The sequence below is a fragment of the Sarcophilus harrisii genome, chromosome 3 (assembly GCF_902635505.1).
Source record: "Sarcophilus harrisii chromosome 3, mSarHar1.11, whole genome shotgun sequence".
Lineage (NCBI taxonomy): Eukaryota > Metazoa > Chordata > Mammalia > Dasyuromorphia > Dasyuridae > Sarcophilus > Sarcophilus harrisii.
In genome coordinates this window covers 460,087,677-460,228,318 of record NC_045428.1, presented here as the reverse complement: position 1 = coordinate 460,228,318, position 140,642 = coordinate 460,087,677, and the positions used below count along the sequence as shown (strand labels likewise).

The window sequence follows — 140,642 nt, the reverse complement described above, 5'->3', positions numbered from 1 at the left end:
ACTACTCAAACCGTGGTTTGTTCTTAGTTCTCAAAGAGAATCATTACATCAGAAAGTGAAGTTGGGACTTGCAAGGGAATTGAATTTGTGAAGAAAAGTTGTAGAAAGTTCTCAGATTCACTCTTTCCTCCAGAACCCCCTGGGGCCAGAAGCTTGATATAGATTAGGATGACCAAAGACGACCCTGGAGAAAAAGTAATTAGATGGTGAGAGTAATCCAAGCCAGAGGCTTGATACAACAAAATCAACAATAGAATAAGGTAGCAAGATTCTCTAAAGAAGATGATAGTGTAGAATTGAAAACTGGTTCCCCAAGGGATCAAAAGTTGTAAGGAAAAAAGAGTATAGCCTGTGCACGGATATTGGCTGGGGAAAGAATTCAAGTTTGGCGGGAATAGAGGTCTTAGTGAAGATGAAGAACAGGTTTAAATGATGAAAGGCAAAGAAAGAGATGGAATGATAACATATTATGAGCAGATAAAGGAATTTTGGTGTTCATGAGCATGGGAGTCAAACAGTTGGGGTTGATGAAAAGATCGTGTGTGAAGTCATTCTATGTATTGTTGAGATGGAATTGGAGAAGTAGGTTTTGGGAAATAAATATGGAGGAATCAAGAGGTTAGAACATAGTACCAAATGAATTGTTAACCTGTACTGTCTTACATGGATGGATTCAGAGTATGGCTGTTACCAAGAAAAAGACTAATATGAAGAGGTTGTTGTCATGTCTTGTCATTCCCACGTCTTCGAGCAAACAACAATTCAAAAAATCTCTAGAGTGATTGGATTAGTGCTTTCAAAAAGAAGAATAAAGATAGCTAAGTGAGAAGGGAGCACTTATGTAATGTTTAGTTCATTTCTGGGTTATGTTTTTGTTCATCTTGGAATAGTAAATTCACATGGCTACACCATTTGCCAATGAAACCACTGATTTTTTTCTCTAAGCCCCTTACTTTTTTGCCCTTTTGGGGACTAATTTAATAGATTTGATGAGTCAGAAATGGGAAGAAGAAAATGTTAGTTAGTTTTCACTTCATTATGCTCTTCTAACCTGAAAAAAGCCATTCTTGCCAAGAATCCCTAAATCCAGAAGACATAGATAATAGGATATTTGAATTTGAGCTTTTCTCTTTATTCTCTTCATGATCTAAGACATCCTGGGTCATTGCAGCTTTTCTACTCTAAAAATTAAAAATGTTAAACAGAGCCATAACAATGGGCAGGAAGATCAGAACTTTTTCTCTGGGCACTGAATTTAGACACTGCTCTGGGATTATTGGGATTATTATATTATGCTCTGGGATCTTTTTCCACCATAATTTCCTAAATTAGTTTACTGAATGGTATCCTATATATGATATATGGCACAAAAATTCTTTAAATTATATTTATTTTCATGCCCCTTCACTCTATTGAAATTTCTTCATAACAATCCTAATAAATAAGTAATGAAGGTATTATTATTCTCATTTTACAAATAAGAAAACTGATCCTCAGAAATTAGAGTGACTTGCTTAAGATCACACCACTGATAAACATCAAAATCAGAGTACAAACCTAGGTCTTTATAGAAATTCCTAACCTAGGATCTAGGAACTTGTTTTTAAAAATACTTTGATAATTATATTTCACTAGGATAGTTTTCCTTTGTAATTCTACATATTTTATTTTATGCATTCAAAAACCTTATTTTAAGAAGGGATTCATAATTCCACCGGGCTACCAAGGATTCCAAAGATACAAAAAAGTTAAGAATCTCTCCCTAGAATTCTTTCTACTACTCTCCACTGAGAAATGGAGGTACTTTGTAAACTAAAAAGATATATATATATATATGTTATTATTGTTGCTGCTGTTGCTCTTTTTGCTGTTGTTATTTTGTTGGTGTTTCTGAGTGTTGAAAGAACAGAAACTATTAGAGATGAAAGATTAATCAGATCTCTGAAATATATGAGGAAAAAACGAGGTTTCATAAGATACCAACAGCTGTTTTAGAAATAGCCATAGTGAAAAAAGTAAAAAAATACAGCTAAACTTAAAAGATTTGGAAGATTTGGAAATTTCTAAAAAATCTTTTAGTTTTGCCTCATATAAACAGATGTATCCCTGTTTCTGGGCCACTCATTCAATTTGCCCTTATACTCACTAGGTAGGTCCCCAAAGAACAATTCCTATTCCCAAATTCAGGAAACTACTGAATTCTTAACATTGTAGTTCAAAAACTCCTATCTATCTATCTATCTATCTATCTATCTATCTATATTTTAATAGCCTTTTATTTACAGGTTATTTATAGGTAACTTTATAGCATTGACAATTGCCAAACCTCTTGTTCCAATTTTTCCCCTGCTTCCCCCCCCCCTCCCCAAGATGGTAGGATGACCAGTAGATGTTAAATATGTTAAAATATAAATTAGATACACAATAAGTATACATGACCAAACCGTTATTTTGCTGTACAAAAAGAATCAGACTCTGAAATATTGTACAATTAGCCTGTGAAGGAAATCAAAAATGCAGGTGGGCAAAAATATAGGGATTGGGAATTCAATGTAATGGTTCTTAGTCATCTCCCAGAGTTCTTTCGCTGGGCGTAGCTGGTTCAGTTCATTACTGCTCCACTGGAACTAATTTGGTTCATCTCATTGCTGAGGATGGCCAAGTCCATCAGAATTGATCATTATATAGTATTGTTGTTGAAGTATATAATGATCTCCTGGCCCTGCTCGCACAAACTCCTATCTAGTATGCTTCCTTTTACCAGTCAGTAAGAAGACACGATTAGCTAAAAACAAAGGTATTTATGAAGATAGTACAGTATGAAAACAGATCTAAAACATTTCCCCCATAAACCATAAAATCAGTGGGAAAAGTGGGAACATATTTTGAGTCCAATGATGGATTTAATGGTGATTAAGTACATGTATAGGAAACTTATGGGACAAGGCAATTTAGGTCTCTGGTACTGCAGGATTTCACTGTCCTTTCTCTTGTCCTGAAGTCACTGCTGAGAAATTTGCCCAACTAGGCTTGCATCTCTCTTCTACCTCACTTTCAAATACCATATCTAATTTTCTCTTCAATTTATACAAGTTCTCTTTGTTGCCAGCTCTTACTCCTTGAAACTACTTAAATACTGCTTCTCTATATCTGTGTCTAATTGTAAAGTATATGATTGCTCCTTAAAGGATACAATGTCTCCTACTGTGATCAACAGCTTTATCAACAATCAAGTCAATGAGGATGAGATAGGAGAGATAATCCCCTCTTATCAACTTGCAATCTTCTCTAATCAACCACAGGGTCTGGTATAGAAATAATGGAGGGATTGGCCAATAAAGAGCCCAATCTTTAGGAGCATGTACTATATTCCCTTTGTTATAAGTATGTGGGTGAGGATGTTGATGAATGGGGACTAAACCCCAAAAACATATTAGGATTTTGGGCAAGTGTTGCAAGATGTCTCGCAATAATTTATAGGTTTAGATCATCTCCAAACTAAGAGGCAAAGATTTTATTATGCTGCTGACAGCAGGCTAATTTCCAGAAAGAAGTTTTAGTCATTAACAAGGGGAAAGACACCATAAGGCAGGGCAAATTCCTACAGGACTTACTGCCACAAGATGGGCCGTTCTTAATGAGCCCACAAAGAATTGGGGTATGGGTAGGTTATTTCATAGGAGAAAAATAACCTGGGGGTTGATATCATAACTTGGTCTTCTGATTGGATACAATAAATGTGGGGTCAGTGCAAGGATTTCAGAAGGAACAAAAGGTCCACTTAAGAACAAAAGGTTCACTTAAAGAGCCAATCTTGTCAGTGAGTCCCTCTGCTTGCCTCGAGGTGTAGCTTGGACACTAATTCAGGCCTTCTTCTGTCAATAGTCCCTTCCTATGATTTTGCTGGGGTCTTATTAGAAGAGAGAGAGGAAGGGAAGATGTAATGGTGGTGACTACAGTGACCTGCTACAACGGTTATCAGATCTCCCAGTCCAGGCACCATATAGCCATGAATACATGGTGCCAACTCTTTTCTACCCCTGTCTAGCACTTAACACAGTGCGTGGCACACAGCTGTTGCTTAATAAATGTTTGTTGATTAATTATTGTGTTCTTCCTTGATATTTAGTGAATAAGTATTAGAGACAAATTAGACACAAAGGTATTAGAGACCAACTTGACCTTACAAGCTTTGAAAGATGAAAATAATTATCAGAGGTCCAACAACTGGAATCTATATTGGAGTCTCCCAGTTACTATTGTAGCTGAATCAAATGATGAGACACCCCTGAGGAAAAACCTGCTAGGTACAGTTCAACAATAAACAATGCAGCAACTGAGACATGAATTCTGCTACTAAGGGAACCACACTACTCCCCTATCTATGCTTTACCCAGAAGTAAACTTGGTTAGCATGAATGATTGGTAATTACCACTTTTAAGTTGTCCATTCACTTCTGAAAATGAGATGTACCTCAGTTTGTATTAAACTTTCTTAGTAAATATCCCCTTGTAAAAGCTAAGTGATGCTAAATAGTTAATTGAACATGAAGACTAATCATTTGGTTAGATGACACTGGAGAGATATTAAATAGTGAATTATATTAGGAAAACAATGGACAGAAGGAGAAGCAACAGCCCTACACAACTTATTCCCACATATCCAGGAGTACCTGTAGAATCTTGAGGAGGAATGTAACCATTCCTTTGAGTGAGGAATTGGGAAAGTGAACTCAGAGCCCACATGCTATAAAAGCAAAGGGGTTTCTTGCACAAGGTTGCTAACTACCAAGACTTACTCTAACAGGAAAACTCAAATTTTTATGGTCCTCAGGAGAATGATCAATTGTTTGCTTATTTGTTTTTACCAAGAATCAATTATCTCTTAGATGTAATTCTAGTTCTTCACTGAATAAAAGATGGTGTGCTATGTAATGGATTTGGAGATGAACCTAGTTCAAACTACATATATGAAGAAGGTCTAATTAATGTAATATGATTTTGTGGTCCCCTGATTTTGGGGGGGTGGGGTCTTCTGTTCTGGCAATCTATCTGATTTTAAAGTTCTCTGGCTTTGTCCTCCCTGCCCTCTCAACCTAGGAATGCTATTGTTTTGACCACTCCTTAGATAGTTTCTGGATTTAGGATAGTCCCACAGATCAAACTCTTGAGACAATAGTGAATAAGGCCATTCTTCAATTCATTGAAGACTAATAATCTGATCATTAATAATCTGGTCAATGAGAACCAAATTCCTTTCTACCTTATGAGCCATAGAATTAGCATATCAATGGTAGAGGCTGGATAAATGTCTCTCCTTGCTTCTGTTTCTCTGCTGAATTCCCTCACAATTCAGTCCTCTTGTAATGGCATTGCAATTTTAATAAAACTTTTCCCCTTGGTTAAGGAGATAGGTTCAAGCCTGTAAATTCGTTTGAGTCACCTCAAGATACCAGTCTGGGACCCCCTTTCCCAACCTCAACATAATCATAAGAAGATTTGAAAAGAAAGGTTTGCTTGCTTTTAATCTGAGTGAAGTATAAACTTTTGCATGGACAAAATTAATGCAACAAGGATAAGAATAAAAGAGGTAGACTGGGGAAAATCTTTGTAATTAAATATCTCTGATAAGGGACTGATATCTAACATATATAGACAAGTAATAAAAATATATAAGATTAAAAATCATTTCTCAATACATGTGTTCAAAAGATAGGAATAGTCTTCAAAAGAATTGCAAGCTGTTAACCATCTGGTAAAACGTTCCAATTCACTAATAAAAAGAAAAATGCAAATCAAAATAATTGAGTTTTCAATCAATTGGTAACATGACAAAAAATTGGGAATAATAAGTTTTGGAGGGAGTATGGGAAAAATGGGAATATACAGCAAGTTTTTCTAGTAAAGATACAAGATATATAAGGGATAGATTCAAATTTATAGAATAAGAGCCATGTCCTAACTGATATTCAAAAAATATAAACAAGCAGTTTTTGAAGAAAGAAATCTAGGTTATCAACAGCTGTATCTTTTAAAATGCACCAAATTATTAATAATTTGAGAACTGCAAATTAAAACAACTCTGAGGCTCTATCACACACTCAGTAGATCAAAGGTGATCAAAGTGAAAAATGATAAACACTGGAAGGGCTGTGAGAAACTAGGTAACTTAATGCACTATTGATAAAGCAATGAATCATCAAGCCATTTTGAAAATCAGCTTGGAACTATGCCCCCAAAATCATTAAACTGTATACCTTTTCCCCCAGTTCTAGGCTTATACACCAAAAAGACCAAAGAAAGAGGAAAAGGACCCACATTTACAAAAAATATTTGTGTTTTTGGCAAAATATAAATGGCAAAGGATTGGAAAATAAAAGAGTGTCCTCCAACTGAAGAAAGGATGAACAAATTGTCACATATAAATATGATAAAAGTGCATCAGAAATAGTAAAAGAAATAGAATGGCATTAAATAAAAAATCATAAAAATGATGGGTTCAATGAAACCTGGAAGGCTGGTATGAACTGATGCAGAGTGAAGTGAGTGAAACCAGAATTTATGCAATAACAATATTGTAAAGGCATCTTTGAAAGACTTAAGAACTCTAATCAATGCAATAATAATCATAAATCCAAAGGACCAATAATGAAGCAAACTTCCTCCTTCAGGAAAATATGATATACTGCAGAATGAGATACTTATTGTTAGATACATAGCTAATGTAGGAATTTGTTTCATTTGACTGTATATACTGGTTACAAAGTCTGTATTTTCCTACTTGGGAATACAGGGATGGAAGAGGATGTGTGAGAGAGACAATAAGTGTTTATTAAGGAAAAAAACAAAGTAATTTAAAAAATAAGTATGGGATAGTGGACAACACTTCATTCCTATTTCTCACATATATTGTCTATATGACCCTGGGTCAGTCAATTAGCCTCTGTGGTTTAAGTGATTTTCTAAAACTTGAAGTTGCAGAGCAAATGTTTATCTACAATGGTAGAGGGAGTTTCCTAAAGCAATAAAATTAAAGGCCTAGTCTAAAACATTTCTATATACCCACCCACAGACACACACACATATATACATCCATATGTACATCCATATACAAATTGTTATAAAAATAAAAAAATAAGTCAATCCACAAAGCCAGCATATCTTTACTCTTAGTAGATTGCATCACACACATTAAGGTGACAAAACATTTCCATAAAAAAGTTCTCAAGAGTTTACTGTAGTCCACTTGGTGTACTTTCTGACTAAGAACCTACAACTTGCTTATATTTGAATCTTATTAATCTTTTTCATATTTGTCACTTCCTTGGAATCAAAGATTTAGAGCTGGAAGGGACCTTAGAAGTTGCCCACCTAATAAAAGCTGAGCTTTGTCTGAGGCCTAGAACCCTGAAGGGACTTCATTCAAATCATACAGATATGTGGCAGAGAAAGATTTAAGCCTAAGGCCTTTGACTAGTACAGTTTTAATTTCATCATGCTGCATCCCCTTAATCAACTACTGTGGCTCGGCAGGTAACCTCTTACCCTGGGTTCTACACTTCCAAATTCTAGTCTACAATACAATTTACTGTACTCCCAAGAAACAAAGGCAGAATGGAAAAATCAATAAACTGGGAGCCAGGACAGGAGGGCTTGACTATCTCTTCTGCTACTGTGTAATCTTGGACAGATCAAGATTTCTGACCCCTCATTTCTTCTCATCTGTTAAGTCAAAATGATCTATAAGTTTTTTTCTAGTTCTAATATTCTATAATATTATACAGCTATCCATTTCCAGCACAGCCTTCCAAATGAGCATATCAGGGCAATTACTTTCTTACCTCCTGGTTCCCAGAAGAATTGAGTCATTGTATAAATTCTAAGGATGCTAGCAGATATGAAGGAGAATGCCACTACCTGCTTTACTAATGTAAAGTAATTTCTTCTTCAGCTGCCCTGGATGGCTTTTCCTCCAGAATCTCCGGCTACTCCTTCTACCTCATTCTTCCCTGCTTTAAAGATTTGCTTTTTTTGTTTCAGTATTTCTCACTTTATATATGGACATCTCATTCTGAGCCCTAAATATCGGTTTCAAAAAAATTAAGTTATCTAGTTTGGATGATAATTTAAACTTAATGTCAAAATCCACCCACATTTCTTCAGTTCTTTTTCACTCCTATCCCCAAGCCTCTGTTGCTAACCTAACAAAGCTTCTCCACTGTGGCTGTGCCCCTCCCAGTGGCTCGGGATAAGGGGGAAACAAAAACAACTACTGGTCCTGCCCTGAGCTGCTTACATCCTGGGGGAAAGAGCTGGGAGAGATTTTCACAGAGTTGAACTCACCAGGGCTCCTCAAAGGGGCCATCCAGAGAGATAAGGGACCAGCTGGCCATCTCTCCTCTTCCTTTTCCCTCAGCTGGATGGCAGCTTCCCTCCTCCACTCTGCTGCTCTCCCAACCCCCCCACCTCACTGCTCACACTGCTCTTGCTTCTCACATGGCAGCCTTGTTGCCATGCCAATAGGGTTCCCATAGTAACTGAGCAAGGGCTGCTGCATTCCCAAGGGTAGAATCATGCCTACCAAAGAGAAAAAGGGACCAATCAGTTCTAACCCCCGCCCCCCCCCCCAGAGGTAAAAGGGGACAAAGAAAGATGGGAGGTTGAATCTTGAGTTATTGACCTCATTTTGCCAGAGGAATCTGAACCCAAACCTTGCCCACCCCAGCTTTCCCTCATCCAAATTTGAGACACAGAGGTCTGGCGCTTGCCCAAGTCTATTGTTTGGCCTTATGTGGGGTACAAATAGGCATCTCATTGTGAGGATAATGTTAATATGTAAATATGTTAATATATCCAGTCTCTTTGTCTCACAAAGAAAATTACCAAGTACCAAACATGCTCCCCCACCCTTCCCTCTCTGAGATATCATGTTGAAGCATCTGTTTTTCCTTCAAATGTCTGACCCCCAACTTGGACCATCTTAGATCACACAATAAATTTGGAAGTCACATTTCACTTTACTTAGAGCCCCCTGATGGGCTAAACATGCCCCCTGCTTGTTTCAGATGCCTAAGTGGCTATACAAAATGCTAGGGTATTGGGCTTTAATAAGCTTCTGGCTGCTTAAAGTGAAAAGTGAAAGCAAAAACAAAAACAATTAGTCTTGACCTTTTGCTTTCAACCTCTAGTTAATTTTTAAGAAGCCATTTTAGTTCTCTTTCAGTCCTTGGGGTTAAGCTATTTCAGATCTAAACTCTCATTTTTACCTGTAACTAAGATTTTATTTCACTCATTTCTTAGGATGTAAGATTTTGAACTAGAAGGTACATTTAAATGAGCTCTAGAATCGAATATTTAAAGGTGGAAGAGACCCCTAGAGGCCATTCAGGTTAGCCCCCTCATTTTATGGAGAGGTTAAGGAAAAAGCCCAGTCATACAATAAGACTGGGATCTGAGAAGGGATTCGACCCAGGTGTTCCTGATGGCAGGTCTTGCAATGTACCCTCTCCAGTGGTTCTCAAACTTTTATTTTCAGTATCTTTATCCTATAAAAAATTATTGAGGCTCTCTCCAAAGCGTTTTTGTTTTTCTGGGTTATATTTATAGACATTTACCATCTTGGATATAAAAACTAATTTTGAATTTGTAGACCCTCTAAAAGGGTTTCGGAGATCCCCAGGATTCATTAAGGGTCCTCAAACTTTTTAAATAGGGGGCCAGTTCATTGTCCCTCAGATTGTTGGAGGGCCAGACTATAGTAAAAACAAAACCTTTGTTTTGTGGGCCTTTAAATAAACTTCATAGCCCTGGGTGAGGAGGATAATCATCCTCAGCTGCTGCCTCTGGCCTGCGGGCTGTAGTTTGAGGACTCCTTTGAGAACCACTACTCTATACTATGTTACTCCTCACTAACCACTTATTTCATTTTACATATTAAGAAACTGAGTCTCATAGAGGCTTAAATGTTTTTTTCGAAGGCCACACACAGAGCCAAAGGGAAAGCTGGACAAATATGTTGCTGAAATCCTTACCACATTCACGAAAACGATACTATTCATTAGCTTGCCTCTCTTCCTGCCCTCTGTAAGACTGGAAGAGTAACAGCAAAACTGTAATGATATGAGTTTCACAGAAGGAAAAATATACACTGTATAAATTTAGCCTACATCTGTTTAATCAAACATTCAGCATCATGACCATGAGACTGAAGGCCTACAAGAACATTTTTTGACCCACATTATTTATCTACCTCTTTTATTTGTTTATTTATCTGTCCTTTCTTTTTCTCTCCTCTCAAAAGAAACACGAGATAGGCAAAGTTGGGAGAATCCACTCCCAATGTTCATAGGGACAATTTGTGTCCGACTTGGGGCGGACCGTTGCCTAGCTCAGGCTGGTCTAATCAGCCACAGTTGTGCACACCGGTTTCACTCTGACCCGGTGAGGTCACTGTGATCCTCTTCGAGAAGATTTTCAATGACCACTAATTTCTTTTCTGTATGGCCGCCTGTAGAACCGAGAGCCGGGCTTTCTGGACCTGCAGAATGGTTAACCCACTCTATGGGATCAAACCTCTTTACAAAAAAAAGCCTTGGTAGACGTTTCAACGGTAAAGTCTTGTACAAATAATAGGTTTGGGATGTTGTCATCCGGCGGGCTTGTACAGCTTCTCATCCCCAGTTTTCCCATTTGTGAAAGGGAAGTACGCTCCACACTCCCTCTGCTTAAGGACAAAAGTATACCCGCAAGGCACACATCGGCTAGAGTCCTTCAGGCCAAAGGGGCTCCCTCCTATTGAGGGAGACCAATCCCCTTCGCTACAGAGCCCGACTCGGAGCAGGCGCCCCGTTATTCCTGGGCCCCGGGAAGCCCCTGGCCGGCCGTTGAGCCTGAGCCTCAGCCCCATCTCTCCACTGTCTTAGCGCTGGCTCCTCAGGGTCTGACATGTTCTCCCTCCTTGTCTTTGCTGAAACAGAATAACCACTTCCTTCAATTCTCAGATCAAGTCTCAAGAAGCCTTTTCTAGTCCCCCGTGAAAAACCGACGCCTTCCCTCCGTAACTATCAAGTCACCCCCCGGATATCTTGTTTGTGCAAGTCATTGTATCTTGCCTCTCCCACCCAAGCGCGAGCTTCTGGGGGAAGGGGGCATTTTTATCCTTCCTCTATATCTCCGGAGCTTAGCATGCAGTGCCAACGTACTCTGGTACAGCGGAGGCAATAAACGCGGCCGGGGAGGATTCTGGGAAGATGGCGGAGGGGCGATAAATCTCCCGCTCTCCCGATTTCCCCCACAAATGGAACGGAGAGACGCCTCGGGGAGAACGCGGACCCGTGAAAGGTCGGGAACAGGGCCCCTCCAGGCATAACCCAAGAAGATCCAAGCTAGGCCCCCAGGCTGCGGAATAACCTGTGTGAAGCGCCGGCCCCCCGAGCCGGGAGGACTGAGGGAACCCTGACTGATGGGGAACGCCAGGCCCAGCTGCGCGCCCGAGCCGCAGCCCCGGGCGGGAAGGGACGGCCTCCGGTGAGTGCGGAGACAGGGGGCAGGGGCGCCGCTGATGCGGCCCTTGTTGGAGGGGGGGCTTTGGGGTTCCAGTCAGCGGGGAGCGCGCAAGTGAAGCTAGAGGCGGCAACCCCCCACCCCACAATTAAAAGTACTTGCGCTAAAAAAATGAACCATCTAAGAAGAAAGACACTTTCTATGGGAACCGGGAAGATCCGGGTTCATCTTCAGAGGAGATACAGAAATTAAAAACAAAAACAAAAACAAAAACCTCCTTCTACCCCAAAGAGTAATGTGAAGTGACTCCCTGCCCAGAGAACATTTATAGAATTCATAAAAAAAAAAAAATTAACCATCTAAGAAGAAAGAAACTTTCTATGGGAACCGGGAAGATCCGGGTTCATCTTCAGAGGAGATACAGAAATAAAAAAAACAAAAACAAAAAACCTCCTTCTACCCCAAAGAATAATGTGAAATGACTCCCTGCCCAGAGAACATTTATAGAATTCAAAAAAGAATTTAGAAATCAAATGAGAGAAAATTAAAAAAATAAAGACACAAAAAAACCATACAAGAAAAACAAGATTATGAAAAAAAAAAAAGTCGACCAACTAGAAAAGGAGATAGAGAATTACAAAGATGAAAACAAGTCTTTGAAATTTAGAATTGGGCAAGGAGAAGCCAATAAAGCTATTTGAGACTAAGAAAATAACAAAACATTATAAAGAATGAAGAAATAGAACAGAATGTGGAACATAAAACTGGAGAACAGATTAAGAAGAGAAAATATAAGAATAATTGGATTGCCTGAAAGTTGTGACCAAAAAAAAACAAAAACAAAATCTTGACACAATAATTTAAGAAATAATCCAAGAATTTTCCTAGAGTGATAGAATAGATGGGAAAATAGAAACCAAAAAAAAAAAAAAAAAAAAAAAAAAAAAATCCACCAATTGCCACCTCTAAGAGATCAAACATATAGAAATATTAGTGCCAAATTTTGAAACCCTCAGATCTCCCACCTCTAAGAGATCAAACATATAGAAATATTAGTGCCAAATTTTGAAACCCTCAGATCAAAGAGAAAATTTTGCAAGAAATAAGAAAAAACAATTCAAATACATTGGAGCTACAATTAGAATCAAACAGGACTTATCAGAAGACACAATAAAAGATGGTAGGTTCTAGTATCATCTCTATCAACAATCAAAAAGAACTAGACCTGCAGCCAAAAATATCATCTTTAGCAAAATTATCTATAATAATGAGAAAAAATGGACATTTGAGAACTTGCAGATTTTCAGCACTTTCTATCATTCAAATCTGAACTTAATAGAAAATTTAACATACAAGAGTCAATATCAAAGATCAATTTCAAAGAACTCAACAAGGACACATTATTTATCTTTTTTTTTTTTTTTTAACATGAGAAATGTATACCACATGTTTAAGATTGACATCAGCACTAGCGTAGTTCAAAAGAAAGACTGGGGCAGAATTAAGGAAAAATAATAATTACATTATACAAATGAGGTGCAGAGGAAGAATGGACACGGAGTTACTAGAGGGGGGAAGAGGTCTCAGTTTTGAAAATCTACGCACATCAGGAATGGGTTAAATAGGCAACACCACTACATATATACCATAAAGGGTATAGTGCTTTGAGAATAGGGAATCTGTAAAGAAAATCTATAAAGAAATAAGGAGGGGAAAAAAAAAAAGAAGGGATGGGAAGATAGGGAAGCAAAGGGTGAAGGAAGAAGACAAGGGAGGGATTCTTGGAGGTTAAGCAATAGCAAGGCAAGTTAAGGAGCAGAATTCAAGCAAAAAGGCAACAGGGATAGGAAAGATATATGTGTAGGGAGGGGTGGTATGTATGTATGTATGTGTATAAAATATATATATATATATATAAATTCTAGTTGGCTGACCAAAATAAAACAACCCCAAAACTAATTTTTTCCCTTTTTAAGGATTGACCATGTTTTCACCATACCCTTTAATCCTTCATGCCTGAAAGACTGAGTCTGCTATACATTTCAATTCAGGAATTCTGATCTTTAGCAGAGCTAAAGCTGATCAAATATCTACATTGAGTCTGATAAATATTACAGTCTACTCTTTGCATAAGATTTTCGTTTGATTGAAAAGTCTCCAGATTACTAGAGGAAGAAGTGAAGAGGGAGTGCATTCCAAATATGGAGGACAGACTGTTCAAAAGCACAAAGATAGAAGATAAAATATCGTGTGCAAGGAACAGTAAGAAGGCCAATTGACTATACAGTAGCAATCAGAAAAGGAGAAGACTGGAAAGGTAAGTTGGGATCAGATTATAAAGGAATTAAATGCTAAAGAGAAGAGTTTATTTTTGATGCTAGGAGTAACAGGGAACTTTTAGTTTATTGGGTAGGAAAATTACTTTGGCAGCCCTAGGGAGGATGATTAGAGGGGAGGAAACCTGAGGCTGGGAGAGCAGTTAGGAGAATATTACTAGAGTCAAGGTAAAAGGTATTTAACTAGAATGGGGGACATGTGAGTAAAGAGCAGAGGGAGATGAGACATCCTGCAAAGACAAGAGTAACAAGATTTGGGTACTGATTGGATAAACTGGGTGAAGGAGAGTGAGCTGTTGAGCATAATGCCAGTTATAAACCTGGGTGACTGGAAGAATGGTGGTACTGAGAAATGGAAAGATATTAGGAGAATGATGAGGATTAGTGTACTAGGTCTCTAGAAGACTTTATTGAGGTTGTCTGTGACTAGAAACATATCAAAGCAAATTTCACTAAAAGTCACAAAGATCCCCAAGAAAGAAGCCACGATTGGAAAATAAGAAAAACTCTAATCCTCAATATCATTAATTCTCTTTGTGCTCTTAAATATGCCACAATATCAGTGCTGGAAGAGACTTTAGAAAACATCTTGTCTACCTACTTCACTTTCTAGATTATGAAACAATTTCAGAGAGTTTAAACAATTTGTTCAAACATACAAATGGTTAGTGATATAACTGGGCCTAAAAGCAGGGCTTTTTCCTAACTCCTGGCTAGTACTCTGGGCATTATACTACATTTCCTCTTCTGTCCCTCAGTTTTCTAATCTCTAAAAAAGGAAAAAAAAAATATCTTCTACCTACCTCAAAGGAGTGTTGTAAACATCAAATAAGTTCATGGATGTGAATATAAATGTACTACTGTTTTATAAATCCAGACTTTATCATGTAGGTCTAGTTTTCAGAGTCCCCTTATATATTTCAAAATTATACTTTTCTACCAGATCATTAGCATTTCGCTCTAATGCTATCTTCCCCCTTCTATGTAGCTATAAATTCTCTTTCCATCATAGAAATCCATCAAATTGATCTTTATGTTCATAGTATTTTAAAATTTCTTCCTTTCCTTTCCTCTCCTGTCCTCTCATGTCTTCTCCTTTCCTTTTCTTCCCTTCTCTTTTCTCTTTTTTCCCCCTTTCCTTTCTCCTTTCCACATGCTAACTTTGTCTAAAACATATCTCTTCCCAGAGGACACCTTTTCTTTGCCTTACTTTCTCCCAAACTTCCCCAATTCAGCCGAAGAAGAGGAAAGATTATCAGTCTGCAATTATTTCCCTGTAGCACATGGTACACTTACCTTTCTTCATTTGTTATTTAAAGTTCATGTTCCTATAGACTATTGTTTCTAGATCATCATTATTACTCTGAGACTCATATGTAAAAAGAGGTCAGGCTCAGGATTTGAAACCAGGCCTCCTGACTTCAAGCTCAGGGCTTCCCCTGCCCACCAACTATTCTAACATTTTCTTGCCCACCTTTAGAACCACTGTTGCAATATAGATAGTAACCATGGAATACCTGGAATGGTTACCAATAGTAACCATGAGACAAGATATGGGACATGAACTAAGTAGAAATAATGTAGAGTTTTGGAAGAGATGGTCCTAAACTTAACTTTGTGCTTGTCACCTTAATCCCATCCCTTCCTACCTCCTAAGAGATTTTGTTCCACTTACCATTTTTTCTCTCCTGTCCTTTATCTTCCTTTCTGAATTGACGTCTTAGAATCATATCATAAAACTACAGCATGCTTATATAATAAATATCCTTTAAAAAGCTTGTTTTATGCTACCATTATTGCATTCCTTTCCATCCATATCAGTTTTCTAGAAAGTATAGTTTGTACTTGCTGGCTCCACCTCCCTGCTACCCACTCATTCATTCTTCAGCTTCCACCTCCACCACTAGTCTGAAACTGATTTCTTAAAGGTCACCAATGACCTACTAACTGAAAAATAAAAATGCAGTGGATTTTTCCCAGTTTTCATCCTTCCTGACTTCACTGCAGTATTTGACACTATTGATCACCCTTTTGTTCTCATTACTGTAATTTATCCTCTCTGAGCTCCCATGATCCTTACATTCTTCTAGTTCTTTTTCTCTCTCTCTTCTGCTCTTAAATCATAATGTCCCTCACAGATCTATTCTGGGTTCTTATTTCTCCTCTCTCAGTAATCTCTTTCAATGGTCTCATCTATTCCCAAGGATTCACCAATGACCTACACAGATGACACTCAAACTTCTGCTCCTCCATTTCCAGGAACCTTCTACCTATGTCTTTCTGGATGTCTTGTCAGCATCTTAAAATCAAAATTTCCAAAATTAATTCTTCTTTATCTTTCCCTCTAATTTGTTCCACCTTATAACTTCCCTTTTTCTTCTGTTAAAGGTAGTGGCCATTCTCCATTTCAACCAACTTAAAACCTTAATATCAATTTTATGCTTCCTTGCAATTCCAGTGAATTTGAGGGGGTTTTTTTTGTTGTTTGTTTTTTTCCCCAAGACAACTGGAATGACTTGCCCAGGGTCACACAGCTAGGATGTGTTAAGTATTTTAAGTCATATTTGAAGTCAGATCCTCCTGACTCTGGGATTGGCACTCTACTTCTCTATCTAGCTGCCCCCAATTCCAATAAGCTTGTGATGGAAAGTGCCATCCATATCCAGAGAAAGAACTATGGAGACTGAATATGGATCAAAACATAGTGTTTTCACCTTTTCGTTGTTAGTAGTTTGTTTTTCTTTCTCACATTCTTTTCTCTTTTGGTCTGATTTTTCTTGTGCAGTATAACAAATATTGAAATATGTTAAGAAGAATTGCACATGTTTAACTTATGTGGAATTGCTTGCTGTCTTCTGGTGGGGGGGGGGGGAAGAGAGAGAGACAAATATGAAACCCAAAGTTTTTCGAGGGTGAATTTTGAAAACTATTTTTGCATATGTTTGGAAAAGCAAAGCACTATTAAAAACAAAAAAAAAAAAACCAAAATTTTAATTCTTCTCTCTCTTTTGCCCTCTTCCCACTTCATCCAATTAGTTACCATGCTCCATCAATCATACTACCTAAAATATCTTTGGAATTTGTTCATCTTGTCCACTTGTACTTTCTCATCCTGGATTAGGCTCCTAATACAACTTGTCTGGAATATTATAAGAGCCTTGTAACTGGTCCTGTTTCTCTCTGCTACAATTAATTCTGGACATAACTGCTGAAGTAATCTTCCAAATAAATAGTTCTGATCCTGAAACTCTGCTCAAAAACTTCCAGGGAATCTCTGTTGATATAATAATATATCAGTCATCATTTTTACTTACAAGGCCTTGTAGAAGACCCTAGCTTCAAACTATTTTTCCAGCTTTATTGTATGATCTCATCTTATAGATTTTCCTCTCCTCCAAACTATTCTCCTCACTTTTACAAGTAACCCTTGTCTTCCTTATAATTACATCCTTCCTTAGTCTTCTCTTCTCAAAACCTCTAGGTTTCTAGGATCATAGACTAAGAGCCAAAAAAGATAGCACTGCATCCCATTAATAGTTCCTTGCAGCTCTATGATGAAATATTAACTGCCCAGCCTAATATTCAAGGACCCCCACTATCTGGAATTAATCTGTCTTTCCAGTTTTATCTTGTACTTCTTTCACTTCACATTCTCTATATTTTCAGCGAACCGGGCTATTAATCACATTTAGTGCATGGGCTATCCTTTCCTGACTTCATACCTTTGCTTATGCTGTTCCCTGTTCTTAGATATCCTTCTAGCCATCCAAATTTACCCTCATTTCTCTGTCAGAAACCTCTAATTGAACCTCAAATTCCTATACTCTTTTGAAGTTCAATTCAAATGTCATTTCTAGAAATCCTTCTCTTGAAACCAGATCTCTGATCACATCATTATGGGGAACTCCCAAAGCACAAATGCCCGCCACAGATGCAGTTCCCTCTTTTTCATCATGCTGTGAGACCCTTCACACTCATATTACAACTATCACCATCAACATTTGAAGGACTGCTCTGTGAGAAGTGGGATTGGGCGTGTTCTGCTCTGGCCTAGAAGGCAAAATTGGGAGCAACGGGCAGAGTAGCAGGTTTAGGTTCCGTGCAAAGGAAACAATGACATGATTCATGTGTGTGTGTAGGAATCCTCTTCACTAATGTACATTAGCCCCATTCTGTACTTGAGATCTCTTATTGGAGAGCTGACTGGCTCACTTAGAAGAAGTGACTTGCCAGTAACTATGTTCCGGACTTGGAACCCAAATCTTCTTGTCTCCAAATATGGTTTTTTATCAGTTATAAAATGTTTTCTCTCATTACAGCTTTGATACTTTTGTGTTTCTGTGTGCATCATGGACACTGGGTACTGGAACGCTGACGGTTTCTAGCTTTAGCTGGTTAGAGAGTGTAATATCCAAATTCCCCACACAGTGGCACCCTCGCCGAACCACCAGTCAAGGGGTCTTGTTGCCGTCTCTGGCTCTTGGGCAAGAGCCTCCCAAAGGATGGCCTTATACCTAGTGGCCACAGAGGGTACTTACTCTGCAGATGTCTGCCGTGGGGCTTCCTGGGTAACATTAGCCAGATTAAAGCCGCACTGACTCAGTATTTGTCTGTGGAGGTGATAGGAAACATGATTCAAAATATAAAAAAAGTTGAAATATATGACTCTAGAAAGCTAACCCCCAGAGGAAGGAAAGAAGGAAGGGAGGAGAAGAAGGAGGAGGGAAAGAGTGTATTAAACACTATGTGCCAGACGCGGTGCTAAGCATAATACCCTCTCTCATACAGGGATGCACCACAACCAGAGGACAAAAATTCTCAAATGCTAGGATTAACTATCTCAGAAACAAAAAGGAAAAGGCTAGGTGCTCCTTCATGAAGCCATACAACGCCAACGTGCAACTCATTCCTTTTGCCCTCCCAGTTCTTTGGAGGTGATTAAAAAAAAAAAAAGACGTCCTATCCAAAGCGGGGAGGGATTGGTGGGGAGGATTGTGTTCAGGACAGTACAGATTACACTAAGGGAAAGCAAAGGAAACATGGAAAAAAAAAATAAAACGACTTTCTTCCCTTCCAACTCAGGAGATAACCATTCATTTCTTAGCCCCTTGTTATCTGACTTCATCACCCAACAGCATGTTAGAGCCTGTTCTTACTGGCTTTCAGAGAATTATTAAATGTTCAATGTAAGTATTTACATTGAATACACATCTCGGCTTGATTTATAGTTTTGTTGATATTTAGATTAAAAAGAGAAAAAATGAAAAGACCAATTTAACTTAAAAATTTGTACACAAGTTTTTTTCCCCTCAAGAGAGAAACAATTATTCTATTTTAAAAATTGGCCTCAAGATTTCTTAATTGCCAAATCCAAAAGCTTCATCCTTCTTTATTTCTTTGTAGCTTTTTACTCTGATGACTATTATATAATTTTTTATCCCTTTTCTTCTGAGACACTGCTCTTTCTCCTGGTCCTACTGCTGTCTGTTTCTTCTCTGTCTCCTTTATTTAATCATCATCCATCTCCTTTTCCTATTCCACAGGGCTTTGTCCTGAGTCCTCTCTTTTTATAGGCTCTCTGGTTTCCCATGTTTTTTGTTTTTTGTTTTGTTTTTGAAGCATTTTAAATGTAAGTTGCATTTACATTTGGTGATTGTATAATTTTTTATCAATTTTTTTTTATTAAAGCTTTTTATTTACAAAACATTTGCATGGATAATTTTTCAACACTGACCCTTGCAAAACCTTTTGTTCCAAATTTTCCCCTCCTTCCCCCCCACCCCTTCTCCTAGCTGGCAGGTAGTCCTGTACATGTTAAAAATGTTAAAATATATGTTAAATCCAATATATATATGTATATATATATTTATATTTATACAGTTATCTTGCTGCACAAGAAAAATCAAATCAAGCAGGAAGAAAAAAAACTGAGAAAGAAAAAAAATGCAAGCAAACAACAATAGAGAGAATGAGAATGCTATGTTGTGGTCTACCTTCTGTTCCCATGGTTCTCTCTCTGGGTGTAGATGGCTCTCTTCATTACTGAACAAATGGAAAATGTAGAAAGCTGAAACTCTGAAAAAGGTGTGTTTGAATCAGACAACGAGCATTCAAGCTAATTACCTATTCAATATAAGACAATGACTCTATTAGCATATGTTTTGGATAAATGGCTCTTCTCACAGTTGATGCTGGTGAATGGTTGGTGTTAAGATAATCATAGGCAAGGATTAGAGGGTGGAGGGACAGAGGCCAGAGTCACTTGACTGCAGGACAAGGAGGAGAAAAGTGGAGATTCTGGATTCCAGAGTCGAGAAGAGATCTTTGGCAAAACTCCTGGCAGTTTGCCTGCTTCTTTCACTTCTCCCTCTAAAGACCAAGGACTTTTACTTATCCTGACTTTGACTGATCCTGAGGCCTCCAGGGAGCTAGTCTAGACTTAACAGGAACTGGTTTGAATCATCTCATTCACTATCTTTTCCTGTCATCTTAGCCAATCTGACAGGTGTGTAGTGGTATCTCAGAGTTGTCTTAATTTGCATTTCTCTGATTAATAATGATTTGGAACACTTTCATATGAGTGCTAATAGTTTCAATTTCTTCATCTGAAAATTGTCTGTTTATATCCTTTGACCATTTTTCAACTGGTGAATGGCTTGAACTATTATAAATTTGAGTCAATTCTCTATATATTTTAGAGATGAGGATTTTATCAGAACTTTTGAATGTAAAAATGTTTTCCCAGTTTATTTCTTCCCTTCTAATTGTGTCTGCATTAGTTTTGTTTGTATAAGGAACTTTTTAACTTACTATAATCAAAATTATCCATTTTATGATCTCTAGTTCTTCTTTAGTCGAAAATTCCTTCCTTTTCCACAGATCTGAGAAGTAAACTATCCTATGTTCTTTTGATTTGTTTATAATATCATTCTTTATGTCTAGATCATGGACCCATTTTGACCTTCTCTTAGTATATGGTGTTATGTGTTGGTCAGTGCCTAGTTTCTGCCATATTAGTTTCTAATTTTTTCAGCAGTTTGGGTCAAATAGTGAATTCTTATCCCAAAAGCTGGGATCTTTGCTTCACATGGTTTTAAGTACTATCTCTGTATACATGACTCACAAATCTATCTTTTCATTCCTAGTTTCTATTCTAGACTCCAGTCCCACATCAACCTACTACCTTCTGGATACATGTTTTCAGAATGCCCACAGGTATCTCAAAATTCTACAAGTTGGAAGTGAAACTGTCTTTTCTTCTGAAGAAAAAAAAAATTGGTACTTTGTACTTTGGGCAAAAGCCTATCAGAAACAAATTTAAATTATACTATGTCTAAACAAAGACAAAATTTCACAAGGAAATTAAACAGAGTTCTGTACAGAGTTCAGGTGAAAGTTCAGTTAACAAGTTTGTTTGGACAAACAATAGTCATTTCACTTTTTGAAAGTTTGCCTAAAACCAATGGATCCCTCTTTAACCACTAGGATAGTTCTTAAACTTTTGGTATCAAAGACCACTTTGGCAGTTTGGTGAAACCTATGATCAATCAAACAATATTTATTAAGTATTTACTATGTGCCAGGCACTGCTAATAAATATGGATGCATAAAATAAAATATATCATATAATAAAACCAATAACAATGAAATATAGTTGTGAAAATATTTTAATACAAGTTTACAAACCTTTGGTTTAAGAATCTATGCTTTTAGGATTCTCCTTTCCTCTTGGTCAGAGATTAACTGACAATACCTCTTTTAACACACTTGTTCAGTTGTTTCTAATTGTGTCTGACTCTGCCTTCATTTACAGTTTTCTAACTGATTTGCCATTTCCTTCTCCAGTTCATTTAACAGATGAAGAAACTGAGGCAAATAATGTTAAGCAAATTGTCCAGGGTCATACAGGCAGTAAGTGTCTGAGGCCAGACACCCAGGTTTTCTTTACTCCAGGTCTGGCATGCCACTATACCACCTAGCTGCACTTAAGAGACTTAGGAAAAGACTTCTTCCTTCTCTTAATCTGTTCATTACTGTAATGATTTCAGAAAGGAGTTCTGTCCTAAAATGATTAATCCTTTCCTTTGGAAATCAAATGAGGTTTTTAATCAGAAAAATTTTTAAAGATTTAATTGTAGGATGTTAGGTCTTGACAGTTAAAGATTGATAAGAATTTCACATTCATATTAGATCAAGGACTTCAGACTAAAGTACTGTCATAATTTTGTATTGTGATATAGAGCTTAAAAAGAGAAAGGTACTCAATATACTTTCATATGCTTAAATTTTTCTCTCCTCTAACCTTGCCTATTTTTGTTAAGGATACTACCATCCTTCTATTCATCCAGGTTTGTCCCTTTGAAGTCATTGTCTTCTTTCTCCTTCCCTCATGCTCCAAATTTAGTCATTTGTCAGTCTTCTTAAATACATCTTCACATCAATTGATTTCCTGCTCTTGTCTCCTTTCTCAGGGCTACTACTTTAATTTAGTTCATAATCAACTCATGGCTGATCAAATGTAATAAGCTTTTAATTAGTTTCTTGCTTCCATTTCTTACCAATCTATGCTCAATATAATTATAAAATAATCTTTTTTAAAAGCCACATTCAGCTCTTTGTGACCCTCATTTAGGATTTTCTTGACAAAGATACTGAAGTGGTTTGCCATTTCCTTCTCTAATTCATCTTATAAATGAAGAAACTAAGACAAACAGAATTAAGTGACTTGCCCAGGGTCACACAGCTAGTCTCTATTAGAAATTAGATTTGAACTCAGAAAGATGAATCTTCCTGATTTCAGGTCTATTACTCTATCCACTGAGTTACCTAGTTGCCCTTTAAAAAGCAGAGAAGAGGACAGAAGGAAGTTCTAAAGGAATGACATACAGGCAAGACACTTGAAAATAACATGTAGAATTTACTATATACTTAAAAAAAAAAAAAAAAAGCTCAAGTTGTATGAAATGAATATTTGAGATTTCACATAGAATCTCTTCTTTGTGTTCTGCTATGTTCATGACAGTGTTTAGGGGTTTTGTGTTTTGTGAAGGTTTTCTTGGAGGCAGCCTTAGTCTCAGTTGAAATAAATAATTACTCCAAAATCGCAGCCAGCTGATAAAAGTGCAAATGTTTATTTCTCCTTCCAAAATAGCCCAGTTAGTTGAGGCCTATCTCTCTGCCTGGCTCCAAGAGCTCTTGTAGCTTTGTCCTTGGCTTCTGCCTCTGCTTTCTTCAGCCTCCCTCCAGCACCGACTCATGGCTTCTCAATCTCCAACTGAAGCGAGTTCCCTCCTGTATCTCCCAGAGTGCTCTATTTATGCTACTTCTCCGAGAGTGGGATTGTGGGATATCTCCCAGCATGCTCTCTGGCCCTAAGGAAGGTGTGAATTCAGATATCTCTTTCTAGACCCTGAATTTCCCAAACTGTGAACTCCATTGAGTACTTAGATACTTATGAGCTCTCTAGAGGTGTGAACACAAGCATTGTTTCCATCAGTTCCACTTAGTACCTTTTTTCAAGTTCTGGCCCAAAATAACTCTTTCTAAGATTAAATCAACTCCAATGGCTTAACACTTTGTAAAGATTCCAATATGTCCCCTTTTCTTTTGATTTAGAACATAGGCAATCATAACCTCCTTGACTTCTTAAGGAGGTGAGAACTCCAAAAAAGTGATCATACCTTCCCTGACATCTCAGGAAAGGAGATGAAAATACCAATAGAAAATCAAATCAGATTAGGGGGTTTCTAAAGGGGCTCACTTGAAACAAGGTTTAAATCCATCAATATGGGAGGCATTATACATAGTTACTAAGTACATAGCAATATAACACAGGCTAGTAGTAATGTAACAAACAACATGAATTAACATGAGAATCTACTCATTTACACATTGTCCATTAGTTCATGTGCCAGGAATCCAATGATTCCTGTAAGCTTTGAGGTAAACAATTTTTCATATACAACATTATACATGTCCATTAGTCCTAAAAATAGTCCAAAAGGAACCCATTGTCCATCAATATAACACAGTAGCAATGTAACAAATAACATGAATCAACATGAGAATTTGTACATGTCCATAAGTCCTAGAAATAGTCCCAAAGAAATCCATTGTCCATTAATGTGCCAAGAATCCAATAATAGATTTTAAAGTTATTTTAACAGCCTCATTATCAGCCAATGCTCCTTCAGTGTCAGATGTTTCTTGAATCTTCTTCTTTGTTTTGAGGTCTTTCTCTTTATCACCTGGTAATTATATTGGAGCTGTTTGCACTTGGACACTGCTCCGTTGGGTTAAAAAATCTGTATTCTCTCCAACTGTAATCCTGATTGCTTTTCCGTTGATTGATGATATCAGAGTCCTGAATTTCTAAAGACTCTCTTGGGTGTAACCTTAGCTGCCATCATGCCCCATCTGTCCTTTGATTGATACTTAGGAGCTGGGCCTTGCCTCTTAATTCTCTGGGTCAGTCTACATTCAGAGGCCCAGTGAAAGCCTTGATTGCATTTTGGACATGGAGTTTTGGGTTTTCTCTCACCCTGTCTTCTCATTCTATCTCCATATCTACATTGAGGTCTCAAATGTCCAACTTTTCCACACTGAAAACATCGACGAATTTCTCTAGAAGTTCCTTGCCAAGAGGGACCCTGTCTTTCCATGTTCATCATAGTTTGGGTATAATAAGCATTTGTGCCCACTGTGGCACAGCGTCTTATGATCTCCTCTAAAGGAGCATATTTGTCTAGTCCCCATATAATTCTTTTGCAAATCTCAATAGCATTTTCGTTAGCCAGATGTCTCGTCATTATTTCTGTAGCAGCATTATCTTCAATGGTTCTGATTACAGCTGTTTGCAAATGTCCCACAAAATCTGCAAAAGGTTCATTGGGCATCCACTCATTTTCCAGCTTTTGGCCACCACAAACAGGGCTGCCACAAACATTTTGGCACATACATGTCCCTTTCCCTTCTTTATAATCTCTTTGGGATATAAGCCCAGTAGAAACACTGCTGGATCAAAGGGCATGCACAGTTTGATAACTTTTTGAGCAAAGTTCCAAACTGCTCTCCAGAATGGCTGGATGTATTCACGAGTCCACCAACAATTTATCAGTGTCCCTGTTTTCCCACATCCCCTCCAACATTCCGGGTTATCTCTCCCTGTCATCTTAGCCAATCTGACAGGTGTGTAGTGGTATCTCAGAGTTGTCTTAATTTGCATTTCTCTGATCAATAGTGATTTGGAACACTTTCATATGAGTGGTAATCGTTTCAATTTCATCATCTGAAAATTGTCTGTTCATATCCTTTGACCATTTATCAATTGGAGAATGGCTTGATTTCTTATAAATTGGAGTCAATTCTCTCTATATTTTGGAAATGAGGCCTTTATCAGAACCTTTGACTGTAAAAATGTTTTCCCAGTTTGTTTCCCTTCTAATATTGTCTGCATTAGTTTTGTTTGTACAAAAACTTTTCAATTTGATATAATCACAATTTTGTATTTTGTAGTCAATAGTGATTTCTAGTTCTTCTTTGGTCATAAATTCCTTCCTCTTCCACAGGTCTGAGAGGTAAACTATCCTGTGTTCCTCTAATTTATTTATAATCTCATTCTTTATGCCTAGATCATGAACCCATTTTGACCTTGTCTTGGTGTATGGTGTTAAGTGTGGGTCAATGCCTAGTTTCTGCCATACTAATTTCCAATTTTCCCAACAATTTTTGTCAAATAATGCATTCTTATCCCCAAAACTGGGGTCTTTGGGTTTATCAAACACTAGATAATTAAAGTTATTGGCTAGTAAACATGCTTTTGACATTCAATGTGGTCAACTCACTGGAGTTGGGCTCTCTGCAGTAGAGTCTGAATGTTTGGCAGTTCAGCCCAACAGAGGACTTTAGGGTCAGGTACTTTATCTTACCAGGTGATCTTCAGAATCTTTTCTAGATAATTCAATATAATTTTCTGACATGAAACTGCTATACTGTTCAGGTTTCACAGGCACACAACAGTTGAAATCAGCATGATGGTTCTAAAGAACCATTTTGGTAGGCAGTTTGGTAGGCAGTCTAATACATCTCTCCCACACTTTCCTTCAGAGCTTCCCAACCATTAAGATTGCTCTAGTAAATGCATGCATCAACTTTATCATCTGTGTGTAGATCCCTGGAAAATACTGCCAAAGTAGGTGAACTCTATAATATTCACAACATTTCCATTTGCTGTAACCAGTGGTTCCATATATGGATGGTGTGGTGTTGGCTGGTGGAGCACCTTGTTTTCTTTAGGACAAAATTAGACAAGTAGCAGAGAATAGATTTACACTCTGTTGCATCTCAGTTGCAGGGACTGCACTGCATGCACAATTATCTTTGAATAAAAAGTAGAGCATCAGCTCTGCCTCCACTTTAGTCTTGGCTTGTAGTTTTTTCAAGTTAAATAATTTACCACCAGTGTGATAAACTGACTCGATGGCATTTTTTTTTCTTTGTGCTGAGGCAATTGGAGTTAAGTGACTTGCTCAGGGTCACACAGGCAGAAAGTGTCAAGTGTCTGAGACCAGATTTGAACTCAGGTCTTCCTGACTTCAGGGCTGGGGTTCTATCCACTGCACCACCTAGCTGCCCCTCAATGTCATTTTTTTGCCTCATTGAAAGCATCCAGCCACATTGCTGAAAACATCATGGGACTAAGCACAGAGCCCTGATTCCTTGTATTGGTGATTGGGAAAGTGTGAGAATATTGTCTTTTATACAGAATCTGTGCGGAAATGCCATCATGAAACTGGAGTACAATACTGATGAACTTCTACAAGCAACCAAATGTTATCATGATCTTCCACAAGCCTTAAAGACTGACAGTGTCAAAAAGGCTTAGTAAGTTAGATCAATGAACATTGTGTACAGCTCTCTAATTCTTCGAATGGCATTTCTCCTGGAGTTGACAGTCAGGAACTACCATATCACCTGTTCCTTGACCCTTTCTGGAGCCACATTGTCTCTGAGGTAGATAACTATTTTTCAAAGTGAAGAAGAAATCTTTCAAAGTAAAGAGGACTTTGGCAAGAATCTTGCCAGCAGTGACTAACATAGAGACAACCTCCCTCACTGTGATAGTCATAGGGCAATCTGTTTCCTTTTCTTTTATATAGGTGGAGAGTGGAATTATTCTTGATCTCCTGAGGATTTTTATATAACCCAGAAAGTTTTAGTCAGCTTCTATATGAGCCTTCCTTTTTGATCTCTTCTGGGATGAAATCAGCATCAGGCACTTTGCCAAATGAGAGAAGCTTAATGGGATTCAAAACCTCTTTTTCAGTTGAAGTTTGGCTAGTGAGAGATTGACTTCAATTTGAAGAATATAGTCAGTGGTTTCAGCATTGGTTGATGACAGGCTATTAAGACTGTCTGAATACTACTGAAGTATTCAGTCCCCTCTCCAGGATCATGTTCTTATTATATGCTTATTACTAATCAGCCTGTCTTCATCAGTGCTGAGTAGTTAAGATGCAACCAAGTCTTTGGCCCATAAATAGTCTTCTTGGCATCAGAGAAGCACTTTGCATTGTTGCTATCTGCATAGAACTGATTCTCATCTGCCTTCTTACTGAGCCAAAAATATTGTATCTAAGCTTTATTTGCACTTTACTTTTGATGAAATGAAATTCTGCTTTCTGGATTAGCAATCTTTCTAGTAAATCCTGTGTTCTTGTTTTTCATTTAGCAGGTTTTGAATTTCCCCATAATTTTTATCAAAACAATCCTGATATTTTTGAATGTTCTGAGCCAGAGAAGGAAAAACTGCCCATTCCTTTCCTATTCTATTCTTGATAACTGGGTGCTGCCTCAAGTTTTCCTCCAGGTCAAACAATAAACTGTTCACATAGAGAGAAGCACTCCAACCTGTTGATGTTGAGTCTCTTGACAGTCATTTTACCTTGGGGCTGCCACTTTGTCGAATGTGAATGTTTAGCCTACTTTGGAGGGATAAGTCTATGATCAGTCCAGTACTATGCAGTATACACAACCTTCCTCACTTTCACATACTGCCCATCTGCTCTCCTTATCAGGAGGTTAATTAAATATTAAATGCCACTGCATGACATTTTGTTTTGTTTAGCTAAATGGAAGACAGTGTTGATGATAAGGCTGTGAGATGCCTAAGTCTTCAGTAGTAAATGACTGTTGTGGTTGCTCCAAAGATTCCCTGCCATGTCTGATAATCTGAACCTACTCTAGCATTAAAGTTGCCGGGAATTATAAGCTTGTCCTCTTTTGGCACCTTAATGATAAGGATTTCCAGGTCTTAATAACATTTTTCTTTGACTTCATCAGGGTTCTTCATGGTGGGAACAAATGAATTGATGATGGTGATATGGCATTTCCTCTAAGTAAGCAATCTCATCATCATGAACCTGTCACTCCTTTTGAAAGGCATATAAGCTGGCTGACTAGATTAGATTTAATTTTTAAAACCTATGATGACTTTGTGGCATCACAGCACCACTCCAGAAAAATGTATATCCAGCTCCGCATTCAGTAAGTAAGCTGGCCTCTATTTTCCAGCTTGTTTCACTCAAGGCTGCTATTTGGATGTGGTACCTACTGAATTCTATTGAACCAAGAGATGTTTATCTTTCAGGCCTATTTGATTTCATGCTGTCCTTGAATGTGCACACATTCCATGTACCAATGGTGAGTAAAATCATCTTTGTAAAAAATTGAGTACATTACTTTGTTTTGACTCCAGAGAGAGATCCTTGCCTGCCTCAGTAAGCAGATCAGAATTGGGTGAAACAATTTTAAAAGAACTTTTTCTAGCCCTTTCCTCTTTCCAGGATGTAAGCAGAATTGTCTTTATTATGTATTGCCAAGATGTAAGTTTTACTGGAGTAGAGACACTGCTCATGCTACAGCTTCTTGGAGCCACAGGTGAAAACTCAGTAACAGGTAGAGACCAAAGTGGATGAGCAGTCGTGAAAAGGGATTGTCAAACACTCACATTAGAGATTCTAGTCTTCCCTGAACACCCACACTCCATAAACAACAACAATAATAACAAAGATATATACACTAGAAATAGGAAGTACTAGTTATGCTGATTAGTGATTCCTAATTCTTTCAAAGTTGTATCATATTGTTGCTATTTATCAACTGTTCTGTTTCTGTTCACTATGCTCTTCATCAATTCATACTAATCTTCACACTTTTTCAGAAATTATCATTTCATTATTTTCTTACACCATAATAGTATTCCCTTAAATTTATATGCCATACCTCATTTAGTCATTCCCCAGTTTATAAACCATTCCCTCAAATTCCCTTTTTTTTTTTTTGCCATCTTCAAAAGAGCTATAAATATTTTTAGTTAGTGTTTTTTATGCTTGGGACTAATTCTTTCTTTACTCGCCTTCTAATTTTTCTTTTTCTCTTGAAATATGTCTGAGCTAGGTTTTTTTTCTTGTTTGTTTTGTCATAGCTTTAAGGTAGTCAAATGATTCTTAAATGATCTCTCTCTTTTTTTTTTTAATCTGTTTTCTGTGTCAGTTGGTTTTGCTATATCTAGATTTTCTTAGATTTTTTCCCCATAGTCTTTTGATTTGTTTTATTTGTTGACTCCTGGAGACAATGGCTTTTACTTGGTCCATCCTAATTTTCAGGTAGTTTACTTAGACAAAGTTTTGTACATTTTGTGTCAACCTGGTAATTTCTTTTCTAATTCTCTTTCATGACTCTCATTTCTTTTCTAATTATTTCCCTTAGTGCTTTTGTTTCATTAAAAAAAATTTTTTTTTTACTTAAAAAAAAAACACAACTTATAGATTCATCTCTTCCAGCAGTTCTAATTGAATATGTGCTCAAGCTGTATTTTATTTTGTTTTAAACTTGTGTTTTGAACGTCTCTGTAAGCATAATAGCTTTTAATGATGACAGTTTTTATTTGCTCATTCTTCCAGCTTCTTTCCTGATTTTGGGCTTGATTTTAGGGGTGGGATTAGGGATTGGTTCTGCTGTTGCTTTTTTTTGGGGGGGGGGATATTGAATTGTATTATTTCAGGATCTCAGGAACAGCTCAGACAGAGGACGTCAACTCTCTGTACTCCTAAGGTGGTCTGATCCAGGGCTGAGTCTGATTACTTATTCCCTAGACTGAATTCTGCTCTCTGACCTGAGTTTGGGCCTGGGTAAGAGTAGATGGCTGCTAAACTTAAACCACATCATGCAGCTGGAAAGCTTCTCTGGTTTAGAGTGACAGAATTGCAAGTTTCCCTTTAGTCTGTTTCTTCCTCTATAGGATTCAGACTAAGTAGAAGAGATCCTGCTCCTCTCCTGAGATCTGAGTACACACAGCTGTTGTTTGCTTCTGATGCTCCTCCATACACTGGATGGAGCCTTCCACAGCTCCCAACTCAATGCCACTCACCCCAGCTAGGTAGTGAGTGGAGCAGGGCCTGGCATCTGGAAGACATGAGTTGAAATCCAGGGAAGTAGCTGGCCTAGTTGTGTGACAACCTTTGTTTGTCTCAGTTTCCTAATTCTAAAATGGGGATAATAGTAAAACCTACCTCCCCACAGTTGCCATGAGGATCAAATGAGCTCTTAGCACAGTATCTTTGCTAAACAAATTCTTAATCCCTTCTCTCCTCTCCATGGTCCACCTGGGATTCCTGACCCACCTGAAACTGGAGAGTAGGCAACAAAGCTGCCAACTGTCACCTATTACCGTGTAATGTTCAAGCAGAGGTTTGGAGTTGTCTTGTCCCTGTATGCTAGGATGCTACAAATTTGAGTTGGAAAGATGACTCATAGTGACTTTTTCTTGGGTTTTCCTATCAAATTCAATCTGGAGCATTTTCTGGGTTTGTTTGGGAGAGAGTATTGCTTCTTGATACTCTGTCATGGTGGCTCCACCTCTTGGGGAGCGCGGATTTAAACTACTGGTTCTCTTCCAGAATTTCTTTTCATTCTGAAATTTCATTTCTTCTGGTCACATGAATAAAAAGTGAGGCAAAAGTATTGTGAGAGAAAACAAAGATCCAGAACAAGGAAGTAGAGAGGGAATGTATGTAGGTTTCCTTTTCGTTGCTAAATTGATTAGGAACAATAATAAAAAAAAAAAAATCAGTCTTCTGATGGGGAAGGAAGAGGGAAAGGGAAACTGGTATCAGGAAAGGGGTGGTGGTGTCTTGGGAACAGTTATTTTTTTTTATATATATATATATTTATTTTTTTTTTTATTTAATAGCCTTTTATTTACAGGATATATGCATGGGTAACTTTACAGCATTAACAATTGCCAAACCTCTTGTTCCAATTTTTCACCTCTTACCCTCCCACCCCCTCCCCTAGATGGCAGGATGACCAGTAGATGTTAAATATATTAAAATATAACTTAGATACACAATAAGCATACCTGACCAAAACGTTATTTTTCTGTACAAAAAGAATCAGACTCTGAAATAGTGTACAATTAGCTTGTGAAGGAAATCAAAAATGCAGGTGGGCATAACTATAGGGATTGGGAATTCAATGTAATGGTTTTTAGTCATCTCCCAGAGTTCTTTTTCTGGGCATAGCTGGTTCAGTTCATTACTGCTCCATTGGAAATGATTTGGTTGATCTCATTGCTGAGGATGGCCTGATCCATCAGAACTGGTCATCATCTAGTATTGTTGTTGACGTATATAATGATCTCCTGGTCCTGCTCATTTCACTCAGCATCAGTTCGTGTAAGTCTCTCCAGGCCTTTCTGAAATCATCCTGTTGGTCATTTCTTACAGAACAGTAATATTCCATAATATTCATATACCACAATTTATTCAGCCATTCTCCAACTGATGGGCATCCATTCAGTTTCCAGTTTTTAGCCACTACAAAAAGGGCTGCCACAAATATTCGTGCACATACAGGTCCCTTTCCCTTCTTTAAAATCTCTTTGGGATATAAGCCCAGTAGTAACACTGCTGGATCAAAGGGTATGCACAGTTTGATAACTTTTTGAGCATAGTTCCAAACTACTCTCCAAAATGGCTGGATCCGTGCACAACTCCACCAACCATGCGTCAATGTCTCTTGGGAACAGCTATAATGTCATCCTTCAGGGTGACCAGGAACTGGGTCTGGTTGGGAAAGAGCGGGGCAGTGTTAGCATCCAACAGGGTCATAGATTTCAGGCTGGGAGTTCCACCTGCTCTGTGCGATTGGCCCATTTGCCAATAGCTCGGCTGCTTGGAATAATGTTTTTTCTTAATATTTGAAGGGAACCAGCATTTTCAGTTAGAGGTTAGTGAAAGTAAAGAGGTGATGTTTCCCCCCCTCCCAGGTTCACCTTCAGGGCACTCCGTCCTCGCTCGCTTCTTGCCCACCACCTGCCCCGGCTCCGACCCTTTAATGGTCCGCCGCAGACGCGATTCTTCCTCTCACCTAGCCCAAGCTCCTCCAGGCAAGGTGGCGCGTGGTATGGCCACCAAGGGCCCCCACAGCCCGCTTTCCCAACCTTTGGCCCACAAAGAAGTTTGTCGTTATGTACCGCTAAGAGCTTTCCTGTGCCTCCGGTTTAGACGAATGGGGGTCTCCAAACTAACGGGGTGAAGGGACGGCGCTAGGGGGCGTCACAGACTCCCCTCGTTTCCCGCTGCGAAGGGCCTTGGAGGGTGCCCAGTCCGCGACATTCGAGGACCCTGCGGGTCAGGCGGTTAGGGAAGGCTTAAGGCAGTTCCCGGCAAATGGCAGGCCATTCGCCACAGACTGACGAACTGACTTGATAGAACGGGACAAGAGAGAGGAGAGCGCGACTGGAAAGCCTGGCCAGGGGACGCGTGGAGGGGGTGGGGACGCACGTGGGCCGAGCCGCCGCCGCCGCCGCCGCCGCCGCCGGGGCAGGAACTACATTTCCCAGGCTGAGGCTGGGCACACGCCTCCTCGCTCTCCTTGCCTCCGGCTTTCTTCCCCCCCTTCCTCCTCCCCTTCCTCCTCCTCCTGCAGCCACTCGGCGCAGCGCCGGTCCCACTCGCTTCCCAGCCTGCCCCGTGCAGCCCGGGCATGCCCAGTGCGGGAGGTGCGGGCCCCGGCCTGGGGAGCGGCGCCGGCTATAAAGCGGCGGGCGGCGGCGGCGGTGGCGGCGGCGGCGGCCGGAGCCCAGGGAGCCGAGCGGGGCCGCGGGCAGGTGAGCGGTGGGGCCGGGGCCGGGGCCGGGGCCGGAGGGTGGGCCCGGCGTGCGCGAGGACCCGTCGGGGCGGCGGAGGGCGGCGGGGCGGGCTGCGGCTCGGGCTTGTGAGGGGCCCGGCGTGCGCCCCGGGCAGCTGCGGGGAGCCGCGGGGAGCCGCGGGAGCGCGCGCGCACGCCCCGGCGCCCACACACCCGAGGCACCCTCACACCCTCACACCCGAGGCACCCTCCACAGGCGCGCGCGTGGGGCACCGTCGGGCTGCTGTTGATTTGTTGAAGTGCACTTAGAGGGCACGGGCCTCCCGCCTCTGGGCAGCCCCGGGAGGGGGGAGGCCTCGGCGGGGGGGCCGCAGACTTGGGGGAAGGGGGCCTCGGGCTCAGCAGCCAGGCGATCCCCAGGGAAGGACTTGCCGACCTCGCGGAGCGTCTGGGGATGGCCAGCCCTGTGGCTATTCATCCGCCAGTCCCGATTTGGAGCTTTAAATTTAGGTTTATTTTCTTGCCGAGGCTGTGAGATCGGCTGAAAAAAAGGCGGGGTGGGGTGGCGTCCTGGGGTGGCGTCCTGGGGATTGCTCACGGTGGAAGTTTAATGGGAAGAGAGCTGAACCCAGAAAAGGGCCCCAGTCTCGGCTGTGGTGCTAACCGGATGAGTGACCTTGAGTAAGTCGCTTAACTTCTCCGGCCTTTGCTTTCTTCTTACGTAAAAGGAAGTTCCTTACTGACTTCTATAGGCCCCTCGAACTCGAATCTAACCATTTTCAAGAAGCTTGATTTAAACCCGGATGGATAAATTGCTTTCCCTGGTGTCTCCGCCTTTATGCCAGACTGTATTTTGATGCGTCTGAGGGGCATTCTCCACACAATGTTGTGGAAGGAAAAACTAAAGTCTTTTTAAAAGGCTGTAAAATTGAAAGGAAATGGCATCCATCTTTAGGATCATGAAGCTAGTCAGGCAGTCCCCATCGTGTGTTGTAGAGGCCTCTCAGTACCCTGGTGATGCAGATGTGGGGTCACGCAAGTTGAAAACATATACCTGAAGAAACCGAAGCTATTAACTTCCCTTTATGTTGCACTTTAAAATTTGCCAAGCACACAGATGCCTTATGACTGCTAGGCTTTGTAGGTGTGATCATTCCCATTTTAGGATCGTGACAAACTAGGCTTTAAGAGATTAAATCTGTGCTCACCATCGCTAGAGGCAAGGGTTCAAGTTTCCCGACTCCAAACCTATCATTTCTGAGTGTATTATCTTGGTGAAAATGTCCTAATCTTAATAGTTTGTGGAAGAGGATGGGTATTGGTGTTGGAAGGATGATTACATGAGGAGGAACAGTATCCAAAACCTTGGGCTAACCAGGAAGGGGGAAGTAGGAGATTATAAAAGATATGACTGCCATTGTGACTAGAATAGTCATAAAAAGTCCAACAATCTATACTGAACAGAATGATTGTTGCTAGGCCTACTGATTTTCTTTTATTTACCTATACGAAAATGCATATGCATATGTATGTGAGTGTATATGTGGACAAATATATTTTCTTTACATGTTGACACGAGGAGCAGGCATTTGCTTGGTTGTGCAAATTTTCCTCCTCAGGCTTTGTTCCCGGCTCTTCGAGTTCCGAGTGGCATCCATCCAGCTGGGTCAAACTCGGGTTGCAGTTTGGTGAGATGGTTAAAGGTTACCAAGTACAGATCTATTCCTATTCTTGAGCTGTGAAACACGAGGTGTTTTCTTCCATAATAAGCCATAAAAAAAAATCAGTCACATGTTTTATATTAAGGATTTTTGGTTGGCAAGGAATTTGGGAGTTGAATGTGAAGGATATTTTTAGCTAAGTAATCTGACTTTTCTACTCTTTGATAGGTGTCCTTTTCCCCAAATTCAAATTAATATGTATATTCTTCGAATCAGAACTTTTTGTTAGTCCTCTGCAGAAAATTACATCTATTCTAGCATACTTATTGATTAAATTTGGATATAATCTATATAATCAAATCACAGTGAAAATTCAAATATAGATGGTCCCAGAAAGTAGATGACATCATTTGTATGACCAGTTTTTTGTGTGCTTACTGCTCTGTGGTTTATTGAAGACTTGTGTTTGTGTTTGTGACAAAGGAACCACCTTATGTGGTTTTGGCCTTCATTCTCAAAGACCAGGACATTAGAGGTGATACCATGACATTCAAATAAATTGGATTAAAATGAGGGAGGTGAACTAAGGTTTTTAACAGGTTTAAAGGTGCTCAATCAGTGATTAAGAGGCTGTGGTGGTTGTCTTTCATTCTCAATAAAGACCATGACCTCAGGGATGGGTTGCCATGATAAGCAAGTGAATTGGATTTAAGTGAGGAAAAACTGAAATGTAATAGAAGGTTGACCACAAAGAAAGGTTGAAATAGATTCCTCCCCCTTTTTGAACAATATACTACTGTGCCACTCCCAAGTATTGATATGTGACTGTACTCCCCTAAGTCATCAGGGCAATCACTAATACTGCTAATCCATGATTTTATGAGGAAAGAGAGAAGCAGCTGCCTTTCCCAGGTCTTAGATGGGTAAACCAAGACAGAAAGGTAATTCCCCTCATTCAGAATTTCATCAACTGGAGAATTTTTTCCAAGTGAAAATTTTAAGTGATTGTAGGGAGGACTAATGTATGATAAAGAGAGAAAAGAGATCCGTGTTCCAGCAAGATTTTAGCTGTTAGCAGCTAGACACACAGTTCACGTTATTGTCTTGCCTCAGTAGAACGTGGAAACACAGCCTTGTTAGGCAAGAAAGCTGTTATTTGCATAGACGAATGTGTTCAAATATGAATTAAAATTCAGCTTTGTCTGGATTTTAAACATACTACCCAATAATAGTTTTTCACATTTTGGTTAAATTTATCATTTCATGGCGATCTTTTAAAAATCCTGTCAATTTGCTCTATATATCAAATGTTAACTGAATGCCTACTTTTGGAATCGTGATGGGCAGGCTTGAGTAGTAGGACTCTTGCTTTGGATGGCAATCTGGCAGTCATACCTCCTTACAGGATTAGCCAGATGGTAATATTATTGATGAGGAACAAATTAGAAAAAATATCAATACTGTTGTTCAGTCATATATCAATAATCCTTGGAGTAGTACAATAATATATTCAAAAGGCATGAGTGTAATCCATTTCAATTTGCCATCAACTCTGCCACTTACTATGTGACTTAAACTGCTCTGGGTTTTGATTTTATTCATATATAAAATAGTTAAATAATTCCTTTTTTCTGCTTGACAGAAACAAAAAAAATTAGAAACAAATGCTTTGAGGTCTTTGGAAAGAAAGTGCTTTAAAATTCAAGGTAGTAATGTGAGAAGGATCTGTTATGTCTTTTAGGTATTTACAGATTAGATTAGGGGCAGCTAGGTGGATAGACTGCTTGATCTGGAGTTAGGAAGACCCGAGTTCAAAATTGACCTCAGATACTTAACCAAAACTGGTCCTGGGCAAGTTACTTAACCCTGTTTACCCCATATCCTCATCTGTAAAATGAACTGAAGAAGGAAATGGCAAACCACTCTAGTAATTTTGCCAAGAAAACCCAAATAGAATCACAAAAAGCATGACAAATACCTAAACAATAGCAACAAGGTAAGATTGAGAAAACTATTGATTTCAGTTTGAAAGTTGACTTATGGCCCAGAGCATAACAAAGTGTTTCTCTTCTTTGTAAGATTGATATTGATGCCTTTCTCCATTCCCTTAGCTAGCCATTTAATTATGTGTTTTACAATATAATATTTTTCTTTCTCCATTAGGCTCTGTGTTTTCAGGCTCTTCACGATGAGAGATTTTGGGGTCCTTCTCTTCCCTTCTCCTTGTAGTTGATAGTTTGGGTAGTGGAAGTGATGCAGAAGTAGAGATGGCTGATAGTGTCAAAACATTTCTCCATGATCTTGTCAGGGTAAGTAAAGCTATCATTCTTCCTCTTATTTTCTGGTCATTTTCCTAAAGGAGTTGACTTTAAAATCTCCATACCTTACACATGTTGATGGTGTTTTTTGTTTGGTTGGTTTTTTTTAAGACTCATAGAATATTAGTTTGTAAGACTGTATCCACTCCTTTTCTTAAGCGCGAATTTTGGGGTCCAGAGAAATGAAGAATGTTCCTTGGTCATACAGCTAAATAGGAATGTGACTGGAACCCAAGCCTCCTGATTCCCAGTTACTTCCCTTTAATGTCTTTAGGCCAAGATCTCTTGGATAAAATTGGTAAATGTCCCTAGATCCCTACCATGACAAGAACAGAAGTCAGAAGTGGCCAACTATCTTTATACTATTTCCCATTTATAGTCACCCAATTCCACCCATGTGCAGCTAATGCCATTGAGAAGGCCAAAAGGAGAGAAAATTAATTTAGCAGATATCTAGTTATAAATTGACCCTCATCCATATAGATTTCCTCCTATGTTACTTTTTAAGTATTTTTTTCTTATGGCCTGGCCCATCAAAAAAGTGAGTAGAATTGCTTCCAGTTTTTTTTTTTTTTTTTTTTTTTTTTTTTTTTTTTGTTTATTAGTTTACCCCTGCTTTTACTTGCCTTCCTTGTTGTAGCAATATATTCCTTGTTTTAAAAATAAAAGACCCTAACACTTGCTTATAGGGAATCAAGGACTCCATCTGGGGCATTTGCACCATCTCCAAATTGGATGCCCGGATCCAACAGAAAAGAGAAGAGCAGCGTCGAAGAAGGGCAAGCAGTGTTTTAGCACAGAGAAGAGCCCAAAGTGAGGAGCGGAAGCAAGAGAGGTGAGGAGAACAAATCATTATAGTGAGATTAGTTTTTGGAGTTCACTTGGTAATTCCTAGTGGAGATATGATGTGAATATTTGAGGATTGACTGAGGACCCTATTAGTGATTCTCCATTTTTTGGAGTTGCAATACTCTACTATTGAGGATCTAATTTTTTTTTTCTACTTCCCTAATAAAATACAGTGTACTATTTAATTTTTAAGACAAAATGAGTTAAATTTAACTTTGATTTGAATGTTTTTGAGACTTCTGCAATATTCTTTGAGATAAATTGTTTTAATTTTTTCATATTTTTGTCTGCCTCAGTTTCCTCAACTGTAAAAATGAGCATAATAATGGGCATCTGCTTTACAAAGTTGTTATGAGGATCAGAAAAGATACTTTATGAGTATAAATTAAGTTTTATAGACTCTTTAGAAAACCACCACCTTGGAGAGAATAGAAAATCCTCAAATTCAATAAATTGTCTATTGCTTGTAGGACAGCATGCTAAGCACAATGGTAGCTGCAGTGTTTGAGTAAAATGTGATTTCTGTCTTAAGTTTGTAAAAGTTGTAGTTAATAAAATAAGAACAACATAATTAAGTCTTAGAGTTAAAAATAACTTGACCATAGTTACATAACTAAAAAATTTCAATGGGAATTTGAACCCAGATCTTGAGACTTGAAATTTAGCACTTCTTCCAAACCTCACTCTAAACCTTAAACCTCATTGTAATTATAAAGTGCAGTGTGATGGTCAAGGGGGAAAGATTAATAACTGAAGCTGAGAAGGCTTTTTAGAGGAGGTAGCTTTGGAGTTGAAGCTTTAAAAGAGTAATAGGAAGAGTAATATGTGAAAGGAAAAAGACACCTGTCATCAAGAACAGATCGAGTATGGAGGTGTATGAGGTTGGAAAGAGATATTAAAAACTGAGTCTGGAAATTAGAAAGGAGAGAGTTTAAAGATAATATATAATAATATATAATAATAGATTTGGGGCTTTATAGTAGATCAGGTTGTTAGGAAAAGTGACAATTGGAGGGGCATCAGGAGAGTATGAAGGCAAGAGGCAAGACATCACTCAAAAGTAATGGGTCAGGAGCATTAGAGCCTCCAGAGAGGTGAGACTGAAAATGCCCTTGGATTTGACTATTTTTGGAAAGTTTCTATAAAGTATTGGGAATGAAAACCATATCATAAGAAGTTAATGAAGACGTAGGTGCTGAGAAAGAGGAGGAAATATATGGATTATTTTTTTCTTATTTTAAAACTTAATAGTATTTTTTCCTCAATTATATAGTTTTCAACATGGGTTACTTTTTCAGAGGTTCTCTATGAAGGGAAGAAGACAAAAGGACAGTTACTAGATGTGATAAAAAGGACAGAGTATCCTTTTTTCTTTTCCAGAATTTGTCAAGTCCTCAGCAAGTTTTTTTTATTTTTTTATTTTTAAACTTTTATTGATGACTGGTTTTTATATAAGTTGTTTCTGGCTATATACATCCTGCTAGTTGAAGAAAAAAGGAATTCACCAAGAATAACTGATGCATTGATTGGTCTGAAAGTAGGTGCAATACTTTACCATACATTCCCTTCTTTAACAAGAGGAAGGAGAGCCTGTTTCATGATCTTTTCTTTGGGATCAAAACTGATTATTATTTCATTTTAATGTTTTCATCTTTTATTGTACTTACTGTATTGTAGACTGATTCTGCTACTTTGCATCAGTTTGTCTGACTTTCTGTGTTTCTCTGAATTCCTTTTTGGTCATCTGTTATTATACAATGCTCTTTTACTCATTTACCAGTTTATTTGGCCCTTTCCCTAATCAATGAGCAATCATTTCATGAGTGTGGAGGAAGGAGGCGTGAAGAAAGGCATCTATTCACAAGAGTGATTGCTGGAACAAGGTCCCAGAGGATCTAGAGGGTGTGGGATTAGAAGATTGAGCCTTATTAGTTAAGTTGAGATATATGTTTGAGATAGAAAATTCATTACTTAAGAAAGTAAGTGGTGTGTGTGTGTGTGTGTGTGTACATATGTACAATCATATATATACACACACACATTACATACACATAAGCAGGACATTTAAGGGAGTCTTATGAAAGCAGCATGACAGTGGTTGGAATATTAGAGTCCAGAAGACCTAGATCCAAATCTCATATAACCTTTATTAACTATATGTCGTTGGAAAGATTACTTGATCAGAATTTTTGTTTCCTATATGTACAATGTTGGAGTTGAAATGAATGGCTTCTGATGTCTGGCTGTGGTCCTAATTATATATTACAAGGAATAGGGATGGGTAAAGGGTTGGTATTTGGGGGAGTTCAAGAGCTTTGAAAAGCTTAGGATTATTTGATAGGGATGAAGTAAAGAAGTTGACTAGAATTGCTAAAAATAGGAGTGATGGTCAAGCTGAATGATTTTGTTAAAAGATTACAGTGTGGCAGACACTGTGCTTTTGTATTTGTAGTCCCACAGTTTAGCAAAGATCTCCTTAAGGAACTTGTAATCCTGTAAGGAAAGTAACATATAATGATGACTTAGGATGGTACTTTGGTATTGAAAGTTAATAGAATGGTAGATGGGGCAGTTGATAGGCAGAACTACTTTTGATCATTGTTCAAGGTTCCAGGAAAAGAAAGGGCTGACAAATTCACAGTGGGGTAAGAAGAGGCCATGATCTAAAACATGCTGGTGCAGCTCTCCTGAAATAGTGTAGTGTTCCAAGAGAGATGGTTCCCACTTTGGGGGGCATGGGTGGGGCAAGCCAGGGTGGAAGTTCCTCAGGACATGGGCAAGTAGATTAATTTTTGTTTGCCTCAGTTTCCTCAACTGTAAAAATGAGCATAATAATGGGCATCTGCTTTACAAAGTTGTTATGAGGATCAGAAAAGATACTGGTAAAGTGCTTAATACTGTGTGTAATGTTCTCTTTAAAATGATCGTTCTCTGGGAGCAAGTTTCTTAGGGGGCTTCTGGAGGCAGCCTTAGTTTCAGTTCAGAGTAATAATTGCCTCAAATGCAGCCAGGGATTAAAGTCCAGTCCTTTATTGTCTCTTCCAAAATAGCCCAGTTAGCTCTTCTTAGTTCCGAGAGTTCTTGTTGCTAGTCATTTGCCTCTACCGACTTCAGCTTCCAGCTCTCTGAATCTCCCCACTGACCCCTGGCTTCTCAATCTCTCAAAATTCTCTAGTGCTTGTCCTTCTATATGCTCTTTTAGAGGTGTGAACTCAAAGGTTGACTCCTCCGAGAGTGGGATTGTGGGAGCTGTGACTAACGAATCTCCTGGACTTGTGAATCTTGTAGAACTTCAATGAATGCTAAATACATTAGTGAGCTAGAGATCTTTCTTGTTAAGTACCATGCTAAATTAGACAACCAACTTATCACTTAATGAAATGTTTGTTCCTTTGCTTCCCATTTGAGCAATGTAAGCAGGAAGAAGGGAACTGGATGGTAGGAGTTAACTGGGAGTGAGAGTTGGTGGATCAGAAGTTCCAAAGGTCTAGAATTAAGAGATTCTAGGATAATGACTATTAAATCTTCAAAATGGCAGGTTGTTTTCACAGATGTTCAATAAATGGCATCCGCAATCTGATGCCTTACCCATAGCAAACTTGTAATCAAAGTAACTGTTTTTGCATCTCATGTAAATTTCACTCCTGCATTCCCTTCCCCCCTCCAGGCCTAGACATTCTAAATAACGTGTGTGTGTGTGTATTAATAGAAAGGGGAGAAATAAATTAATTATATTAATAGAAAATAACTTCATTGAAAACTGAAGTTTACAGTATTTGATATCCATGGGTCTTTAACTTCTGCAAAGGAGTGAGAGGAATTGCTTTTTTGTATTTTTCTTTGGAGCCATGATTGTTTGTAATTCTATTTTTTCCACTTTTGATTGTCTCGAGTTGGTGGCTCTTTGTATTTGTAATGATTATGTATATTGTTTTCTTGGCTTTGCTTACTTCATTCTGCATACCTTCATGTATGTTATCCCATGTTTCTCTGTATAGTCTTTATATCCATCATTTCTTGATAACATACTAATATTCCAATAAATTTAGAAAGCACCTATTTAGCCATTCTCCAAACAAATACTTAAAATATTTTAAAATATTGAAAAAATGCTGTTAGTAATCTTTTGGTATATATAGGAACTTGATTCTTATCAATGGTCTTCTTGTTGGTATATGCTGAATAGTAGAATCTCTACTCATTAAAAAAGTCTGGACATTTTGATTATTTGTATAATGTCCAAATTACTTTGCAAATTGTTGTGCCAATTCTCACAGCTCCACTAAAAATGTACCAGTATACTTATCTGTCCACCATTCTTCTATGTCAACTATTCTCACCTTCTATTATCTTTGTCAGTTTTCTGGTTGTGAACTATTCAATTAAAAAAAAACTTAAAAAATCAATATGATAGAAAGACAATTCAGGTATTTGCTTAGTAATAAAGAGCAGCCTACTTGCTTCACAGACATGTGTGGAATCTTTTTTTTAGTGAGCCAAGGATAGTGAGTAGAATTTTCCAGTGCTGTGCTTGGAATGGAGGAGTATTCTGGGTGAGTAAATTTTTGCCATTCTTTCCCTTGACCAGAATCCAAACCAAAGTATTCCAAATGTCTTGTTTCTTACTTGGGTCTTCTAGTATCTTTAGAGGGTAGAAATACTTTTTAAATATTTTGAGTATTGATATTTTTCATAAGGGCTACGCATGCTGTTGAATAGATTTATCTGTTGGGTTGAGGGGAAAGGGTCTCACTGCTTCTGACAATCAAAACCCAAATCAAAAAAATCAGATCAAGTACCTCATAGTTGACTGAAAATTGATGAACACAGAATTATTTAATTTGGACTTCTTAAGGGTGGTTAGTGTTTGAATTTCCTCTTTGGGCTCCTTTTATATTGAAGTAGTGTATATATAGTGTATTATCAGTGTATAATAGACAAAAAGTCTGTTCACTTTGAGGAACCACATATTCTTCTGTTCCCACTAGATCCTGGTTTCAGGGTTTAGTCCCCAGTATGCATTTGTGGGTCTGGCTCTCTCATACTAATAGCAAGATGCTTGTCAGACAGACAATTAGCTGAGCCACTAGGTTTCTATATTTCAAAATTCTCATTAATTTTGAAATATAGTCAAGTGGTGAATTTATCCTTTTTATCATCCCTATTTATTTGGAGCCTTGAGATGTGCAAATGAACTAAGAAAGCCCCAAATAAAGATGGCTAATTGTAGAGCCTAATCTTGATAAGACAAAGAAAGAAGGTTTGTATAGTGTTGGGGCTTTTTGGCCCCAACTCCCGAGTGAGGCAGGTCTTATCTGACCACAATGCCCGCTCACCTGAATAGCGAATACCGTGAGTGATGAGGGGCGAGACCCAGGATGTTGTGAGACTGTTTCTTACAAAGCCAGCAAGTCCTTTTTTCTCAGTATATGTCTCTAGTTCCTATAGCTAACATGAGCACATGCTAGCCTATAGCAGATATGATTCCCTATAGGAAGCTACACATAAGTACAAAGTGAGCATTCCTTTCCTAATAAGGTATATGGATATTGTTCTCTCATCCCAGCTCTGGCACGCCTCTCCTGGGAACTGCCACATAGCTTCTTGGGTGGGACCCCTTCCTCCCAACGCCATCTTGTTCACCCTTACAAGGCTACTCAGTTTATCTGAGCTGTGCCCTGTGTCATGTCCAAGGCTGGCAGGGGGTTGACAAGTCCTCTTACAGTATAGTAGGAAGTTCTCAACATTTTTTATTTTTCCAAGAGAGGACTATTGATTAGAACATTTGAACTTATATTTTTAATGAAAACTTTTCATATTTACATTATTGAATTTCTTCTTTAGCTGAGTCTCCTCTTGTTTTACCGAGTATTTATCCCTGTGCTTCAATCAGTAACAGCTCAAATTATTGGTAAGTACATAAATAGTTCTCTTTATACACATTTTATCTTTCCTCACTTGGGACTAAGATGAGGAGGGAGGTCATGACTTTTACAGATGTTATGATAGTAATGATGAGGGGTGAGAGCCAGGATGTTGTGAGACTCTGTTTATTACAAAGCTAGCAGCCAAAGGGGCCACATCCTACTTCTAAGTAAGCACTGCTTTGCTGGCCAAGTGCAAATTTTCCTCCTAATCCTTTTTGGTTTTGATTGAAAATCAAAAAAATTAAAGATTGTGGCATGGGTCCATATGGCAACTAGCTTAGTGGTTCTTAAGCCAGAAACAGGAGAGGCATGAGAGAAAACGTGAAAAGCACGAGAGTCTAGTGGGTTTTCTAGGGTCTGTTTCTACAGCTTATAGTGATTTTTTTTCCTTCCTCTCTTAGGAGATCCCTCCCTTCATGGAGACGTCTGGTCCTGGCTGGAATTTATCCTCACTTCTATCTTTAGTGCTCTGTGGGTGCTCCCCCTCTTTGTGCTTAGTAAAGTGGTGAATGCCATATGGTTTCAGGTAAGTCCAGACCAGAAATATGGCTCTTGGCCCTGAAGTATGGTAATTTGGTATCCTTCAAAGCAGCCTAGAAACAAGAACTATTGATAGCTGTCGTTTTCCTTGAATGTGCCTCTGCATGGTAGCACCACCAAGAAAAACCTAGCTGTGCCCATAGGGAAATTCTTAACGTCCCTTTTAAATGGAATCACTGGCTATTTTGGAAGTAAGTAGAGTAGCCTGTTGCAGAATACCTTCCTGAATCGGGAGAGAGATTTTCTTGGAATTCCTGTCTAAGATAGCAATTCTAGTGGAGGCAGTGGACTTGAGGCTTTAGAACAAAGTTTTTTTTTTTTTTTTTTTTTTTAAAGTTTTTGAGTGTCAAAGATCCCTTTGTCAAGTGAAGCCTGATCATTTGTCAGAATAATGTGGTTAAATGGACAAAGTAAAATGTGAGATTAAAAAGTAAATCAGTTATATTGAAATATAGTTAATTGAAATGTTTATTAAAAAGCCAAATTCACAGACCCCGGGTTAAGAGCACTTGCATTAAGATTTATGGCCTAGATCTTTCTGGTGAATTGCTTACTGTGTTGCAGGATATTGCTGACCTGGCATTCGAGGTATCTGGGAGGAAACCCCAACCATTCCCAAGTGTCAGCAAGATTATTGCCGACATGCTTTTTAACCTTTTACTACAGGCTCTTTTCCTGATCCAGGTAAGAATAGCTTATTAGAAAGCTATTAGTCATTAGAGACATAAACAGGAAGGGGGCAAAGTGGAAGGGGTCTTTCATCAGTGCTGCCCAACACTCTAGGAAGAATGGTGTATATCATACTCTTCTAGAAGTCTGATTTAGTAATAAAATGAAAGAGGCTCTCTTTATAAATGCATTTAATTGGGGGATTTCTTGCCATTGTATCTTGAAAAGAATTCAAGTTGGTTGTGATTCCTCTACAGGGCATGTTTGTCAGTCTATTCCCGATCCATCTCATTGGCCAGTTGGTCAGTCTCCTGCACATGTCTCTTCTGTACTCACTTTATTGTTTTGAGTACCGTTGGTTCAACAAAGGTGAGTGGTTACTACTCCAGAGGAGATCATATCTTAAATAGAATTTTTTAAAAGAAGTTAACAGGTCTTTCCTTTTTACTCCTCAACATTGCCAGAAAGATGGCTCCTTCCCCAGAACTCAGAATTTGGATTGAGCCATAGATGATAGAGCATTCAAGAATGTTGCCAAAGATTAGAGGTGATCCTACGATTTGGAGTTGATATGAGGTTCTGTGTCTTGTACAAAGAATGCCAACAAAACTTTATGCTAGGAGCTGGAGATGTGCAAATTTAGAGAAGGCATGGTTACTACCCTTTATGGAACTTAGTTTAGTAAGGGGGAAAGAGTATAGTTAATTAGCATGAAATAGTATTGGGACCAGGTCCCCTATAAATGTTATCTAATCTTGGGACAGCTAGTACTGCAGTAGATTGAGTTCTAGATCTGGAGATCAGGACACTCTTAAATGCATTTAATATTTATAGGCACATTCTCTCCAATGGCGAGTTTACCGTAGAAATTTCTTTTAGCAAATAACATTATAATGAAAATCATAATGCCCATAGTGGTATGAGTTGCTTCTTTAAACAGAGACCATGCAACAAATGATTATGGCTTGTGATGATGTTTATCATGTGACTTGGGATAGTTGTAATAGAGCAATCCTTTTGGTAAAGTCAGCTAAATTTATTAAATGTTCTTTGTACTTAGAGATGACAGAACTGTTCTAAGCATGTCTCTAAGATTATCTCACTCAGTGGGGTATTAATAAATTTGTTTTATCAGGAATTGAAATGCATCAGCGATTATCCAACATTGAAAGGAACTGGCCTTACTACTTTGGATTTGGTCTACCCTTGGCCTTCCTCACAGCAATGCAGTCTTCTTACATCATCAGGTAATCTGAATTAAAGAATTTGGGGTAGGTTGTGAGGATAAAAACTGGGGTTTGGTTTGTACATATTGAATCATTTGAGATTTGTCCCACTTCTAGAAAGTATCTGGCTAACCTGTTGTATAGTATATTTTATTAGATTCTCACAGAAATTGGAAGATGTGAGAATGATGTCCTTTGGGGTCCTTTTGGTTTTCCATATCACCCTACTTAGAAGCTGGGTTTTCTGTGATGCCATCTCAACTTTCTTTCATCTTTCTACAGTGGCTGCCTCTTCTCTATACTCTTTCCTCTGTTCATCATCAGCGCCAATGAAGCGAAGACCCCTGGGAAAGCGTAGTAAGTATTTAGTCAGTACTTGGTCACTAGAGTCAGAGATCATACTAGAAGTATTGAATGTAAGCGTAGGATTTAGCAACCCTAAACAATTGGGCTTAGTTTTTGGTTTTTCCTTTGACTTTTTCTGTGTCAAGGAATCAAATGATACTTTTCTGGGTAAAAATCCTGCTTACTTACCGGCTCTCTATAAGTCAGAACACTGACTCCAAAACTTTAGTCAGTCAGCTGTTCAGAAAATCTCTAGTGCAACTTCTCCCCTGGGAATGCCACACTGAATATACATAAAAACAGATTAAAGATTCGGACTCAGATAGGAAGGGCATGTGAGAAGAAAAAGAGTCAACATGGTTCAGATACAAAGTCTGATGTGGGTTTTTTTGTCTTTCAGCCTCTTCCAGTTACGTCTCTTTTCCTTGGTGGTCTTCTTAAGCAACAGACTTTTTCACAAGACGGTCTACCTGCAGTCTGCCCTGAGCAGCTCAGCCTCTGCCGAAAAGCTCCCCTCACCTCATCCATCTCCTGCCAAACTGAAGGCTACCCACTGAGCTGCCTCCAAGGGGAGGGATAGCTTTGGGGGGAGGCACTAGTGGTGGCTTCCTCAGTTTCCCCTCACCCAGGGAAAGCAGGACTCACCCTGCCAAGGGCCTTCAGCACATTCCCGTTGTTTTCTGTGGAATCTGGAGTTTTACTGTCTTGTGAGTGTAGGCCAGAATCTTTTTGACGCCAGATGTGGATTTTTAATGCTGTCACGCGTCTCGATGACTGCAGATTTGTCTGCAGCTGTTTTCTAGCCTTTGCCAGCCCTGTGCCTGTGCTGATTTGAACACTTTGCTTTTCTTCCCGTGCCATCCCTCCCCTTTGCTCTGCCACCTTTGGATGAATGGATTTTGTAAATCGTGTGTGTGTGTGTGTGTGGTTGTGTTGGTGGTTATTTTTTTGTTTGTTTGGATTTTTTGTTTTGTTTTGTTTTGTTTTTTGGTGAAACCCACTCATTGGGTGTGGAGGGAGGAGGAGTCTCCCAGCTAGTCCTGGTTGCTTCCTTCTGCAGCCTCCACTGTCTTTGGTTCTTGTAACTCAGGTTAGGTTTTCATCCCTCCTACTTCACAGCAAAAAAGAAGAAAACAAGGAAAAAAAGAACCAGAAAAGGTGGGACTGGGTAGGGAATACACCTCACCACCACGTGTATTGGTTTGGAGAACTAATGTGTCTCCATCCGTTTGTTTGCAGGAGAGGAGGACATAGGACAATTCTCTCACTGGTACTTTTAGGGTTCCCTAATCTCAAGGGAATGTACCAGCTCTGGACAAGTGCCACCATTATTAGCACAGAATGCCCTGAAAAGTCAAGCTTTTGCTAAGCACTGGGTACAACTTCATTACTCAAAGAGCCGGAGGTCTGAAATTCACTTTGTCAGGGCCACTGCCAGTTATATCCGGCACTTCAAGGTGATGTTGGGTGCTGCATGTGATCAGGAACTACAGTAGAAAACTTAATGAAAAACATTAAACCTGTGACTGGATGGTTTTTCTGTCATTTATACAGTAAGGTTGGGGTCCAGCACATGTCAAAAAATTGTACAATATAAAAAATTAAACAAGTAGGAGCTTCTGGTTTCTCATGGAAACAGGCATACTGATTGGTGAAAATCATGAAGTTTATAATGGTATTTAAGGAATACAAAGTCTTGTTTGGGTTCAGAAAAAGGGAATTTAGAGTAAATGGGAAGTTTATTGCACTAAGCATAATTGATGGGGAGATGGTTCTGCAAAGTGTTGATCTGAAACTCAGGTCTCGTCTCTTTCATGTAGTTTATAGAGGGGGATAGGCTTATGTCCACTCATTTAGTGGTTGGTTCTCAAAAACTGATGAGTTTGGAATTGGTGAATTCATTTTTATGTGTGTAAAAGTGTCTTTCTTTATGTATGTATATTTCTGCTGTATATGTTTCATAAAGGGAGAAAGATCAATTTAGATTCCAGTGTTTCTCATGCATTAAAAATTCCCATAAGGCAAGGGAAAAATAAGCAGCTTACTCGAAGCATTAAATACTTTGAGGAAGGGTGGTCTGTAACATAACTACTGTTGGTTAGCAGATGAACTACTCTGGTGTTTTCACCAAAAAAAAAAAAAAAAAAAAAAATTTAAATAAAATGCTAGAGTTGTCCACATTTGTGGGTGGGTGATTGTGAGTTTGTCTTACAAGGGGAAGCACAAAGTTGGCAATTATATTGGTAAAGCATATGGTTAAAGGCATCTTGGGTTATTTTAATACCTCTGGTATGCTCCAATAAGATCATTTGTGATTTTGATAACATTTTAAGGCAGCATTACAAAGAACCACTTTTAGGACCTGACTTGCTGCTATGCAGTGATTTGGGAGAGAGAGTTTAAGCTGTCAAGCAATTTGGTAATTTGAAAAGTCAAACTTTTGGAATTTTTTTTCGCAATAAAATGAACCCCTTTGGAAGCAGTTTTTCAAAGTGTGTTGTTCTCAACTTGTACCACTTGTCTAGTAATTGATTTTTTCTTATCACACCTATGTGACTCTAGCTGCAATGTCCTATGCTAATCTGTTATATAGATTTGACTGCATAATGGGAACAGAACTGTTGTCCCTGATTTTTTTTTCTATATAATCCCATCAGTACCCATTTATTTATCAATAAATATTAATCTCCTATTATCTAGACATTGGGAAAAACAGATTTTAAAAGATAGTTCTTTTCTATATGCAGTTTATTGTATAGGAGGAGGATGGTACAAACACTTAATATATATAATCAATGTGGTATAGTAATATATATAATCAATGTGGTATAGTAAACAGAGTTTGGTGTTTGGAATCAAAAAGACCTGGTCTGTATCTTGGTTCTAACATTGGTTGTGTGACCACGAACAAGCTTCTTGGCTTTAAATAACCTTAGTTTCCCCATCTTCAAAATGGGGATACTAATAGTGATGAAAAAACTTAGGATATTAATGGAGTGCAAGCTGATATGGCAGCCAGACAGGCTAGTCTTAGATGACAATAAGATTGGCATTATCTTCAGAAATGGAGAAGGGATAATCCCATTGTGTGTGAAATAAATTATTTAGTTCTGGGCATTTTGGAAGTATACTGATAAAACTCTTGAGTGCCCAGATGGTTAAAGAGATGAAAAAAATTTTTTTAAACACCACATGGTTATTAGACTTTGAACAACAAAAATACAAAAATGTGAGTTGAATTCAAATGCAGACTAGTGACTCCCTTCAAGAGACCATAGTTCTTGTTTGTAGTATAATGAAGACTGTATACTAGTAGAAATAAGTTGATAGTTAATGCTACAATTTTGTCTAGAAATTATGTATTTATTTTCCTCAGCTATTTAAGTATATACAGAAAAGGAGTTTAAAAGTTTTACTTATTTCCCTCATTAACCATGCTACATTCTGTCTTAAGAGGGCCAATATATAGAAAATATAGAAATGCCTTATTTTTGGGGGAGGGGAAGGATTTTGGTGGGGTGGAGTATACTACAAATATCTTCTGGTATTTAAAAGGGATACCACCTGAAAGAGAAATTATGTTAAGTCCTCCCTGGACCCAGAATATGAAATGTGGAAGCAAGAGTAAAGTATGGGAGAACCAAATTTAGCTTGATGTCAAGGAAAAACTCCCTACCCATCAAGACTTTTAATTATTGTTTTTTAAATTTTAGAATATTTTTTCCAGTTACATGTAAAACAATTGTTTTTTAAAATTTCAAGTTCCAAATTCTGACTCCTCCTGAGATGGTAAGCAATTTGACATAGGCTATACATGTTAAGTCATGTAAAAATTTACATATTAGCCATGTTGCAAAAAAAACAAGACTCAAACCCCCAATGATAATAAAGTAAAAGTATGCCTCAATTGAATTCAGACTCCATCAGTTCTTTGGAGGTGGATGGTGCTTTTAATCATAAATCTATTGGAATTGTCTTGGATCACTGGAATGGCTGAAAACGGCTAAATCATTCAGTTGATCATTGAACACATCCTCTCACAATATACAACGTTCTGGTTCTGCTCACTTTCACTTTGCATCACTTTGGGTAAAAATCAACCAACTCATTTTCTAATAGTAATCTATTACAATCATATATGACAACTTGTTAAGCCATTCCTGAGTTGATAGATATCTCAGCTTTCACTTCTTAGATTCCACAAGGAGAGCAGCTTATATTGTACGAATAGGTCATTCTACACATTTTTAAAAACTTTAGGACACAGAGCTAGCAGTGGTATTGTTGGATCAGAGGGTAAGCAGAGTTTAGGCATAGTTCCAAATTGCCCTCTAGAATACTTGGATCAACCAGCTCTGAAGTGAGGAGGACCCAAGTTCAAATGTGACCTCAGATACTTAACTATTTCCTGTGTGACCCTGGGCCCAATTGCTTGAGCCCAATTGCTTCAACAAAATACTTAAATCAGTTCCCAAGTCTATGAACAATGCAATTGGTGTCCCAATTTCCCAACATTTACCCCCCCCCCCCTTTTCTGTCATACTAGCCAATCTGATAGGCTTGAGATGGTATCTCAGAGTTTTTATTTTGTATTTCTCTGATCGGTAGTGATAGCATTTTTTCATGAGTATAGATAGCTTTGATTTACATTTTGAAAACTTGTCTGTTCCCATATCTTTTTACTACATGTCAATTGGGAAATGATTTGACTGTTGTCTATAGTTGAGAAATAAGGCCTTTTTCAGAAAAAATTGCAGTGAAGCTCCCACCATTTTCTGCTTTCCTTCTAAACTTGGGTGCATCAGTTTTTCCCACTTGGGTCTAAATGTTTCTATTTTAATATATAGTGTGAGATAACTAGTTTCTAAAGTGCTTTTCAGTTATCCTAAGCAGTTTTTCTTATGTAGTTGAATTCTTGTCTTCAATTTTTATCAAACACTAGATTTAGTCATTTGCTAATATTTATTGTGTATACTATTCCACTGATCCACCAGTTCCTAGCCAGTACCAGATTGTTCTGAGTTCTGCTTTATTATATAATTTGAGAGTTATCCAAGATCTTCCAGTAAAGACTGGACTTCCATCTATAGAGTATGTTGCACAGGATATTCTTTGAAAGGTATTGGTTGGACTAGATCATTTTAGTTCTGGAATTATGTGCTATGTGAGATCTCAGGGGAGGAAGGGGAAAGCTTTTATGACACATTGAAATTAATTTTAAAAGTGAAAATGAGGGTACTCGGTGTAAGAACAAACAAAAACAATGGGAATGCACTTGTTGAACAATGAGACTTTAATATAAGCCTGAGAAGATGAGCAGCATCATTGTAGAGGGCTTTCAAAGTAAAGACATAAGCCTGATAAGATGACCAAACCCATACATATGACAGATCAGTTGTATTCAGATATATTGCATGGAAAAGTATGAAAACTTGTTAGACTTAAAAGCATCCTAGGTGGATGGTAATGAATTTGTACTAGTAGTGATGATAGCAATGAGAATAGAGGGAATAGATATGAGGTGTTGCAAAAATATAGATACTATATATAGAACTAATTAGATTTGAGGTATAGAAAGGAAAAAAAAGACTCCCAAATTGCAAACATGGGAGAACGAGTAGATATTGGAACCATTTAATTTGAAAGGAGCAGATTTTGGGGAAATGAGCTTAATTTTGATCAAGCTTTATTTAACATGCAGTGTGATATTCTCATTTACAAAAATGCTATCTGGAGAAAGAAAGGGGTCTGAGAATTATCTGCATAAAAATGGTAGTTGGAAAGCATGGGAATTTATGGAATTACTTAAGGAGAGCTTATACAAGGTGTCCCCCAAATCCCAAAACTGCTGTCAGACTTTTGGGACATCCTGGAAATCACTCATTTCAAAGGATCAGGACAATGAGCCAGCAGAGAAAAAATGCAAACAAGAATATGGAGACTGGTGTTGGAGAAATAAGGAAGTAAAGAATATTTGGGGAGTGATTGTCTCTGCAAAGTAGTAAAGAACTGAAATGATGACTGAAGTTTTGTATTCTAGAGAATGTTGGGGACAAACCAAAATATAGAGTTTTAAGTAGTGAAGAAGTAGCTAACAATTCTGTTAAACTATATCCCCTTTTATCCCCCCCTCCCTGCCAAGTATAGCAGTTATAAGCGAGGGAAGTATCATTAAATGAAATAGAAAAATTTAAGAGTTTTTTTTTTTTTTTTTTTTTTTTGGTAGAAAGGGGCAGAAGTAAAAGTCAGTGGAGATAAATAACTTGGGAAGTTTTACAATTTAAATTCTCTGTAAAGCAAAAAAAAAACTAAAATCGTCCCAAAATAGAATGGACTTCCATAAATAGTGGGGCATTTTTTCTCACAGGAGATTTTCAAATTAAGCATGGATGAAGATTCTGAAGCGATATAGTGGTGAAAATTCCTTTTGGGAAGAATGTTGGATTACATGATCTGAGTTCGTTTGCAACTCTATGCTTCTACACTTAAAAAAAAAATTTGATCGGTCTTACTATATTAGATAAATCGGGCAGGAAATAATCCAGCACACGGGTTTCAACAAAAAAATCCGAGTTTCTCCATTTCCTTGTATGTGAACTGGAAAAAATTAAATTTTCAGTCGTTTCCAACTCTTAAATGACTTGCCCAGGAACTGGCGTCAGGACTAAGAGTCTTCCTGACTCGGGGGTCGGCACTTGCTCTGCTGCGCCACCTGACGGTCTGCATATTGTAGGTGCTTATTCGGTTAACTTCTTGATCGAGCCAAGTCATCCCGCAACCCCAAAAATATTGTAAAGGGACGAGGCGTAGAAACCCTGAGATTTGGCATCCTCACCTCTCCGATGAGAAAACCGACTCCGGTGTACCCGGAAACTTGGAGAGGAAGGTAGGATTTTCTGCCGCTTCCCCTCAATTTCGTCCGTCTTTCATCCCGACAACCCTCGTCCAAAGTCTGGGGCGAACAAAAGAAAGTTTGGAAAGGAGCTCAAGTATTCCTTAGCAACTGTTCTCTTACGAATCCAAACGTGCGCGGGGTGGAAGTAAACAAAGGTCAGGACTAAGTTCTATCTTTAGCTATAATTCTACATTGGGCGATACTTAGAACAGCGATGAGAAAAAAAAAATCGGCTTCCTGCAAACATCACACAGCTCAGCGAGACGGGATAGGCAGCTTCCATTACCTTCCGGGTACCGGGGCTGCTTCCTGTCACGTGTATTGGTGTATTCTCGCCACACCCACTGATCCCGGTTCCAGCTCGGTCCGCAGACGGACACGTCACTCTTTGTACTTCAACCAAACCTCTTAGAGCATGTTCTGGGCTTCTCTTGGTTTCTCATCTTTGGGCCAATGAAAGCTCGGCGGGAGTGAATAGTCCCGCCTCATTTCTACTAAGCGGCACAGTTATCTGCTAATGGGATTGCGGAATAGCACCTGCCTCTCCGCCTCCATATTTGAGAGATAGCTTTCTTGCCCAATCCATGGCCGGAAGACGCGGACGGGCTCTAAAGCGGCCAATGGAGGGGCGGAGCAGGAGACCGCTAAGGTTGGGTGCGCCGGCCGCTAAACGGATGGCAGAGGGAGAAGAGCTGAGCCCGGCAATACCCAACCCAGGTGAGGCCCTGAGGGGGTAACAAGGGGAGAAGGGCCGGGTGCAACGGGAGCAGCACGGCCTGGGTGGGGTGCTGGGGTGGATGGGTTTAGGGAGCGGGGCATCAGCGGGGTGAAGGGAGTGGAGAAGCTGGGCCTCGGGATGCTGCAGGGGAGGGAATGGGATTGAATGGGATGTTGTACGAGGTAGCGCTGCAGAGGCAAGGGCGTGCGAGAATCCCCCTTCCCCCTTCCCCGCTGTGAGAAAGGGAGGGCGTGGGAAGCCCCCAGGAGGGTAGGAAGGGAAGGTAGGCCCCCCGCCCCCCACACCGGGAAGGAGGGCGGGCGAAAGCCCTTGCGGTCTCCGAGGAGGAAGTAGCGGCTGGGCAGGTCTGAGCCTGCGGGGGACGGGGAGGCTGGAGCTGCGGGACGCGCCGGGGAGAGATGCGTGGCGAGTTGTACACTGTAGGACAGGAAAGGAGAGAGAAGGAACAGGGAGGCCGCAGGCCTTGCAGGGGCAAACCAGGCGGTGGGGCCATGCAGGACTCACTGCGGTTGAAGGAAGACTAAAAGTTAGCAAGTTGGGCCCGTGTCCTTATGGGTTTTCTTTAACCCTTGGTGGAACGGAGATAGTAGGTGGTGTCTCTAGTTTGCAGATGCCTATTTCAGGGCTCTACTTTGTCCGGCTGGCAAGTCCCTCTGCTGTGCATTTTGGGTAGCATTCTTCCCAGTTCCTTCTCCACGTTGTTTTCTCAGACGGGCCATTTCGCTTTTGACAGCGTCGTGATTTGTAACTACACCAGGCTTTGTACACGCTTGCCATAGCCCTGGTAGAAATGGATGGACGTCTCTTGAATCGGGGAGTATCGGCTTTCCTGGCCTTAGAATGATAACGCTTTAGGGTTATCCGTGGATTATGCTGGTTAAGAGACCTTAGAAATTGGAATAGTTTAGAATTTGAGAATTCTCAAATTTAGAAAATTTGAGGTATAGAAATCAGTATTCTTTGTATTCTATAGCCCTAGTCCTGGGAAACCGTTTCTTTTCTCCTCTAGCGTAATTGGTGATATGCTGCAGGACTCCCGCCTCTGTGTATTCTTGATTAAATACTACAGATTACTTTAGATTTGGCTCTGAATACTTGCCAGTTTTAAGGCATGAAAAAAGATGCTTAATAGTATGGTTTTCCGCAGAGGCAGTTCACTTCCTCTAGTTTTGAAGGGCCTAAGTGACTGTTGTTATGTAAATGAATACCGGAGTCTGATAGAGAGACAATAGGATCTAGTGGAGAGAAAGCTGGACTTAGCTCCAGAGCTTTCCTTTAACATACTGTCTGTGTCACCATGGACAAGTCATTTAAACCTTGCAATGTTTTGGACAAATCTCTAGATTAAAAGTTGCAGAAAAGGTACTGAATGAACTGCATTGATTCATTACACCAGTGAAATCTCAAGTCATGTCCCCTCACCCAGATAATTAAAAGTACCAAAGGACTGACTTGCTTATCCACCTCATTTTTTTTTTTTTTCATAAGAAAATATGTTATGCAGTTTGAATATTAAGGCAGCTAGACAGATTGATGCTTTCTGGTGGAACTACTATGAGACTAATATAGCTGCCTTCCTCTTTCAGAGTAGAAAACTTATCTTCTCTTTACTATGATCATTCTGATGTAATTAAAGTCATGGATTTAAATACCTAAACTAGGAGGATTAATTATGATGTAGGTCTAATAGTGCAATGGCAGTGAAGAAGTTGAGAGAATTGAAGGAGTTCTCTTTGGTGAGATTTGGGATTAAGCATCTCGCCTCTGGATTTTTATGATTATTGCCTGGTCATGACCTATAGATGGCTGATCCACTGTAACTTAGAAAGAGGAAAAAACTTGGTGGTAGCATCAATTGGAGCTTAAATTTAAAGCTAGGAATGATGCTGGCTTGGCAGCTACTACTTAACTCTCATTTTTAGTTTCTGCTTTTTATAATATCCCCTCTAATGTTTCCTTTTACATATCCTTACTTTTTTTGTGAGCTTATTTTAACTTTTTCTTGTCCTATTTTCTTTATTCCTTCTCTTTTGCCTCCTACTGATACATATTGAACCCTAATTAGCCAACTGTCTAAACATGCTATTGGAATATAAGGAAGTATAGATAGTGTAGCACAAGTTTCTCTTTAATCTCTTTATATGAATACTGCTATAGTTTCTGACCTGCACTAACTTCTATCAGAATTTTTTTTTTTAAATAGAGGCAAGACTCATGAGGTTTGTGAATCTGTGAATTCTGAATCTCTTTTGAGTATTAAGTATTTGTGTTTTTTTGCTGAGATTTCTTCCTGCCATGACAAAGTTAGAAGGAAATTCTTGGATAATTGGTTTTAAGAGTCTTTGGTCTTTTTTCTTCTTTTAGCTATTTGAGTGCCATCCGTCATTATCTTTGATGCCAAGATGACCAAGCTGGGATTTCTGCGATTGTCCTATGAGAAGCAAGACACCCTTCTGAAGCTTCTCATCCTGTCAATGGCTGCTGTATTATGTGAGCATATATCTAGAGTAATTTTCTTTGTTTACAGAGAGACTGGCTCTGAGCTAGAAAAGCTCCATGTTTTCCTGTGCAAGCTGCTCCCATCTCTTGTCTTTTTTGTGAGATGGAACTTTAGGTCTCTCAGAAAAATATGGGTGTGATTCTCATGTCAGATCCAAACTAGCTCTGATTCCCTGGACAAGTTGATGAACTCTATCTTAGTTTTCTTTTCAAAAAGCAAACTGAGAGTACCTACCTCAAAGGGTTATTGTGCAAGTATCAAATGAAATAATAGTTGTAAAGCACTTTGAAAATATTGCAAGATGAATTATTATTATTCTAGGGCAACTAGGTGGCACAGTGGATAGAGCACCAGTCTTGGAGTCAGGAGGATCTGAGTTCAAATTCATTCTCCTATATACCTACTAGATGTGTGACCCTGGCCAAGTCACTTAATCTTGATTGCTTTCCTTCTCAAAAGAAAAAGCTTGTCACTTTACTTCCTTTTTATTAATTTAGCTTCATGTATATCAATAAAAAAGAGGTTTGCTTTTTATTCCCTCTACTTGAATTGTAAAGGAGGTAAGACAAATACAATCTAAAGTTAGTGGTTGTTGGAAGAAAAGGAGGTCTGTAGGGGAATATCCATTCTGTACTGATTCTGAAATGGCTATTAATGAGCATTGAATGCATAAGATGGGGAGAGGACAAGTAATTATCTTCAATTTATATACCTGTGTTATCATTTTAGAAAGCCTTTGTATCATGTCCTCCAGAATATACTTCTTGGCTCCTCAGAAAGCTTTAATATAATTTTATCTTCCTTGTCTCCTGATTTCTCTCTACACTTAATATGGTTAGTGCTACATTTAATTAAAAAAAAAAAAAAGTATATCAAAATGAAAAAAGCAGTGGATTTGGAATTAAGATTTATCTTCTAATCTCATATTTAACATTTACTACTTGAATGACCTTTGGCAACTTATTCTCCCTCTCTGAGCCTCAGTTTCCTCACCTATGAAATGAGGGGGTTGAACTAGAAAGTCTCCAATCTTTCCATTTTTAAATTCTAGTAATCTGAGATGTCCTTTTTAAAGAAACAAACTCTTTCTTCAGTATAGTAAGCCTTGAGATCATAGACGTAGAATTTGAGGGAATCTTAGAATTTATTTAATTCCCTCATTTGTAAAATTTAATTAATTTCACATGATCACACTTAATAAGTGCCAGTGCCGGCATTTGAACCCAGATATTCTAAATACAAATCCAGTTACCTTTTTGTAATACCTATAATGCTGTGTTTAAAGCATCCTACTTATGTGGGGGAAACTAGAAAGGCTATATTGCCAGAGAACTATAGCTTGTGTATCTGTCCTCTTTTTTTGATTTGGTTTTGGTCAAAAGGATATATAATATTTTGCTTAAGAGTAATTTTGTAGTCCATTGTGGGCTTAATACTGATATAGTGTAACTATACTGCACATGTGACTATTAATGCATCAATTCTCTGATTCCTGTAGCTTTTTCTACACGCCTTTTTGCTGTTCTGAGATTTGAAAGTGTCATCCATGAGTTTGATCCGTAAGTACCTTGCTTATTTTGTTGTTATTCTTATGGACTCTTACGCTTAATGTACAAATGTACATTATTCTAGTGATGTACAAATGTACAAATTCTAGTGATACATATCTGTTTGTTTAGGAAGAAAGTTATCATGTCAGTTTGAAATAAGTGTGATGTCACTTTTAAGCATTAGTATGATCTTGGAAGACTTGGGTTTTTTCAGGATCTCCCTTCTTTCCCTATAGTAATTTTGTCTAGCTCAAATGTGTTTCATTTTCTATGAAGCCTTTTGGATCTGAATTCAGAGGTAACGAGGTGATATAGTGGACAGAACCTTGTACTTAGAATCTTGCCTTAGACTCTTAACATCTCTGTCCTTTGGAAAACCACCTAATGTCTCCCAGCCTCAGTTTCTTCATATTTAAAATCAGGATTATAATAGAACCTGTCAGGGTTTCTGTGAGGGTCAAATGAGATAATAGTGCATTGCAAACCTTAAAGCACTATATGTGTTAGTCCTAATCATGCTTATGGTTTTTCAAGAGCATAATTCTTTTGTGTATTTATTTATGAACTTGTACTTTGTGATATTGTATTGGGATATCAACCCAAGTTTAGAATTCATTGCCAACGTTTTCTGTTTTTCTTTTCTTAAAAACATAGAAAATATCATTAGGTTTCTCAGTTCTGGATCTCTGTCCTAGTTCCAAACTTAGTTTGTGAAGGATGATGTTAGTCATCATTTTGTCCCATTATGAGATGCAGAATAGGTCTAAAGTTCTGTGTTCTGGTGCTTCAGTGTGGCATAAATGTTTCCCTTTGTTCTCTAAGATTTATGGTAGCTGTCTACAAGCTTAGGCTGTCCTGCCAAGATAAAGAGGCTTTACGTATGGACCCTCTTGCTCTTGTCCATTGTATAAAATCCAGCCCAAGTTCAGAGATACTCATCATCAGAAAGTTGGCTTCTGGATGCTGACTTTTTCTTTTTGGATGGGACAGTTATTAAAAATCTTCTATTAAGGCAGCCTTTGTCACTGTAAGGTATGGCACCATGAAGAAATCATAGATTCTTCAAGTGTTACAGTTAAATAGAAGTTGTAGAGAAAGGAGAATTTGAAATTTCCTTTGTTGTCAGGGTTTCTTATTTGAATTGAAGACTTTAGACTCCTATTATACAGCTTGAAACATTTTGTATTTGATGATTCTTGAATCCAGGAGAGCCTAGGACAAGGCCAGGTATATGTGGTGACTTATTAAACATTGGTTGATATTTATGTGTCTATGGCATGCAGAAGTTTTTAAAGTAGATGTGAGACTAGGCCTGAATTTTCAAGTTTCAGTGCACAGTGGGAAGTGTTTTATGAATAGGATTAAAATTTTTATACATTTCTTTTGAGATTGCAAATTATTATCTTGGAGCAGCCATCCTGCTAAAGTTTTCTCACCATCGATAGCATCTGGTATTAGCAAGATATCTATTTTGTAGGATCCTGCCATTTGAAAAATGCTACAGTAGCTACTGTGAGGTATTGACAATCCTTGCCTTAGTTCAGAATGGTGAGTTCCTGGATTTCCCTGGCTGGCATTGGTAGCTGCCAGGCAAAGCATGAGTCTGGTAGATAGGTGTATTTAAGATTGCTTGCATGATTACTTTCTTTTTGTTTTTTTCTTCATGAAGAAGTAGTACTTTATATATGAGCAGCTAGAAAATAAGAATAGGACGTAATGTGATTTTCATATTTAAGTTCATTTGTGGCATTAAGCCAACTTCTATTGGAACAATAATGTTTTCATTAATGTCATGAAAAGTGAAACTTTTTGTTTTGTTATTCAGAAAGTGACAGGAATTTGTGTATAAGAAGTAAAAATAATAAGCTGCTTTGTCTTGCTTTAGGTATTTTAATTATCGAACTACCCGGTTCCTGACTGAAGAGGGATTTTATAAATTCCACAATTGGTTTGATGACCGGGCCTGGTACCCTCTGGGAAGAATCATCGGAGGAACGATTTATCCAGGTGCACATGAAATCCCAAATAAGGAATTTGCATGTTTCAGTTTGGAGTTCCTCTTTTAAATTTTAACATGTTTATTTCATGAGTTTCATTAATTTCATTATGATTATGTATTCCTGAATGTAGATTCTATAAAGACAAATAGAATATTGAAGGGTCTTTCATGTTTTTGACTTGTATGATTAAATCTTGAAGAGAGAAAAATGAACCTATTAAACCTTGATAAAGTAATACTTCTGAGTCTCACAATTTCCTTAGCCAATCAGTTGATACTACCAGAACTTCCTTTTTCTACCTCTTAACCGCCCTAACCCATTTGAACTATCTAATTAAGTTTCTTCTGCTCATTACAGGTTTAATGATTACTTCTGCTACAATATACCACGTGCTACATTTTTTCCACATCACTATTGACATTAGGAATGTCTGCGTTTTCCTGGCCCCCCTCTTCTCTTCCTTCACCACCATCGTCACATACCACCTTACCAAAGAGCTTAAGGTGAAAGATTAGGAGGTGACATTGGGAATGGTATTGGTTATATTTGGTCATGGCTAAAGGGAAGAAGGGTGGCTAATAATTAGAAACTGGGATTGGTGAGTTCTTTCCCACTATTCCCTTAGATATGCTGCTTCCAACCATTGGTGAGCCTATATCCTTTTCTGTAAAACATAGGACATTTGATTATTTATATATTTTTTAAAAATGTACTTTAAAAAAACCCCAAACAAACAAATCTATGATTTCGCCAGTATTGGAAGCTCTGGATGAGAACCTTCCTCAGTTATTAACTGATCAGCCCCGTCTAGTCTTAGAGTTGCCTTAGGCTAGGAAAGATTAAGTTACTGGCCCAGCTGAGTCTTTGATGTCTTCCTGAGTGGATTTTTTCGCTTTCTGGTTAATTTGGTTAACCTCTTAAGACTGTGTTTATCATGTAGCAGGCACTGAATTATATGTAGGTTCATTGATTTTTTTACAAAACATTTATTTTCTGTATTGAATCCTTGCTGTTTGACCTCCCTTCTAGATTTCAGTGTTGCTAATAGTGGCTTTCAGTTCTTAATTTGTTTGACATTGTGCTACATTGTCTTGATGTAAAATATAATTTTGGGGTAGTACTTGAGGAATAATAAATTCTAGCTCTTTTATTTTTCTAAATTAATAAGATAGGTTGGTGTGAACTTTTACTCTGCTTCACTGTCCTTGTGCCAGGCCAGATTAGCTTTGAGCTTCTTGGAGCACTAGTCCCATAACTTTCTGCAGTGTAAACTGTGAGTCTTACTGCTCTGCTCCGAGTTCCCAGTTTGCCTAATAATGACCCCAAAATTATAATTCCAAATCCATGCCTCACCTCTCTTCTACTTCCCCACCCTTACTGCCTCACCTTCCCTGTACCACATGCCTTCTGAAATATAGCTCAAGTTCATTTAATTTTTCCTACCAAGTATATTTTGGGAAATTTTTAAAAAGAATTTGCAAGTGTTTCAGTAAAGGAATCATTTGGTATCCTTATTCTAGGTGGATTATCTAATCCAGTTTTTGATTGTTTTGTGATCCAAATGACTTCATCTCACTTTACATCCTCTTGCCTGATGTTTGCTTTTATATGACCTGTTTGTCCTTAGCATATATGTTGACTGTTCCCATAATAATACCATAGACTTAGAAAGTAGTTATGCAATTTTTAGTTTTGGACATGTCTGGTTATCTGATATGTGTTTTTAAAATTACTTGGAATACCTGTTGACTGTTTCTGGACCCAGCAGAGGGAGAAACCTAGAGACCTAGTTCCCATATTCTGTCAGCATGTGGTGTGTTGGTATTAATTTCATGCTTCTGTTCTCTTCTGCCAGGATGCAGGTGCTGGACTCCTTGCTGCTGCCATGATTGCTGTGGTTCCTGGGTATATATCCCGATCTGTGGCAGGATCTTATGACAATGAAGGTAAATTTTTTAAAATGCTGAAGAAGACTGCTCATCCTATATCCTGATTGTATCTTCAGTAAAAGCAGTAAGATATGGGGTCCAAACCTATTACACTGCATCAAGAGCTAAAGTAGTGTCTGATATTGGGAGGAAATGAGGTGAGAGTTGATGGGATCTATAAGGATGTTCAGAGATCATCACTTGTCAAATCATCCCAGAAGATGTTTGTTACCCCTTCTTCCCATTTTGGGAAATAAGACTAACAATCCTGTTCAGAGGATTTTGTTATTCAACCTCAGAGAATTAGCATAAAATTTATGAGATCAAGTACTAGGCTAAATTTTTATTTAAAAGGATATCGTCTCTTAAATGAGGATCCTTTGGTTTAAAGGATTTTCCTGATAACTGTGAGGTTAAATAACTATGTCAGTCCTCCCATCCCTGAATGAATTGTGGTGTGTTTCTTTGCAGGGATTGCCATCTTCTGCATGCTGCTCACCTATTACATGTGGATTAAGGCAGTAAAGACAGGCTCTACTTACTGGGCTGCCAAATGTGCCCTTGCCTATTTCTACATGGTAACCATCTACTCTTCTTCTTGCCTTGTGTTCAGGTGTGGGAGGGAGTATACAAGAGCTGACACTGATAGAGATCAGATATTCCTCCTAGATTGTATAGTGCATTAGGGTTGAGACAGACAATATGAATTGTCTCCATAGTTCCTCTTAGCCTCATGGTCTAATAAAGGGGTGGATGCCAAGCCTAGTAACAAGTAAATATGGGTGGGAAGTCCTTTCCCCCTTTATTTTTTTAAATAACTTCACATCTGATACTATACTATACCACTTGGGGATACTTGTTGCTTGATTAGCTTGTTCCTTTTCCTTTTTTCTTTTACATCTGTCCTTACCCACTCTACTTATTCTATTCAAGCATATATGCATGCACTCTGTCTTCCACTCTTATACCTTTCCCTTACATCCCTAGGGCCTCCATGTGACCTGAGAGTAGGCAGCATCTGGGCTGGCACTGAGGGTGAGGTACAGGCCATAGAATTGATCAGTTACTATTGTTGTTGACTCTTCTTTCCCTTCTGCTTTTTTGTTTTCCTTGGGGCTCTATGGGATGGATGGGAAATAGTTAAAGAATATGGCCTTGTCTTTCATAACCTCAAAAGAACACGGTGGTGATTAATGGTAATAGATAAGAATTTAGCATCTCCACCAACGATTTCAGGCATCGTTTGTAGTAATTAATCTCTTTGGAAGAAAGGTAATATTTGTTATAATTCCTTTTGAAAGACAATAGCAATCACTTTTTGAGAGCAGAGAGTTCATGAATCAAGGGTAGAAACTTAAAGAAATTGTCCTTTTCTCTCCTTGCTCAGGTCTCCTCATGGGGAGGTTATGTATTTCTGATCAACTTGATCCCTCTTCATGTACTGGTACTGATGCTGACGGGGAGATTCTCCCACCGGATCTATGTGGCTTACTGTACTGTATACTGCTTGGGCACCATCCTTTCTATGCAGATTTCCTTTGTGGGCTTCCAGGTGAGCCTGAGGCTTTGTGGGAATAGCAGCATTTAATCCTTTTCTTAGGTGACTCTGTCTAGAAGAATAACCTAACAGTTTCTAATGAGGGAGTGAAGTAATAGTTGTATAATTTTGTGTTGTATGTCAACTTTATTACCCTCAGGAATCTGACTTTATGCCTAAGGTTTGGTTAGGGCACTTTGTTGATGGATTGTTTTTTCTATCACATTTATTTGGGCTAGTTTAGCCTTAATTTTACTTGAGTTAAGTTTGGAGATGGATTTTGAAGAGATTTGAGTTGATGGAAATAAGATAAAAGCTCTTCTTCCTCTCTTATTAGCTGTTGATGGTTTTACTTAATAATAAAGAATTCCTGACCACCTTATGGGACCTAGACACAGGTTTTTAAGAGATCAAAGCCCAAGTCCTCCAATAAATGAATATGGTCTATCCTTGGTAATGATCAACTGCTAAGACAAACAAATACTTTGTTTCTGAGTTTGTTTTCCCACATGCATAAGAAACTATTTTAAAAACTTTAAGATGAATGATGAACTATTCTGGAGTTGTCAGAGCAGGTAACCTTGGAGCTTAGTTTCTTTACCTATACCTAGCCTTCTGGATTGATTTTGATCTAGGTATGAATTGAAGCTCTGGGGCTATATCCATCTCTACCTTATGCCTTGATTATAATTCACAGTGCTTCTTTCTCACAGCCTGTCCTATCATCAGAGCACATGGCAGCTTTTGGGGTCTTTGGTCTCTGCCAGATCCACGCCTTTGTGGATTACCTGCGTAGCAAGCTGAATCCTCAGCAATTTGAAGTCCTCTTCCGAAGTGTCATCTCCTTGGTTGGTTTCGTCCTCCTCACTCTGGGAGCTGTTCTCATGCTGACAGGTAGGAAACACCCCTGACCATAGATAGGCAAGGATTTCTATTATACTCAGTAAGAAATTTACCCCTTTGGGTATAAAAATATAATAAGCTTTAAGGAGATTGGATATGTGGAGAATGACCTTTCCTTGTCCAAGGAAGATTCTTTCCACATACCCCATCTTGCTTTCCTCATTCTCCACTTAACCTTTTTTTTTTTTTTTTTTTTTTTTTTTCTTTGAGAAGTAGGATTGTTTTGATTACTTGCTTGGATTTGGTTCCAAACATACCAAAGTCTAGCTCCTTTTGGAGGTCTGAGGATTGAATATACCTGAAAATGGCTTGTCAGGCTGTTTACTGATGTCTGGAAAATTATAGCTGGTTAAATGAGTCTATTTATTTTCCCTCTATCTTTTCTCTTTTCATTTTCATTGGTGGGGAGTGAGATGAATCTTAGCCTTATCTTTTATACCCTATATACATACTGGGTTATCTTCCTCTTATTCATGATTAGGTGGGACCTCCATATTGTTCCATTTGACATAGACCAACTATTTTATGCAATATCCCCAATTCCTTCTTTATCCTTCCTCTGTATGTTATGGAATGTATGTAGTATATATTCCAAAGGTTGATTCTGGCCTACGCCTAGTACTACTGTCCTGTTCAGGGTAGTTGAGCATAGTGGTCAGGTTTGCTGTATTACCTCTTCTTCTTCAGAGAGTCTTGGTTCAATTTCACTTCCAAATTTAGGAAGGTGATATGCCAGACAAATGGACACTTACTTATTCCATTTTCCTCAGCATTTTATTCATATAGTCTTTCTTTGTTTTCTGTGCATGCTGACAGGAGCATTCTCATTCTGGTCTTAAGTGGAGAGAAGAACACGAAAAATCGGAAGCAAAATATGAGAAACTGATAGCATTTTGATTTTAAGTATTGGGTGACTCTTTAGATCATCTTCTTGGATGAGAACATAGATATGGTTGAGTAGAATTAGATATTTACTGTCTTGGGAATTGTTATGAAATACTAACATTTATTTTTCCTACCAGGAAAAATTTCTCCCTGGACGGGACGTTTCTATTCTCTGCTGGATCCTTCTTATGCTAAGAACAACATCCCTATTATTGCCTCTGTGTCTGAGCATCAACCTACCACCTGGTCTTCTTACTACTTTGACCTGCAGCTTTTAGTCTTCATGTTCCCAGGTCTGTTTATCTTGAAATCTCTGACTTGGTCTCTTTGGCAGAAGTTACTATATCAAATAAAATCTATAAAGTATCCAAGAGACACGGTTTCTTTTCCTTATATTACACAGAGAATGTTTAAAAATATTTCTTAAATGCCTTAAGAATAGAAATGAAGAGAAAGAAAAAAAGAAGGGTGGGAATGACACAGGCAAGTTTGTTGGGATAGGTATCCAAAACAGAGTATATAACTTTTATTCTTGTTCCACAAAGGCCCTGTAGAAGATATCTTTTCTTCTGGCTTTTTCTCCAAACTCATTTTGTTTGTTTGTTTAAAATTATTACAATTCTATGCCCCTGTCTAAAGGCATTTTCACAAGGAAGTTTGGTTATCTGCTAAGCTAAGCTTTTATAGTAATTACTTTGAAGACCTTAGTATGATATCTTTAGGCTGAGTTTAATGTTATTTTCCTCTTCAGAGGCACATTCTGAGATTGTTTTTTATAGTGCATATGACTATTTGTCCAGTTCTTGGGGACTCAACAGCATTTTTCTTCTTCTTCTTCTTTTTTTTTTTTTTAAATTTTTTTTTTGCAGTTGGTCTCTATTACTGCTTTAGCAACTTGTCTGATGCCCGGATCTTTATCATCATGTATGGTGTGACCAGTATGTACTTCTCAGCTGTCATGGTGAGAAATATCTTCTGTACCTTTCCTCCCATTTTCTTGATGTTTTCTATTCTGCTTGATGATGTTCAAAATATTCAAAGATTTTTGGCTAAGTGGTGGTGAAAAAGTGCCTTCTCTAAGAATTTAAGGACCTTAGCTATAAACTTCTTTAGGGAAGCTAAGGTGGGTAAACTCTTACTAGTAGTGTTCCTGTCTAGTAATGGTCTCACAGGCATCAACACATTTCAGTGTTCTCATTCAGTTTTCTTGGATTTATGATTCAATTCAACATGTTCATTAATCACACAAGATATTGCACGAGGCACTGAGCATACAAGAACAAAACAGTTCCTGCTCTCAGGACAGAATACATGTGCAAAAATAAGTTAATACAGTGATAGAATAATTTTAGCCATGGGGGTTTGGGGTTGTTTGCAGAACTCAAAGCTGGAGGGATCAGGAAAGATGCATCTTATAATCTTTGTGATATCTGAGGTGATCCTTGAAAGAAGTTGGGGATACATCAGACAAGGGTGATGGGATAGAGAGTATTCTTCCATGGATGAAATCTTGATTAAGTTTCAAAGATAGGGAGGAATGTCAGGGAGAATGAAAAGGTCACTGACTGAAACATAAGGTGCATGTGGGGTGGTAGGTGGAAGGTGAAGTAAATCTGGAAGGACCAAAGGATTTTCATTGCTCAACAAAGACATTTGTATTGGATACTAGAGATAGTAGGGAGGCTAAGTTTCTTGCTAGGGGAATGACCTATTCAGACTTGTTGTTTGGGCAGCAATGTAAAGGTGAATTGGAAACAGTGAGACTTCCTAGGATTCTCTTGCATTTATCGAGGTTAGAGGTGCTGAGGCCACATATTAGGATGATTAGAAATAAGAGGACAGATATGAGCAATTGAATGGATGAGGGAGAGTGAGTGAAGAGTTGAAAGAGGTTAAGGTAAACCTAGGTGATTGGAACAGTGGGGTATCCTTGGCAGGGTAATTAGGAAGAAGGGAGAAGTGTGTGGGTGTGGGTGTTGTTGTTTGTGTTTTTTTTTTTTAATAGCTTTTTGTTTTTAAAATATGTGCAGAGATAGTTTTTAGTATTCCCTCTTGCAAAACCTCATGTTCCAAATTTTTCTCCCTTTTCTCTACCTCCCTCCCCTAGACAACAAGTAATCCAATATATATATATATATATATATATATATATAGGTTAAACGTGCAGTTCTTCTCAACATTTCCACATTTATCATGCTGCACAAGAAAAGTCAGATCAAAAAGGAAAAAAATGAGAAAAAAAAAAGAAACCAGCAAACAATAACAAAAAAAGTAAAAATACTATGTTGTGATCCACATTCATTCCCTATATATAGTTTTCTTTCTGGCTGCAGATGGCTCTTCTCATCAAAAGACCATTGTAACTGGTCTGAATCATGTCATTGTTGAAAAGATCCTAGTCCATCACAGTTGATTATCTTGTTGTTTCTGTGTCCAGTGTTCTCTTGGTTCTACTCACTTCCCTTAGCATCAGTTCATGTAAGTTTCTCCAGGCCTTTCTGAAATTATCATGCTGATTATTTCTTATAGAATAATAATATTCATGATATTTATATATCATAATTTAATTTAGCCCCTATTAATGGGCATCCACTTAGTTTCCAGTTTCTTGCCACTTAGAAAAAGAGTTGCTACAAACATTTTGCATATATGGGTTCTTTTCTCTTTTTTAAAATGATCTCTTTGGGCTACAGACCCAGTAGAGACACTGCTGGATCGAAGGGTATGTATGCACAGTAATTGATAGCCCTTTGGGCATAGCTCCAAATTACTCTCTAGAATGGTTGAATCAATTCACAACTTCACCAACAATATATTCGTGTTCCACTTTTCCCACATTCCCTCTGACATTTAGCATTTCTGTCATGTTAGCCAATCTGAGAGGTCTGTAGTGGTATCTCAGACTTGAAGAAGGGGGAAGTTTAGAGAGAAAGCAAATGTTTTATATTGGTCATCCTGCCATCTAGGGGAAGGGGTGGGGGGAAGGAGGGGAAAAATTGGAACAAAAGGTTTGGCAATTGTCAATGCTGTAAAATTACCCATGCATATAACTTGTAAATAAAAAGTTATTAAAATAAAAAAAAGAGAAAGCAAATTTTTTTTTTTTGTTTTAGATGTACTAAATTTGAGATATCTATTGGAATCTAATGTAGATAAAAATTAACAGATAGTTGTGCTAAAGAACTAGAGCTTGAGAGATGAATGCTAGGTATTTAATTTGCACAAAAATAACTGAATAATTAATCAGCAAAGCTTTATTAAGTGACTACTATGTGCCAGCTACTGTTCTGGGAACATAAATATAAAGAATGAAATAATTCCTGTTCCCACTGAACTTAGGTTCTAATGGAGGCAACCACAAATATATATATATATATATATATAAAACAGGTTACAGAGAGAGAAGAGGGCCCAGGACAGAACCAAGGAACATACTTTTGCTTGGGGGTGAGAGTGTTAATGAAGATTCCACAGAGCCTGAGAATTGGAATCATCACAGAAGTAGGCAGAGAACTCTGAAAGAACAATGTTATGAAACTAGAAGAGGGAAAAGTATTGAGATGGGAGTGAAGGATGGTTGATAGTGTCCAGTGCTCTAAAGCCATCAAGAATGATGAGGACTGAGAAAAGGCTCTTGGATCTAGCCACTAAGATTGTTGGTAACCTTGAAGGAGACAGTTTTGGTTGACTAGCGAGTCAGAAGATAAATTACTAGGAACTGAAAAGTGGGTGGAGGAAAATGGAAGCAATTAGTGTAGACAGCTTTTCTTAAGGGTTTGGCTAAGCTATTGGATAATAGATTAAGGGAACAATGGGTCAGTCATTCAAAAAGCATTTATTAAGCACTTACCATGTGCCAGATACTGTGCTAAGTTCTAGAAATACAAATAGAAACCAAATTCTACTCTCCTTTCCTTCCCCCAACCCACACCAAAAAATGAAACCAGTCCCTATCCTTAAGGAGTTTACATTCTTTTTTTTTTTTTTTAAAAACTTAATAACATTTGATTTTTCCAATTACATGTAAAGATACTTTTCAACATTTATTTTTGTAAGATTTTGAGTTCCAAATTTTTTTTCCTCTCTTACCTTCCCCCTCCTCAAGACAGAAAGCGTTCTGATATAGGTTATACTTGTACAATCATTTTAAACATATTTCCATATTAGAATGTTGGGAAAGAAAAATCAGAATAAAAGGGAAAAACCACCAGAAAGAAAAAAAAATTTAAAGGTGAAAATAGAATGCTTTGATCCATATTCAATTTCCAGAGTTCTTTTTCTGGATGTAAATGGCATTTTCTATCCCAAGTCTTATTGGGATTGTCTTAGATCACTGTATTGCTGAAAAGAGTTAATTCTATCATAGTTTACCATCATGCAGTCTTGCTTTTGTTATATACATTGTTCTCCTGATTCTGCTCACTTCATTCAGTATCAGTTAATGTAAGTCTTTCATTGCTTTTCTGAAATCAGCCTGCTCATCATTTCTTATAGAACAATAATATTCCATTACATTCATTTACTATAACTGATTTAGCTATTCCCAATTGATGGACATCCACTCAATTTCCAATTCCTTGCCATCACAAAAAAAAGCTACTACAAACATTTTTTGCACATGTGGGTCCTTTTCTCTCTCTTATGATCTCTTTGGGATATAGACCCAATAAGGAGCTTACATTCTAATGGGAGAATTAGCTCTAAAGGGGAGCTGAAATGTGAGAAGTGGGAGATATAAGTAGGAGGGATACGTGGGCAGGAAGATGGTGGCTAAGATTGGAGAATGAGGGATGACTAATGTGGGATCCTTCCCCAAAATGAAGGTTCTGAGAAGAATTCACCAATAAAAGAAGGGATCCATAGGAGTATGAGAGATGGAGCTGGGTCAAGTAAAGGTTTTTTTTTTTAAATAGAGAAGATTGGGAATTGATATTGATAAGGCATGAGTGGTAGGGTGGAGTTGATTTGAGATTAGAGGACAGTATGAAATTGAACTGCCTAATCTATAGCATTAATATTCCAAAAGGAAAAAATGAAGCTAAATATTAATATTAATGCATTAATAAAGCAAATTAATTAATTTATATTTGATATATTTAATGAAAAAATGAAGCAAAGCATGAATGGAAAAGAAGAAAGAACAATAAATAGTGAAACACCTAAAGTATATGATGAGGATGAAGGACAGGTTTAGGAATGATTGAGAGAAAGAGATGGAAAGCGAGGAATATCAGATTCCTGAATCATGGTAATTGAACAGTTATGGGTGATGGTGAGATGAAGAGTATGACTGTTTTGTGTGTGACTAAGATGAAGTGAAGGTGTGGGTTATGGAATTTGGGATGATTGATGAATTGGGAGACTAGTGTGTTTGAGGTGACAGTAACATATATATTATGTGAGGGTAAAAGTTATGGTATAGAGGAAGACTATGTTCTAGTTGCTGAATTCCTTGAGAGGAGGTAGAATACCTGGAAGCCAATTCATAAGAGCAAATTTGCTTTAGATGGGGTAATATAGATAGATGAAATGATGACTAAATGGTGACACGGGGAGGGTCTAAAAGTGTAATTGAGCAAGGAATGTATACCTATTCCTTCCTGGACCAATGTGTTGGGGAGTATGAGAAAAGAAAGTATATTCTTTACTGATGGCCTTCAGATAGAGTCTCTGCTGTGGGAAGAGCTGGGTTTTTGTGAGTGTATGAAAACTAAAGGAATGAGAACTAATCTAATATGAAGGAAGTTTATTGATGATAGAGTGGAGGTTCTAGAAGAATAGGGCCTCAAGAGGGATGAGGCTTAGGGTGGGATAGACTTGAGGGAATGGGGAACAGTGGCAGGAGAAATTCTTGGCTCTGCTACCTTTGGTGCTGAAGGATTTCAAGGTAGAAATGGAAATTTTTTCTCAAAGTTTTCTCCAAGAAGCAAAAATTACTCTGTCCTCTTACCCAGATTGGTAGTAGTGGAAGATTATGGTGTTGCTCATTTTTATCACCCTTCTTCTGGTTCAAGGCTAGGACTTGAGCTGTCTCTGCCTGTAGATGATTTACTTTAAGCAGCTCATCCAATGAATAACAGTGTCATATATGACTACCACATTTTACTGTGATGGCTGCATAATCCAGGCCAGAGTCTCATTATCTCTTACGTGGTCTAGTGTAATAATTTCTTAATTAATTGTTCTCCTTGCTTAATACTCTTTGTCTTACTGCCACTCTGCTACCAAAATAATACTCTTTTTTTTTTTAATAGATATATAAAGTAGTTTATTAAAATAATCTAGTCATGGTAGAAAACAATGTTATTTATCATCATATATGGACTATATCATCGTATATATCCTTTTAAAAAATATTTATTTAAAACTAAGTATAGAGTAAGAAAAAACAAAATAGAAAAATTAATAAGAAAAAACAAAAACAAAACATCATGTGCCCAGCAGAATATCAGGAAGGATTCAAAATATGTAAGAATAAATTTCTGTTTCAAGAAAGCATATATAATAATAGGAGACTTTATATTCATGACTCATCATTTTTGCTTCCTTGTTGGTTATTCTTTTGTTCTCTGCTGTGCATTTTTTACTTTATTCATTTTTTTCCTCTTTGATTTCTCCTACCTCCCCCAAGCAGACTACAGTTAAGCATGACTATATTTATGTATGCATATATATTTTTTCACACCTGCACACACACCTCACACATACTAATTTTTATATACAGACATCTACCTAAACCTACATTATATATGCACACACATATAATATGCATTTACACATTTGTAAATATGCATCTAAAACAGTATTAATATGGCTGATGTATAATGTAGATTCCTCTCTAGATTGAATCTTTAAATTTGACTTTGAAAGCAATGATTACTAGTCCTACTTTTTATTCTAATACATTCTACTGCTGATCTTTGTTGTAGTATTTGTATATATCTTCTTTATGACTGTTTTTCCTTTTCTAGTTGGTTGATTTTCTTTTCATAATCTTGTTTTTCTTGGATTTTTTTAAAAATCTCTTTTCAGTCTCTTTTCATTTGACTTTTAAAGTCTTTGCGTTCTTCTGTAATTTCTTTCTGGACAGGTAACTATTTAACATTACTCTTTGGGCTAGGACAGGCTTTTTTATTTCAGTGTCCTCCTCTGAAGCTGAACTCCAATCTTCCCTATTCCCATAGTACGTTTTTTTGGTTGGGTAATTTCTTTTAACCCTGCTCATTTTTTAAAAATGAGAATTTATTAGTGTAACACTTGTAATCCTGGAGTGGGGAGGATACTGACTCTGGCTTCACTTCAGCTCTCCCCTCTGACCTGGAACCTCAAACCAAGAATTCTACCTGGTTTGCAAGCCCCACTGTTTCTGCACTCAGTAGGTGTACTGGTTCTTTCTCAGCAAGGGCCATATCTCAGACGTATAGTTGGGCCTGGCTTTCCTTATCAGGAGAGGTTCCTTCAGTCTTCCAAGACTCAGACTGTGATTCCCCAGGCTGTCTGAGGTGAAAAGTTCTGTGGTTCAACCTGAGACTACCTCTGAACTACCTAGCCCCAAGGCTCTCTGCCTGCAGTTCCTGTGGAGCTAGCCTGGAGATATTTACACTTCCAACTGATTTTTTGGTCCTGTGTATTTGGATCTTCTCAGGTTGTCCTAGGGATGACCTCTGTTCTGCCCCAAATCTTACTTGTTTCTCACCTGTTTGTGTTCACTCTGAGATACAATTTTGTTTTGTTTGTAGAAGAAATCTGAAGAGTTTGAAATATTCTGACATTCCATCAACTTCCCAGAAACAATCTCCAAAGTGATATTCTTAAAAATACAAGTTTGATCATGCCATTCCTTTGAGCAAAAAGTTCCGGTAGCTTCCTTTTGCTTCTAGGATAAAATATAAATTTTTCTGTTTGGCATTTAAAGTCCTTCACAACAGGGCTCTATTTTACCTTTTCATACTTAAATATTATTCCCTTTCATGTACTTGCTGATTCAGCCAAATTGATCTTGCTGGTCCTCATACATGACATTCTATCTCTCATCATCTCAGTATTTTTGCCCTGACTCTCCCCCAAGGCTTCTTTCTCACCTCTACCTCTTAGAATATATAGCTTCCTTCAAAGGTCAGCTTAAGTTTCCCCTTGTACATGAGACATTTCTGATTTCCTCTGATTTCCTTCCCCAATACATACCATTTTGTTAGTGCCTCTTAGATACTTGTATTTATTTTGTATGTATTTGTATATGTGTATATGTATATGTATATGTATCATTTCTCCTAATGAAATGATAGTTCCATGAAAGTAGAGAGTGTTTCAATTTTGTCTTTCTGTTCCCAACTCTTATAATATTTGGCATATAGTAAGCACTTAATAAATTATTGTTGATGATTGATTAATTATTGCTGGATTGTTTATAGGCTCAGAATTCAAAGAAGAAAAGAGAAAGAATTTTACTTATCTGTGAAAGTGACATCAATTGTGCTTCCTTTCTTCTTCCCAGGTACGTCTAATGCTAGTCCTTGCTCCTGTGATGTGTATTCTTTCTGGCATTGGGGTTTCCCAGGTCCTCTCCACCTATATGAAAAACCTGGACATTAGTCGTCCAGATAAGAAAAGCAAGAAGCAACAGGACTCTACCTATCCTATCAAAAATGAGGTGAGCAAAGGGTAAAGCATGTTGGGGATGATTAGATAGGGTTTCTGGGTAACATAGGGTTATCTTACCAGTGACATAATTGCTAGTTTTAAGGAATCGGAGGAAGACAATGTAATTGATGCATTCCATTCTTTACCAATAGTCTGGTTCTAAGTGTATTCTAAAATCCTATATAATTTGATTTCTTATTGTTATTAAAGTATTATATAAATTTGAGTTTCTATCATTTTTATCACAACTAAGATTAAGAAATGGTTGCTTCTGTTTATGCCTTTCAGATTTATGGTAGATGGAATTTGTTAAAAGTTTTTAAAATGTTTTTATTGTTATTTTTTAAATGGCCTAAATTTTCCAGTATATCCTTCCTCTTCTTCCTTGTGAGTCATCCTTTATAACAGAATAAGAAATGGAAAAAAAAGTTTTTTTTTTAAATCAACTATCATGGAGCAGCTAGATGTACACTGGATAGAGCACCAGCCCTGACATCAGGAGAACCTGAGTTCAAATCTGGCCTCAGACACTTAATACTTCATAGTTGTGTGACCATGGGCAAATCATTTAACCCCAATTGCCTCAGCCAAAAAAAAAAAAAAATTAACTATCACCATAGGAATTTAACATTATATATAATGCCTCATACTTATATGTCCCTTGCAAAGAAGGATAGATGCCTTCTCATTTCTTCTTTGGGGCTAAGCTTTGTTACTATAATTTCAGATTGTTCAATTTTGATTGTTATCTAGTTATTGATATTTCATTTGAATTGTTAGAGTCATTATGTATGTTGCTTTCCTGATGAGGCTTACTTTAATTTGCATTAATTCACATATTTTCCCATGCTTTCCCAGTGCAATTACAATTCATTACTTTCATGTTACCACATTTTGTTTATCCATTTCTCATTTGATAAGAATCTACTTTATTTCTACTGCTTTACTACTACAAAAAGGTCTTATAAACAACACCAGATAATATCAGTACTAAAAAAAAGTACTTTTATTTTTTATCATTCACTTTCCTTATATACCTAGTGGTGGATCTCAGAGTCAAAAAAGATGAACATTTTTATAACTTTGTACAGTTTGAAATTACTTTCCAGAATGATAGAAGCAGTTTATATCACTACCAACGTTGAATTTGAATTTGCATGCATGTCTTTTCATAATCTCTTGAACACTGATTATAATTGGAGTATTCTAATGATGGTATTCATCTCTTTGGAATTTCTTCTCTGTTTTATCCCAAAGAGATATAGTTTTGTGTCCTTTGGAATTTAATCCAATTCTTATTTTGGTTCATCTAGCATGCATGATTAAGAAACTAGATACTTTTATTTTATTTATTTATTTTTAATACCCTTTTATTTACAGGTTATATATATGGGTAATATTACAGCATTGACAACTGCCAAACCTCTTGTTCCAATTTTTCCCCTCCTTCCCCCCACCCCCTCCTCCAGATGGCAGGATGACCAGTAGATGTTAAATATATTAAAATATAAATTAGATACACAATAAGTATACATGACCAAACCATTATTTTGCTGTACAAAAAGAATCAGACTCTGAAATATTGTACAATTGGCCTGTGAAGGAAATCCAAAATGCAGATGGGCAAAAATATAGGGATTGGGAATTCAATGTAATGGTTTTTAGTCATCTCCCAAAATTCTTTCGCTGGGCGTAGCTGGTTCAATTCATTACTGCTCCATTGGAACTGATTTGGTTCATCTCATTGCTGAGGATGGCAATTCCATCAGAATTGGTCATTATATAGTATTGTTGTTGAAGTATATAATGATCTCTTGGCCCTGCTCATTTCACTCAGCATCAGTTCGTGTAAGTCTCTCCAGGCCTTTCTGAAATCATCCTGTTGGTCATTTCTTACTGAACAATAATGTTCCATAATATTCATATACCACAATTTATTGAGCCATTCTCCAATTGATGGGCATCCACTCAGTTTCCAGTTTCTGACCACTACAAAGAGGGCTGCCACAAACATTCGTGCACATACAGGTCCCTTTCCCTTCTTTATGATCTCTTTGGGATATAAGCCCAGTAGTAGCACTACTGGATCAAAGGGTATGCACAGAAACTAGATACTTTTAAGAACCTAGACAGTTTTTAGGTTAGGCTGATGTAGTAAAGAGCAGAATTTGAGAAATGAGTAATGAGAAACTTGAGGTGATATTTTTGTTTTGCTTTATTTTATTATAGCTTTTTATTTACAAGATATATGCATGGGTAATTTTTCAGCATTGAGAGCTGCAAAATCTTTTGTTCCAACTTTTCCCTTCCTTTCCCCCATTCCTTCCTCCAGATGGCAGGTTGACCAATACATGTTAAATATGTTAAAGTATAAGTTAAGTACAATATATGTATATATGTCCAAACAGTTATTTTGATGTACAAAAAGAATCGGACTTTGAAATAGTGTACAATTAGCCTGTGAAGGAAATCAAAAATGCAGGTGGACAAAAGTAGAGGGATTGGGAATTCTATGTAGTAGTTCATAGTCATCTCCCAGAATTCTTTCGCTGAGTGTAGCTGGTTCAGTTCATTACTGCTCTATTGAAACTGATTTGGTTCATCTCATTGTTGAAGATAGCCACATCCATCAGAATTGATCATCATATAGTATTGTTGTTGAAGTATATAATGCTCTCCTGGTCCTGCTCATTTTATTCAACATCAGTTCATGTAAATCTCTCCAGGCTTTTCTGAAATCATCCCGCTGGTCATTTCTTACAGAACAATAATATTCCATAATATTCATATAGGAGGTGATGTTTTTTTAAGAGATTTATTTCTTTTCCAGGTGGCAAGTGGGATGATCTTGGTCATGGCTTTTTTCCTTATCACGTACACTTTCCACTCAACATGGGTCACCAGTGAAGCCTACTCTTCTCCTTCTATTGTACTTTCTGCACGAGGTGGAGATGGAAGCAGAATCATTTTCGATGACTTCAGAGAGGCGTACTACTGGCTTAGGCACAACACTCCAGAGGTAAAGATTTGGGAACTAAAGAGATGGTAAAGTGGGTCATGATGGTGAATATAGCAATTTTCAGCTGGATTAAGTCCTATATGTATTAGGAATATTTCAATACAATTGATTCCCTTTACAATTCTATTTATTTTATTTTATGCATTTAAAAATGTAATTTTGAGAAGGGCTGTACACTTCGAAGGACTGCTAAAGGGGTCTGTGAGGTATAAAAAGTGTGATTGGCCCCTGATCTGTGTCAGTGTTTATTTTGTAGGTGAAAAAAAAAATGAGTTGTTATGAGATCTTGATTATACTGTGAGATAATCCCATAAAATAAGTTTTGCTTCTTCCACACACTTGCCCTTTCACTAACATTCTTATTCTCCAGGGTCTCTTTTCCATACTAAATATTTCCAGTTCTTCAATTTTTCTTTCTTTCTTTCTTTCTTTCTTTCTTTCTTTCTTTCTTTCTTTCTTTCTTTCTTTCTTTCTTTCTTTTTTTTTTTAATAACTTGTTTTCTCACAACACATATCTTTTCCATTCTGTTGCCATATTCTAATTTGAACATGTAAGTCTTAAATAGGTGAAAATAGCAGTTGTTATTTGTGGTCCTTGACTTTTGTCTCCGTGGGTTGCTACCTTTTTGAGTGCAAGATCATATTTTATTATTAATTTTGTGTATTATCAGCATCTAGCACAGTGCTTAGCTTTACCTAAACACTTGGTAAATGTTTAATTTCCATATTTTTCATCTTGTCAAACATTCAATCCCTGACTTTTAACTGTGCTTGGTTTTCTTTGTAACAATGCTGCCGTTGTCATAAGTGTTTATTACTTCCCTGTCATCTCTCGCAGAAAATGAGTTTGGGTGTAGTTTTGTAAGAGAGAGGATATTATATACTGATATGTGAATAGTTACATGAAAATGCTGAGTTAATTGTCTAAGATTATTGAATAATCTTTTACTTAGATGTCCTCTTTTAACTTTCCCTACATACTTGGCAGCATATGTGAAAACAGGAATCTAAAATTTTTAATCTTCCATTCCTAACTTTTCAGGATGCAAAAATCATGTCATGGTGGGATTATGGCTACCAGATCACAGCTATGGCAAATAGGACAATCCTAGTGGACAACAATACCTGGAACAATACTCACATTTCTCGAGTTGGGCAGGTAGGTGGAAGGATTCTTCACACATTCTAAATATGAATCCCAGTAGGAAATACTTCTTTTTAGAGGGGATAAACAATAAGACCTTGATCTGAAACTAGTGTGTTCTTTATTTTTCTAGGCTATGGCATCCACAGAAGAGAAGGCCTATGAGATCATGAGGGAGCTTGATGTCAGCTATGTTCTAGTCATATTTGGAGGCCTCACTGGATATTCTTCTGATGGTAATGTCCCTGATTTTCTTCTATATGGTTTCACTGGGCACTCAGTAAATAACTCATAAAGAGGACTTTTAAAATTCAAACTTCTATTCTTTTGTTTCTCACTAATGCTTCTTATTGGCACTCTTCTGTTTAGCCAAAAGGCTGATATTTGCAGCCAGAGGCTCACTACTTAGTATTTGCCTTAGTTTAGAAAATAAATAACCAACAAGGATATGGTGAAATGTGTGCTGAATTATTTTTAGGATATTTATGTTGAAACTAGCTACCTAACTGGTTATAGCTGTACACTCCCAAATTACTCAGATGCCTTATGGGAATGGAATAAATGATTAGTTTTGTGTACTCTAAACAACAAACTCTATTCTTGATCATAGATTTTTGCTATCTTAGAGGGAATTATGCCTTTTTCCATGGGTAACAACTGGTATATATATTTGTATGTCCCTTGTATTTTATGTCAGAGATTATATACCCTCTGGGATTATCCTGTTTTATTTAGGATTTACTTATGATTACACATTATCAGACTATGTGCTGTTTTCTTAAGATAGTTCACATTATTGGTCATCTCTGCTTCCTCTTACAGATGACACTGACAAAGAACACAGGATTAGACTTAGTACTAGGTTGAGTCTTAGGGAATCGGCTCTTTATTTTCCAGGTTTTATATTAGGTGTGACTATACAGTACTGAGATTTTGTGTGGAGTGTGTAGAAGTAGGGGAAAGATCATCATAGCAGGGATATTGCAATTTGTAACAGCAGTACTTAAGAATTTTCAGTAAATTATAACTGGGCTTTTCTTTCCAAATAGAAATACGTGTTTTTATGTCTTTAAAAGGAGTATCTTGTTTAGTACAAAACATATAAAAATATCTGTAAATAAGATATTGAATACAGTAAAAGAAACCATGGAGATTGAAGGTCCAGACCAAGTGCCTATGACTCGCATAAAAAGTTTAGAAAAGGTGAGGAAAATGTGGTGCTACATGAAGCAGTCATTCTTTAGGATGCAATATAAAAAAAGTGAAAGGTGTGGTTTTCAAATAAATGATTAACAGTGAGAATAATGGCTACAAAATTATCTTTAGTTAAAGAAATAGACTTTTACAAGAATATTTCTGCAGGTTATGCTGTGTATTTGGATTGATAAACAGAAACAATGAACTAGTTTTTCAAAGGGAAGTTTGATATAACAATAACTGATGATAAAACATAATGTTGTATTACAACCTAAAAGTAGTATCAGAGTCTGCTGTGGAAAATCCCAACAGCCATTGGATTCAGGAAGTGTCCAGGTCAGAATCCTAGGGGATGACATCATAGTTTTGTTTGTTTAATTTTGCTAGCATTATTCAGGCAGATTTTGCCTTTTGTAGCCAGTTAAATTTATTATGTAGACATTACAAAGGATTTGAATGAGTCCGGGGGAATGTTAAAAAAAAGAACTTAAGGATTTTTCATCATAACAGTACTCCAGCTTGGTGTATGTTCTGTGAAAATTTTTGACCAAATGGATCTTTATTTCATTTGACTACGAGTCTTATTCATCAGACTCAACATTATATGATTTTTTTATTGTTTTAAAAAATCCGAGGGCAGGTAGGTGATACAGTAGAGAGAGCACCAGCCCTGAAGTCAGGAGGATCTGAGTTCAGACACTTAACGCTTCCTAGCTGTGTGATCCTGGGCAAGTCATTTAACCTTAATTGCCTTAGCAAAAAAGAAAGAAAGAAAGAAAATCAAATTTACTCTTGGGATTAAGATTCAATCCCACTGAAGTTCTTCAAGGAGGTCATAGTCTCTATAGACACTCTGTAAACATAAAGAAGTTCTAGAGATATTTTGACCATTTGTACATTATTGAAATAAATGTGTATGATCCCAAGAGGACTTCTTTTTTAAGGGAATAATAATCGTTCAGGTGTTTAAATCCTGATGGGTTGTATAATGTTCATTATGATATTAGGTTTAGAATATTTAAATATTCTTAGTTTTAATCCCCGTCAGTGTCTATCATGAAAAATATTGAAATTGTGCAAGCTATATTCCCCCTCAGTTTAGTTCATTTCCTATTAAATACATACTTTCTAGATGGCTTACAGGTCACAAGACAAAATAAAAATGTGATCAGAGTCTAGATTGTGAGGTAGTGTGATATGTCACACATTTCACACTTTTTCTATTTTATAGAATACTGGAAAGTTCATTTTTGAGAAGTGGACTATCCTCTATATTGCCCCTGATCCTGTATACCTTTCTATCCCTAAATAATCTCAGAATAAATAATTCTACATTATACATTCTACTACCAGACAGGTAGTCACAACTCCAGTTTCTGTGGATAACTGGTCTAATAACCTAAAGAGTGGGATTCAGGACTCTGGAATTCTATATTTAGTTTTGCTGCTACCTGACTTTATGAACTGTATGAACACATGGATCTTTTTAGTTTTTTTTGTATCTTGTTATCTTGTATCTTAGTTTTTCCATCTGTTAGATAGAGATGATAATGTAGACTTGAATGATATATTGGCTAATTGAAAGCATGTGCATGGGAAACAGCACAATTTTTTTAATGTGCCAGTAGAGCATTTTCAAACTAACCATCTAGCCAAAGTTCATTTGTCGAACTCTTTTAAATATGTGTTTGGTGTTCATTTGTCGAACTCTTTTAAATATGTGTTTGGTGTTTTTGGTGAAAGGGGCAACATTGAGAGTGACAAAAGTGGCCACACTTGATTAATAGCATAGGGTAAGAAGTTGGGAATGGTTTTTAATGTATCAATAGTTATCATACATGTATATTTATGAATCCAGTTCCAGGTTTTGTGGATGATAAGACAAAGATGGATTTATCCTATTGCTTGTTCTGTACCTTCTGTGGGGCTTGTAGTTACATTTTCCCCAGCTTAAAACTATTATAAATTTTTCCTTAATGCCAGTTTAAAGATGTTATGTTTATGATTTATTGCCTCAAATGCTGTGGAGGAGGTCTTATGATAGAATGCTAAACAAAATATTTTATCTCTTCCTCCCTCTTCTACCACTTGGAATATTGTTATAATTAGATACTTCTTCCATGGGAGAAAAACTTTGATTTCAAGAGGAAATTTCCTTGGAAATAGTGATATTTGTGAGGATATGTCTAGTTTTGATCTCGGTGTGAAAAAATTGGTTTCCTTTTGTTTCATAGACATTAACAAGTTTCTATGGATGGTCCGAATTGGGGGAAGTACAGACACAGGCAAGCACATCAAAGAGCATGACTACTATACCCCAACTGGAGAATTCCGTGTTGACCGGGAAGGTTCCCCAGTGCTACTCAACTGCCTCATGTACAAGATGTGTTACTATCGCTTTGGACAGGTCTACACAGAAGCCAGTGAGTGAATGACAGTGTGGTAAAGATCGGGAATGATATGGGTTGGAGTAGAACAAGGGCCCTAAATTTTCAAGCCTGCTACTTTGAGGGAAATCTGTTTTAGCCATAAAGCCATCTGTTGACTTGGCATATCTTAGTGCTTTGCTAGCAAAAGTTCCTCAATGGGGTCACATTGAGACCTGAAATCTGAAATTACTTTTTTGATTTGAGGGAACCTGTGTGCCAAAAATGTCATTTAGACCTTTTCCTAAGTTTTTCCTCAATGGGGTCACATTGAGACCTGAAATCTGAAATTACTTTTTTGATTTGAGGGAACCTGTGTGCCAAAAATGTCATTTAGACCTTTTCCTAAGTTTTTCATGAACTTTTTTGGAATGTTTGCATGTTCTTCCTCCCTAGTCATTTGGATCTTTCATCATCTTCATAATTCTTCAAGGGGGCTGAAGGCTAGTCTGTTCTGTATTTTTGAGAAAAGATGAGCTCAACATTCTGCTAGGCATCCTTTTGGAGAGTGAATGTTTTATGTAATAGCCACTTCTTTATCACAACGTTATTAACATACACTCTAGTAAATATGTTCAGATGCAGATAATAGTGTGTGTCTCTTTCTGCCCTCTTCCTAGAGCGTCCACCAGGATATGACAGAGTAAGAAATGCTGAGATTGGTAACAAAGATTTTGAGCTTGATGTCCTAGAAGAAGCATACACCACAGAACATTGGCTGGTCAGGATATACAAGGTTAGTGTATGCGTCTGTGCTGTATTTTGGGGAAAAGCACTGGAATTATCTTCAAGTTTAAAAAACTTGAGATTGAATTCCTGGCACCAGTGTTTTCTACTTATGTGATTTAGGACTAGTTGACTTAAGCTTTTTTTCTTTTTTTGGTGAGGCATTTGGGATTGACTTGCCCAGGGTCATACAACTAGTACGTGTTAAATGTCTGAAACTGGATTTGAACTCGAGTCCCTCTGACTTCAGAACCAGTGCTCTTTTCATTGTGCCATCTAGTTGCCTCCTTAAACTTATTTTCTAGACTTTACTTTCCTCATCTGTAAAATGAGAAAGTTGGACTATATCATCTCTAGTTCTTTTCTAGTTCTGAATTTTGTATTTTCTCTGTCAGTACTAATTTCTGTGTTTTTTTGAATTAATCCTTTGATTTTCTCATTTAGGAAAATTTCCATAAGTAACTCAGCAAAACTTATAACTGAATCAGAATGTGTGTTTGTATTTTACACATTTGTGTATATAATTTTATTTTGGATTTGAGTAGAAAGAATATATGTGCTTTAAGGATTTCTTGCAGCATTAGTTTTCTAATTAGGTTTAATAATATTCTGAGAGATTGCTATTATATATTAAAGGATATTGATTTTACAACTTAGTACTAGATATTCTCAAAAATGGGTGGTAAGTCATTTTCTCTGAGCAAAATAAAATTTTTGCTTGATATGAAAGTCACATTGGTTATAGCATGCAACTCACTTTAATCTTGGGTAAACCACACTCAGTACTAAAAAGGGGGGGGGGGGACTTGTTTCCTGATTTTTAACAAATTCAATATTATTTCATTTTCAGCTCCAAATTTATTCTTTAACATCTTCTACCCAGTTGAGAAAGCAAGAAAAACAAATCTTGTTATATATTTTAAAACAAACAAAAAAAAAAACTTTGATAGTGATGTCCAAAAAATGCCTCAATCTGCTGAGTTCCTAGCATGTTTTACCGTGAATCTTTAGAATTATGATTAATTGTATTGATGAGAATTTTTTAGTCTTTTAAAGTTATTTGTCTTTACAGTATTGTTATTGTATAAATTATTTTCCTGGTTCTGCTTACTTTATATTAGTTCATTCAGGTCTTTCCAGGCTTTCTGAAAACGTCCCTTTCATCATTTCTTACAGCACAATAGCCATTTCCCGATTGATGTGGACACGTTCTCAATTTTGAGTTCTCCAGCTACCACAAAGAAATCTGCTAAAAATATTTTTGAATACATGGATCTTTTTACTCTTTCTTTGGTTGCTTTGGGGGTATAGTCCTAATAGTTCCACATTTCTTCCCAAAATGATTGAACCAATTCACAGCTCTCTAAATAGACCTGCTAGCATTTGTCATTTTCCTCTTTTTAAAGTCAGTTTTGCCAATTTGATGTATGTAAGATGTTGCCTCAGATTTGCTTTAATTTTCATTTCTCTAATTAGTGATTTAGAACTTTTTTTTTAGTGCTATGATAGCTTGAATTTCTTCATCTGTTCATATCCTTTGAATTACCAATTGGGAAATGGCTCTTATTCTTAAAAGTTTTAGCTATGTTGATTTTGCTTATACAGAAACTTTTTACTTTTATGTAATCATAATTGTCTTTTTCTATACTGTGAACCTCTTGCTATCTTTCTTGATCATGAACTCTTCCCTTATCACAGATTTATTATGCATAGGTAATTTCTTCCATTCTTTTCTCTTTTGTTTATATGTCACCTTTTAAGTCTATATTGTTTGAAGTTTATTTTGTATGTGGTATGATATGTTAATGGTCTGGTTGTGCTAGACAATTTTCTAGTTTTCTTAAGAGATTTTGTTGACTAATGATGTTTCCTGACTTTAAAGGGTCTTGCAAAGGGCTAAAGTAGCAAATTTGTCTTGCAGGTAAAGGACCTGGACAATAGAGGCTTGTCAAGGACATAATCAACATCTTCACCTCCAATATGCATCGCACTGAATTCGTCTTCACCTAGAATGCCGCAGACGTTGTTTTTATATGCAGTTTGTAAGAACAGGGCAGAATGGGATTGGAATTGCCTGGAAGTTTTGCCCAGGGCAATATAGGCCGGGCCAGGTGGAATGATTTTTATAATTATAAGCAGGTTACCAAATGAAATGTCATGGCTTTACCATGGTCAATTAAAGGGGGAAGAAAAATTTTTAAATGTGTCTTATTTTATTTGACTTAATGTGAATGACACATAGTAAGCAGATGTTCTCATTGCTTTGAAATAAGGGAAGATGTTAGGCCTGATATTTGCACAGAGGTCCCTCTCCTAAATAAATTGAGGGTAAAGCCATCACCTTCTCTCAAGTCAGCCAAACTGCCAAGGACTGGATCAAGTGCTTCACAGAATCCAAGAGTTGGAAGAGACCTCAGAGGCCATCTAGTCCAAAATGTGTACATGTACAGAAATTCCCTCTTTAAATCCCCAGTAAGTAATCATCTAACTTTCCTTCGCTTGAAGACCTAATTAGTAAGCAGAAACAAACTACCTCCTAAGGCAGTCCATTCTACTTTTGGCTAGCTCTAATTGTAAGGAAGTTTTTCTTCACTTTGAGCCTAAATTGGCTTTTCTGTAACCCATTTTTTTTTTATGTTTTGTTCTCTAGGGCCAAGAAAAGTAATTCTAATCCCTCTTCTATATTACAGGCCTTCAAGTTTTTGAAGTGAACCATGTTTCTTCTAAATCATTTTTTCTCCAAGTTAAACATTCCCAGTTCTTTCATTGATCCTGTAATGGGTATTCAGAATCTTGGTTCTCTGCTTTTGGGCATTCTCCAGCTGGATCTCATAGTCCTTAAATGTTGTCCAGAATTGAGCATAGTGTTATGGTTCTAATATGACTAAGTCAGAATTTAACAAGACTCTTGCCTTTCGTTCCAGTTCTGGATACTTTGTCTGTTATAATGTAACGTCAGATTAGCTTTTGTGGCTGCCTTGTCACACTGTTGACTCATATTGAGTTTATCCCTAGATCTTTTGCACACAAATTGTTGGCTAGCCTTGTCCCTCATGTCCTGTATTTGTGAAGGTGATTTTTTTAAACCTCAAGTTTAATACTTTAGTTTTATATCTAATGAATTTCATTTTATTTGGTTCAGTCGGTCATTCTCACCTATTGAGATCTTTTTCTATCCTGAATCTCTTATCCATTAGCTGTTCCTACTAGCTTTGTGTCATCTGTGAATTTGATCGTGCCATCTATACCTTCATTTAAGTCATGGAGAAAAAAGTTAACAAGATAAGGCAATGAAAAAGTGAAACATTCCACTAGAGAACTCTCTCTAAGGTGACAAAAAGCTATCAAGGAAAATTTTGGAGTCAGGTCATTTCAGCCAGTTTTGAATGTACCTATTACATCATTGTCTTGTTTATGTTTCTCCATCTCATTTATAAAGAGAGCACATGAAACTTCTAACTGCTGAACTCTGAATAGATAATATCTTATACAGCCCCTTATTCATCAATCTAGTAATTCTGTCAGAAATGGAACTACTTAGTCTGGCATGATTTGGTTGATGAAGCCATCCTGGATCTTGGTGATTATTGATTACTTTTTATCATTTAAAAAAATTGATATTTTTGGAAGTTGTCAGGGTTAAGTGACTTGTGCCAGGGTTATACAGCTAATAAGTCTCTGAAGCTGGATTTGAATTTAGATCTCCCAGACTCTCCATTTGCCACCTACCTGGCTCTATTGTTTCCTTTTTTAAACTTTCACATTTACACCTTTAATGTATTCTAGACTTTTGTCTAAATTTGAAGTCGTTTACTAGTCTAAATTGCAGAATCCATCCTCTTGAAAATAGGGATATTTGCCTATTTTCTCAAGGCATGTAAGCACTTCTGTTATTCATTGAAAGATCACTGACAAATTCAACCATTTCATTTAGCATTCTGCAGTATAATTTGTTTGGGCCTGATAACCTGAACTCTTTGAAAATAAACTGAATTCTTTCTCATTTTCTTATTTATTTTGGGATTCAACTTTATTTTCAACTATTTTTGGTTAACTTCACAATCAATTTAATTTAAATATTTAAAAATATCATCTTTGATTGAGAAAATAGGGAACAAAATAACAGTGAAATAATTCTGCCTTTTGTCATCCCATATCGTTGTCTAATCCACCTCAAATAGTATTCCTATTCCTTCTTTGATCATCCTCGTGAATGCATTTAAAATGTAATTAAAAAAAAACAAACATTTATTTGTTGCCCTTAACATTCATTGCCAACTTAAGCTCATTTTGAACTCTATTGTCCTTGACACAGTTTTTCCAGGATTTTTATTTTCTAGAGTTTCCTGGTCTGACCTTGCTTATAAAATTTTAGGCCATGGGATCTTCCCTTTTCTTTCTTTGAATCCTATAAAATCTCTTGCCAGACATGTCATATCATACCCAGTTATCTAAGTATCTAGGCTTCTCCTTCCCTTCCCTCCTCTTTACCCCTCATAGTTTGTGCATCACAATTAGTTCTTTCTTGTTGATCAAAATGAGATTTATGATAGAATATCCCTGTTAATTTCTATACCACCTTTTCAAAGAAGGAAATTATTATTAAAGCAAATCAAGACTTTACTAACTTTTGGTATAAAACTGGAGCAGAAGGTCAGATAACTGATATCACTCTATTATGCCTTAGTGGGGATTTGTGACCTTTTCCCTAAATTTGCCTTCTATTTCCATCTTTATTCAGGTGGCATTTTAGTACAGTCTCCTGATTAGTATCATTTCTGTTTTTCTTTGCATTGATCTTCATTCAAATGTTCTCCACATTCAAATCTCTGCTTTTGTTCCTAGATTTCCTATATAGTGCTACTTCAGTCCTACTTTTTATCCACTCTCTTCAATCAGATTAAGATATACCCTTTTAGTTGTGTTCTAGTCATGTATTCCATTACACAATGTCTCAGTAATACCTGGATGTCAAATTTGCCTTGCATTATAATTTCTCGTTTTGCTTGTTAACTCTGTGCATTTGTGAATGGAGACTTGAAGTTACAAGTTTTATGGCTGACTTTTCTGGGGATTTATCTTTTCTAAATTACTTGATGTTTCTAACATTATTTTTAGGTTTTAGCTATTTGATATATAAATAGTTTTCTTCTTTCTTTTTCTTTTCTTTCAGTATCAAACTCTGTTGGTCAGTATTGCAAAATTCTAGGCAAATATGCTTTTACCAGCTTCCATTTGTTAGATCCATTTCATTCCAAGAGCCCCCATATCCTCTTTTTTTAAGTCCTGATCCATAATCCTGTTCTCAAGTACTTAACTAACTGTTCACTTCCTAAATGACCTTTTCTTTTACAAGGCTTTTTTTTTTTTTTTTTTTTTTTTTTTTAGCCATCAAGGGGCGAAAGGAATGAAAAAAATTACATTTGTCCCTTCAATTTTTTTATCCAGTGCTTAAATATATATAGTATTATTTCCTAGTTTATACTTGGCTATATAAATCCTCATTTCATGCTAATCACCAGAAATAAGTGGTTGTCATCTGCTTTGAGGAGTCATAAATTCTTGGTCTCATCCATTATATACTTCCCAGAAGACAGTATATCCCTCTATTGTTAATGTCAGGTCAGCAAATCGTTACTTCTTAGTAGAGGATTACCAGCTGCCACAACTTATGCATCTATGGATTTATACTATCATTCCTTGGGAGTGCACACAACTGCTTCATCCTCAGAGTCCTGCTTCTCTCCTCCCATTCCCCCTCACCCATCCCCATCTTCCACTCATCTGCTGGAGAAGTCTCAAACTTCACTTAGTGCTTCCTGTTCTCTTACATTTCAAGTTCTACTTTTCCTACTTCTGACCCACTCAGAATTTCTTTGTTCAAAAATTTTTTTCTACTTTGTAATAAAGTACATGTTTTTAATTGATGTTTTCTGTTTTTATATTACATTCATTTCTGAATGTACACATCTTCCACATTCAGCAAACTAATTCTTTAAAAAAAAATGTTATTTCCCCTATGTCCTAGAGAGTGGAAAGGTGTTTTCTTTGGCCCCTTTACCTTCTCTTGAAGCAATTAGGTTGTTCGGTGAATGGAGTGCTGGTCCTGGAGTCAGATGGATGAGTTCAGATCTGGTCTTAGATAATTACTAGCTATTTGACCCTGTCATATAACCTCTGTTTGCCTCAGTTTCCTCAACTCTAAAGTGGAGATAATAATAGTACTTCCCAGGGTTGTGAAGATCAATTGAGATATTTATAGAGTGCTTAGTATGGTGCCTGGCACATAATAGCTGCTACATAAATGCTAGCTATTATTGTCATCATTATCAACATTAGAGAGATCTGTGCATGTAAACATTGTATACTTGTACAGTTTACTATAAAATTTACTCTACCCCATATGTCTTTTGGAAACAAGGTCCATAGTTCTCTGTTACTGTTATTGATAATTCTTGTGACAAAGTGCTATTGCAAACTGTTGACAATGTTGTGAATCTACTAGGTAGTCAGTTACATTAAAACAATTAAAGAACTTACTTAATATCTATTTCCTATGTGTAGAGCCTCAGTATTATTACAGAGGGAAGTGAAAAGAGAAGAGCATCTCTCCTTTCCATAGGATTAGGGAAGAACCTTTAAGTGGTTAGAAATACTTGTGCATCACTTAAATTTGCTTTGAGTCGATGCTTAGAGGGCTTTTTGACCAGATTTAAGGATGGAGGGCAATCATAGTTGTAAACCATTAATTTTTGTGACACAATAAAAACAATACATTTATTATTCTTAGAATGAATTCCTCTGAAACATTTTCAGTTCAGGAAACTCTTGACCCCGAGTATCCTACAAAATTACTCTATCCAGAAGCCAATACAGTGATACTTCACTTATTTGGAAATGGACTATGTGACATCTTTACTTATTTGAAACTAGCCAAGAATCAGGAAGTATCCTGAAAAAGGGCCCTGTCTCTCCAGGATGTTAAAAATCTCATAAACTTAAGTGTCATGAATTTTAAATATAGGAAAACTCTTAACTCAATCTATTCTTACTTTATACACAATTGTAATACAAAAAGTTCTGAAGAGAGAATAGTGTAGCTGCAAGCACTGGATATGGCCTAGACATGGCCAGAGGAAATTCTAGAAAGAATACTCAGATAGCTCTATTATTTTTGATGGTGCTATTCCTTCTAACAAAGCTGATTGGAACCCATGCATGTCTTATCTTGTACTACACTTGTATGTCCTCCCTTAAGTTTGCCCTGGGGACTTACCCAACATGATGAGACCTTCCAGTTTTTCCCTGACATCATAGATTTATGAACTTATGGATCATACAACTATCTGTTAGTTATTTTACTTTCCATGTGACCAACCCATCTTTTTAGATTATACATACATTCCTTTGATGATAACCTTTATTATAATTCAATTTTTTTAGTCTCATGTATTATATCATGCTCACATTCTTCATTGCCCTCTGAATTGTTACTCATTTTTAATTTCAAGACTATGGTCTCGAAATACCATTAGAGTGGTTCTACATCTCAAGACTACAGAAGAATATTGATGTTAACAAGGAAGGCCTTTCTTTTAAGGAGAAACTTGACAGCATTAAAAGCACTATAGTTTTCCAAATGCAATTAAACCAATTTTCTTCTTTCTAGTCAATTCTGAACCTAGTTTATTATTAATTTCTGCAGTGACTATCCAAGTAATGGGTCCTAATAGACCAGTTCTTGTACCTTTAATTACATATGGTATAGACCAGAACTTTTTTTCACTCATGACCCTCTCTGGCAAAATGCCAGAGAAATTTTTACAAGACCCAAATATGTAGATACGTAAAATAGGTAAACAAATGAAACATTTGCTGTTATAAATCATAATTTTGTGATTCCCCCCCCCCCCCTTTCAACATTGTTACATGACTGCATATGGAGATTGTGATTCACAGTTTAAGAAGCTTTAGTATAAACAATAAACATTCTTTATCTACTTGGTTTTTTCTGTGTAGATAGGCCAAAGTCTTAAATAATTATGGTTCTTGTTTTGGAGGTTATGTAGTATTGTAGCACTTTATATGTAATCAGCCACCATGGCATCTGTCAGTCAACAAGAGCATGTGATGGATCTTACAGTTTTTAGAAAAACTAGTTTTGTCTTTGATTCTGTACTGATGCTCCTCTATTTTTAAGGTTTTTTTTTTTGGTTTGTTTTTGCAGATGCATTTTTTGAGCACTGCTATATGAGATAATCAAGTAAGCATCTATTGAAATGATGTTTCTTGTGTCCTTTGGACATATTAAATCAACTCTATGAACTCCTTTATTTGCCTCTTCAAGGAAGATCTCTGATTCATCTTTCCATTTCATCCTAACTTCATTTTATCTCCTGGTTTCATTTTATAACCAGAATGTCAGGATTTATATACTTCAGTTCTTCATTTATTGTGTTTACATATTTTTCCCTGGACAAGGATTTCCAATTTAGAGTACCAGCTGGGAACCTGAATTATCACAAGGCCACTGGAACTTCTCCAGCAGCCATTCCACCTCCAAGGTAATACACACTTCTTCCATAGGAAGCCTGGTCCTGCATCCTCCTCCCAGAATAAACTTTCTAGACTGTAAGTTGCTACATAAACATTATCTTAATGTGTCATTCCCTCAGCTGTTGCTCAGAGTGGCATTGTAGTTTTAGGGAAAGATATGACATAGGTTACTATCAAATGACTGCCATGTTTCATTAGTGACAATATATCCTTGCAGTTTATAAATGGATCTTAAATTCATTTGAGAAATGAAAAAATTACAACTCACAATGGTATGACCATACTTGCCCAATATTAGTTAGGGAATTGGACAGACTCCATACTTCTGGGTCTGCAATTGTTTAAAACCAATGTTTTTAGCTGTCTTTGGTTGTTTTTATGCTTGTCAGCTCTCTTGTAAGCAGGAACAGGTCCTTGCACATAGTAGACATCCAATAAATGTTTGATGAATAAACAAGTGTTGTGTAGGCAGACAGTTATTTTTTATAGTGTTTTTAAAGAATGTGAAACCAAGAATCATTTCTTACTATTACCTGGTAACTAAATTAAATGAGAAGTAATCTCTACATTTCCAGTTTACCATATATCACTATCGTCCTTATGATAGAAGGTAGGTTGAAATTGTTTATTTTTTACTGCTGTCTTATACAAGTAATCAGAAAACATTTTCCTTAAGAGAAGAATGCATTCTCTTTTAGGTTTTGAGTTGCTGATTCCTCTTTCATTCTCCTGTTTTTTATCATTTCAGCATGTTTAAAATTGTGTTCTTCACTAAAGAATAGAGACATGATAATAGAAAATTATGTCAGTTGAATAATAGGGAATAATGATTCATTAAGCAAAAATAATATTTACATAAATACTTAAAGAATTTATTAATTATTCCTTTATGGGAGTTTCCTTTCCAGTGTCTGATTGCAACTTTTCCACAACTCATTAAATGGTCTCTCTTTTTTTTCTAATCACCCTTGATTATTGATTTTATTGAAATGGTACTTTGACTCTGCCATTCCAGTAAAGTTTTATTCTTTTTTTTTTTTTTTTTTTTTCTGAGGCAATTGGAGTTAAGTGACTTGGCCAGGATCACACAGCCAGGAAGTGTTAAGTGTCTGAGATCAGATTTGAACTCGGGTCCTCCTGACTTCAGGGCTGGGGCTCTATCCACTGCACCATCTAGCTATCTCCTCCCCCCCCCCCCCTTTTTTTTTTTTAATTTTTAAAGCTTTTTATTTTCAAAACATATGCATGGATAATTTATAAACATTGACTCTTGCATAGTCTTGTACTTCAGATTACCCCCTCTTTATCCCCACCCCCTCACCTATATAGCAATCAATCCATTATATGTTAAACATGTTAAAATATATGTTAAATCCTATATGTTCAAACATATTTATTCAGTTCTCTTGCTGCACCAGAAAAATCAGATCAAAAAGGAAAATAAATGAATTAAAAAAAACAAAATGCAAGTGAACAACACAAAAAGAATGAGAATGTTATGATCCACATTCAGTTCTCACAGTCGTTTCTCTGAGTGTAGATGGCTGTCTTCATCACAAGATCATTGGAATTGGCATCAGATAGCTCATTGTTAGAAAGAAGTCACGTCCATCAGAATTGATCGTTGTATAGTATTGATGTTGCTGTGTACAATGATCTTCTAGTTCTGCTCATTTCACTTGGCATCAGTTCATGTAAGTCTCTCCAGACTTCTCTGAAATCTTCCTGTTGATCATTTCTTACAGAACAATAATATTCCATAACATTCATCTACCATAACTTATTTAGCCATTTCCCCACTAGTGGGCATCCACTGAGTTCCAGTTCCTAGCCACTACAAAGAGAGTTGCCACAAACATTTTTGCACATGTGGGGTCCCTTTCCTTCCTTTAAGATCTTTTTGGGATATAAGCCCAGTAGTGTCAAAGGGTATGCACAGTTTGATAACTTTCTGAACATAGTTAAAAATTGCTCTCCAGAATGGCTGAATCTGTTCTTAAGTTTTATTCTAATGCCTTATCATAGCATAAAGATAGTCCGGTGTTCTCTAAGACTTTGTCAGTGAGTATAAACTCTTATATTAGTTATTCTTAGGAATCTGGAACTGATTCAAGTATTGGTTTACTGGATTCAATTCATTAATTAAATAAAAACTTAATGTGTGCCAGGCAGTATGTTAAGCACTGCGGATACAAATAAGAAAAAGAAAGAGAACTTGTCCACAAGAATCTTACATCTAATGGAGGAAGGCAAGATACTAAAGGAATTTGAAAGTGATGCTGGGTGACCAGAGGATACACACACAATGTTCTATGGAGTCAAAACCAAGTAGAACTGCTGGTGGAAAATGGAGAGTTACCTAAAAAGTTTGGAAAGTTCAGAGTTCTCTATGAAAGACTTAAAAGGGAGTTTGCTCCTACATCCTCCGGCCCTTCAATTAGAGGTGAGAGACAACTGAGGGATTTGAAAAAAGATGTTTAGTATCAAAAACTGAGTCAATCAACATGGTGACAAGATTTTAGGTGATGGCTTGTCCTATGTCAGTCATGATATTCTCTGGAGTCTAAGCAAAGATGCTAATGGAAATGAAGATTAGAAGTACTATTAAATATTCTAGAACTCCTGTTGTATATAGTTTCTTTAATTTGTTAATTCTATCATAGTGCCTAATGCAGGACTTTATTTAAACTACCCCAACAAGAAGGATTCCTTTCTTAATTTTAGAGATTCCAGGCTGAGAGAATTCCTCATGCTGAGAATTGTGTCAACTCTTTTCAATAATTTGGAATTATGCAAAAAAAAAAAAAAAAAGTGACTGAACTTTTTATACTCTTTGACCCCAGGACTATGCCCAAGACAGAGACAAAGGTCCATTACCTATGAAAATGTTTAGAGCATCACTTTTTTTTGAAAGCAAAGAACTACAAATGGGAATTCCCAAGTACTAGAAATGAAATTATTAAACACACTCATATATATGAATGTAGTGCAATGTCATTAGTCAGAAGTTAGGAATTTAAAGAATCTAAAGATGCCTAGTGAGGTTTGACATGAATTGATGCAGACAAGTAAACAGAATCTGAAGATCAGTATACACAGTAACCACAGCAATGTAATAAAATGCAGCTCATGAATCCCTTTCCCCATGGATGTTCAATTTACTGTCCAAGGTGTTAGCTATTTGGGGGAAGAAGGATGTGAATCTTCCCAAACTCTAGCTTGCTTCTGGCAATATAAATATTTTTATTGGCAGGTAATGATATACTTAGCTCAAAACAAAGGCATTTATTGAGATTGTAAATAATAAAATACACAGCTAATTTGCCCATGAATAAATACTTTACAGGAAAAGTTAAATCTTCATAGCAATTATTTATGGAGCATCTATAGGGAACAAATGGCTACAGCATCTCAAAAAAACATGTATACATATGGAATTAAACTCTTCTCATTTTACAAATAAGGAAACAGGATTAGGGGTAAGTGGTTTGCTCAGCTAGTAAACATCTGAGGCAGAATTTAAAGCCAAATTATATATGCTGGAAACTAGACATTTTAGTCACTGTTTTTAAAAAACTATTGTATGTGCAATTCCATATCCCTCTCCACTCCACCCTGCCCCCCTTCTCTTCACACTAGTCACTCATACTGCCCAAAATTCGACTTGTACCTGTTGTTCATGGGTTCTGACTTCTCGGCTAGTGACAAGCCAGATTATTAGGTAAGCACAAAAAGCATGGGGATAGAAAGGGACTGTCTGCTATTTCCTTGTCCTTCACTGGAAAAGTTCCATTTCTAGAAATCTCTCTTAAGTTGCACATTCATACATCTAGAAAAACCTCCAGGTTTTGGCCCCAAAATCCTTGCTGCAAAGTCATTTGGGGTGGAAGCGGTAAGAGACTAGTAGCATAACATATCTAATTTTGCTGTATGTAGTGCAGAACACCAGGTTTACCAGGTTTTGATTTCGGAAATACCTTTCTAGAGGCCTCCAGTAAATAGTATATAATTTTAATAAAATTCTAACATTTTATAACTTATCTCATTTCTCCCCTTCTCCCTTTAAACCTCTATTTTTATTTAAAAAATACTACCATTCTTCCAATCTGTAAATTTGCAGTAGTTTAAAAATGGTGTATTTTACATTTTTTTATTTAAATCTGCCTGAAAAAAGTTTATTAATTAAATTATCCTAAGCATCTTTACTTAGAAATTCTAACAAAGATCCATATCACTTTTGGAAATCTTTCTGTCCAAGCTATTTTCCACATACAATTCATAGGGTTCCAAAATAGAGGCAGAATTACATAATCAAGGTGAAATGGGGAGGGGAATTTTAGCTACTTTCTGATTCATCTAAAAGAACTTTCAGTACACCCCAAATAATCATTTCCCTAAAGCCATTTATTCTCTTTCTAAGGATACAATGAATATGAGATATTGCTATTAATTGAATTAAGGACATTCTTCCTCTTAATGTACTTATCATTAATTTCTGGGAGTTTTCCTGAGCTATTCAGGCCTCTCCCTTTAGAAATTAGTTGGGTTTTTGTTAAGAATGATGTAAAAAGATTTCAGTGCATAATAGTATTTAGGGCTTTATATTGAAAGAACAGCTAATGAAATTTCTCATTCAAATTAATCGAAGTACTTCAGATAAATGCACTGAAAAAAAATGTTTTTAAGAGGGAACAGGGATGGGCTGGAAACACCTTAGTATGTTTAACCACAAGTCAGCCTGACCTCCATATCCCCTCAACTAACCTCTTGAGTCTTTTACAATTTTTCTTCTACACTTCACATGTGGCCTTCCCTTTGCAACCTTAGTCCTTCTACCTGGTGGAATATTAGTTAAAGACCCCAGGCCCTATGAGCATGCACAGAGTATTTCTGATGAAACTGCCCAAGTGTAAGAAGTTAGAAAACCTACTTTCTTTTAAAGAGTTATGTGGAATGGGAATGACTTTGGGGAGACATAGACATATATGGAGGATATATGTCTATACATTCTGTATCTGGTTCTGGTCTATTAACCAGATAGTGGATAGCAGCCTTTTCAGTTGTAACTGTGAAACAAACTGGAGGTGCCTTCAAAAATCCTTTGTTGCAACCTCTCCCTCTTCCACTTTCACCTTTCTACCCCTCTATTTCTGTCTCTTGGTAGAATCCCTGTTCTTGGATTCACTCCTTCATTGGCACTATCTAAGCAATAGTGCTGTAAGGGGAGAGCTGTTGAGCACACAGTAGAGGCTGACACATGGCCTCTGCAACACTGACTTTGATTCTTAGTGTGTGGGACATAAAAAGACCTTTACCCAAAATGTTTACTCAGAGATCAAAGTAGAAAGCAGAAAGATTGTTTATTAATCCTCATGAGGATGAGCAGTCCAACCCTGAGATAAGGGAAATAGAAAGCTCGCGGTAGGATGGCTAAAGAAGTAGTAAAGATACACAGCTTTTATACAAGAGATTACATCACAAGTAAGAGAGTATTGGGATGGGGGGGAAGCATCTAATTGGTTGTTGCTATCCGGAGAGATTAGAATGGAAGGTTTCTGTTTCCCCCAAATCGCCTGATCTCTAGGAAACAGAAAATCAGGCCTTCAAGCTTCAGATAATCAAGCAGATAGTGGTCAAGCTAATAGATTATCGATAAATGTCAAATACTGATAAATGTCACCAACTTAGGTTAAGTAAATATAAGCCTACACATGTTGTATTTATGCAGGTCATAGGGAGACAGAAATAATGAAAATGAAATACAAGCAGTGGCTCTACTGGGTCTTCAAAAGGATATTTACTTCAAAAGTACAAATATTTCCCAGTTTAGACACAATTCTTACACTTTCAGTTCTTCAAAGTCTTGCTTAATTGACTTTTTGAAAATCACAAGATTGTACTCTCTTTATAAAGAAACTTCATAGCCTTGAGTAGGGGAGAGGGGCTAGAAGTTAGGATTTTGTATTGCTGCAGCTAGAGAAGCCTCCGGGAGGGACTGCAGATGAAGATAATCATTTACATACTGGATAGCCAGGGCCTGTCCAAATATGTGGGGGCTGTCACAGAAACCCTGAGCTACCTCCATGTTATGGACATGACTATCCATGTTAATTGGTGGGGGGTTACATTCCCCTGGATTTGCCCCTTCAAGAAGTAATTGTGACTCTTAAACAATGATATGCAAAAGAAAGCATCTTTAAGATCTAAAGTGGAAAACCATTGTGTCCTCTGGGATACTTGTATTGGATTCATAGCTTCTAATGATCATTTGCTCTGATTATAGAAATTTGCTATAAGAGGAAAAAGGAGGGACTTGATTATAATAGCATCAAAACAGGTCCTTCAGGCCTCAGCCTGAGAGCACACACATGACAGGATAAAGCATCCTTATATCTGTTGAACAGCTGATCATGCCGTAATAATTCCACTTCATAGCCAGACTCGGTTCTCTTTTTTCTGAGGCAGAAAAAGGGTTAAGGTGCCAGTTTTTACTGACAGGGCCCTCAGAAGTCTGACTCTAGATAACTAGAGTTTTTAGAGTAGTAGCAAACTGCTTTTCTGTTTTTCCTAAAGTTCTCAAACTCTTCTGTTAACAGTATCAGTGCAAATAGATTACAATTTATATATCCTTTTAGTGAGCTTTAATTAGAGCTCCTTTAAAAATGCTTTTACTGTCATATCTCAAGACAAATTTCCAAATTACTTTACACACACATAGAAATCATTTATCTCTTGGTCACATCTAAAAAACCCATAAAGTTATCCAATATGAAGCAATTATATCCAATAAGGCAGTTCACATTTATGTAGCATGTTTTATGCGAAGCATTTTTGCAATCGTGAGCTTCACAACAACAATTATTCTTTTTACAAATGAGAAAACTGGGCAGAGATAAAATTTGCCATAAATTACATAGCTAATACATATCCATAATTGAAACAAAATGGTGGTTTTACCGAATAGCTTAACTGGCTTTCTCACCTTGCACCACTATGAAGAATCTAGTCTTCTACTTGATTGAGGGTTTAAAGAGTGGTCTATATAGTTTTACAACAAAGGGAAGCTGGAGAGAGCACAGAGTACCTGGAATTAAGATGTTTGTGCAAGCTCTGTCTTTTGGGGGTTAGTATGAACTAATTTGAGCTAGTCCTGTGGTTGCAGGCATAGCAGAAGTGTCCTAGGTTCTCCCAAAGAACACCACAAAGGATCACTGTCAAACTCAAGCAACAAATCATTCTGCTTCCTAATTGGCTCATTTTGATTCTAAGGTTATTTCAGTCTCTCCTGGATAATAAAGGAACTCAAGCAAATTTACTGAATTATTGCATTTTTATAGCACCATATTTGTATTTCAAATGGAATTTGGTAGGACTCTTTTGCATATTTTTCTAAATAGACTATTTTGTTGTTTGTGTTGAGTTATTTCAGTCATGTATGACACTGTGATCCCATTTTGGAATTTTTTTGGTAAAGATATTGAAGTAGTTTGCCATTTCCTTCTCTAGCTCAGACTTGCTGAGGGTCACACAAATAGTGTCTGAGGCCAGATTTGAACAAAGGAAGATGAGTCTTTTTGATTTCAAGCCCAGTGCTCTATCAATTGTGCCACCTAGCTGCCCCAAATAGGTTATATAATTTTGAAATTGTTTTTGAAATGTTTGGTAGAATTCACTTGTGAATCCATTTTATTCTGGGGATTTTTTCTTGGTGAGCTCATTTATGGCTTTTTTGATTTTTGTAAACATTTATCCATTTCACTTAGATCATCAAATTTATTGGCATTTAATCGGGCAAAATAACTGAATAATTGCTTTAACATCCTTGCCATTGGTGGTGAATTCATCCTTTTTATTTGGCTTTCATAATTTTAATCAACTTACCAAATAGGTTATCTATGTCATTGTTTTTGTTTTTAATAAGCTAGCTCCAATTTTATTTATTAGTTCAGTGGTTTTCTTTCAATTTTTTTTAGATATTTCTTTAGATTTTTCAACGTTTCGACTTTGGTGCCTAATTGGGGATTTTAAATAAGTTCTTTTTTTCTAGGTTTTTTCTTTAGCTGACAGAACAACTCATTGATCTCTTTCTCTTTTATTAACATAAAAGTTTAGAAATATAAATTTTCTCCTAATACTCCTTTGGCTATAACCCATAAATTTTGGAATATTGTTTTATAATTTTCCTTTTTTTTAATGAAGTTATTTATTGTTTCTATGATTTATTCTTTGACCTACTCATTCTTTAAGATGAGATTATTTAATTTCCAAATCATTTAAAATCTATTTTTCTGTAAACTTTTATTGAATATAATTTTTATTGCGTTATATTATGGAAAGGATACATTTAATATTTCTGCTTTCTGAATTTGATTCTGAAATTTTGAGTGGTATGAGGGTTTTATGTCCTAATATGTGGTCAATTTTTGTGAAGGTGCCATTGTAATGATGAGAAAAAGATATATAACTCCTTTCTATTCCCATCCAAATTTTCCAACTTTTCAAAAATTCTATTCACCTCCTTAATTTCTTATTTTGTAATTAGATATCTAGTTCAGACAGAGGAAAGTTGGTTTCTTACTAGTATAGTTTTACTATTTCTTCCTGTAACTCATTTAATTTTTGCTTTAAGAATTTAGATGCTATCCCATTTGCTGCATTTAATACATTTAGTATTAATATTACTTTGATGTCTACAGTACCTTTTAGTAAAGTGTAGTGTCTCTGCTTATTTCTTTAAGTTTTATTTCTTCTTCTTCTTCCTTCTCTTCCTTCTCCCCCTTCTTCTCCTTTTCCTTTTCCTTCTCCTTCTCCTTCTTTTTCCACTTCAGCTAGAGCATAATAGATTCTGCTGCAGCCTTTTACCTTTACTCTGTGTCTATCGGTTTCAAGTATATTTCTTGAAAACTACTTATTGTTGGATTCTGGTTTCTGAGAGTAATTCCTGCTCTCTCTTCGTATCAAGTAACTCTGTGGTCATAACACATGCAGTTTGGTGAGGGGGAAAAGAGAATATCTTTAAGTCTATTTGTGATACTTGTGGTAATTTAAATAATCACAATTAAATTATGTGGCTTGAATGATGCCTTTTTTAAGCCTATTGAAATAGTTAATTATCTAATAAGGGAGTGCAACATATAAATTGCCCACCAGGTAGCGCTCTACTTAAATCACCAGAGAGTAGTTTTAGTTGAATCTCTGGTGAATAATAGCTCATTTTAAAAAGGTTGTAGCATTCTTCATTGGCCATCAGAAGGAACTTAGTCTGCCAGTGTCTACATTGCCCACTCTTCCTCTTCCATGATGTACCTTCTCCCCCATTACTGAACCCAAGACTTCAAAAGGCTGGGTTTGGAATTCAGCTAGGTGATGAAATAGAATATTAAGTCATAAAATTGTGGAGTTTATGGTCTGTACATAACTCTAGAGCTCACATCCCATTCTATATTCTCCTTTCTTTGAGCACTGAGTCTCTCCACCCCACCCACCCCTATATCTACCCATAGGATTCAGATACTAAACATATTGTGATCCCATAGGATAATAGGATAATAAATCTAGAATTAGAAGGGACCTCAGAGATCATCTAGTCATTTTAGAGATTAGAAAACTAAGATCTAAAGTGGTCAAATAACTTATTCGAGGTCATATAAGTAGTAAGTCACCAGAGAGGCCCTGACTAGAGTTAGTATTTTTCCTTAATTTTTTTCCCTTTATTGAACATAGTAAAAACATAAAAGAAATGGATTGTGTATTTCTATATGGAGCCATTCTCTTCTAGCCAACTTATAAACATCTGGCTCTTTGCTATTATTCACAACTCATGAAAAGTAATAAGGAAATAGGGGAATGGTGTAGATATACAGAACTTGTCTCTAGATCCCAGAATATAAGAGAAAAAGAGAAAGAGGGAGAGCTTTGGAAATCAGTCTCCCTTTCTCTTCTCAGTAGTCCAACTAGATTCATAATACTTGATAGTTTCAGTAATTGAAATATCTTTTTGCAATGGGTCTCACCCACATATTTGCTCCAGGGCCAGAATCTCCCTATAATGCTGGTCTCTGGCAGTCTTCTCATCAGCCAATAGAATCTCAGGCCATTCTGGGCTAACTCATGGAAACCTAATAAAAACCTCCCAATATATTGCAATTGCTTAACACCCCCTGAATGCCATCATTATAACTGAGAAGTTGAAATCTCAAGGCCAAAAGAAGTAGGAAAAGTTGGCTAATTTTGGATGCTAGCACAAAATTCATGTCCTTTCTCATTATGCAATTCCCTGTTGATTATGAGTGACTCTCATTGACGTTGGAAGGGCAATCAGATACTCCTTCTCACTTTCCAAATCTTCATGTAAGACTCAGAATAAGATAGTAATTCAGAAAATGAATGCAAGGTAAGGGCATGCTATTATTCTATATTGGGCTTCCTTGCTCAGAAATTAGATTGTTGACCAATAATTAGAACATTTGCAAAGAAAATTGTTAAAAAATAGATTTCTTTTTTAGGGTTAAATTATCTTTCACTCGTCTTTGGTACTATTTTTAAAATATTTCATTCAATAAATTTTTAATTTTTTTGAGAGGCTATTGGAATTAAGTGACTTGCCCAGGAACACAGTGTTAACTCTCTGAAACCAGATTTGAACTGGATGTGTACTGTGTTCTTGTTTCATCTTCTCCTGAGACCTGAGATCTTCAGCCTTCACTGATAGTTGCTTCCCAATTCAGTTTATTTAAACATTAAGTATACACCAAGATACCAAAAATTCTGTTGTGCATACAAACACAAGAATGAAAGTTTTTGCTCTCAAAGAGCTTATAAAGTTATGTTAATTAGATCCTCCCTGCTTCGAGGCAGTCTTTTTGGTTTTTCCCTAATTCATTCTCCCATTCAACACTATGCGACTTTTCTAAACATTTTGATCACTTCTCTAACCTTCCATAACTTCTCCTTCCCTTATCTTCTCAGCTGAAAACCTTGCTTTCTATCTCACTGAAAAATTTTGTGGCCATTCAGAGAGCTTGCTTTTCTCCCCTCCTCCTTACATCTTTCAGATGCCTTCTACTACTATCTCCTCTATCCATCTTCACTTTGTCAAGGTAACCCTTGACACATACATATGATCCTATTCAAACCCAGCTTCTCCAGTACATTATCCCATCTATAATTCCTGTTTTCTTACATGTTTCTCTCTCTACTTCCCTATTGCCTAGAAATATATCCATTTCTCTCCCATTTTCAAAAAATACTTGATCGATCCATCCATCCCTCATGGGTATTGTACAAAATCTATTCTTCCTTTTGTGGCGAAACTCCTCAAGAAGGTGATCTAAAATAGGTGTCTCCTTTCTACTTACTCTCTAATCAGTATTCAGTTGAAACTTTTCTCTTCAAAATTACTAATGAACTCAAGTGCCATATCTAATGACCTTTTTCTCAATTCTTATCCTTCTTGACTTCTCTGTAACATTTAATTATTGTTGATTACTTTCTTCTTGATACTTCTTTTTCTCTGGATTTTCCTGACTCTTGGTTCTCCTTCCTATTTCACTATCATCCCCTTTGCTAGATCTTTGTCCAGCTAACTGTAGCTGTCTGACAGAGTTCTATCCTTGGCCCTCTTCTTTTCTCTCTTTATATGATTTCATTTGGTGATCTCCTAAACATCCATGAATTCAATGATCTCTAATAAAAATAACAATTTATAATAATTTCAATTCAGTGAACTCAATAATAATAATTTCTATTTTTCTAATTATAAAATTCTCTAATAATTATAACCTCTAATATCTGCTAATGATGCTCAAATCACTTATTCAGCCCTAAAATATTTACCAGTTTAATTAACTAAACTGGCATCTCTAAATGCATGTCCCATAGATATTTTAAATTCAAGCCCTCCCAGTTCCCTAACTTCCTTATTTATGTCAAGAGTAACAACTTCCTTCCAATTATCAAAGCTTACAATTTTGGTGTCATCTTTGATGCCAAGTCCTGTCAACTTTATCTTTGTAAAATCTCTTACATTCATCCTCTTATCTTTGTCATTGCCACCATCCTGGTGCTGGCCCCTCTTCTGCTCAAGTCTTGACTACTGCAAAAGCCTACAGATTGTTGTCCTTGACACAAATCTCCCCAGTCCAGGCCATCCACCATACAGCTGCAAAAATGATCTTTTTAAAGTATAGATTGACCATGTCATTCCTTACTCCCACCCCCAGTGACTCAAGTGGCTTCATATTTCTAGGATCAAATATAATACCTCTTTGGCATTCAAAGCCTCTAATAACCTGACTCCTCATCTCTTATATCTAACATCTGCCATGTACATTGTAATCCAGTGACACTAGTCTCCTTATTGTTCCTCAAAAAATTCACAATCTCCTGCCTCCATGCATATCCATTAGATATGCCCAGAATTTTCTACCTCCTCCTTTCTACTTTCTAGCTCTCCTCGCTTCTGTCAAATCTCATCCAAAGCCCTGTCTTTTGCTGGAAGACTCTCCTGATTTCTCCCTTAATTCTAGTATCTTTCCTCTGCTGATTATTTATACATGTCTTATTTGTACCTAATTGTTGGAATATTTTTTTCCTCTTCAAATCCTGAGTTACTTGAAGGCAGGGACTGCCTTACTTTTCTCTATATTTCCAGTGATTAACACAGTGCTTAGTACACAGTGCTTATGGGTAGCTTAGGTGACATAGTGGATAGAATGTTGGTCCTGGAGTTCATTTTTGGCCTCAGATGCTTATTAGCTGTGTGACTGTGCAAGTCACTTAATCTGTGCCTCAGTTTTGCAGAATTGTTATAAGGATTAAATGAGAACATTTGTAAAGCATTTAGTACAGTGACTAGCACATAGTCAATGCTAGATGAATACTTATTCCCTTATGCTAATAAATGTTTATTGACTGACAGAAGTTTAATCAACAAGCCTTAGTAAGCATCTGCTGTATGTAAGACAATATGTGAAACACTGGGGATACAAAGAAAGACCAAAAAACATCCTCTAAGGAGCTCATGATCTAATTGAGGAGACAACATTTAAACAAACAAAATTTATACAAGAATAAATTGGAAATAATCAAAGAGGAAACATACTAATATTAAAGCAGGCTGGGGAAGGTTTCTTTTTTTTAATTTTTTATTATTATTTTTTTTATTTAATAGCCTTTTATTTACAGGATATATACATGGGTAACTTTACAGCATTAACAATTGCCAAACCTCTTGTTCCAATTTTTCACCTCTTACCCCCACCCCTCCCTAGATGGCAGGATGACCAGTAGATGTTAAATATATTAAAATATAACTTAGATACACAATAAGTATACATGACCAAAACGTTATTTTGCTGTACAAAAGAATCAGACTCTGAAATATTGTACAATTAGCTTGTGAAGGAAATCAAAAATGCAGGTGTGCATAAATATAGGGATTAGGAATTCAATGTAATGGTTTTAGTCATCTCCCAGAGTTCTTTTTCTGGGCATAGCTAGTTCAGTTCATTACTGCTCCATTAGAAATGATTTGGTTGATCTCGTTGCTGAGGATGGCCTGGTCCATCAGAACTGGTCATCATATAGTATTGTTGTTGAAGTATATAATGATCTCCTGGTCCTGCTCATTTCACTCAGCATCAGTTCGTTAAGTCTTCCAGGCCTTTCTGAAATCATCCTGTTGGTCATTTCTTACAGAACAGTAATATTCCATAATATTCATATACCACAATTTATTCAGCCATTCTCCAACTGATGGACATCCATTCAGTTTCCAGTTTTAGCCACTACAAAAGGGCTGCCACAAACATTCGTGCACATACAGGTCCCTTTCCCTTCTTTATAATCTCTTTGGGATATAATCCCAGTAGTAACACTGCTGGATCAAAGGGTGTGCACAGTTTGATAACTTTTTGAGCATAGTTCCAAACTACTCTCCAAAATGGTTGGATTCGTTCACAACTCCACCAACAATGCATCAATGTGGGGAAGGTTTCTTAAAGAAGGTAAGCTTTTAGCTGAGACATTAATGAAACTAAAAAAGGTAGGAGAAAGAAGAAGGGAGAAAATTTTAGGCATACATATATACATAGAGTTGGAAGATAATTTTTTTTTTTTTTTCAAGGAACAGCAATGAGACCAGTGTCACTGGATGAGAGAGTAAAAGGAAAGGAATAAAGTATAAAAAGACTGGACAGTTAAGAAGGCAGGTTTTGAAGGACTTTAAAAGCCAGAAAACTTTATATTTTATTTTGGAGGTAATAGGGAGTAAATGAAGTTTATTGAATAGGGAGATGTAATTATCAGAGCTGTGCTTTAGGAAGATAATGAAAATGTTATTTATCCCCATTTTATAGGTAAGAAAATGAAATCAGAAAACTTGTACTGGAAAAATAGTGTGATGTAGAAGGAAAAGTATTGTTCTTGCTTTTAGAGTCCAAATAACTTTAGTTTTAATCTGCTGGGTTTTGGAACTCCCATCCTGGGCCTGAGATGAAATGCCTTATATATGGAGGTAAATTCACCTAGCTCACTAAATATAGCTATTTCCAGACCATATTTTATATCTCATCAAGGCCGTCTTGTTATCTGTCCTGATGCCAGTGAAGGTGTCACCTCTTCATCAAACTCTCAAACATATATGCTTCTTACTTTTTGCTCTTGGAACAGTAACTTGATGCAATCAACTGACCTATAACTAGAGTTAATAATTCTGAGACTACCCAAAGTAAATTTCTTTCCCTGGCAACTACTCCTTTATGTGTATAGTTAACTTGATTAAAATGTCACTTCTGGGGGGGGGAGGGGTAGTAATTGTCATACTTTTGTATTCACAATGCATAGCATAGGGCACACAGCATATACTTAATAAATGTTTTTTTTTCTCTCATTCAGTTTTGCCATTTTACTCCTCATGTAACCATGCAAAAGACATTTCATTGCTCTACAATTTTTTCCTTTATAAAATTAGTCAGTTGTACATTTCTAATAATGTATCCTTTGGACTTCTATTAACCAAGAAACTATATGTATTCTGGAGTTGGTAACATGCAAGTTCAACCAGTGTCCCTTTTCAAAAGTTTGGATTCTGATTTCTCATCACCAACTTGCAGGCAGTTCAAGGCTGCTAGATAGCAGAATTTGGAATGATGCTTACTGATGGCAACAAAGATGGAATTTAAAACTGGAAGGGATCTAGTTCTAGGGATGGCAAAGATTGAGACCAGTAAGAGTTCTTCCCAAGTCACATAAGGATTAAATACAACTGTTCCTCTCACTTCAAATTATTAGTTCTTACCACTACAGTATCACCTAATATTTAATGGTAGGCATGGTTTTTACCTGAACTAGAATAAAAAATTATATAGAGAGCACTCTGCTAAGCCTCAGGGAATATAAAAAGTCCTTGTCCTCATAGAATTTACAGTCTAGTACAAGATTAACTAGGGGCAGCTAGGTGGCACAGTGGATAGAATGTTGGACCTGCCAGACTTTCAGTCCCAGACACTTAGTACTAGCTATGTGTTTACCTTATTTTATGGTGTTTACCTTAGTTTCCTCATCTGTAAAATGAATTGGAGAAGGAAATGGCAAACTACTACAATTTCTTTGCCAAGAAAACACCAAATGGGATACAAAGAATGGGACATAACTGAACAACAAAACAAACACCATTACATGGAAGTGATAAAATGCTATCAACAGGAGGATCCAGGAAAGTGATACTGACCCATGTCTAACAAAGAAGCTCAGGCTTCAGGAGAAAGGGACATGAGTTGGAAAGTAAGAGTTGGTTAAAGAATGGGCTCAACCATGATCTCAGGAAGCAGGATCTCTCTTGGAGATGCAGCCTGACAACAGTTTCTGTGGGTACTGTAGCCATGACTACTGAAAAGAAAGTTCTTGCCACCAAATCTTTGACATTGTTAAGAGGTTCAACAACAGAAAATGATATTTTACCAGTAGAAATTAAATGAAAGATGAGTACTTTCCATCTACTTTGCCTGTATTCCTCTAGGGACCAGGAGACCTTTCCATCTGACTTGCAGCTGATCTCTTATCTACCTAAACTCTATTAGAGTATTAGAGTATGAGCTCTTTCACAGCAGGGTCCTTTCTTTTCTATTTGTATACCCCAATGCTTTACATTGCTTTGCACATAGTAAGCCTGTTATGGACCAGAACTCTGAACTTGAAACAAAGGATTCTTATAAGGTACTAAGTCAGTGGAATTGATAGAGACAACAGTTATCTTAATTTAGCATGGTTCAGTATGATTGATTTAATCCTACAAGGAGATATTATGGGCCAGAACTTGAAACAAGGTACTAAGTAGAATTGAGGAGACAGTGGTTAAATTTAGTTTAGCATTGATTTAATCCTACAACAAATAATGGTTTCCTAGTGATATAATGATTGTTGTATACTCAATGTGGAACATATAAGGAGGAGCTCTCAGGGCCAGAAAAGGCAAGCGCACTAGAAGCTCTGGGAGACTTAGATTCATTTCATCATCCACCTTTGTGGTGGCTGCAGGATGAAGCACAAACCTTTGGAGTCGGGGAGATTCAAAAGCCAGAGAAGGCTTAAGTTCTTGGAACCAAGAAGAGAGATAGGTCTCCAAAAAAACTGGCAAGCCCCAAGTGAAGGAGACAGGACTTTGAAAGAGACAATAAAGCATTTGGACTTTAATACCTGGCTACACTCGTGTGATTACTGTGAACTGAAATGAAGGCTGTCTCCAGAGACCCCAAGAAAACCTCAACAGCTATTTGTAAATGCTCAACTTTCCTTCCTCTTTTGCTTCTTTCCTTCCAGCCCTGCTCTCCCTTTTCTTCCTTTTTTGCCTTTTCTCTCCATTCTTTTTCTTCCCTTTTCCCGTGATTCCTTCCATCTTTGACAAGTGGAAATTGCAAGAACACTATGGAGAACAGGCAGGACCCACCCAGGGGGAGGGCGATCATAGGAGAGGGCTAACTCAGCTCCGGCCTATAGAGGGGTATCAAAGCCTCCTTGCTTAGGGAGTTTCCCCTCTGCTCTCTATCCCTATGCCTGGGGCTCAGAATGCTTCTCCTAAACTGTTGGTGGCGGCGGTCCTTTGTTCTTGAAGAGGACCAAAGATACCAGAAAGGTGACGGCTTGTTCAGGAATTGGATTTAAGTGAGGCCGTTAGTTTGCCAGGACGTAGAGGATGACCTTGGCCGTTTTCTTTTAAGGGTTCATAGCTTAACATAAGTAGCAGAACTGAGGCTAGTGAAACGGAATCGTAAAGATTCAAAGATAACTTTGTGGAGAATAATCCTTCTGGGGCCAAGAAGCTGCATTAGAGGATTTTTAATTCCAACCCGAAGACACCGATTCTAAATCCTCATGACTGACTGAGTTGAGCGGATTAATCCTTTTGGACAAAATTTGTTCCGAATACTGGGAGACACTAAACTTTTACAACTTTGCCCTTTACACGGAGAAATGGTAACGTGTGCGTTTCACTGCCTGCGTAGACGAGGACCCAGACCAGACGTTTTCGGGACACCCCCCCCACCGCCAAGCTGGTTTCCCGATGCCCCGGCCAGCAGGATTCAGCGTCTGCTTAAGCAGCTCGCCGCTGAGGCTGGGCTACCGAAGCTTCCTTTCCTGATCTAGAATCCACGGCAAAAGTCTCCTTCTCCCTACCTTTCATCTCTGCTCTTTCTAACTCCACCTTTTCCAGGGCTCCCTTCATGCCGGTCTTCTCCACCAGTAATCGCCGCCCCCCCCCCCCCCCCCCCCCTCAGCCCCATTCCCATCCCAACCCCCCAGCCGCGCCCGGCCCGCCCTCCGAGGCCGGGGAGCGCGCACGCCTCCTCGCTTTACGGCGGCGGAGCGCGCACGTTTGCAGCCGTGCCGCGACTGGCGAATTTTGGCGGGAAAGCCTCCGCGTTTGGATTTCTCCGGAGACGGCGGCGGCTGCTGCGGCTCGGTAAGTTAGTTTCCCGGGCCCGGCCGGGCCCGATTCCGTGAGGATGGGGCGCCGTGGGCTCGGGTTCGGGCTGCGAGGCGGAGGCAGACGCTGGCAGGGAGGGAGGAGAACCTGCGGAGGCCCGCTCGGAGCCGGCCCCGAGGCCGGGGCAGTCCGCTCACTCGTCAGGGCCCGAGCGGAGGCCCCAGGCCCGGCCGGAAGGCGGGCGGGGAGCCGACCGGGCTCGAGGCGGGGGAGCGCCGCGAGGCTAGGGGAAGGCGGGGCAAGCCTGCCCTCTCTCCCCTCCCCGGCCCCGCCCCCCGCTGCGGGGGGTCTGCGTCCGCATCTCCGAGGGGAACCGAGTTAGAGGCGACTCGGCTGAGCGCGCTCCCCTTCTCGCGGAGAGCCGGAGCCAGAGACGGAAGGTCTAGCCTGAGAGGTCACACCCCTGCTCCCCTCAGCCCGACCTCGCCCCTTAAGGGCCTTGCGAGGGGAGGGCCTGCCTTTGTGACCTGTGATTGCATCCTAGCCGGAAATTGCGCTTCTGCAATTCACACTCTCTTTTTTTTTCAGAGTCGTCCGCGAGGTTTTAAGTGTCTTGCCCAAAGTCAGACAGTCAGAATGTGTCAGAGGCAGGACTTGAACCCAGGACTTTCTGTCCCTGGAGGCTGGCACTGTATCCACTAAGCCGTCCCAGCATTCCTTGACGAATAAATACAAGTCATAGGATGGATATATTTAATGGGGTAAATTATTGCTGGGGTCAAAGTTTACATTCATAAAGACCGGAGTAGCTTAACCGCTGGGAGGGAGGGAGAAAGACGGGGAGGCAGAGAAGCTAGTAGATAGATACATTGATGTCGCTACGCCCCGTGAAGATTTGTAATTGTTTCGCGTCTGTGTCCAAGTTCTCTGCTTCAGGGAGATATTGACTGCTAGAGCCATGGCCGTGCCCTTTGTGGAAGACTGGGACTTGGTGCAGACTTTGGGAGAAGGTGCTTATGGAGAGTAAGTATCCGCTCCTTCCTCTGAGTGAATACACATGCTGGACAGACGGTGCAGACCGACAGAGCTAGACAAAGAAAGGAATAAAAAGCCCAGAGCGGAGTGAACTACGTTTGGGAAATTGCAGCAGTGAACACATGGGTTCATTTGTTGTTTCTAAGTAAATAGGCTTCCTGCAGGGATCCATTGAATTTAGGTGACTGAATTTAAAATTTGGGGAAGTCGATACATAATACTAATTTAATTTAATACTATTTAATTAATAGTATTTAATTTAATACTAATTTGGAAATAAATTCAATTACTGATTTTTCCCCTCTCCCATTACCATAAAAAACATTTCCTACTGCAAAAACTATTAGAGGTTTCCCTTTATGATATAGAGGTTAGAGGTTATCCCTTTGTGATATTTTGTTAGCAATAGAGTCATTGTCTTGCTGTTCCATTTTGCCTTTTGGTTCTGTTGTGGAATACTAGAGTTGGAAGGGACATTGTATCTCTTATTATTATAAAGATGTTATACTATCCAGTATAGATTATAAAGTAAAATAGTGATGAAACATTTTCCTTATTACAACTCTACCATGAAGTTGGTACTATTTTGCCAGCTATCCTAGGAGAGTCAGAGCCTAATGGCAATCATTATTGACTAACCATCAGCTGTTAGGAGTTCCAGGTTAATCAGTCAATCAACACCCATTATCAAGCATCTATCTTGTGCCAGAAACTTTGTCAAAGTCAAGAATTTGGGGATCATGGACAAAATAGGAATTATTTTCTCAACTAAAATTAAAACAAAATGATGGGTCCTTTTGTGTTTCATGGTCTTTTCCTTTTCTTATCCTTTCTGTGCTTAACATTCTATTTTCAAAGTATTGGAAGGGAACTGATGCTATCATGGTTTTTCTTTCATTTGGCTTCCTTTTAAACCTGTAAAATATGTGACTGTTGGTAATAAGGTCTAGAAATCCTGCTTCTCAAATCAAAGTAGTTTTTGGTATGTGTTGGATGCCCAACCCAGCTATCTCTAGGCCGTTTAGGTTTTTGTGTTAAATAATCAGAAGTGACAAAGAAAAGCCTTTTCTTTTTGGGAGGGAAGAAATTAGTCTGGGTAAAGCAATTTTTCAATTTTTTTTTTCAAATAGTAAGCATTTACAAAGTGCCTACCACATGCTAGTCATATGCTAAGTTTCTGTTTCGGAATTTCAAAAAGAAATACCTATCAAAGAAAGTATATTTATTTACTGGTAACTAAAGAATTAATATCCTAAATTTCTCAAGTTAATTAGCACTTGTTAAATGCCTACCATGTGACAGGCACTATGCCAAAGCAGTGGTATCAGTATTTGGTTTAAATATTTAAAAGTTTATGAAATGATAAGTTAATTATTTTTTGCTTAATTTATAGAGTTCAGCTTGCTGTGAATAGGCGAACAGAAGAAGCAGTTGCAGTAAAGATTGTGGACATGAAGCGTGCCATAGATTGTCCAGAAAACATTAAGAAAGAGATCTGCATCAATAAAATGTTAAACCATGAGAACATAGTGAAATTCTATGGTCATCGGCGAGAAGGCAATATTCAATATCTGTTTCTGGAGTACTGCAGTGGGGGAGAACTCTTTGATCGAATAGGTATTGAAAATGGTCACAAAATGATGTTCTAAACATTAAGATGATGGAGCTACCAAATTTGTTTATTTTTCAATTTTTAGAAAAAGTTCCTGATTTTTTAGCTGATATTTGATTTATTTTTTGATCATTCTTTATCCACTGAATTAAGTCCTCCAACCATGAAATATGGAAATAAGCACTGATATTTGCTTTGTATTGCAAGGCAATTGGGATTAAATGACTTGACCAGGGTCATACAGCCAGTGAGTGTTAAGTGCCTGAGGCCAGATTTGATCTCAGGTCTTCCTGACTTCAGGCCTAGTGCTGTATCCAGTACCCCTGCTTTGTATTTTCCTAAAAAATTATATTTACTAGAAAGTTTTACCCCAAAATATATTATTACAAATTGCATGTGATCCTAGTTGAGGTTAATATTACTGTTATTTGTTAAGTTTGTGATAAGTAGTTATAGGAAATCATTATAAAATGTCACTTTAATAAGCAGTCAGATATCTTTATTTTTTAAGTGGAGGATTGTGTTGTAGGGATATTCTAACTAAATGTTATTATTCCCAAGTTGATTTTGTAATTCTCTTTATATAAGTAATTCTTTTTATATAAGATGTTCATAATTCCCAAGAAGATTTTTTGGGGGGACTTTAGTCAGTTGTGGGTTTTAGACTTAAAAAGAAAGAGTTCTTGCCCTTAAGGACCTTACAATCTAATAGGGGAAGACAACACATAAAAGGAAGTGGAAAAGAAGTGAGAACCACAGAATACCAGGCAAGGAAAATGATGCCTTGTGGAGTGGAAAGCAAGTAGAGCTGCTGTTGGAATGCTTCCTGGAAAATTCAGATCTGAGCTGTATGGAAAGGAAAACTTTGGGAGGAGTTTACAGTTCCACCCTCCAGTCTGAGGGGAGAAGCATCTGATAGAGCTGAGAGGGTATTAAGTCTCAAAAACTGCGTCCATCAGCATGATCATGAGATTCCAGGTGATTAGCTCATCCTGGGTGGGGCATCAATGTTCTCTTAAATTAAACCAAGCAGAACTTCTGAGGGAAAGTTGAATTAGATTAACAATTAGAGCTATCTTTAAAAAAAATAAAATGAGCTATCTTAAGAAGTAATCTTCCTGATTTCAGAAATATTCAGTCTTGATGGCTATTTTTGAAAACAATAGAAGAGATTCTTGCTTTATGTCCCAGATTAGAATGAATCAGTACCTTTTTAACTCTTAAAATTCTCTAATTCTGTCATTGAGTATTGCTTAATAAAACCTATTCTGTGTATATAAATTTAAAATCTAAACCTACATATGAAAATTAGAAACTTTTACTTCTCTGATTTCCAACTCAGATATAGACAAAAAGTAGAAAGTTGGCAGATGGCAAATTTTTTAAAAATCAGAACCTGATTTCCTATTGATTGTATTTTTTCAAAGACATCTATGGCTATGCAGTTTGAAGATGTCTAAAGTTTAAAACGCTTTGTTAAATTTAATTGAAATTTGTCTTTTTTCTTGATATGAACATCTCAGGAATGAACTAAGGAAGGTATCTATAAATTAAATGGACATTTTTGAGGTTTGAGTAGAAGGGTTACAGAAGAGAAGAATTTAAAGTTAACAAAGGACAAAAGGTTTACAGATTTATATAATACAAAGAACTAAAAGGACTTTTTCAAATAAGAAGATTGATCTAGTGGCATGAATTTCTGTCTTGGGCAATTTTAAAAAATTTGCTTATTCTACATAGCATCTTTGTGATGTCTTTGAGCCCCTTCTCATATTACGGATTAGTGAAACTAGAATAAAAGCAAAGATTTAATCAGCCTCTTATAACGTCAGTTATAACTAATAACTAATAACATGTCAGTCCTGGATTCATGATTCTTTTTGTTCCTTTTGTAGGATACTAGTCACTGAAAGAGACACTGGTTAATCCTTCATTATTTATGTGTACACTGTGTTTATTGCTACCTTTTTTGTCTCTATATCAGTAATTTTGAGTCTTCCATTCCTCATATTGAGTTCTTTCTTGTGAGGACAACACAAAACAGGCAAAAACATGAATATCTGAATATACCATGTTTCTTCCTAGCAGTTCCCCAATTTTTTGCCATGAGGCAGGAAGTAACTAGCATTCAGTTTTTTTTTTTTTTTATGTTCTTTTTTTTATTTTTATTTATTTTTTTTATTTAATAGCCTTTTATTTACAGGACACATGCATGGGTAACTTTACAGCATTAACAATTGCCAAACCTCTTGTTCCAATTTTTCACCTCTTACCCCCCACCCCCTCCCCTAGATGGCAGGATGACCAGTAGATGTTAAATATATTAAAATATAAATTAGATACACAATAAGTATACATGACCAAAACGTTATTTTGCTGTACAAAAAGAATCAGACTCTGAAATATTGTACAATTAGCTTGTGAAGGAAATCAAAAATGCAGGTGTAGCATTCAGTTTTAAAGGTGGGATTTGTTCTTGCAGTTGATTATTGATCAATAAACCTTCAAATTTTACCCTTTCAGAGCCTGATGTAGGTATGCCTGAACAAGATGCTCAGAAGTTCTTCCATCAGCTTATGGCAGGGGTGGTAGGTTTGTTTCTTTTATTTGATTTGATTTGATTAATTCTTTTATTTGAATTGATTCTTTAGTGTAGATGAAGAATAATGAATAAATAAGTCTTAATATTTTCTTCCTCCCAGGTGTATCTTCATGGTATTGGAATAACCCACAGAGATATTAAGCCAGAAAATCTTTTACTAGATGACAGAGGTAAGCTCATTAAAACAAAAGTTTGTTTCTTCATTTTGATATTATTTATCAACTATAAAAACAACATGACTAAAATTGTTTGGTATAAGAATTGATATTTTCATCTAATAGATGGCAATCTAAATTTTTGGTAACTGTATTCCATTCTCTTTATTCTGTACATGTCCTACAGTTAAAAACCCTTGGTAATGTAATAATGTAACATTTGTTAAAAACATATCTTGTCAGAAAAGATACTGAACAAAGACAGATTCAAACTTTTTTCTTCTTTAAGTAGTATTTTATTTTTTCCAATTATATGTAAAGGCACTTTTTAGGATTTGTTTTTTAACATAAAATGATCTTCCTTTTCCCCTAAGACAATTTTAATGAGACATAGATTATATATGTGCAATCACAGTAGTCAGATTGTGAAAGAAGAAACAGAACAAAAGGAAAAAAACTACCCCCCCAAAACTTGGAATCTTTACAAACTGTTAAGTCATTAGAGTTGATAGAGACAATAATTATTTAATTTAGCATGGTTCAGTATGATTGATCTGATCCTATGAGGAGATGTTATAGGCCAGAACTTGAAACAAGGTACTAAGTACAACTGATAGAAACAATGCTTGTGTTCACACCTTTAGAGAGCTCATATAAGCAAGAAGTATTTAAGTACTCATTGGAGTTCACACGTTTGGGAGATTTCAGGGTTTAGTATGAGATATCTGAATTCACACTTCCCTTGAAGTTCTCAGGGCCAGAGAGCACTCTGGGAGAAACCCATAATCTTACTCTCTCAAAAGAGATCATCATATATAAGAATAAGAAACAGACAGAGGCTCTCTCGGGGAGTTGAGCTGAAAACATTGAGAGGGGAGTGTCAAGTCAGTTCAGGAGAAGCCTTCTCTTGGAGGTGCAAACAGATTCACTTCATCTCGCACAGCTGTGGTGTCTGGGCTCCTGCACTTCCCCCACTGAGACCAACGCTGGTCTGAAAGGCTCTCCAGAAAGCTGCCCAGCCCCAGGCAAGGAAGTGCTGGCTGTAGGCTGAAGAAAGCAGAGGCAGAAGCAAGGGACAATCTGCAAGAGCTCTTGGCAACCAAGCAGACCGATAGGCCTCTGAGCTAACCGGGCCCAAGGAAAAGAGATAAGAAATAAAAGATCTGAACTTTTATCACCTGACTGCGTTTGGAGTAATTATTACTTTTAACTGAAACAAAGGCTGCCTCCAGAAAACCTCCCCAAGAAACCTGCTCTCAGAGAGAACCATTATTAAAAGAACAAGAATACCACAGAAAATAGCTTTGATCTGATTTTAACTCCATCAGTTCTTTCTATGGATGTGCATAGCAGTTTTCATCATGAGTCTTAATAGAATTATCTTGGATCATTGCATTCCTGAGAAGAGCACAGTGTTGATGTTATTATGTTCATTGTTTTCCTGACTCTACGCCATTTTGCAGGCTTCCCAGCTTTTTCTGAATTCTCTTTGCTTGTTGTTTCTTTTAGCACAATAGTAATCCATTACATTCATATATCAAATAATTTGTTCAGCCATTACCCAATTGATGGGTATCCCCTCAGTTTCTAATTCTTTGCTACACAAAAAGAGTTATTAACAAATATTTTTGTACAAATAAGTCATTTTTCCCATCTTCTCAACCCTTTGTCTTTTTAAATCTCTTTGGGATATAGAACTAGTACTGATATTACTGGATCAAAGAGTATATAGAGTTTGATAGTCACCTGGTAGAGTTCCAAAAATTGTTCTCCAAGATGATTGGATAAATTCATAATTCCACCAATAGTGTTTTTAGTGTCCAAATTTTTCAGCATCTTCAACATTACTCATTTTCCTTTTCTCAAAATAGCCAATTTGATAGGTGTGAGGTGGAACCTTAGACTTGCTTAATTTGCATTAATTTTGCATTTTATTTGGGAGATGAGGCTTTTATCAGAAAAATTTGGCTATAAAAATTGTTTCCCAGCTTTCTGCTTTCCTCCTAATCTTGGTTGTGTGGGTTTTGTTTGTGTGAAGCTTTTTAATTTAATATAATCAAAATTATCCATTTTATATCTTATAATGTTCTTTCTATCTCTTATTTGGTCATAAATTCTTCCCTTCCTCATAGATCTGACAGGCAAACTGCTCCTTGCTCTCTGAATTTGCTTATGGTATCATGCTTTATGTCTAAATCATGAACCCTTTTTTTACCTTAAGTTGGTATACGGTATCTGATGTTGGTTTATTGCATATGGGTGCTCTGCCCAAAGGAATATAAATTTTGGTTGCGGAAAGATTTTGTTTATTGGGGTTTATAGGCTACTTTCCCCTTCTTATTTATTCTCTGTGTTTTTTAAAGTGAGACAGTTAACTCTTATGTTACATGTAGTTTCATTTAAGAATTCTTGAAATACAGTACTGAAAATCAGGTTTGTCACTAGATTCATATGCTCCTGGAGGAGAGAGTGAGGCTGATGACTTTGCACAGCTCTGTCTCATTTAAATTCAATGCATTTGCAAGTCAGGCTATCACCTTCCTGATATCATTGGTCTTTTTCAAGAACAAAGAACAAGCAGCAGCAACAGTTTTTGCCATCCTATTTTCCTGTTTTATTAGCAGTTTTTGTCAAATAATAAGTTCTTATTTCAGAACCTGGATTCTTTGGATTTAGTCAAACAATAGGTCATTTATTTTTGTGTCTTGTACCTAAAATCTATTCCACTGATCTGTTATTCTATTTCTTACTAGCACCAGATAGTTTTGAAGATTACTATTTTATAATATAGTTTGAGATCTAATACTGCTAGGTCACCTTCCTTCACATTTAAAAAAAATTTTTCTTTGCTATTTCTTCACTTTTTGTTCTTTCAGATGAATTATGTTTTTATTTTTTTCTAGCTTTATGAAATAATATTTTAATTGTTTGGTGTGGCACTGAATAAGTAAATTAATTTACATAGAAATGTCATTTTGTTATATTGACTTAGCCTACACATAAGCAATTGATAATTTAAAAAAATTTTTAGCTCTGACTATTTTTTGTGAAGTGTTTTTTAATTGTGTTCATATAATTCTTGGCTTTATCTTGGCAGGTAGATTCCCAAGTATTTTATATTATCTATAGTTATTTTAAATGGGATTTCTTTTTCTGTCTCTTATTGCTAGGCTTTGTGATAAACCCATAAAAATCATCAGCATATTTGTTATTTTATTAAATAACTTTACTAAAATTGTTAATTATTTCAAATACATTTTTGAAGTTGATTCTATAGAATTCTCTAAGTATACCATTATATCAATTGTAAAGAGCAATAGTTTAGTTTCCTCATTACCTATTCTAATTTCTTCCATTTTTTTTCTTGTGTTATTGCTATAGTTAGCATTTCTAGAACAATGTTGAATAATAGTGGTGATAAAGGACCTCCTTCCTTCCCTTGTTGGAAAGGCTTATAGTTTATCCCCCATACATATAATGCTTGTTGATGATGAATTTCTAATTCCTTTAGATTTTTTTGTTTTTGATTGTCCAATAATTCTTAAATTATTTTTCCTGAGTCTATTTGCCAGGTCAGTTGTTTTTCCAATGAGGAATTTTACATTTTCTTCTATTTTTTCATTTTTAAAATTTTGTTTGATTTTTGATAACATAGTCTTTAGTTTCCATTTGCACTATTCTAACTTTTATGGAATTCTAATTTTTATGGAAATATTTTCTTCAGCGAGCTTTCGTATCTCTATTTGACTAACTCTACTTTTTAAGGAGTTGTTTCTTTTTAATATTTATTTTTTTATCATTGTCATTTCTTTTCCTAAATTTTCTTCTACCTCTCTTATTTGTTGCTTATAATCTTTTTCAGCTCTTCCAGGAGCTTTTGTGCTTTAGATCAATTCATATTTTTCTGAGGCTTTGCATGTAGATCTTTAACAATGCTGTCCTCTTCTGAGTTTATGTTTTAAATCTTTTGTGTTCTTATAGTTTTCTGTGGTCAAAACTTAGTTGTTGTTTTTTTTTTTTCTCACTTTCCAGACTATTATGTGACTTTTAAATTTGAGCTCTGCTCCTGGAATACAGGGGGCACTGTTCTGGAGCTGGACCCACAGCCCTTGTCAATAACTTTCTGGGCTAAGGACTCCAAGGCTGGAGGACTTGCCCATTGAGCTGGGCTTGCCCAGCCTGATTGTGTCTGTTGTGGTGGAGGTTTGGGGACTGGCAATTCAATTTCTGTGCTGGGACTGAAACCCTCAAGGCTGGTCTTCTGAGCTAGAACTGAAGTGCCTCAGTTGCTGATACATCCTGGAGATAGCCCAGACACCATCCAAACTGACCTGTGCTCCCCTTTTTACCCAAGTGAAACAGTTATTTCTAAGTTGTCTAGGGTTGCAAAATTATTTCATTTCTTCTCTTTGTGGGTTTGTTGCTCCAGAATTTGTTTTGAGGCTTGATTTAAAGTTGTTTTGAGGGAAACTGGGGAGAGCTCAGGCAACTTCTTGCCTTTCCTCCATCATGTTGGCTCTATTTTCTTATTTGTATCAAGCTTAAAGAAAAATTAACTCATGCATAGAATGTTTTGCAACCTGGAGAAAAACAAGTCAATTTTAATTAATTTTCTGAGGTTGCCTGAGGGTATTATTAAGAAAGGAAAAAAAGGATCTGTGTAGAAATATAGGTATTCTTTGTAATAGCAAGAAAAAGAGATACAACTTGAAATATCCAGTAACTGGAAAATATCCAACTAAATTCTGAAATACTAATCATTAAATATTATGTAACACTGTAAAAAATAGAGCATGCAATGAATTTATTGACATTTAGTAGGCATCTACTTTTTATCACTCTATGCTAGATGCTAGCGAATGTGAAAAGATCTGTAAAAGAGATAAAAAGTATAAACAGCAAAACCAAAAGGTCCTAACTACTATTTATTTTTAAAAAGAAAGTAGCTAAATTTGGTGAAAATTTTGGCAGGCTTAGAATTCAGAATCAAAGTATCTTCTTTGTCAACTTATTAAATTTGATTTTACTTTGTTAAAGGCTAATGGTTTTAGGTACGATTTTTGAACTTTTTTGATGCCTATTTGATTTAGTTTCTAGTCATTAAGTACATAATAAAAATGTTAATCTTTTTAAATGACAAGACTAACCAGAACTGACTTTACTGCCTTTTTTTTTTTTTTTTTTTTTTTTTTTAAGATAACCTCAAAATCTCAGACTTTGGGTTAGCAACAGTATTTCGGCATAATAATCGTGAGCGTTTATTGAATAAGATGTGTGGTACTCTGCCCTATGTTGCCCCAGAACTTCTTAAGAGAAAAGAATTCCATGCAGAACCAGTTGATGTTTGGTCATGTGGTATAGTACTTACTGCAATGCTGGCAGGGGGTAAGTGTTACTCAGTTTGTGATTAAATTCCTATATATTGAATCAAGAAAGGATGTAAGCCAATGTATTTATATTAAGCTATTGGTTATTTTAATAGTAATAATTATAGAAATAATATTAACAAAAGGGACTATAGAGAATGATTTTCTTGTCTAACCCTTTTATTTTACAATTGAGTCCTGGAGAGGTATATTTAATTTGTGCAAAGTCTGACTTTAACTAGTGACAGACTTAAAAACTAAGTTTCCCCTAGTTCCTATTCTGCTACTCTTGAATTGTCAGTAAGTGATACTTTTTTTTTTTTTTTTTTAAAGTCATAGCAATCAAGTCTTGGTGAATTAGGGTAACATAACATAGCATAACCAAAAATTTAAGGACAGAATTCTCTGTTACATAGATCTGTGGAAGCTATACTTTCTAATTGTTTCTTTAATTTGACATTTTCTAATATTATTAAAAAAAAAAAACTAGGTGAAGAAATCTTTGATTTTTTAAGAATTGTTAATTCCTCCCATAGTATCTATAATATTTACTTGACATGACCAAAAAGAAAGAATAATTTCTTTTGTTTTTAGAATTGCCATGGGACCAACCCAGTGACAATTGCCAGGAGTATTGTGACTGGAAAGAAAAAAAAACATACCTCACACCTTGGAAGAAAATTGATTCTGCCCCATTAGGTAAATGAGTTTTAATATATGTGATAATATTATAATATTATATATATATATATGTGTGTGTGTGTGTGCAAAATATGTGTATATATATATATATGTATATATAATATACATATAATCTGTATATAAAATACAATAATAAATTTGTTTTAACATATATAAATGACCAAATTCTTGAGAAATAGTTTTGTGCTTTGTGAATTCTTACCAAGATAATTTTAAATTAGAATATAGGTCATATTTACAGAGTAAAGTCATTTGAAGACTTGTTTTGCTTTTATAACCAAATAAAATTGAAATTAAGAAATAATGGATAAATTTGGAATAGGAAATAGATCTGTGAGTTTTATAGTTTTGTTAATTAAGTGGGTAATTTTTTTTTTCTTTGTGATACAGGGATATAAGAATTTTTTTTTTAAATAGCTTTTTATTTAAAAGTTATATGCATGGGTAATTTTATAGCATTGATAATTGCCAAACTCTGGGAGATGACTAAGAATCAGACTCTGAAATAGTGTATAATTAGCCTGTGAAGGAAATCAAAAATGCAGGCAGACAAAAATAGAGGGATTGGGAATTCTATGTAATGGTTCTTAGTCATCTCCCAGAGTTCTTTCTCTGGGTATAGCTGGTTCAATTCATTCCTGCTCCATTGGAACTGATTTATTTATACCATTGCTGAAGATGGCCAGGTCCATCAGAATTGATCATCATATAATATTGTTGAAGTGTGTAATGATCTCCTGGTCGTGCTCATTTCACTCAGCAAAAGTTCATGTAAGTCTCACCAAGCCTTTCTGAAATCATCCTATTGGTCATTTCTTACCAAAGAATAATATTCCATAATATTCATCTACCACAACTTATTCAGCCATTCTCCAACCGATGGGCATCTACTCAGTTTCCAGTTTCTGGCCACTACAAAGAATGCTGCCACAAACATTCTTGCACATACAGGACCCTTTCCCTTCTTTAAAAATCTCTTTGGGATATAAGCCTAATAATAACACTGCTGGCTCAAAGGATATGCACAGTTTGATAACTTTTGAGCATAGTTCCAAATTGTTCTCCAGAATGGCTGGATGTATTGTAAGTAAGTAAGTTTTAAAAGATTTTGCTTTGGTTGTTACCCTTCTTATTTGCTGAGAAATGAGAACCTGGAGTCAAATCAAAGGAGGAAGGCACCACAAAAAAAAAAAGTTGCAGTAATATAGTAAAGGCCCTTTTCCAGAATTGATCTTCCAAAAAGAAGGAGACTAAATAGGGAAAATGATTACTGTTACAAGTAAGTGGATTTCTTTGATCTACATGATTTATATCTTAACTTTCATTTTTTCAGCCTTGCTTCATAAAATTTTAATTGAAAATCCAGGATCAAGAATTACAATACCAGATATTAAAAAAGACAGATGGTATACTAAGGTACTTAAGAAAGGTAAAGTCCTTGATAGTTATTTTTTTAAAAAAATTTTTTTTTTTTCTATTTTTATTATGTGGTTGTTTTAAAATATATTTAATTTTAGGAGAGAATATAAATGCTGATAGGTTTTTAAAATTCCATCTACTGTGTTCTGGATAATTAGATATGGATAGAAATAGAAGGCTTATTGGTTTAACAGGGATTTACAATGTCTACTTCTGGCTATTATTCAACTTATTTTTATGAATAGTAAATTCCTTAATGTAGGTAATTGGATTTTTGATGTTCTCTGTGAGGGTTATTCTTTTTTCCCTTTATGAATATTAATGCAAAAAATTTAAAAGTATTAGCAAGGAGAATACAGTAGCATATTAGAGAGATTGGGAATGTAAGGTTTAGTTTAATGCTGGGGAAATTGATATTAACCGTATTGGTGACAAAAACAACAGATTATATCAAAAGCTGCAGAAAAAGTTATTGACAAGATACTAAATTTATTTCTGTTAAAAAAAAAAATTAGGACATATTAGGGTAAACAGAACTTAAGGTGATAAACAGCGTCTGTGTAAAACCAAGAGTAACCATTATCTGTAATGGGGCTAATCCTTTCTAGCATGACTAGGGAAGAAATAAAATATCCATTATCACCACTTTTATTCAGTATTATATTAGAAATGAAATCTGTTATTTTTGCTTGTGTTTTCCTAGGACTGTCATATCTGCCAAAGAAAGATGGATGAGACAGATTTTTACTTTTATTGTAAAATATTTATGGTATAAACCAATTTCTCAATTTTTAACCTCAGTGTCCTTAAATATGTTGCTATCTTTATAGAAGGTTTTTTCTGTCACCAGAGATGGCCATATTTGAAGTTTATAGTATTTATATGTATTACATTGACCCTTGGGTGTATATATTTTATGTCTATATTATTATATGATAAATAATTTATATAAACACAGTATATTATATAACAATGTATATATTACGCATTTTCCCATTAATATATTATACAATATGTTATAGAAATATGTCAGTATAATATATCCATGTATGTATATTTGAAGCAGAAATGCCTAGCCTGAAAAATTCAAGTAAGTTGAAGACTTCAGCATATCTAGTAAAATTATATGAAAAACCATTGTCAAATATTTATTTTCTGTGTGTATAGTTTTAAATAAATTAGTTTGTGAGTTTCAATTTGTTACTTCAGCTTTTTTATTTTTTCAAATTTTTTATTATTCAAAACATAAAAAGGTATTTTACAGTTGTTTCTTTGAGCTCCTTTGAAATTTTTGGGTTTTCTTGACTATTCTTTCATAGGTGCCAAGAGGCCTCGAGCTTCTTCAGGAGGAGTATCAGATTCCCCAGGTGGATTTTCTAAGCATATTCAATCAAATTTGGATTTCTCACCAGTTAATAGTGCTCACAGGTAAGAATAACAAATTCTGTTGACTGATATTCCATATGAAGACAATGTTGGTCTAGAACAGAGCTTTTCTATTTTTTTGGTACTGTATGGTTATATTACTAATGAATAAGTCAGGTTAGGGGTGTTGTATAAGAAAGAATTGATGCCTTTTGCTTTTTTGTATATAATTTTTTTCTCCCTTAACATTGCAGTGAAGAAAAAGTGAAATACTCCAGCTCTCAACCAGAGCCTCGAACTGGTCTTTCTTTGTGGGATACTAGTCCTTCTTATATCGATAAACTAGTACAAGGAATTAGTTTTTCTCAACCTGCATGTCCTGACCACATGCTATTGAATAGTCAGTTACTTGGTACCCCAGGTTCTTCACAGGTAAAGAGATTTTTTTTTTTTTCAAATATTTTATCATAATTCTGTATTTTTCATTACCTTGAAAACTAGTTGTGTTTTCTAACTCATAGTTTGTTTTGAGCTATTTTAAGTTTCAGCTTTAATGTCTTTGGATTTCACAACATATTTAGGGGCATTAAAAGAAGAAAGTGATGATTTAGATATGTTGTGTAATCATTAAGAAAGAGTAGTGATTGTAAGTTTAGAGACTTAATAGTTGTGAGAAAAGAATTTTATGTCAGCATGCATTTATTTGCTCAGATGTTTTTCTATCTCATGCAGAATCCTTGGCAGCGTTTAGTTAAGAGGATGACACGGTTCTTTACCAAATTGGATGCTGATAAGTCATATCATTGTCTGAAGGAAACTTGTGAGAAATTAGGATATCACTGGAAGAAGAGTTGTATGAATCAGGTATGATTCAGTTACTCTTACATTTTATCCTGAAGGAAATTTTAAACAGTTAAATTGAGAGGTCTTTCAGACAATTCTTGACATTACATCTTCCCTTCTTAATTTGGAATTATCCTAAAGACTTTGATTAAAGTATACCTGATAACACTTTTTTTTTTGTCTGTTTGAATTGTTCTACTTAAAACTGAATTGGCATCTTTATTATTTTAGGTCACAGTGTCAACCACTGATAGAAGAAACAATAAACTGATTTTCAAAGTGAACTTGGTTGAAATGGATGAGAAGATCTTGGTGGATTTCCGGCTATCTAAGGTATATAGAACAATAGCTGAAGTTTTTGATTTATTAGATGTGTGTATTCACACAGTTTCAGAGAAGATGAAGAGAATAGATTTGGTCACACTGGAGTTTAGAGTCTCACTATAATTCTATACTTCAAATTTACGCTAGGGGACAAAAGCATCCATAAAATCAAACATGAGTTTTCTGGCATATCCAGTAACCAGATTCCTTTGAATAAATCCAAGAAAAATAGGCTTAAACCCTAATGGTGTTACACCTTACCTGTGTTTATTAACTGGCAATATCACTCATAGTGTAAGAGAAAGTATTTCTAAATAAAAAAGTTGGAGATTAGATCAGGTTTAACTATACAGTTGCCGCCAACATCTATCAGCATTTTGTCTTTCTAATGGAAGCTGAAAACATGCAACAGATATAAACTGATTTGAGTATTTTTGCTTCTTGTTATTTCCAAGTTGGTTAAAGTATCATATAACTTAAAGCTATTTTTTTTGACATTCAGTTTTTTGATATCCTTTCTGTAGGGTGATGGGCTGGAGTTCAAGAGACACTTTCTAAAGATTAAAGGGAAGCTGAGTGATGTGGTGAGCAGCCAGAAGGTATGGCTTCCTGTCACATGATCCACACACCCTGAGCAGGCTCAGTGAATGCAGTGCTGCTATGTTGACACTATTCTTCCTCGAGAAGCTTAACACTGTTTTACAGACCTCAAATCTAAAGTAATAATTCTTGAGGAGTTGGCTATTCACTTTCCCATCCAAGTTTTTCTAATTCTTTTTGTCTAAAAAAAATTTATTTTTCATAGAAGCATATCAAAATCTTTTTTCAAAGTATCGGAGGAGTATATTTAATTTGCAAGAAAAACTTTGGCAAGGGATTGGGCAGAACTTCAGCAGAACATTTATTGAATTTAAGATTCACTGTATACAAACCAAGTTTTGAATATAAATAAGTTCATTTGTCATACTAGTATATGCTTGGTATTTGGTTTAGTCAAAAAATTTGAGATTTTTCTGGACACTGTAATTCTTGAATGTAATAGTAAGAACGCTTTTCCTGTGGTTGGGACAATAAATTTATCAATATGTAAATAAAGTAAGGCAAATCTTATTTGGTGAAATGTATTGTCTTACACCTAAATTTTCAAAAGTGCCTCTCTGAATATGTAAATCTGTTTATTTGTTTTAACCTAGTTATTCTGCCAATTAAAATGTTCTGGTTGGGACTATTTGATAAAGTTTAGTAACATAGTAAAGTTTTTGTGTTTTTCAGCAATATAATTTATAATCTGGGAAGTATTGGTTGATATTTCAGATAAAGGTTAAGCATAAGCCTCTACTCTAGTACAGTTTTCACCCTCATTTTGCTTTTGCACATCCTAAATATTATGGGTTAGTTTAACACATAGATATATTTTTATCTATCACTGTAATTATAAAATATCTTCAAAAAACCAAATTTTCAGATACTCTGAAAAACGCAGTGATGACCAAGCCTTTTAGGTGGGGACGAATAAAACTAGGAGAACTAGGTATGGAACTGTGATAGAGATGAACTTTTATTACAGTTCCTTCTTTTATGGATTAGTCACCATAACATAGTTTTTTTGAACTTGTTTTCTCTTTGGAAAAAAAAAAGTATTTGTAGTTATTGTTTATTTCTGACCAACCACCCAGTTGTGTATAAAATATTAGTAATAACTTGTAATGCTTTGTAAATTTAATAAAGTAAACTTAATTCTTATTGGTAATGTCATCTATCTCTAGGTGCCCTTCATTTTTAGTCAATTTGAAACATTCATTCTTTTTATTAATGGATATTTGTTTTTAGATATTTTGATTGCTATTTATTTCCAAACTTTTTAAAGTGCCTGTATGTACAAAACACTGTGCTAAGTTCTGGGGACAGATGAAAAATGAAATGATGCCTTGAAATAACTTCCATTGTAATTAGGGAAGTATAACATATACATAGATAAATAAACACAAAGTATTTTTTTTTTTTTTTTAATGCTGCGGCAATTGGGGTTAACTGACTTGCCCAGGCACACACAGTTAGGAAGTGTTAAGTGTCTGAGGCCAGATTTGAACTTGGCTCCTCCTGACTTCAGGGCTGGTGCTCTATCTACTGTACCACCTACCTGCCCCAACAACCCAGTATTATATGAAGTAGCTTCAAGAAGTAGAAAAACCCAACAACTCAGGAGCCAAAAAGATTCCTGTAGGATGTGACATACAACTGTTCTTGAAGAAAGCTTATATAGAGTCTATAATTAAAGATGAGAAAAAATTATATTCCCTACCTGGAAGACTGTGCAAAAGTAAGGAAGCAGGAAATAGATTATCGTGTATAGGATAACTAAGGCCAATATGAATAATTAAAATAGATAGGTGGTAGCAAAGCCAAGATTGTTGAGAAAAGACAAGATGGCGCCTGAGTTCTTTCAGATTCCCTTCCTAACCACTTTAAAATCAACTTAAAAACAAATTCTAGAGAGGCAGAATCCATAAAAGGATGGGGTGAAACAATTTTTCCAGCCCAGGGCAACTCAGAAGTTTAGCAAGAAAAGCCTATCACATTGGGGTAAGAGTGGAGCTCATTTAGTACAGGTAAATCCTGGGCAGGTTAACAGCAGGTCTTGGGCACAACAGAAAGTCATGTCTGGAGCACTCAACCTATAGATGTTAAGGGGGTTATCTGACAACTGGTCAGAAGGAGATTACAGGTGAACTTCTGCTGGCACTGGGTACAGGACTCTGTTATATTCTCCATATAAAACTCTGTGTTACAGTCCCAGGGTGAGGAGGAACGCTAGCATACAATTTTTGGCTGCAGGTAAGCAAGAACACTCATCACAGTTTCAGGGTGAAAAAGAGTGCTTGTGGTCATTTACAGATTGGAGCATATGCCAGGAGAGTAGTAAAAACACTCCTTAAGTTATACCACTTTGGAAGAACTGAAAACTTACAGACATCCAGAACCAGTTCTGTAAACAACTGCACAAGAACCCTGAAGCTTAGAACAGTGCCCCTTCGGAAGTTAAAAAGTCAAAAAATAGATTGACAAAATGAGCAAACAACAAAGAGAACCTGACTATAGAAAGTTCCTATGATAACAGGGAAGATCAAAACAAACTCAGAAGATAAAGTCAAAATTGCTGTTTTTAAAGTCTCAAAAATAAAAAAATGCAAGCCCCAAAAGAATTACTAGAATAATTAAAAAAGGGATTTTTAAAATGAAACAAAGGAGATAGAGGAAAAATTCACAAGAAAAATTGAGAAAAGGATAATGTAAAAAAATCATGAGTCAACAGCTTGATAAGGAGGCACAAAAAATACTAATAGCTTGAAATTGCCACTCAGTATAAGGAAGAATACTAGCACACCAGAGCTTGCAGGCTGCAATGTAGCAGGACCTTTGTCACAGTTCCAGGGCAGAAAAGAGTGCTTGTGGTTGCTCACAGACAGGAACACAGACTAGGGGAATACCAACTACCTCTCCTTAGATCATACTACATCGGAAGAACTGAAAACTTACAGGTTCCTAGAAGTATCTCTGAAAACAACTGCATAAAACTCCTGAAGCTTGGGATAATGTACTCTCCACCCTGGAAGTGGAGCCCTGTTATGGGCCAGAACTCTGAACTTGAAACAAAGGATTCTTACAAGGTACTAAGTCAGTGGAATTGATAGAGACAATAGCATGGTTCAGTATGATTGATTTAATCCTACAAGGAGATGTTATGGGCCGGAGTTTGAAACAAAGTACTAAATGGAATTGAGGAGAGATAATGGTTAAATCTAGTTGAGCATTGATTTAATCCTACAACAAATAATGGTTTCCTAGCTCACAGGGCCACTAGAAGCTCTCTTAGCCTCAGCCAGAATTCAGTTGGGGAGATTCAGAAGCCAGAGAAGGTAGGCGAGAGCTTAAGCTCTCAGAACCAAGGAGAGAGGTAGGTCTCTAAGAAAGCTAATCGGACCTCGGGAAAGGAGACAAGACTTGGAAAGAGACAATAAAGGACTTGGACTTTAATCCCTGGTTGCAATTGTGGTGATTACTGAACTGAAACGAAAGCTGTCTGCAGAGACCCCACGAGAATCCCAACAAGAGAACATTACATTAGAGAAGAATATTACAGAGCTTAAAATCAAGAAGTAGACTGAAAAAATGATTGCAAACAACAGGAAAAAAAATTCTGACCATAGAAAGCTACTATGGTGATAGGGAAGATCAAAATAATCAGAAGATAACAATGTCAAAGCTTCTACATCCAAAACCTCCAAGACAAATATAAATTGATTTAAGGCCATGAAAGTCTCAAAAAGGATTTTGAAAATCAAGTTAAGAGAGGTAGAAGAAAAATTGAGAAGAAATGCAACAAATTCATTAAAAGTCAATTATTTGGTAAATGAGGTAAAAAATATTGAAGAAAATAATACTTGAAAAATCAGACTAGTCTAAATGGTAAATGAGATGCAAAAAAAACCAATAAGAAGAATGCATTGAAAGGCAGAATTGACCAAACACAGAAAGAAGCACAAAAATTCATTGAAGAAAAAAAACCAAGTAGAATTGGCCAAATGGAAAAGGAGATACAGAAGTTCCCTGGATAAAAGGATTCCTTAAAAATTAGAATTGAACAAATGGAAGCTAATGATGTTATAAGAAACAATAAAAGAAAACCAAAAGAATGAAAAAATAGAAAACTGTGAAAGATATGATTGGAAAAATAACTAAACTGGAAAATAGCTTGAGAAATAATAATTTTAAAATTACTGGATTACTTGAAAATCATGATTTAAAAAAAAAGCTGAGAGAGAATTCTGGGAAAATGGTAAAAGTAGGTCAAAAAATTCCAAGACCTCCAGATCTTTCCCACAAACAAGACTAAATAGCACCTCATGGTGAATATAGAGCAATAGAAGTAATCGAGAGTTGGGGCAGAACAAGGGGGACAACTAGAGAAAATCCAAAGAAAGAAGGTTTACCCTATATGAAGTATTAACACCTCAAGGCTGGTTCTGTTGAAAGAACAAGCAGTGAGTCCTGGGGCCAGTTGAATTTGGAGCTAGCTTTTTCCACAGCCACGGGAATTTTCGCCTTCTGTACAGGATGGGGAGTCAGGCATCTATCTGACCAGGGGAAGATTGAGGGAGCCTCTACTGATAAGGGACACCAGGCCCAATTGTGTTGCTCAAATATAAAAAAGCAGTGGGGTGAGGAATGCTGCTGGCTGTGGACCCTTACAGGAGGATGGAGGTCTTGGTTTTGAATTCTAGGCCAGATGGGAGAACTGAGGGAGGACTTGAGACCAGAGACACCACGCCACATACCTGAGGACTAGAAGTGATTACACTAACAATCTGCTATTTTAAAAAAAAAATGGCATAGAAGATAGGTTCATCTTCAAAAGACAATGAAGCAGAAAAAAAAAAAAGCCTCTTCTATCCCAAAGAGTATTGTTACATGGCTACCTGCCCCAAAATAATTAATAGAACTCAAAAAAGAGTTTAAATCAAATGAGAGAGACTGTTCTTTTTCCTTCCTAAGTTTTTTCTCAATCAGAAAAACAAGATTATGAAAAGTCACCAACTAGAAAAGGAAATACAGAATTGTAAAAAAGAAAATGACTCCTTGAAAATTAGAATTGGGCTAGAGGAAGCCAGTGAAGTTATGAGAGACCAAGAAATAATAAAAACAAAATTTAAAGAATAAAAAAAACCAAGAGAAATGTGAGTCATCTCATAAGAAAAACTGATCTGGAGAATAGATCAGGAAGAGAAAGCAAGAATAATTGGATTATCTGAAAGCTACGAGCAAAATACGTTCTTATTTTTCTTTCCTATCATGACTTATATGGAAATATGTTAAAAACTGATTATATGGGCAGTAGAAAGATCACCATTCCTGAAGTCAGGATAACCTTAGTTCAAATCTGGCTTCAGATACTTAACACAAACTGGCTAAGTGACCTTGGGCAAGTCACAATCCCAATTGTCTCACCTCCCCTCCCCTCCAAGAAATAAATTGATTTTACATGTATAATTTATATCAGTTTGTAAGCTGTCTTGGAGAGGGGGGTGTTCAGGAAGGGAGGGAGAAAAAAATTGGAACTTAAGATCTTACAAAAATGAATGTTGAAAAACATCTTTATTTCCAGTTAGAAAAATAATAAACCATTAAAATAAAAATAAGAAAGGAAATAATTCAAGTATCATGGAGCCACAGTCAGGATAAGATTTAGCAGCATCTACATTAAAGGGTCAGAGAGCTTGGAATATTGTATTCTGGTGGGCAAAGGAGCAAAGGACTCTTTACAACCAAGAGTCACTTCCCCAGCAACACTGAGTATAATTATTCAGGAGGAAAAAATGGATTTTCAAGGAGATAAAGGACTGTTAAGCCTTCTTGATGAAAAGACCAGAGCTGAATAGAAAATTTGACTTTCAAGTACAAGATTCAAGAGAAGCATAAAAGGTAAACAGGACAAAGATATCATAACCTTAAATTGCATGGGAACATGATACTTGTAACTCATAAGAACTTTCTCATTATTAGGACAATTAGAAGGAATATATATATATAGACAAAAGGCATAAGTATGAATTGAATGTGAAGGGATATTTAAAAACAAAATTAAGGAGAGAGGAAAAAAGGGAAAGGGGAAGCTAGAATGGGGCAAATTATTTCACATAAAAGGGGCAAGAATAAGCTTTTTACAGTGGAGGCAAAAATGGGGGAGATGAGAAGTGAATGAACTTAACCTCATTGGAACTGACTCAGAGGAAGCAATACACTCAATTGGGCATAGATATCTGCCTTATCCTACAGAAAAGTGGTGGGAGGTAATAGAAGGTAGAACATATTGGGGGTGGCAATAGTCAAAAACAAAATACTTTTGAGGAGGCAATTTTAATTGTGAAAAAAAAATTGAAGCAAGTTTCTCTGATAAAGGGCTAATTTCTCAAACAGAGGGGGAGGCAGTCATTAGAAATAAAACATTTTTGAAGATGGACAGAAAAGGAGAGAGTAGGTAAATAGGAAAATTAGAATGAAGAGGAATACACAGTAATCATAACTGAAAAAAAAAAACTTTTGTACCAATTTTTTTCTGATAAAGGCCTTATTTTTCAGGTCTATAAAGAATTGAATCAAATTTATATGAATACAGGTCATTCCCCAGGTGATAAATGGCCAGATGAAATGAACAGGTAGTTTTCAGACAAAGAAAATAAAACTATAGTTATATCAAAAAATTGTTATACATTACTATTAGAAAAAGGTAAGTTACAACAACTCTGAAGTACTACCCTACATGTATCACATTAGCTGTGACAAAAAAAGAAAATGGCAAATGGTGGCAGAAATTTATGAAAATTGAGACACCAGTGTACTGTTGGAGTTATGAACTGATTCAACTATTATGACAAGCATTTTGGAACTGTGCTCCAAGGGCTATAAAGCTGCACCCTTTGATCTTGCAATAATACTACCATGGCTATCTCCCAAAGAGATCAAGGAAAAAAGAGAAGGACCTATACATACAAAAATATTCATAGCAGCTCGTTTTGTGGTGAATAAGCAAGTAATTGTCACATTGTATTTTTCCCTAGTCAGATCAAATCCTGGAATATTTTATCTGGTTCTAGATATCACATTAAAGGAAGGATATTGATTAGTTAGGGAATATACAGAAAAGGGCAATGAGAATGATGAAGAAACTGCTACAAGAATTTATTGAAGCAAGGGAGAATGTTTAATTGGAAAAGGAAAAGGCTTAGGAAGGACTGGATAGTTGACTCTCATGTGAAAGATGCATTAGATTTGTATTGGGTCCCAGAGGACAGAACTTTAGGCAATAATTTAAGAAAAGCATCTTAATCAGAACTGTCCAGAAGTGGAAAGGATTGCCTTTCCCCCTTTTGCACACTACCTTCCCTCAAGAGCTTTGAAGGAAAAATTGGATTACTCAGGTATGTTGTTATTTTGTAGATATGATTGGATTAGATCAGGGGTTCTTAATCTCACAGAAGGGCTGTGAACCAGGATGGAAAAAAATTTTCATAATACTTTCAATTTGGTTTCCCTATGTATTCACATAGTTTATTTTGTGCATTTAAAAACAATCTGAGGAAGGGTTTATAGACTTCACACATACAAAAAGTTAAGAAAACCTGTATTGTTTAATGAAATTCTATCTCTAAAATTCTATGACTAATACACATGCCTGCTGGTAAAATATGGAGATGCAATGTGGATATGTTAGACATAAATTGTCAGTTACATAATACACAAAGCATATTGTACAAAAGCTGCATCAAAGGAGATGAGGGTAAAATTATTTTTCTTTTTTGATATTTCAAAATTTTTATTATTCTGAATTTGCCAAACACCAACACATTAACATATCTATATATATAAGAACAGCAAAGATATTGCATATGAAACTGAAGTCCTTTACTATGTCCAGTTTGTATTTTTTTAAGTATAGAATTAATTCAGCATGTTTATATGTGTACACACGCATACCCTCCCTTCCCCCCCCCCCCAACAAAAGGATGTATATTCTTCCCTTTATATCACCTTGGACTTTGGAAGAGTAAGCTCAAAATTTATCTCAGTTCTTACATAATATCACAAATTCATTTCCAGATATAGCATGACTTCTGAAAGAGGCCTTATTTCAACTTCACTGGCTTGGGGTCCTAAAGTACATTTCTAAAATTTATTTTTGTCCCTTGGCACCTTGATGTGGAGCTAACTTCAAAACCCAATGTGAATTTTAGGTGAGATCCTTGAGACAATCATGTTCACTTTCTCTATTCCTCTGCTCCTGACCTTGGATTTCTTTCACTACCACCCCTCTGTACACTGAACTTCATAGCTTCTTTTTATGTATTGTCTTTCCCCATTAAAACAAAAGCTTAAGGCAGAGATTATCTTTCTTATTGCCAGTTCTTACATTTACAAAGTTAATAAATGCTTGTCTTTACTTGGGTTCTGATTCCAGGATTCCTGTATCTTGCTCTTCAAAATTTTTGAAATTCCCAAGGTTGGAGATTCTACTCCCTTTTACCTAGGATGGCAAAGATCAAATGAAAATGATAAAAACAGTTTGAGAGAAACTGTTTCTCAGTGTCATGGGAAGTTCTAAAGCCTCTGCTCTCAACAACTTGGTTCCTTACTGGATACTGTAAGTGGAAAAAAGCCACTGAAATTCCCTGACAATAATGGATACAAAAAAAGAGTAGCACATGAGTTTCAAAGCTGTCCTGTTAATCTCTCTCATTCATAACTTTCTTCTGGGCATTTAAAAAACTTGTTGAATAGCATTTTTTTTTTAATTACTTTTCTCTAAAAAATTTTAAGGTAAATTTTTATTGACCTCTTTGGTTTCTAAAGTACCTACAGAGCATTCTTAAGAGCCATCTCTTGTTACAAAGAATTTTTAAGGAAGAACAGAAAAAATTCAGCAAAATGGATTGACATATTGAAAACTTCTGATATGTAACACCCACATATGTAAAACTTGGCATCTGCAAAGAAGTGAATACATGTCTTCTCTTATTTCTTCTTTGGGGCCACGCTTGTTCTTTATCATTTTGCAACATTCAGTTTCACTTGTTTTGTGGTAGTTGGTCTTTTTACAGTATAAAAGTTCTGCGTATTGTTTTTCTGGCTCTGTTTCCTTTGCATTAGATCATGTAGTCTTTTCATGCTTCATTGTATTCATCATATTGTTGCTTCTAGCACTGTACTAATCTGCTATGAAAGAAATGATTAATAACCAATATCTTAGGGAGATTCAGAGTTCCTCCCTCTTCTTTCAAAGATACCTTTAGTTGTTAAGGTCAATTCTCCTAGAGCCTTTACAGTTGTGGATCATAACATTGGAAGGGGTTGCAAGGCAGCCTTTACTGACACAGGTGTTGTGAACTGAGAATAAGATAAATTGGAGGCAGAGGGAAGAGGAGAGAGGTCAGACAACGCAAGGGCCTCTCAGTCAGAGAACAGCAACTGCCTCTCGGTTTCCTTGTATCATCCTCTCACAAGAGGAGATCCATTCTGCAGGTCGGGGTTGGATCTCCAGCAGCCAGTCAGGTGGCTCCCGTGTATTCCAACAGCTCTCCCGTGTAGTCCAACATTTAGTGTCTTTTGGGGAGGACTTTACTGACAATGAGATTGTATAAACTCTTCTCATTTTGAACAGACCCCCATCCAGTTTTATATGGAATTTAATCTAAGGTGGGCAAGTCTACTGTGTTCTACTTAAATATGAATGAAGACAGAATCTATTGTCTGGAGAGATGAAGGCTGGGAGTGTCCTAGTATGGAAATATTTTCTCTTTCTAAGGGTAACAGGATGATGAGTGACATCAGTTTTTCATTAGAAGGCTTTATAAACTGAAGTCTTTTTTTTTTTTTTTTTGCTAAGGCAATTGGGGTTAAGTAACTTGCTCAGTGTCACACAGCTAGGAAGTGTAAAGTGTCTGAGGTCACATTTGAACTCAGGTCCTCCTGATTTCAGGGCTGATGCTCTACCCACTGCTCCACCTAGCTGCCCCCAGATCTCTAGACTCTTAATGAGCTCCTCTCTATTGAGTTCATGTGGAGAATTCTTCACAAGGAGAGGTCTCTGTTAGGACTCTGGCAATGATCTAACTCTCTCCTTTACCATTAATTAAATTTTATCTGGAAAAGTTTATGTAGTTCTATTTCTATTTTCAAAAATTTTTACTCTACTACTCAAAAAAGATTACTCTAACTAGCATGGGGTCCTCTTGACACAGGATGTAGGGATAAGGCTTTGAAAAGAAGTCTTATTTGAGTTTAGTTGTGTTTTGGGGGTGCAGAGATTATCGGATTTCACTTCCTCTGGGAGCTTGCATGCACTTTGGAATAGGAGCCTGTACAATTTCAGTCTTATTGTAATTAAGCATATGTGGTCCAAAGTTACTTGGGGGTCTACTGACATTTCAAATAAGGAGTCGAGCAACACAGCTTGCTTCCTTCCTTCCTTCCTTCCTTCCTCCCTTCTTCCCTTTCTTTTTCTTCCTTTCTTCCTTCCTCCTTCCCTTTTCTTTCTTTCCTTCCCTCCTTCCTTCCATTTGTTTCTTTCCCTTCCCTTTTCTTCCCTTTCCCTGTTTTTTCTGTCTTTCTCCTTTTTTTTCTTTGCCCAAATCCTTAAGAAAAAAAGAAATCTGTATTGCTCAATTCTTATTTGAAATGTCAGTAAACCCCAAGTAACTTTCTATGAATGTTAGAGAAGGCTACGAGGTATTTTCAATTCCAATTCCAGGCCTGAGGGATTCTTTCTGACCTTCCATTTGGGATCACAGTTACTATCTCAATCTACCTTGCTTTTTAAAGCTGCCTTTTGGGACAAAATTGCTTAATTGTTTGGGAAATTTTTGTCAAAAATCCTATTGTTAAAAGGAATCTTGTACCACTACACACCTGTCAGATTGGCTAGAATGACAAGGAAAGATAACGAGGAATGTTGTAGGGGATGTGGGAAAACTGGGACACTGTACATTGTTGGTGGAATTGTGAATACATCCAGCCATTCTGGAGAGCAATTTGGAACTATGCTCAAAAAGTTCAAACTGTGCATACCCTTTGAATCCAGCAGTATTTCTACTGGGATTATATCCCAAAGAGATCTTAGAGAAGGGAAAGAGACCTGTATGTGCACGAATGTTTGTGGCAGCCCTCTTTGTAGTGGCCAGAAACTGGAAAACGAGTGAATGCCCCTCAATTTGAGAATGGCTGAATAAATTGTGGCATATGAATATTATGAAATATTATTGTTCTATAAGAAATGACCAGCAGGATGATTTCAGAGAGGCCTGGAGAGACTTCATGAACTGATGCCGAGTGAAATGAGCAGGACCAGGAGATCATTATATACTTCAACAACAATACTATATGATGATTAATTCTGATGGACATGGCCATCCTCAGCAATGAGATGAACAAGAGAGATCAGCTCTAATAGAGCAGTAATGAACCAGCTACACCCAGCGAAAGAACTCTAGGAAATGAGTGTGAACCTCTATATAGAATTCCCAGTCCCTCTGTTTTTGTTCTCCTGTATTTTTGATTTCCTTCACAGGCTAATGGTACACTATTTCAAAGTCTGATTCTTTTTATACAGCAAAATAACTGTATGGACATGCATACATATATTGTATTTAATTTATACTTTAACATATTTAACATGTATTGGTCAACCTGCCATCTGGGGGAGAGGATGGGGGAAAGAAGGGGGAAAATTGGAACAAAAGGTTTTGCAGTTGTCAGTGCTGAAAAGTTACCCATGCATATATCTTGTAAATAAAAAGCTATAATAATTTTTTTAAAAAAAGGATGCTTATAAGGTACTAAGTGGAATTGATGAGACAATGGTTATCTAGTTTAGCATGGTTCGGTATGATTGATTTAATCTTACAACAAAAATGGTTTTCTAGTGATGTAATGATTGTTTTATACTCAGTGTGGAACATATAAGCAGGGGCTGAGAGCCACAGAGGACAAGAGCACTAGAAGCTCTCGGACCCAAGGAGACAGAAATTCATTTCACCTTCAGTCTGGCTCCTGGTGGCCTGGCCTCCTGCACTTCCCCTAGTGAGACCAAGGCTCTTCAGAAAGCTGCCTAGTCCCAGGAAGGAGATAATAAAGGATTTGGACTTTTAACGCCTGGCTGTTCTTGTGGTGATTACTAAACTGAAACGGAAGCTGCTCCCTGAGACCCCAAGAAAAACAAACCAAAGAACATTACACAACAAGATTATAAAATGATCAATTCTGATGGATGTGGCTCTTTTCATCAGCACGATGATTCAGGCCAGTTCCAATGGTCTTGTGCTTGAGAGCCATCTGCACCCAGAGAGACAACGATGGGGACTGAGTATGGATCACAACATAGTATTTTCACTTTTTTGTTGTTGTTTGGTTGCATTTTGTTTTCTTTCTCATTTTTTTCCTTTTTGATCTGACTTGTGCAGCTTGATAATTGTGGAAATATGTATAGAAGAATTGCATATGTTTAACATATATTGTATTACTTACAGTATAGGAGAAGGGGTGAGGGAAAGGGAGGAAGAAAAAAAATTTGGAACACAAGGTTTCACAAAGGTAAAATGTTGAAAACTATATGTTTTGAAAATAAAAAGTTTTATATAAAAAAGGCTGGTTTGGTGAAAATGATGGGAAAATTCAGAAACTACTCTTGAAGACACAAGGCACATGTGAGTTTGTTTTCTACTAGGCTCCTCCTAGATTCCCTCTAATTTCTCCCTGACTCCCTAAACCTTTTCCTTACATTCCCTGCCCTCTTTCCTCCAACTTTAAAAGTCAAGTCACTCAAAACACATTGCTTAATTATTTATGATTTAGCTTTGCTTAATCTTATTTGATTTAGTCCATGGGCTGTTTCACATTAATAAATGGCATCCTTTATAACTGTGATAAATGTCTCTCGAGTGAGTTCTTTATGTTGCAAACTGTTCTTCCACATGGTACTTGGATACTTTATTTATGTAATACTTCTTCACCTCTCTCCCTTTCTCTCTTTTTCTCTCACTCTTTCTTTTCACACACACACACACACACACACACATGCATACACTCACAAAATGGAAAATGAGTTGTTCAACATTTATCAGTCTACCATAATGTATTACTTATTTTTTAAGAGACCTAGCCTTGGGGCAACTAGATGGTTTAGCAGATAGAGCACCAGCCCTGAGGCAGGGCCACAACAAACCATAGACAGATAAGAAAATTTTGATGCCTCTTTTTAAGGTCAAACTTCTCCACAATGAATACAGGTCTGTTTGAGACAAAGGCCTCTCCCACTGGCATCTAGCACTAACACATGAGGTTCATTTTCTTTTTACAAAATAAATTGGTTTTGATATCTTTTGTTTTTACATTACTATATTTCCCACTATATTGATCTTCTCCATCTCTTTCCCAGACAATCAGCCCTTAAAATAAAGAATAAAGAGGGGGAAAGGGATTTAGAAAAACTAAACAATACATCTGAAATGTTCAGCATCTATGATCTCCCACCTATAGGAAGAAGCAGAGAAGTTTAAGTCAACAGGCATTTATTAAACAATCAACAGGAATTTATTTAGCCCTAAGGGCTTAACACAGAGCTAAGCAAACATGAGAAGATAATAATGATTAAAAACAGAAAGACAGTTAGTTTCTGCCTTCAAGTTTATATCCTAATTGGAGAAGACTACACAAAAAAGAAAGTTGAAAAGAGGACTTCTCAAAGCCCTTTCTTAGACCTTCCATGGGATCAAGCTTGTTGATTATAACTGATTGACAGAATCGCCATTCATCACTGATGTGGCTGATGTAGACACCAGATGATAGTAGGTAGCAAATGTTGAGATTCAGTCATGTGAAGAATTCCACAATGACCATTCTCTTTGGCAAGAGGCAAGTTTATTTGGGGAAGAGGTTACAAGACAAAATAATGGGACACAATAGACTCCAGAAATGATAAATGTGAAATTGAGTGGGAGAACATATGAAAGTTAAGTTCTTTAGTGGAATTTCAATTACCCAGTAAAAAGGGAGCAATCCATGAGGTTGGGACATGTTCTTAGCTGACAGGCTAAATCCTGAAAGAGATTTAAAATCCTAAAACAGTTAGCTGTAAGGAGGAGAAGTGGGATTGAAAAGCATAGTGGAGTTAGCAGAGATACCATGTGGCATGGGAAAGTTTGGGTAAGGGGAAAAGATACCACTAGGCAGAATACCCAAGATGAATGGATCCAAAGGAGGGCAGTGAATATGGCATGGGCCACAAGTAGAATTTATAGGGAAAATTTCACCTCAGGGTCACGATTGGGATTTCTGACAGGACATGGCAAGATGAAGTTGCCCAAGATTCTCTACAAAGGGCAGACCTCAGGGGCTGAACATAAATTGAATTTCTGACTGGGTGACCTCCTCAGAGGGTAGGACCACAGAGCTAAACTGATCTCTATCAATGCTTTCTCCCTGCCTACCCCAGGGATCAATTTTTATCAATTCTTCAATTTTTCTCTGCTTAACACACCCACCTTCATCAACACAACACAAAATTGCTTCATTTTAAGAGATGATGAGGAATTTGAAGTCCAAGGTCAAACAGGAAGTAAACATCAAACCAGGTCTTCTTCTCCACCTCAGCCAGTACTTTTTCCACTATGGTACCCTACCTCTAGGCAGGCAGATGGTACAGAGGTCAGAGTATCAGACGTGGAATTATAAAGCCTCAGACACCAGCAATATGACCTTGAGCAAGTCACTCAACTTTAACTGCATCTGGTTCCTCATCTGTAAAATAAGTTGAAGAAGGAAATGGCAAACCACTCCAGTATCTCTGCCAAGAAAAGTATGGGTTTGCAGAAAGTAATGATTTCTGGCTTGACTTTAAGATAGTTCAATGCTTTGATTTCCTTGTATAAGGAGAAGCATCTTTTCTCATAACTTTCTAGAGATGGAAGATCTTATGATGGAGAAGAAGAGGGTATTCCTCTATGTTTTAGGAGTTTCCATTTTTCCTCGGCTTATAAAATGATAAATACAAGAACTTATAGAGATATTCAGAGGAAGGAATCAAGTCAAGTATTTAAGGATCTTCTTTGTATGAAGTGCAGAACCTGAACAGGGACCTCTGCCTTCTTTGGGGAGGACCGGACTTTAGGGATATTTTTATTTGGGGAGGGGGGGAGGTTTAGAGTAAAGACTCTGCTCTTTGCAGTCGTAATGCCACTGTTATGAGGTTCACAGTCCAAAATTATCTAGTACTCTGCTTGAAGGGTGAAGAAAACAATGAAAGTGAATTCTAATCAAGTCCAATGGAGATACTGACCTGGTTCTCTCTCTGCTCTTTTATTGATGGACAATGGGGTTTTGGGGAGAAGAAAGGAGGGAGGAAATGGGATGGCATGGGAAGGAGATGGGAAAAGAAAAAGAGTTTGGTCAGAAGTTGGGCTGTGTTGGTGGTGGTATGGATAACCTTTTCTGTGGCCTCCTGAGGTCCTCTCTTGGACCTGTTTTTTTTTTGCTTGCAGGGATCAGTTTGATGCTTTGAACCCAGACTAGATGAATGAAG

At 36.9% G+C, this 140,642-nt stretch overlaps 3 protein-coding genes across 6 annotated transcripts; all 3 read left to right on the top strand.

Moving 5' to 3' along the window:
- The first annotated feature begins 32,902 nt into the window (after window positions 1–32,902).
- Window positions 32,903–49,007, top strand: EI24 (EI24 autophagy associated transmembrane protein). Its single transcript, XM_031960943.1, has 11 exons — window positions 32,903–33,009; window positions 36,815–36,960; window positions 37,659–37,804; window positions 42,311–42,371; window positions 43,663–43,729; window positions 44,147–44,271; window positions 44,850–44,969; window positions 45,212–45,323; window positions 46,090–46,201; window positions 46,463–46,537; window positions 46,926–49,007. Exons 2-11 carry the CDS (start codon window positions 36,919–36,921, stop codon window positions 47,080–47,082), a joined length of 1,017 nt encoding a protein of 338 aa, XP_031816803.1. The 5' UTR covers window positions 32,903–33,009; window positions 36,815–36,918; the 3' UTR covers window positions 47,083–49,007.
- A 4,765-nt stretch (window positions 49,008–53,772) lies between these two features.
- On the top strand, window positions 53,773–84,816 carry STT3A (STT3 oligosaccharyltransferase complex catalytic subunit A). Its single transcript, XM_003764349.3, has 18 exons — window positions 53,773–54,137; window positions 56,524–56,649; window positions 58,158–58,218; window positions 60,095–60,216; window positions 60,567–60,712; window positions 62,065–62,155; window positions 62,609–62,715; window positions 63,525–63,689; window positions 64,388–64,568; window positions 65,600–65,755; window positions 66,332–66,423; window positions 73,957–74,112; window positions 76,933–77,121; window positions 78,164–78,280; window positions 78,399–78,501; window positions 81,697–81,885; window positions 82,509–82,624; window positions 84,536–84,816. Exons 2-18 carry the CDS (start codon window positions 56,562–56,564, stop codon window positions 84,572–84,574), a joined length of 2,118 nt encoding a protein of 705 aa, XP_003764397.1. The 5' UTR covers window positions 53,773–54,137; window positions 56,524–56,561; the 3' UTR covers window positions 84,575–84,816.
- Window positions 84,817–108,898: 24,082 nt separating this feature from the next.
- Window positions 108,899–126,265, top strand: CHEK1 (checkpoint kinase 1). 4 transcript variants are annotated; one of them, XM_031960938.1, is made up of 14 exons: window positions 109,073–109,129; window positions 109,682–109,854; window positions 110,017–110,116; window positions 111,522–111,745; window positions 114,264–114,328; window positions 114,443–114,512; window positions 119,694–119,882; window positions 120,458–120,562; window positions 121,899–121,994; window positions 123,304–123,412; window positions 123,604–123,781; window positions 124,082–124,213; window positions 124,424–124,525; window positions 125,041–126,265. In XM_031960938.1, the coding sequence occupies exons 3-14, from the start codon at window positions 110,052–110,054 to the stop codon at window positions 125,134–125,136; spliced, it is 1,431 nt and encodes a 476-aa protein (XP_031816798.1). In that variant the 5' UTR covers window positions 109,073–109,129; window positions 109,682–109,854; window positions 110,017–110,051; the 3' UTR covers window positions 125,137–126,265. The 4 variants fall into 4 exon arrangements, with proteins under 4 accessions (XP_031816801.1, XP_031816798.1, XP_031816800.1 ...); XM_031960941.1 differs by lacking the exon at window positions 109,682–109,854 and having other exon boundaries at window positions 108,899–109,129; XM_031960940.1 differs by having other exon boundaries at window positions 109,682–110,116.
- The last annotated feature ends 14,377 nt before the right edge of the window (window positions 126,266–140,642 follow it).

Coding starts and splice junctions, on each gene's coding strand:
- EI24 (XM_031960943.1), top strand. CDS start 36,919: ATGGCTGATAGTGTCAAAACATTTCTCCATGATCTTGTCAGG. Junction 44,272..44,849: donor TGAATGCCATATGGTTTCAG/GTAAGTCCAGAC, acceptor ACTGTGTTGCAG/GATATTGCTGACCTGGCATT. Junction 46,202..46,462: donor CAGTCTTCTTACATCATCAG/GTAATCTGAATT, acceptor ATCTTTCTACAG/TGGCTGCCTCTTCTCTATAC.
- STT3A (XM_003764349.3), top strand. CDS start 56,562: ATGACCAAGCTGGGATTTCTGCGATTGTCCTATGAGAAGCAAGACACC. Junction 62,716..63,524: donor CCCTTGCCTATTTCTACATG/GTAACCATCTAC, acceptor CTCCTTGCTCAG/GTCTCCTCATGGGGAGGTTA. Junction 74,113..76,932: donor CCTATCCTATCAAAAATGAG/GTGAGCAAAGGG, acceptor TTTCTTTTCCAG/GTGGCAAGTGGGATGATCTT.
- CHEK1 (XM_031960941.1), top strand. CDS start 110,052: ATGGCCGTGCCCTTTGTGGAAGACTGGGACTTGGTGCAGACTTTGGGA. Junction 114,513..119,693: donor TCTTTTACTAGATGACAGAG/GTAAGCTCATTA, acceptor TTTTTTTTTAAG/ATAACCTCAAAATCTCAGAC. Junction 124,526..125,040: donor TGGATTTCCGGCTATCTAAG/GTATATAGAACA, acceptor TCCTTTCTGTAG/GGTGATGGGCTGGAGTTCAA.